Consider the following 142,064-nt stretch of genomic DNA (forward strand, 5'->3'; position numbering starts at 1 on the left):
CCCTGCCTGTCTCCCTCCATCCGTCCTCTCTGAGACCCCAGCACTCCCCTGAAACTGCTCTAGCCAGGTGACTGCCCAGCAGCCAAACCCAAAGGCAGTTTCATCAATTTTTATTCTTCCAGATCCTTCAGGAACATTAGGTAAAACTAAGCATTCTCATTCCTTTTTCATGAAGAAAGAATTAATAGCCCCATGAAAGAAAATACAGAAAAGTAGAAAGGGAAAAAAATCACCCACAGTCCCACAACCAAAATATAATTATTATGAACATTCCAGTACATTTCCTTCTATAAGTAAGTTTTAAACAACAGTTGCAATCACACTTATTTTTTAAATTTACCTTTGTTTGATTTCAGAATAACTGTGTCCTCTGGGGGTCAAATTCTCATCCTGATGATTTTACCCACTCTCAGTGATGAGCACATGGATACATATTTTTGACTCCTTGATAGGTATCTCCATTTTAAATATCTCAGTGGTACCTCCAACTGACCACATTCAGACACTTGCTCCCTTATCTTTCTCCAAAAGCCTGCTCCTCTTCCTTCTGGGTTCCCCCTTAACAAGGACAGTACCCCCATGCACCCACCAAATCAACCCAGAAATTGGAACCCTCTCCCCCATCCAGGCCATTACCTTTTTTTAAAAATTATTTTTATTTTATATATTTGGCTGCATTAGATCTTAGTTGCGGTGTGTAGGCTTTAAAGCTCGAGGGCTTAGTTGCCCGACTAGGGTGGATCCTTAATCACTGGAGCACCAGAGAATTCCCAGCCCTTAACTTTCTATGTCTCTAATTCCTCTGTTCCTTCATCTTCATTCCTACTCTTATCATCACAAACTGAGCCCTAAGATGTTCACGATCTGAGCCCTTCACCCTGATACCCAACCCTGAGCATAGGTTGAGTCCCTCAACTGGCTGTAGATTGAGCCCCTTGCCCTTGCCATTAACAAATTTTCCCACTGGTTTCAGAATGAGCCTAACTAACCCTGGCCACAGCTTAACCCGTAACTGTAACCAGTTAAAACTGCCTGCCCTTGGTTGAGTGAAGGTGGTACAGAGCTAACCCATTTCTACCAATCAAGACCCCACTAATGAGTGAGATTGGACCCAGAGCAATGCCATGCCCTACAAAAGACAGCCCCTGAGGGATCCAAGAGTTAGGAATTGCAAGAAGGGCCAGATTCTGGTACGGAGGGCTTCCTGGGAGAGGCGGGTGGGCCTTGAACCGAATCACTGTCTTCTCTGTAGCTAGAAGATCCCTCCGTGTTTCCAGCTGTGATTGTGGAGCAAGTGCCCTACCCCGAATTACTGCATCTGTACTCAGGCCTGGAGCTGGATGACGTTCACAATGGCATCATAACAGATGGGACATTGTGCATGACACAGGATCAGATCTTGGAGGGCAGTTTTTTACTGGCAGGTCTGTTTCCTTCCTGGGCAGGGAAGGTGTGGAGGAGGGAGGGGTTCTGTCTTCAGGCAACAGTAGCCCACAGAGGCTTCTAGTGACCCCATGCAGCCAGGAGCAAGGCCCCCAATAGTTGGAAATTAGATGGGGTAACTAGAATAAGCAGAAGGTAGTACCACTGTAGAGAGGAGAAAGCTACCTAAATGGACCCATGATCTCCTGAAATGCAGTGGAACAGTGAGGGGAGACCAGCTCTGCTGGGATGGGTGTAAAGTAAGGTGGAGAATCAGGGTGGGAGGCACGCTGCTACCTTCCCGGCTGCCCCTGGGCTCCTTAGCCTCATTCTGGCTGCACCCACTGCCCTATGTCCTAAGGGAACTTTTCTTCTCTCCCAACCATGGAACCTGGCACCAGATGACAATGAAACCACCTCCCAAACCGTGTCAACCACTGAAGTCTTGCTCAACGTCGAGTCTCCCAACGACATCCTGGATGACAAGCAGATCTGTGAGTTTGAACTGTGGCGCCTCAACTCATGGCAACACAAAATTCCATTTTAAAATATCACATCTGTGTATTGGATTCTCAGGGACTTGTGTGTGCGGACTAATGTACCCACACCACCCCTATACTTGTTAACATGCTCTTGAGCTGTGAATGGAGTGGGATGGGGCAGGATGGCCCCTGCAGATGAGGAGGAAGATGGAGTGACTTTTTATAGCTGTTTATAAAAATAACCAGATTGACTGGTTGTTTTTTTCCAATTTTTAAATTACAGTAAAATACACATAGGGCTTCCCTGGTGGCTTGGTGGTAAAGAATCTGCCTCCCAATGCAGGATACATAGGTTTTGATCCCTGGGTCAGGAAGATCCCTTGGAGGAGGAAATGGCAACCCACTCCAGTATTCTTGCCTGGAGAATTCCATGGACAGAGGAGCCTGGTGAGCTATAGTCCATGGGGTCACAAAGAGTCAGACATGACTGAGCAACTGAACAACAAACTACACATAACATAAAATTAACCACCTTAACCATCTTTCAGTGTTCGGGTCTGTGGTATTAAGTACATTTGTTATGTTGTGCAGCCACCATCATCCTCTCCAGAACTCTTTGCATTTTACAAAACCTGAAGTATATTCCCATGAAACACTAACTCCTCATTTCCTCCTCCCCTCAGCCCCTGGCCACCACTGTTCTACTTTATGTTTCAATGAATTTGACTCCTCTCAGGACCTCAGATGAGCCGAAGTGTATAGTATTTGTTTTTTGGGGGGACTGGTTTATTTTAATTAACATAATGTCCTCAAGGTCCATCCACGTGTAGCACATGTCAGAACTTCCTTCCTTTTTTAAAGCCGAATGCTATTGGCCAGGGTAACGTCAGGCCGCTCTGCTGTTTCACTGAGCTCCCAGGATGACTGTGCCAGGTGCAGCTTAGAAATGTACCAGGCTGGAGCCTCCTCATCCCTTCCCTGTTCTAGGAGGTTGGCCCCTACCTCTTGCGATGGCCCCTCAGGCAGGCTCCTCCCCCAGCAAATACCCCCATCCAGGCATTTGCCATGACTCTACAGGAAGATTCCTGGCTCCAACTGACCTTCCCAAGGAGGTGCTGGGATACAGGGTGGCAAAAAAGCCATGAAACTGCAGGTTCCAATTCCTCATCCCACCTCTGGCACTAATTTTCATTCAGGATTCAACAGCTTATTTACTGAGTACCCTCATGTATCAGGCATGTGTGACCAAGTTGCTATGTGACCCTGGGCACATGCCCTGCCATCTCTGAGTCTCAATCTCCTCATCAGGGCTAAATGAGGTCTAAAGGCCCTTCTGGTTGTGAAATGAGTAGATGACTAAATGAAGGTGGCCCTTTTCCCTGGGTGTCACCTGGAACTTCCACCACCAGCGGCAGGCTACACATGTGCATGCTGCGGTTGGGGCCAGCTCGTGCCCACAGCTCTGCAGATGCTTCCTCTCCTCATGCTGTGAGACACAGGAGGCATTTTCAGGTGTGTCCTGCATCTGGGGCTGTGGGGACTGACACTTAAAGGCCCCCCACCCCCAGGAACCCACTGTTCTCTTGAGCACGGGGAGACCACACTACTCCCGTGCCCTGGGTCCCCGCCACCTCAGGCCTTTCTTCTTGCAGTCAGCACCTCTGAAATGCTTCCAGAGCCAGACCCTGCTCCAGCCATGACACTGCCCAACTACCTGTTTCCTGTCTCTGAGCCCGACGCCCTGAACAGGGCTGGTGACACTGGTGACCAGGAGGAGAACTGTCTGGAGGAGAAGGTCCCCAGAGAAGACAGCACTAAGAAGACTGGAAAATCGAAGAAGAGAAGTAAGATGGGGGCGGAGAGAGAGTGTGTGTATGTGTGTGTTTCTTCGAGGGGCTGGGCAGTAGGAGAAGGCTCAGGGAGACCACGGCTGGAGGTGAGTGCAATGCTTCCCAGACATGTTCAGAGCATAGCTCTCTGTGGCAGAGACAGATGGAAAGTCCTCCCTCCTGGAAAACCGGGCCTCATCAGGTAGCTTGCCTAAAGCCTGACATTTTCCAGGCCACTCCTGTCTGCCCAGCAGATATGTAAATGCTTATTAGCAAGCCCATGACCTCAGTGGGTTGAATCCTGCACTGAGTGTTCAGACACCAGCCTTGGCCCCCTGGCCAGTTCCTGGCTCTCTGGGGGCCTCTGCCTCACTCTCTGCTCTTAGCTTCCTTCTTGGAGCTTACAGAGCTGAGACCATATATGGTAGAGGACTTTGGGCTTTCCCAAGCCCCGTGTTATTGATTTACTCAGATGATGGCTAGTCGATACTGCCGTGTCAGTGTGGCAACCAAAGCCTGGTGCCACACTTAATCTGCACAACAGTCACGCCTTCAGACTGCCATTTTGTTTCAAAAATTAGGCGGGGCAGATTCTGTGCTTCTAAAGGTGACTCATTGGCAAGCACTCCATGGCCCCACATTGTTTGGGGCCTGAAAATGCAGGTGGGCCCTTGGGTGAGTGGAGCTACCTGAGTGCGATGCGTGTGGAGTGTGACCTCCAGCCCTGGAGGCAGCCTGCCTCTTCCTTGTCACCGGGTGCCCCTCAGTCGGCAAGCGTATGGGCCCTCCATCTTGGGAGCCCAGCCCTGTAGCCTCAGCCCACTCCCACCTTCCCCCCACCCTCAGTCCGGAAGACCAAGGGCAACCGCAGTACCTCACCTGTCACTGACCTCAGCATCCCCATTCGGAAGAAATCGAAGGATGGCAAAGGTACAGCGGGGAGGCGGGTGAGGTGGGAAGGGAGCTGGTGGGGGTGGGTGGGGTCTGGACACCCCATCACCACCCTGCTGCTCTGCAGGCAGCACCATCTACCTGTGGGAATTCCTCCTCGCACTTCTGCAAGACCGGAACACCTGCCCCAAGTACATCAAGTGGACCCAGCGAGAGAAAGGCATCTTCAAGCTGGTGGATTCTAAAGCAGTGTCCAAGCTCTGGGGGAAGCAGAAGAACAAGCCTGACATGAACTATGAGACCATGGGCCGGGCACTCAGGTAGGAGCCCCTGCCCAGGTAGGCTCCCCATGCTTCTCCCTCTGTCCCAGGAGCCCCTCACTAAGGGGCCTCCGACTTTCCCTGAAAAGATCAGACTCTGTTTGGGTGATGAGTAAGTACCTTGCTCCTCGTGCATGGGTCACCTAGACACTCTTCTGAGGAGTGAATTCCTGGGCCCATCCCCACAAGTCTCCTGTGACTCTCCCATTTGCTTGCCCCCCAGCCCGTTTCCCAGGTCCCATCTGGGAGGGACGGTCCCCTTCTTCTTGTGTTTCTGTCCTAGCCTTTTCTCTTTTTAGAGTGGAAAGAGAATTTCAGGGCCTCCCCATCCCCAAGAAGGGCTTCTTTCACATTCTGCAAGCCAGGGACCAAGGAAGATGGATCTGACTTACCCACAGTTGATCTCTCAGGCTGGGGGATGGCTGAACCCCAGTCCTCCACCCCCTCCCATCCTTCACTCACCCCATCCTCTGCCCCAAAGCAGCATGAGGGTCAGCATTGGAAATCCCCTTTCGTGGACCCTTTGAGTCATCAGAGGGAGATTTCAGAAACTTCATAAAAGCCTTCTAAGTCCAAAGTGCCCCTTCCCTTGCCCAGGGCTCCCATCTGCATCCCCCCCACCGACCCTGGAGGGCACTGTGTCCCTGACACTCCCCACTCTCCGCCCAGATATTACTACCAACGAGGCATCCTGGCCAAAGTGGAAGGGCAGAGGCTGGTGTACCAGTTTAAGGAGATGCCCAAGGACCTGGTGGTGATCGAAGATGAGGATGAGAGAAGTGAGGTTACAGCCACATCCCCTCAGGCCTCTGCTCCCTCCACCTCTGGCGGCAGCTCCCGGAGAGCCAGCTCCCGGGTCTCGTCCAGAGCTGCCCCACAGGGCAAGGGTGACACTTCCTGGGAAAAGTCGAAGGTGCAGCACGTTGGTCTCCAGCCATCTGCGAGTCTGGAATTGGGACTGTCTGTAGACGAAGAGATCCCCACTACCTCCGCCATGCTTGTCTCTCCACCAGAAAGCCAGGCCAAAGTCACCAAAGCTGTGAGGTAAGGGCGCCCAGGTCATTCCGAGTCTTCCCCTAAGGATGGGGACATTTTCAGCTTCTTGCAAAGCTCTGCTCTGTCTCTGACTCCCGGGACCCTCACAGCATCCCTGGGAATCCAGTGGGACACTCATGGCTTAAAAGAGGGAAAAGTAACCTGACTGAGGTCACACACCAAAGTAGCAAACGGCCAAGCCAACCATTGACCTGGGGGGTTTTCTGTTGCCAGCTGGGGCTACTCCTATTACCCCAGGGCGCTCCCCAAGAACCTCCATTCCTGAGCCCATCCCGCAAGTCTCCTGTACTCCAAAAAAGAGGCAACAGAGAAGGTGCCATTCTGCCTTCCTCAGGCCCTACCAAGCCCACCAGGAAAGCTCTTGTTACTACTTGTCCACACTCAGGTCCCTCCAATTTTCCCTGAAAAGTTTGGCCTTTGTCTGGGTTATACATGTGTACCTGTTACTATGCTGGTGTGGGCCATGGGGATGCTCTTCTGAAGAGGGATGTCAGTACACTGCAGTGGTGATGAACACAATCTCTGGAGGCAGAAAACCTAGGTGTGTCCCTGTTGCTGGCTCTGTGGTCTAGGGCAAGTTACATAATCTCTCTGTGCCTGTTTCCTCATGCAGGAAAATCAGATTGTTAATCTTATTCAACTCATGGGCTGATCAGAAGGTGGAGTGAAATCCCACATGAGAACCATTCAGAATGATCCCTGACCCAAGCTAAGGGCCCAACAAACAGTAGCTGAAACACCTTCCACTCCATTCCCCCAGTGCCCTCCTTCCATGCCTCCTCCCTGAACCAAATGTGCTTTCTGTTTCTCCTCAGTACTTCTTCGGTGCCCAGCAACATCCACCTAGGAGTGGCCCCTGTCAGGTCGGGCTCGGCCTTGACCCTGCAGACCATCCCGCTGACCACAGTGCTGACCAATGGGCCTCCTGCCAGTACTACTGCTTCAACCCAGCTCGTTCTCCAGAGTGTTCCACCTGCTTCCACCTTCAAGGACACCTTCACTCTGCAGGCCTCCTTCCCCCTGAACACCAGTTTCCAAGAGAACCAGGTGGCAGCACCGGGGGCTCCACTGATCCTCAGTGGCCTCCCCCAGCTTCTGGCTGGGGCCAACCGTCCGACCAATCCGGCAGCACCCTCAGTCATGGGAGCTGGCCCAGCAGGGCCCAGCTCTCAGGCCCCTGGGACTGTCATTGCGGCCTTCATCAGAACTTCCGGTGCCACTGCAGCCCCTGGGGTCAAGGAGGGGCCACTGAGGCCCTCGTCCTATGTGCAGGGCATGATGACTGGGGCCCCCATGGAGGGCCTGCTGGTTCCTGAAGAGACCCTGAGGGAACTCCTGAGGGAGCAGGCTCACCTTCAGCCACTTCCAAGCCAGGTAGTTTCAAGGGCTTCCCACAATCCGAGCCTTCTGGGAAACCAGACTTTCTCTCCTCCCAGCCGCCCCACTGTTGGGCTAACCCCAGTGGCTGAACTTGAGCTCTCCTCGAGCTCAGGGTCCCTGTTTACGGCTGAGCCTAATAATGTAAGCACACCCGGGAGCCTGCTGACTGGATCCCCAACTTCAGCCTCCATCTCCCCATTCAACCCCACTTCCCTCATTAAGATGGAGCCTCATGACATGTAAATGGAGGGGGTCAGGGGGAAACGTGACCGCCAGGCAAAGTTGAGCAGCATTTGTACACGGACTTTCTCTAAGAGAGACTGACTGAAGTAGCACACCAGCCCTTACATTTCAGCAGGGTGTCAATACACCAGACCCCCATGCCCCACCCCTGCCTGTTGTCATCATAGCCAAGGCAGGCCCAGTTGGAGCATCCCTGGTGTCAAACCATGGCTTTCAAGAGTACTAGGGGATATGCTTTTGTCGGAATAATGGGCTGACTTGCTGATGGAGGCAAACCTGAGATGTTTGTAACCAGGGCTGGGTTAGGGGCTTCATGAGAAGAGTCTTTTCACCTGGCTGTATTCCATCGTCTTCGTTCCCTCTGCAGAGTATTTACTATCCCATATGTGAATATCTCTGTATGTATTTGTGTGTACCTGTGCGTCTGTATCTCTGTTTCTTTGGTGAGGACGGGGGTGTAGCTGTGAGGTCTTCAAGGGTGTGTGTCTCTGTGGAGGTCAGCCACGGAGATGGGGAATCTTCTGTTTTGAGGGAAAGCATTCTCTAGTTCGCTTTGTAGAAATTAAGATTTGGTTGTTCTAAAACTATGGGGTACAGGTTGGAACCCCCAAATTTGGAGAGATGTCACAGAGCTGGGACAGGTCTGGGGAGGAGAGCTTTGATGGGCGTGTTTGTTGGGGAAGACGGAGTTGTAGGGGACAAGGAGAAAACCATGTGGGATAAAACCCTGAAGAGAGGGAAGGAATTCAGTCCTCTGGAGCAGCCCCACAGGTTAGACCGAGGTCTTCTTGGGCTCAGCCTCATTGCCCACCAGTCATTTGCCAGCAGGCCAGATCCTTAATCTCCCCAGAGTGCTTTGCACCCCTCCAGGGTCAGACCCAGCCACAAGGTCCTCAGGGGAAGGGGATTAAATTAATTGATGTTTGCGCCCAGGGCTTGGGCTATAATTCCAGACTTCACAGCCACCTGGTCTGCATCCCAAATCCTGGCTTCCCTCTTGACTAATTTCGCCCCTGCCATTTCATTGCTGGCAGGCAGTGCAGGGGACGTCGGGTAACCACATGCTCGGGGTCTGCCTCCGTCCCTGCACGTGCCTCCTTGCTGCTCAGCCTGCTTTCTACTCCCCTCACAGGTCTGCCCACCCACCCATTCCCTCAATGGCTGCAGTAGACTTCCTCCAGTGGGCCGAGGTCCTTGATGGCCAGCCTCCTTACTTCACTCTGACTCCTCCTCCACGAAGATGGAGCCCGAACCTGTGAGCTCCTGTCCTTTATGTCCCTCTGCATGCCTTCCTTCCACCTTTCCTCTTTCTGAGAAGGGGGTAAGCCAGTTATCTCTTAAAGTCCACCCCTCAGCTGGGGGCCTTGATCCCCTCCCCTCTCTGTCCTATGAATTTGCCTTTGTCTCTCCTGCCAGGTTTGGGAGCAAGACTGAGAGCTCTACTATGTCAGCCTCGGAAACAGTGATAGGATCTGGTGAATGTGGTTACTGTGAATTGGTGCCTCAGGACCTTTGCTGTGTCCTTGACACAAAACCAGCCACTTGACCTCACTACCTCCCCTGGTTGCCCCTTCTCTCTCTCTCCCCTTCTGGTCACTGCCAAGCCCATTATCATGCTCTGTCACCTCTTGTTCTCCCCCTTCTCCACCCTGGGAGGGAACCATGTATGGTTGTGCAGGTGTATTTCTTACATGTCTCCAGCACTTGGCATTAATGTCCCTTTTTCTAATAAAATCAGCTTATGATGACAGTTTCCTGGTGGTGGAGAGCAAAACATCTTGAGAAAGGGTCACCTTTGAAAACAACTTTACACAAAGATGCCACGTGGGTTAGGAGTGGCCCTGCCCCCCTCACTGGAACCCCATAGTACTCTTCATCTGAAGTCACTGATACCCTGGAGGTGATGTCAAATTTCTTCTTCATAGTTCTTGGCCCCTTGTGAACCCTCACAGCACATGACACTACTTCCCCTTCCTCCATCACCTTCTCTGTGCTCTTGCTAACTCCACATCTGCATTCACTGTGGGCACCCCCATGAGCCTCAGCCATCCTCCTGGCTCCAGTGAGGCTCTTCAGGTTGGGTATGGAATCTAGAGGCCCAGCCCCTACTCTTCTCAGCTTCTGGCTCACATTTCTGCTGGATAGTTCTACCTAGATGCTTGTTAGGCCCTCAAAGATTGTCCCTCTATCAAAAATGGATTTTGGGAAGTCTTCCAACACACAAAACCATTCCAGACAAAAAGGCCGTCATGACTTGCCTATTTCTGTTATTGTGCTGACCTTCTAAGCTTGACATTTCAGAGCCATCTGCCAGCCGCGTTCACTTGACCCTGCCCCGTCCTCATTGCCTCAAGTCTGGTGTGGTTTGCCACGTCTCTCCAATCCGGCCATTCTTCCACACTTGCAGAGAGCCTCCAGCCTTGTTCAGCCTCCCCCAGAGCATATCCCCTTCCCTGGACATATAAGCAGCCCCCCAGTGTGATCTGAGTCACCCCTTCCAACTTGCCAGGGCACCAGCTCTATTCTTCCTCTGCCAAAAAGTCTCCTGGGGCTCCTCACTGCCTACAAGTGGGGGTGATACTCAAAATCCTTAACCTCCAATCTGTTCTTCGTGGCTGGGCATTAACCCTTTATTGTCTGACTCACAAGGCAGTCCGGGGTCCTGGAGGAGGGATGGGGGAGCACTTGATGGCTCAGGGCAGTTTTTCCAGGAGTATTTTGCACTTCACCATCACGTCCTAGCCTACTTCCCCATTCACCCAGTCAAACGGATGGATTCACTGACCTTTGCACGTGCTTCTGTTGGAGTTGCCTACCTCTGTACTATTCTTGCTTCTGCTCAACCACAATGCTCTTCCCACCCCGCTAGTACTCATCAAATTGTACCCATCCTTCAAGGCTCAGTTCATGGACACTGCCTCCCCAGACCAGCCTACCCTTAAGTGAGTTCATTTGAAATGTGTTGCAAAGTCATTCTTTGGTAATTGTGAGCAGCCTGTGACATCGCCTCTATAATAATCACAAACTGTTACTTAAATCTTCAATGAACTGGACTTATGTAGTCTCCCCAGTTAGTGTGTTACCTTCTAAGGGGAGTGGGGCTGTCACCCATAGCAGGGCACACTACGAAGCATCTAGTGAGCGTCAACGGACGGTTACTGATTGAGCTGGTGAGAGAGGGGGACCAAAGTGAGGTAGGTAACCTCTGACCTCCCCTCTGCACAGACACTCACCCCAGGTGCTCCGCTGCCCAGGGCCAGCCCTCCCTGGCTCAGTGCCCTCATGGTACCCCCACCCCACCCCTGCCCTTAGCACCCAAGAGTTGTTACTACTTTGAACATCCCCTGCCTCTCAAGAAACTTCCCTGTCCAGTTTCTTTCCTACTCAAAGTGTTAAATTAGCTAAGCTGATAAACTAACCTGTGCTGATGTAGTTATGGGAGAGGGCTAGAGGAGAGCCTCAGGAGATAGGTTCATTTCAACCAGGGTCATGTGGCAACAGCATCCCTGCCTTTGTAATAGTTTGATGGAGTCAAGAGACTGGCTCCTCATCCCCAACAACTGATGCATTACTCCCTCCTCTGAGCTCCCACAGCACTTTGTATATACCTCTTATTGTAGCACTTAGCACATGGTAGCGCCTTAGCTATGTGTTTATGTATGTTTCCCCTCCAATAGACTGTGAGCTCCTCAAGGACAGGGACTGTGTGTTAGTCACTGATGTATCCCCAGCGCCTAGCACAGTGCCTGGCACACAGTAGGTGCTCAATAAATGTTTATTAAAAGAATGAGTGAGTCCTGTTTCTAATCATGGAGATTTCAGTGCTATACTAAGGCAGGCCAGAGAGGCGGGGAAGGGACACCCACACTTGGGGCCTCCCACAGCTTTCGACCCCTCATAGAGCATGGCAGGTAGCTGGCTCCCTTGCCCATGTCTGCGGCCACCCCAGGACAACAGGGTCGACGAGGAGCCCAAGGCTGCTTCCAGCAGTGCCTTGCTGTCACTACATGCCCCGGGCGACTCTGAACTCCTGCCCTTCGCTGCTGCCCACTTCCTGGGACAGACTGATCCCTATTTCCTCACACCTGGTGGAAATGTCAGGCCCGGTGGGAGGGACGGAACAAGAAGTGATTCTCATGATCGTCGTTCCTCTGACCCCATCATGTATTTTTAAAGAGGCGGTTGCCTCCAGCTCCAAAGCCGCTGGATCCGAGGTGAGTGAACTCATTCCCCAGCCGTTCCCAGGCCAGGGAGGCCAACGCGGTCGCTCCTTGGAGAGCCTCAGCCTCGGCACGCCAGGCGTGCGTCCGGCGTCCGGCAGGTGGCGCTATGGAGCCGGCGCAGGCGGGCGTGTGGCCCAGCGGAGCCCGGGAAGGGAGAGGCGGTCAGGGCGGGGCCTGCCGCTCCTGGCGGGGGCGGCCGCAGCCGGCATCTTCTGTCCCTCTATCCTGACTCTGCGCCCCAAACTGTCCTTGGGCGGCTCTGGCTCCCAAGCAGGCCTTCCACTGCTCGGAAGCTTGGAACTTTCCCCCCAGCCCCCGCCCCCTCCACTTTCCAGGGGGAATTTAACAGTCGAATGAATACCCTCTCCCCATTGGCCGGTCGCGCCCTGGCCCCGCCCCCGTCGCCCCCACCCCTAGCCTCCGGGACTAGCAGGTGAGCACGCGGCGGGCCTGGCCTCCGTTGCCGGCCTCCACCCTCTCCCAGGCGGAGGGAGTGAGCCAGGGCCGCGGCCGCCAGTCGCAGGGCTCCCGGCCTGGCCCACCTCCCACCGCAGCCTGCCTTTAGCTACAGTTGAAGCTACAGCGCCGCTTTCAACCTTGAAATCGGAGACCAATTGAGGCGCCCGCGACAGCCTTCTGCCCGCGGAGGGCCCCAACCGCTCGCGGCAAGACCCCGAGCTACTAAGGGTCCGGCGCGCGGCCGGGGAGGCATCCGAGCCCGGTTGCCCAACGCTGGGGCTTGCCAGTCCGCCTCGCCGGGGAAACCCGTGGTCTAGGGGAACACGTGGAGCCCGCCCCACCCCGTGGCGGGGTCCAGAAGGCCCAAGCACTTGGCGCCTCCCCCTGGCTGCTAAGCAGACTGCCCCTGGGGCGGACTCCATCCTCCCTGAACACACACATCCCTTGTCTTAGCAGGGATGGGACACAATAAAATGCCCAGCAGTCTTCCCCGTCGTGGATTAAAGTATGCAAGGGGCAGGAGTTTGCCGCCCAATTCACCGCCCTCCCCCAACCCAAATAGGGCTGCAGTGAAAGCGGATCGTCCTTTCTCGGAGTATGGAGACTCCATGAGCCTCCCTCTCAACCCAGCACCTTCAAGAGGAGCGCTCTAGTAAGACCATCAGCTGTAGGCTCGTGAGCTCGGTCTGTCGGAGGAGCTAACTTCAGCTAAACAGTCATGGTTACTCAGTATGTTTCTCTTCCATTGGCGGTAAACTGGGCCCCATTTGGCAGATGGAATAATGAAGGCTCAAAATACTAGCTTCTCTCTCACCCACTATCAGCCTAGGTGGGAACTGGTGGGCTGGCTCTTTCCCTGAGGCCGCACTGAAAAGGATTAGATCGTTTAATAAGAGGTGATCGTCCTCTCCCCACTTCCAACCTGGGAATGCACACTCATCTCTTGCTTTATGGGATTCACAGCCCATTCCTCCATTTTTGGTCTTCCCACTCTAGCAGAAGAGCAGTGAGAGGGCTCCAGGAAAGGTGTGGAGAAGGGAGCCCAAAAGCAGGAAATAAGAAACTGCTGTTTGGTGTGGCTTTCAACCCACTTCCTTTCTCCAGAGAAATAAAGGAGTGTGTGCATGCCCACACACCCAAACGCCCAGGGCTGTCCAGGAGTCGCAAAGGACCATCACCCATTCCTTTGTGATCATTCTGACTTTGCCCACTGCATCTCCATCCTGCCCTAAATGGAAATCCTTATACCCCTAAGGCTCTCCCTTCATCCTTTGTTCTGAATCAGGCAATCCCCTTTTCCCTTCCCTCTGCCTGTCCTACCTCCAACATATTTTACCAATGTATTAAAAGAAAAAGGAAAAACTTATGTCACTACCTGGTTTAGAGTTCCCATGGTTCCCCATCACCTCAGGCAAAAGTCAAAGCCATACTCCTTGGCATGGCTGGCAGGGCTCCTACATTCTCCTTCCCCACCTGTACCTTCCAGCTTCAGTGACACTGAAGTGGGCTGAGGTTTCCTGCACATACTACCCTTCTTTTTTGTCTCCAAGCCTGTGCTCAGATGTCCCCTTAGTTCAAGGATTCCTCCCTGCCACCCCAATTCCCATTTTCCTACTTGCCAACTAGGCTTCACTTCCAACCACCTCCATGCCCTTGCCCATCCGGCTGAACTCCCAAAGCATCCTGGGCTTAGCTGGATCCTCGCATTCATCACATGGCCTCAGGTGTTGTTTGGGAAGCCTTGAGGTCTCAGGATCAGGAGGGGGGGAATGAAAGCTAATGGAGAGGATTAATGCTGCTCCTCCATCTGAGCAACTCAAGGGTCACTCCTGGGGCAGGATGGCTGGATTACTGTTGGCCAGACAGACAGACCCCCTGGCTGGTACGTGACATGGCTCTCCAGACACGGCAGCCACAGTGAGAGATCCTAAGAGCATAGCTTACAAGGGCCTCATCCCAGACCTGCAGACATCCCCTTCCCTTCAAAGAGTAACAGGCTCATTCTCGAGCCAGCAGTCACAAGTCACAATCATACTTTCTCCTGCTGATTTTCAGAAGAAGGGAGAAAAGTTGTGAAGTCTAGGATGGGCATCTTGCCTCCAATGCAGGTGGGTCTTAGGAAAGCAGAACCATGGAAGGTCTGCACTGTGTAGGGGGGCAGAGGGCAAGACAGTGAGGGCAGTGAGTGACAAGACCATGAAGTATGCTGCTCACACAGGTGGCTCAGGGCAGGAAACAGTGCTGGCAGGCAGGTGATTTCCTTGAGTTAAAGAGGATCATCCCTCACAGCCACCTCCAAGAGGCCCCCTCCCTCTGACCATACTCCTCTAGGGAGATCAAGGAATGTGTGCACATGTGCGGGGGCACCCCCACGCAGCCTACCAAACTGATGCAAGTACTCGATTTTTCCCAGGATTTGCCCCGGCCTTTCCTTTTCTTTCCAGATCTTGCCAAGGTGACCCAAATCCTCACTGGTCACTCTACCTGTTTTCTCATTTGCTGTGCCAATAAGGACCCCAAACTGCAAAGTAGGCTGAGGGTTTTCCCCACTGACTTCATAGGGATACCCATCTTTTTTTAACTACAGAAAAGCCAATACAGGGAGCAGAGAAAAGAGACAGGAGACAGAAGCCCTGACACAGGTTTTTCAGTATGCAAGTGTTTTTGACTCCACAGCCAGTTGCTTAAAATGAAACATAAAGGGCAGCCAAAATACACACCCAAATGCAAAAAAGGAAAGGCAAACATAAAATAAACCACACAATACCATGAACCCCAACAAAACCAGAAAATTAAACCCAAAAAAACCCCTCAACTTTATATATATATATATATATATATATATATTTTTTTTTTTTTTTTTTAAAAAGGGAGAACAACTGTTCAAAACCAACTGGGCAGTATGGTGGAGGTGGGTAGCAGTCCTACAGAAGGGGGCCTAGAACTTCCCCCTGGGAACAAAGAACAAACACAATACAAAGAAAATAACCAACAATCCTCCTGCGAGGGTCAGGAGTCTCCAGAGAACAGATTGTCCCATCCTCAAACTGGCTTTTTTTTTTTTTTGCCTTTTTTTGTCTTTTTTTTTTTTCCATTTTCTTCTTTTGTTGTTGTTGTTTTAGCACCTGTACAATAAAACTGTACCATCTCCAACCAGAGCCGGCCGTAGGGAGGCCCTCCTGCTTTTGGATGGTACATACTCTCTACAAGGATTGTTCGGAAAAATAGCGATTGGTAGAAAAATAAGAACAAGAGTGGGAAAGACAATGCCACAGAGGGGGCTGGGACAAGGAAGCAGCCCAAACCCCTCCTTCTCTCTCTCCACCAACAAACCCAGCGCTGAGAGGGAGACCTGGTAGGGCCGGGCCCGCAGCCCCCATCCCCAAGCAGGAGTGGGGCCTGGCGGGAGACCAGTCTCCTGCCCTCACCTAGGAAACAGCTGCGACCTGGGTTCAACATCTGGCAGGAATTCCCAGAGCCCTCTGGAAATTCCAAAGGAGAATGGGGGGGGGGGCGCAGAGGGAGAAGGAACTAAGGACAGAGAGAAGAGAAAGGGAAGCTTCAAAGGCAAGGAGGAAAGATGGGGACAAGGGCAAAAGGGAGCTGAGAGGCTCAGTCTCCAGGGAGGGCAAGGCCCGGGTGGGGTAGGGTGGCCAGGGGTGCAGGGGAAGAAACTGTGGAAACAAACCTATATTGTGCATTCTGAGGGCAGTGAGGACGGTGAGGAGGAGGCAACCTGTTCCTTCAAGACCCATTCTCAACTCTCCATTAGAGTAACTTATTAATAACCCCTTACTCCCACAATCCTCCCCTCCCCAGTAAACAAGCATCTCCAAACAGCAGGGCTGCTGCAAGGGGCAGGGGGGGGGTGAACGGGGGTTGGGGGGGGTGGGATTGGGGGAGGGGTGAGCACCAAAGCCTCAGGATTCACCCCCAACCCCCCAGACCTGGGCCAGCACCAACCACCTTCATTAGTTACAAGTCAATGGCCCCCACCCTTCCCTGCCTCCTCCCCAGTGGTGGAAAAAAACCTGGGAGTAACTTTTTCAGAGGGAGGAAACAGCTTCAGAGCTTGATCAAGAAAGACAAAGAAAGGAGGTGAAGAAAGTCCCTCAATACAACAAGTTGTCTCAAATCGTCACAGTGATACAGACTTATCAGAAACCAATGAAACAATACAAATTAAATACTAATAAAATAAATACTATGGAAGACAAAAGAACACAGGGGAACGGAGGGGGCGCTCAGAGATTTGGGCTTTTCTCATTTCTCTTCCGGACAGGCCGTGGCCACCCAGGGCCCCGGGTTTGGTCTTGGTCACACACAAGGAAGCCAGTCCAAGGGACCCTGGCGCCACCTCCCACCACCCCTGGGACCTCTTGTCCTCAGACGTGGAGTTCAACTTTCCACCCCCATCACCAACCACAACAACAATGACGATGACAGGGAGATGAGAACTAACTGTAACCAAAAAAAAAAAAAAAAAATCCAGTCACTAATGCTGGCATCGATAAGGCGGCTTCTTGTTGGTCCGTATTATTGCCTCTTTCTGCAGTCTGGTGCTCGGTGGGGGAAAAACATGGGAGGTGGGGGAGGGGTGAACTTGGGAGGAGAAAGAAGAAAAGGGAGGGGCTGTTTTCCCGGTCAACTGTTCCAAGGCTGGAACTCTACCTCGGACCCTAGGAGCCGAAGCAGCTCCACCTCGTACCGCACCAGCTCCACAGTCTCAGAGGAGCCCGGGGCAGAGGTGCCATCCATGCCTCCAGGCCTCTCGGCGGGGGTCAGCAGCTGACTGGAGGCCACCTGCCGGTAGAACTCAGCCTTGGGCAAGGTGGCGATTTCAAAGTGCGGGAACCGAGCCTGAAAGATCCTCGAGGAAAGCTTCAGTCTCTTCAGGACGTCGGTAAAGAGAAACCAGTTGCAGGGCCTGGAAAAGGCAAGAACGAAAGTTAGGGAAGGGGCAGAAGGGACAGGGTGGGGTGCGGGCACTGGGCGCTGGCCTGGCTACCCCTCCGCTAAGCCCCTGACCGCTTGGGTGTCGCAGAGGTGACAATTTTCTCCTGTCCCCTATGCTGGCAGGCCCCAGGCTTTCAGCTCAATGGCAAGCACTCAACCTGTGACTGACCCCTTCCAAAAAGTGGGAGTAGGAGGGAAGTGGGCCTTCCAGAACCATGGACTCTGAGCAGGCGTCCCAGCCTTCGCAGCCCAGGTGACCTGGAATTTACCCTCTGTGGGGACCAGTTCTGCCCCCCAGCAAGCCCTGCCAGCCTGTCTGGTTTCCCTTTCCTTGTCTCACCCCTGCTTCCCTTGCCTCCTTCTTCTCCAAGATCTTCCCCAGCAGAGGGGGAGCCGTGGAGAAAGGCCTAAACTGCGGGTAATCCAAAAGGCATTTCTCTTTGGCTCTGGAATGCATTAGACAAGTTTTTTCTCCAGCGGCAGCACCATCGTTTCTGCAGGGCTGCAGCTCACGTTACAGCTACAGCTAGTCTGACTTTGCTGAGCACACCCGACTGGGCCTGGGCGGCAGCCTGGGGACAGCTGGGAGGGGGGCTGCGAGGCCGCCCAGGGCCAGACGCTGGCTTTGACTAAACCGGGAAGAAATGCCGCGTCCCCATGTTAGTGGCCCCTGTTTCCAGGGCTGTCTTTCCTCGCCATCCGCCATTCCACTGTCCCACTTCCAGCCTTTGCCACTTTTAGCCTGGACTGTATTGCATCAGCCTTCTAACTGGTTTCCCTCTGCCAAGAGTCACTCTTCCACACCCCCCACCCACCCTCACTGGATCCTCAGTTACTCTTCGTTTTCTAAAAAGAAAATCAGACCTTTTCACTCGGTCACTAAACCACTTTTAATAGATCCCTAGTATCTCCAGCAAAAAAATCCTTCAAACTCTTTAGCATGATTATTATGCAAGATCTTCCAAACAAACCCCATTCAACCCCTTTGGTCTTATCTCCACCCAATCATGCTCTCACTCACACACAGATGCACACACACAGGCTGTCTACCCCCACTCCACCAAGTACCAGCCATTTAATGCAGGACTAGCCCTGTTTTCTGAACTTGAATGTCTCAGAGCCATACCCTCCATCCTTGTCTCCTCGGCAGCCCAGTGCAGACACCCTGTCACCCGTGAGGCCTTTCTCTGATGTAACCGGTTACTCGTCCCATCTTCCACAGTCTCCTGGCACTTGGCTTATACCCCTATTATAACCTGGTAACAGCCCATTTCGGAAAGAATATAAAAGAAATGCAAACTGTGATTCTCTCTGTGGTCCAGGAAGGGGAACTTGGGGGTGGACTGGAACTTATATTTTTCCCTTGACACCTTTCTGAACTATTGTATTATTTACAAGAATAAATCTGCTTAGGTATGTGGTCTTTTATTAGACTTCATGGTATACTTGTCTGTGCCCTATACCAGACTGGAGAGTCTTTGAAGGCCAGAGCTATATTCCAGCACTCTGGGTTTGACCTGGTGCAACTGCTTAAGACATGATTCTGGAATTGAATGTTCTGTATGCACCTAAAACTTCTCCCCAGACCCACAGTCCTCATCCTAAAAGGCAGCATTTCTTCCGAATGACAGTGATCTCTATCATCTCACACAAGCAGGGAATGGGGTGTTCTGGGTCAAGAGAAAGGGGGTTCAGATGCCAGAGCCTTGGACATCGCTTTCAAAGAATGAAGGAAAACTCCCTCAGAACACTGACAGTGATGATCAGAATTCAGTTTTGCTTTGATGAGTCAACAGGCACTTCTGAAGCCCACAGGGCCTCAGAGTCATCAGGATGTAACACCCTCCCCCCTTTTTAAGGCCATAAATTCTTACATGGTGTTGCATTTGTGTGGAAGGGCAGATTCAGAAGCGGTGCTCGAGAATGTAGCATCAAGAAAACCAGCTCTGCTGGAACCAAGTTCTCAACCAAATACCCACCTGCCACGCAGTTTGCTTTCTGACACTCAGCCCCTGGTTGCCCCTGTTCTCTCTGCACCTAAAGCACACTACCCTGGTCCTTTTACCGCCTGGGGCCCAAGATCCTATTTCAGTGAAGGAGGTGCTGAATATGTTGGAGGAATTAATTAACTGTGCAATACTATATCCCAGAGGCCCAGCCCCGCCCTCAGGGATCAGCTTATGCCCAGAAGAATAAGGACCAAAAGCCCCTGAAACTTGATCCCTACTAGTGTCATCATAGAGGCTATTTTTATTCTTATCAGGCCAGGGGGGAAGGGATGCAAAGAAACTGTGGTCTAGTGGTTAGAGTGGCCAAGTGAGGGGCTCCCTCAAAGGGTTCCTAATCCATTGTCCACTGCCCCCCATTATGTGCACTTCATGTGCTTTTATTTAAAAGAACATAGGGTCTGATATTTCAAAAACAGATATCAAAGAAAAAGTATACTTAAAAGTGTTTGCAAAGGTTTTGAAATATGTGAAGACACCAAGAAGAGGACACTTAATGCTGGAGGCCAAGATCCCCTGGAGGAGGGCATGGACAACCCATTCCAGTATTCTTGCCTGGAGAATCCCATGGACATGGAGCCTGGTGGGTTACAGTCCATAGGGTTGCATGGTCGGACACAACTGAAGCGACTTAGCACTAGCACAAGAACAAAAGGCCAGTGTATTCTGTATCCTCCTAACCAGCTCAGCCATGGCCCTGCAGGTTGCTGAGCTTTCTTCTGAATCATCAAATAAAGGTGACATTGGGTCCACTCTAATGCTAAGTACCACATATATTCTAGTCTCTGAAAATGGGTGATCCTCATTATAATATGTGTGGTAATCTGAGAGGACAGCAGCAATGCCATCACCTCACCAATATTAAGGCAATGAGCAACCAGCCTGTGGATTACTTAAGGACCCCAGTGGCCCCACAGCTATGGCAAACATATGTCCTGGCTTTTCCAAGAATCTCAATTTCAAATGTTCTATCTGGCTGTCCCCAGAAACCACAAAAATGTTTCAGAGAATCTAATAGTTCACCAGCCCAGATATCTCCCAGATCATCTGTTACACCCAGAAACAGCACAAAAATTCTTCAGAGTGAATCTAGATATTGGTTTTGGAAAACACACATAGTTAATGCACCTAGCTAATCTGGGTGCATTATCTAACATCTAACATCTAATTAAATATTAGATATGTTCTAATATCAAACATATCTAATCTGGGCTGGAGAGTCAGGCTGGACTGGTCATATTTTCTCCTTCCTGCACTCTAGCATTTGTTCTCCAGGTCTCAGTTTCCTGCAGGAGAACTCCATCCTTCTCAAGATCCTAGCGCTCGGTCCCCATAGACTACTCAAACACTCACCCGCGGGACACTGACACTTGGAGGTTGTAGCAAGGGAGAAGAGGCTTATCTGAGAGCTCAAACATAAAATTATCCTCTTCCACATCATCTCCTTCTTGATCAGAGCTCCCAGGAGGATTATGGAGGAGGTCACAGGCAAACCCATCTTTTTCCTCTGTAAAGACATCATATAGGGAATTAGTACTTAGCTACACGCATGATACCACAGAAAAGAAATGTTCCAACAAGATACAGATCCCTGGTCAGGGCCAAATGTCTCTGATCCTTGGGAGGGCGTGTGAACGTTCTAGACCCAGGAGGTAGTGCTTAGTGGCCACAGATTCATTATACTCCTCCACCTTTCAACTGGGAAAAAAGCAAGGAAGTATGAAGGATATGGTGCCCAACTGCTAGAGACAGAAGCCTGAATACACCATCAGCAGTCAGAGGCAAAGGAAAATACTTGCCCTTCAAACTACAGCTTTGAAAGTTGCCTGCCTGCCTGCACGGGTCCCCAGAAACCCAGTAGCAGGGACTAGGCCTCTGACCTTTCCTAGTCTCACGTTTGGGTGTGGCCTGTTCTCCTGCTCCAGCTTCCCCCAAACTTAGGAGTGAGCACCTTCCTCAATCTTGGTGAGCGCTGGATGACAGCCACAGAGAAAAGCTCACTACTCTTTTGACAGAGGAAGGCTCAGGCCGGGGCTAAGGACTTGGGAGCTGGCAGCTCTCTCAGAAACTCTATGTGCATTCTGGGGACGGGGTAGGGAGGGATGGTAGCTGCCAGATGGTGGGCTGGGTCCCTTTTGAGTGTGAGCAATACCAGAAGAGGCAACAGTGCACATGGGGGCTTCCAGCAGGGTTAGGACAAAGCCACGGAGGAGAAAGGAAGCTTGGGAGAGAGATAATTTAAAAAATACCCAGGGTGGGGAGTGGTAGAGGGCTAAGGACGGATGGCTTTGTCCAAATCAATGGCATCTGTTGATTCTGGCCACCTAGTTCTGAGTCTGGGAGAAGCATGGGCTGGAGTGGGGGGTGAAAGGGTCTGTAAGCTACTAGCAGATGAAGAAGGGCTACCTCCATTGGGTCACTCCTGTCTTTGAGAAGAATCAGTGATACCCAAAGCAGATCCCATACATCTGAGACATAGACCAGAGTGGGAAATATCCACTTAAAGCTTACCCAACACAGAACTGCTGTAGAAGTCCCAGGAAACGCCAGGATCACCCTCTGCCCGGCCCTGGAGATCTGAGAGGTGATCTGATGAAAGAAGAAAGGGCAGTGAGAATAGGGGGTAGACTAAAAGAGGAATCTAGAAGCAAAGTACATACATTTGGCATTAGGAGAATGGGTGATGGGAAGGAAGGACCACAAGAGGGTCCAGGAGCGACCCCAGAGAGATCCGCTATCCATCAGAGGCTACAAACCAGTGCCCAGAGCCAAATCTAGCCCACTGACCACCTGGGTTTTGGCCCAGTGTTTTAAACCTCCACAATTTAATTAACTTCTAACATTTTAAAGTTGGGAGATTTCACTTAAAAATTCGAATTTCCAAGTTCTCTTGAAAAAAAAAATCAAGAGATCTGGCAAACACTGTATCCACATTCCTGCATGTCATCAGTTGGCTAGAGGGAGAGGCGACATGTGCGTTCTCCAGTTCAGCAGGCCCCACCCAGCCTGCCTGCTCTCTAACATGATCAGTCTGAAGGCATTTAGGCCTGGGACCCCTTCTTCAAATGATGTAGGGCATTGCTCTGCAGGCAGAATCCTAGATCCATCCCAGGATTTCAATCCCCTGCTGGTCACAATGTTCATATATCCAATCGTGATCTTGCCAATCCAAAGGAAGATAAAGGAAGCATAATTCCTTCTGTCTCGTCTTTGAAAACATGGATTGGTGGGAAGGGGGATGGCCAAGTTTATCCTCATGAAAACCTATTGCTTCCACAGCAATACCCAAAAGAATTAAGAACAGGTAATGAAACAAAAACTTGTACATGAATGTTCCAGAGCAGCTCTATTCACAATCTCCAAAAAGTGGAAACAACTCAAATGTCATTCAACTGATGAAGTGAGAAACAAAATGAAGATTAACACAATGGGATAGTAATCAGTCATTAGGAGAAATGAAGTACTGATACACGTTACCTACAACATGGATGAAACTAGGAAACAAGGAGGCTAAGGGGTTAGGACTTAGCGCGTTTTCTTTTTTTGGGTTCATGGCTTACAAGATCTTAGTTCCCCAACCAGGGATTGAACCCGGGTCCTGGCTTAAGTTGGGTTAAGCTCCAAGTCCTAACCACTGGACTGCCGAATTCCCTCTCTCTAAAAAAACCATTTCAAACCACCTTTCGCTTACACAATCTGAGAACTGACATCAGGCCACCTCTTAGCCTCCCTGTTTCCTAACTAAGTATCATCTAGATGAATTGTTTCACTTCTTGGCTCCATGTGGACAAAAAGCAGGATTCCATGACAAATTCAACTGTGTGATCTGTGGGCACATGGCCCAGTGGTTGCCAATGTGCCACGTAGTACAGTTGGCAAGCTGATTTAGCTGTGTATGGTCGCCACCGGCCCTCAAGTGACACCTGGGCAGCAGGACAGGAGAGAGTCCAAAGGGCACAGGTTGGGTGAGGGTGCCCCCTGAAAACCAAATCCCAGGAGGAAGTTGGCAGCTACTCTTAAAGGAGCAGAGCTAAGTTCCCGGATGGAAGGCACCACCACATTCCAGGATACCTTCCCTTTGGGTCACACATTGTATCAGCAAAAGTGCCCATCAGCTGTTGTGAGCTACTGAAAGAAGTTTGTTTTTTGGCAACCCCCTAGGAGATGAGGGGTTTCTTCTGAGAGGAAAAGACAGTCAGAGAGAAGCTTTCAATAATGTCTGAGGAGCCAGAGTGGAAAATCTTTCATCACATATATGAGATCTTTTGAGTATTCCATGAAAAAACTCTTGAGGTCCCAGATGCCAGCTTATCTCCTCTTCTGTACCCTGTGCCATTTGGGAGCTGGAAATAATTTCTTCCAAAGGCATCTGTCAGGTAGGTGACTATAATTCGGTGCCTCGCCCTGCACTAGGTGTCCTGGGAGATAAAGGAATGAGATTGTAAGTTCCCAAAAGTCAGGGACTACATTTGTCCTGTTCATCACTGTCTCCCCAGTTCCAAGGCCCAGGTGCCTGGCACAGTAAGAGCATGATAAACACCATGGGGGATGTAAGAGGGGGGAGAAACTACTATAAGGCGAGACTATAAAGTCAGGGACTTGCTTAGCCTGCGTGCTGACACATAAGCATTCAAGTGACTGCGGTCACCAGAGGACTCCAGCAGAGCAGCCCTCACTCACCATACTCCTGGGTCTCCTCTCTCGGACCTGCCTTCAGAGGTCCCCAGGCACTCATCTAATTCTCCTCACTGACAACAGATCTCTGTCATTTGCAGGTGAATGTGTCTTTTTGAGATAGCCCAAAGTCAATTGGCACAGACAAAGATGCCAAAGTCAGAACTGGCCCACAAGTGGTGCACAAAAGGAACCGTCAAAGTCTGCTTGACAGGGCAGCTTCGAGGCATGTTTCTACACGTGTCTTCATGTTCAGTCAGGATGAAGAGTGACTCCTTTTCCTTGATTTTCCCTTGTCCTCCCTGTAACTTTGAGTTCTTTTCTCTTATCCTTGCCTTCAAAAAGTACCCTCAGCCCAGCAATCCTGCTTCTAGGTATATACCCCAAAGAACTGAAAACTTGTATTCAAATATTTGTTCATGTGTGTTCACAGCAGCACTAGGCACAGTTGCCCAAAGGTGGACACGACCCAAATGTTCCTCAACAGATGAATGGATAAAAGAAAATGTGATCTATCCAGATGAGGGGATAGTATTCACCATTAAAAAGGTGCTACTATGTGGACTGACCTTGAAAATATGATCTACATGGAGGAAGTGAGCCTCAAAAGGCCTCATATTGTATGATTCCCTTTAATACGAAATGTTCAGAATGGGCAAATCCATAGAGACAAAGTAGACAGGTGGTTACCAGGGGCTGGGGTTGGGGGTGGAGAACAACTGCTCAATGGGTATGGGGTCTCATTTTGGAGGGATGAAAATGTTTTGGAGCTAGATAGAGGTGGTAGTTGTCCAACATGGTGAACACACCACCAAATGCCACTGAACTGTTCACTTTTATTTATTTTTTTTTTTTTTTAATTTTTTTATTTTTCAGTGGGTTTTGTTATACATTGATGTGAATCAGCCATAGAGTTACACGAATTCCCCATCCCGGTCTCCCATCCCACCTCCCTCTCCACCCGATTCCTCTGGATCTTCCCAGCCCAACAGGCCCGAGCACTTGATACATGCTGTTCTTTCGAAACTTCCCACCCTCCCCTTCTCCCACAGAGTTCAAAAGTCTGTTCTGTACTTCTGCGTCTCTTCTTCTGCCCTGCATATAGGGCCATTGTTACCATCTTTCTAAATTCCGTATATATGTGTTAGTATACTGTAATGTTCTTTATCTTTCTGGCTCACCTCACTCTGTATAATGGGCTCCAGTTTCATCCATCTCATTAGAACTGATTCAAATGAATTCTTTTTAACGGCTGAGTAATATTCCATGGTGTATATGTACCATAGCTTCCTTATCCATTCATCTGCTGATGGGCATCTAGGTTGCTTCCATGTCCTGGCTATTATAAACAGTGCTGCAATGAACATTGGGGTGCACGTGTCTCTTTCAGATCTAGATTCCTCAGTGTGTATGCCCAGAAGTGGTATTGCTGGGTCATATGGCAGTTCTATTTCCAGTTTTTAAAGAAATCTCCACACTGTTTTCCATAGTGGCTGTACTAGTTTGCATTCCCACCAACAGTGTAAGAGGGTTCCCTTTTCTCCACACCCTCTCCAGCATTTATTGCTTGTAGACTTTTGGATAGCAGCCATCCTGACTGGCGTGTAATGGTACCTCATTGTGGTTTTGATTTGCTGAACTGTTCACTTTTAAACGGTTAATTTTATCTTACATGATTTTTGCCTTGATTAAAAAAAATATTTTTAAGTATTCAATGTGAGTGGTGGCCCTGGCAATAGAAGTTTCTCTATTTCCTAGGGTCCCATTGTACCCCTGCCCATCTCCTACAACCAAGTCACCAGCTGAGGGACATGTAAGGGGAGAAAAACAAAAAACAAACACCCATCGACTGGGGGTCATATGGCCGAGGTCTCTGGCAGGAAAAACAAAAATCTGTGATTCAGTGACCTCAAGTGGTAAACTGCTAACCCTTTCATTGGTGGAAGGAAAAGCAGTCCTGAGAGTTCCTTCAATGCCCCAAGCCAAACTGCAACAACTCCCCACCGGCTCCCACATTCTTTCCGACAGTGGACGTAAAAGCAGTCTGTTTTCCCTTGGCTAGGCTACGTATTATTCTTTTCTTCAAAGGGTCAAAGGGAAATCAGTCACATGCCTGCCTGTAATCTGGCCCAAGAAGGAGCTCTTCCAAAGGCCTCTTGGAAGGTTTGGATGGCTTGGTTCTCCAAGGACAAGGAGGAGAGACAAAGGGTTCACTGTCTGACCTCCAGTACCCAGAACTGTACCTGAAACTTAACAGGTGCTCTATAAACACATGGATGAACACGTGAAGCAGCAGCACTATACCCTCCAGGGTCTCGGGAGACATGGGCCTCATGCTAAGCCAAGGCAATGGAGGAAAATCCACATTTTCAACCCACACGAATCACCAGCATCTTCTGCTTTACAAAAGAATTCACTACAGGATACCACTCCTCTGTGTATTTAAATGAGGATTTGATTCCTTGAGTTTTCCAGGAGAGAAGACTTGCACAAAATGAGGGATGCTCTACGTGAGGCGCAACCCTGATGCTGGCTTACTGTTTCCGTCCTTGACACCCTACAGGGACTCGCCTTCATCTGCTGCCCAGTGGGATCCCCACTAGGGGAGGAAGAAGACAGTGAATCTGTGGGGAATTTGGTCAGGCAAATGCTTGAGGATGAACAGCAAAGAGCTTTTTAACTACCTCAACCAGACAGGCAAGGTAAAAAGAAATCCAGAAGTCTACCCTGATGTACTGAGGTGTAATGGTTAGGGAGGTGGGGCAGAGGAGGAAACCACCTCCCCAATCTTCAACCTCATCGTGCTTCTAGCAGCCACTCTACCCAGTGGTTTCTTGAGATTCGGGGCAGGGGAGAGGTAGGGAACTGATATGAAACAAGAGAAACACTCCATTGGAGGAATCCTAAAAGCTCCTGGTGATGGTTACTCAACATTGTGAATGTATGAAATGCCACTGAATTGTTCACTTCAAAATGGTTCTGTTAGGTGAGTTTTTCCTCAACCTTAAAAACCATAAGTGTTAACCTCTTATCCCCTCACAACAGCCTTTGAGCTCAAGTCCCCCCTCCCGGAACCTACGGAGTGCTGCCAGTGCCTGCTTCCCCAGCTGCCAAGGTCCTAACCAGCTTGAGCACTTTCCCTAATGGCCAGTCAGAGCTCTGCCTTTAATTGGCACTCAGTATTTGCATGGAAAAGAGGTGGCCCAGTTTTAACACTCCTTTCAGCTCCTGGCCCCCATTATGAAGTTATAGCTCTGTGCCCATAAAGGTGAGAAACAATGTCAAGAATTGAATGAAGGTGTTCAGCCTGGAGAGCCTAGGAAGTGCCAGAATTTAAGAAAGTCTTCTCTTGTGTCCACAGCACAGACTAGAACTCGAGTTAGTTTAAGGAGGCATTGAAGGCTTTCCAGTAGTTGGGATTAGGTAACAGACATGAGAAAAGAGAAAACTATGTTTACTTCTCACTTTTTAACTACTTCAAATGGTTTCAACATTCAAACTCCTTGGGGATTTTGGAGAAGGGGTCCGTGAAGAAAAAACTTTGTGACCACAGAGGTTAGAAATAGCTTTATTTGCACCCAGAGGGCCCCAAGCCCTCAGGAGGGTGGTCTCCAGCCCAAAGAGGCCTCTGGATGAGACCTGCTGGTCAGAGGAGTGCTTCATGAGGTGCTTTTATCATGTTGAGATGCTCTGGGTGTTCCTGTGTGCCAGCTTTCCCTGGGAATTGAGTGGAGTGAAGACAACACATGTTCATGTGGAGGAGAGTGCAGGCATTCCGTGGTGTGTGGGAAGAAGCCACAGAAGGTGGCCTGCCCCGAGCCCCATGTAGCCCAGTGATGGTCCAGCTAAACTGAACAAGAGTCCTCACTAGTCCAGAGCAAATGCCTGAAGGAGTGTCCCCATGGGGCTCTGCCCTCACAGACAGGCCTGGGCCCCAGAGCTGGTGGAGGAAAGAGACAGTCCTCCTGTCCCCGCCAGAGAGGCTGGGTCCGGCCGTGGGGTGGAAGCCTGGCTGTGGACTGGATGGGGGCAGCCAGGCAGGGGTCAGGGCCTCCCTCACAGCGTCCCATCACTCCCCCTTCCTTCGTTACCTAGAAGGCCCTTCCCACCTAGTCCTCCTTCCACAGGGACCTTCGGCTCAGGATACTACTTTGTTTCTTCCTCCATCATCAGCTGCCTGGTTAACCTGTATTCCATAAACAAATGAGCTCCTGCTTGGGAGCCTAGGACTTTACATGATGGTGGGGTGGGGGTACTAACTGAGGCCACAGCCTGGGAGAGAGGAAACAGCCTTGGGCAAACCCTTGGCCCTGTCAGCTTCTAGGGTAAGAGGAGCTCTACCATCAGCATCAAAGCCTCCGAAGAGGATCGGTGACACAACCTCCAGCTGCTCCATCCACCCAACTGTGCTTAGGCAGGCTGAAGAAGTCACCGCTAGAGTAAGGGCCAAGCTGTAATATCACACAGGAGGTGGGGTTCCTTTATTCAGAGGTCAAGTCTGAGGAGATTTCCACTGAGCATGCCCAAGCCAGACTTCCTTCCTCCCACTGCCCAACTCCATAGAGCTATCTAACTGCAGAGAAACAGCTGTCATCCACTAATGAGAAAACAAATGCAGGTTGGCTTGTGGTGCTTGCCATGGGCCTTAACACTACTTTTCCAGAGGGGGCAAGTGAGGGAGGAAGAGCAAACAACAGGAGGATGCACAGGGAACATCACAGTTACCACAGGGTGTGAGGAATATAGCATCTGGAGGGGTCCCAAGGGTTGAACTTTGATCACCAACAGAGATAAAGTGCAAGTGCAAAAACAAAAACAAACTGCTAAGTGTCACCTCTTTGCAACTGGCAGACCATTCAAAGCACAAGTCCACACATTTTGCCACAAACTCAAACTACTAGTGGGGCCACTGTCCCAAAGAGAGGCCTGCCTCACACATGGAGTGGGAAAAGGGGTCCCCAAGGACAACCAGGGTCCTGAAGAGGATACATGCAATGAGGATACCCACAGCACAAGGACAAGAAGAAGCTGCCTGCTGACTTTTTAAAGTTCATATAGATTTCTGAGTTGTTAGAAAGAAACACATGAGGAGAGCTGATGCCCCTCATAGGAGCTGCTTGAGGTGAGTGAGATGAAGGGTATCTCAGGAGCTCAGGGTCAGAGCCCCAGTAATGAGGTTTTGAGTCTGGGCCATACTCACCACTGAGAAAGCGCTTCATGGTGTCACTGCTGGCCAGCTTCATGGCTGTCTGTCCTGAGTAGGTGGCCAGTGTGGGGTCAGCCCCATAGGACAGCAAGAGCCAGATGGTCTCCAGGTTGTCGTTGACCACTGCATCATGAACTGGCCTGCAAGGTGACACAGTGTGAGAATAGCAGGACCCAAGTGGGAACCTGGGTGTCTAGGCCTCAGGCCACCTTACCAGGGAAAGCAAAGCGAGAGGAGCCCAGCGTAATATGGGTAAGAGGGCAGGGAGTCACCACTGGCCTGCACTGCCCTCCATATTGCCCCACCTCTTTCTCCTCCCTCCCAGTTCTCTCTCTTATGTTCCCTAATGGTGGTCTGCTGATAGTTCTGGAGCTCAGGGGAGAATGGGCCCCTAACTGAGGATAAACTTAGAGAAGATTCTGGGGGATGTGACTGGAAAACCCAGATGACTGCCCCAGAGCTACTCTGCACACCCAACAGGTGGCCCAGCAGCCCACATCCTCTGACCCAAGCCCCCCCGCCCCCCACTTGGTATGCAGCTCAGGGGTCAGTTTCGCCCAGGGAGCAGGCCCTTGGATATAGCACAGGAGAATGGGTGCAATTTCTTTAAGACACAGCAGGTGTCCCTTTTTTAAGTATATAGAGATCAAATCAAGAATCAAATCTGGGATGTTACCTCAAGATCAGCCTCCCGATTCCTAAAGCCCGAGATTCTGCCTGAAGACAGCTGCTGGGAATGATCCCTAGAGAACCCTGGCCTCCCATCAGTGGGCAATGTGGACTGGCCAGCCAGGGACTCATCCAGCCTGGCCTGAAGTGGGGTAGATTCTCTTGAAGAAGGGGCTGAGCGGGGGAGAGGGGTGGGAGAGACGAGAGGGCAGCCTTCTTGCCTGGTGCCATCCTGCGCGCTACAGTTCACGTTGGCCCCGTGCTCCAGCAGGATGTTCAGGATGTCAGTCCAGCCCCGGGAGCAAGCCTCATGCAGGGCCGTGTAGCCGGCATTGTCACGGTGATTCACATCTTCACTGTCTTTCTGAAGGCAGTAGAGGACAACGTCCTGTGGGAACAGGGAAGGCGCCGTGAGCAAAGAGAGGCTGACTCTTGCAGTCACCTGGGTTAAGTTTGAAGCTCTCCACGTGTCTGAAGAGTCTCAGAACGTGCTCTTTAGTCCAGGGACTGACGGGCAGATCTCAGAATCTACTGTCAACTAAATCAGTCCTGAGGTGCCAGCTTTGGGCAGTGTCCTCAGCAGAGCGGAGACATTTCTAATGACTGACAACACTGATCAGAGTGTGGGCTGTGCGTGTAAGCCCTTCAGAGAGGCTCACCTGCCCACCTGGAGTTCACACCCTCAGGCCTCCATGGTCTGACTGCCTGTTCCCTCATCCAGGGTTTTGTGAGACGGCCCCAGACCAGAGAAATGAGACTTGTGCTGGCAAACACCGCCTCTGGCAGTTATTTGAGAACAAGGAAGAAAGAACTGGTTTAAGGACCATCCCTGGATGTGTATCCCAGGGCAGTCAGTTCCAGCCCTCCCCTCAAATGAAGACTGTTCTGAGTATCATCCAGGGTGATCAGTCAACCATAGTAATGATCAGTGACCCTGGGCTGAGATGACAGGACGATAAGTGGGACTCCAGGCTGAGAAGCAGCCTAGCTAGCTGTGGTGGATAAGCTGAGGCAGAAGGGAGAGGCAGTCCCTCTTCTGAGGGAAAGAGGCTGACAGCAGCTACCAGCGGCCTCTTGTCAGCTCCCCCAGGCCCCAGTGAGATGGGACTCAGCTGTTCTGACTGACAGCTAGCACACCGGCTGGCTGGCTAGAGCCTGTGTGTACCTGCATGGGGGTGCTGCCTTCTGGACACAGAACTGTCACATTGCCTCTACCCAGGGGGTCACGAGGCCCCCACCCTTCCCACCACTGCAGATACCGCCTCTTCTTCCTGGCCTCAGACGCCTCTTCCTTCCCTTCCTCCTGTCACAGGCTGTCCAACCTGCCCTTGCCCTGTCCTGATCGGTTCACCTATGGTCTCCTGCTGCTTGCTTTGGCCCCAGGTAAAAGAAACTCACTTAAAGGGCAAGGGTTGGTCATCATTTTTTCTTTAGATCTCCCTCGGCAGCTATCCAGGCCCCCACACTAGGTGCTCAAGACAGATAGGTGGCTTGCCAGTGAGACAGTGTCAAGGTGGCTCTCTTATGCCAACCTGCCTGGCTGGGAGTGCAGCTGTCTTTAAATGAGTCAGTTATGGGTATTGGAAGCCTTAAAAAAAAAAGAGGACCTACTCTAAGCCCAACATCTCCACACTTCAGAGCAAATCTTGTGGAAATAACTGGTGTGGCCAGCAAAGGCACATGGTCAAGGAGCTCATATCCACAAAAAACACTCATATCAACAAAAATGCCCAACAATGTCATTGAATGAATCTGGCTTCTGCCCCTACCATTTGGGAATCAAAAAGACACTGGTGTGAATTCACACTCACATATACATAGTGCTTGAGTGACTGTGGACACATCACTTGACATGGCTAACCCCTGATTTTCTCACCTATAAGACAGGGTTAATAAAACCTACCTACATAGGCTTACAGTGAAGATGAAAGGATATGAAGTAATGAGAGCTCTTAAAATGACCAAAGAGGTGCTCAACAAACACCAGCTTCCTTTCCAGTCCATAGGGAAGCAGCATAAGGTGGGGGTGAGTGCAACTCTGCCCCTCCAATGTACTCGACCCCTCCACTACTGGAGGCCAAAAGGAGGGGAAGCTGGAGGGAGATATAAACAGTAAGTGATGATCACCCCCATTCCTCTCTGAGTGGGGAGCCATGGCACAGGGAAATTCAAGATGACATAAAACCCCCCAAATCCCATTTCTGGCCTATGAAGGTGCTGGATGATATTGTCTTACCATTTCAATGCTATTCATCCTAAATTGACATCCAATTGGGTTTGCAAGCCTACACAGCACATCAGGATGAGGCAGCTCCATAGGCCATATACACAGTAGGAGGGAGCCATCCTGGACTCAAGCCCCAAACAAAGGCCTGGCCAGGCCACAGAAGAGCCAATGGGGAGAAGGTTATCCACAGATGCTGGGGCAACGATATCCTGTGGATATGAGGGGGTGTTCCTTACCTTATAGCCAAGGCGGGCCGCCCGCTGTAGGAGGGTCTCGCCAGCATTTTTGTTCACTATGAGACGACGAGCCTCTGGGGGGATCTGCCGGGCTGTGGGTGACTCAGAGGCCTCCTCTGGGCCAGCACTTCGGGATTTAGAGGGTGTGCATGGTTCTGTGGGCTTCGCTGGGGTGGGAGATTTGGGAGGGCGTGTCTTCTGCTGGCTCCAACGCCCTTTGCCCTGGAAAGCAGAGACACAGATCACAACTCACCATCGTATTTCCACCCAGTGAACAGATGCAGAATGGCTCAAGTCCTCAACCCCGAAAACCAAGCAATGACGAACGGATTGCATGCAGAGCTCGAGGGGATATGCCAGCTTCTCTCACACACTCTGCATGCCTTCTTTATCTGCCTTGATCCCCATTTGTTGAAGTTTTTAACTAGTCACCTCGATAAATAAGCAGAAGCAAACTCTCAGAGTGAAGAGAGCTGGAGACAGCTTGTTGTGATGAAAAAGGCACAGCTGTGGAAGCCTTCGCTCTGTTGCAAAAACCTTCCCACAACATCCAACCCTCACCAGGCTTTCCCCACCTAGCACACTGTCCCCCTGGATCACACCCGTACCCACCTGGGCTGGTGGAAAGTGCTCAGGCTCTCGAATAGGACAGAATGGCTTTTGAATCCTGCCTCTCCCAGCCACTAGGCTGCAAGACCTGGGGCAAGACCCAACGTCTCAGAGTCTCACTTTCTCCCCCACAGGGTCTTTGAGATAATGAGCTAGAGCAGCAACAGAACAATGCACACAGTGGGTGCTCATGAAACATTACAGTCCTTTCCTCACGAATGACCCTTGCTTGTCTCCTTCCTTCTCTCATTTTGAACTGGAACGTCCAGAACAGGTTCTTGTGACTGGCACACCACAGTGTATTAAGTCCATAGGGGCAGGTTACTTGTCTCTTTCAGATGACAGGAGGGAACTTCAGACAGAGAGGAACTGTGTTTGAGGAGCTGTATTCAAGGAACCAGACCCAAGGTGCTTCATGTTCACCTGGACCTAAGTTTGATGATGAGATTCTAAACTTGCAGTTAATGCCATAAGTGGACAAGACTTTGGGGGAGCCATGGGAGAGGAGGGTATGACTTGCACGTGGAAGGAACATGAATCACTGGGGGGCCAGGGGACAAGAATGTGCCCCCATCAGACTCTAAGATGACTGTGATGACCCCCACCTCCTGATATTCATGCTCTTGTGTAGCCCCTCCTGCACAGGAGAAGGCAGAGATGATGGTGTGGGACCTCCAACGCCACGGCCTAAAAGATAATGTGGCTTCTGCTTTGCTCTCTTTTGAATCGCTCATTCAGGAGGAAGCCAGCTGCCAAGTCATGAGGACAGTCAAGCATCCCTTAAGAGGCCCAAGGGGCAAGCAAAGGAGGTCCCCCACCAACAGCAAGCCTCGACTTGCCACCTATGTGAGGGAGCCACTCAAGAAGCAGATCCTCCAGTCCCAGTCGAGCCTTTGGATGAATGGAGCCCTGGCTGGCACCATGACTGCAACCTCATGCGTGGGAGACCCCAAGTCAGACACAGCAAAGCTGCTCCTGAATTCCTGACCTCAGAAACTATGAAATAATACATGCTTATTGTTGGGTTAAACTGCTAAGTCTTAGGGTAGTTTGTTGTGCAGTACAATAGATAACTAGGAGGGCTTCCCAGGTGGGTCACTGGTAAAGAATCTGCCTGCCAATGCATGAGACCCAAGTTTGATCCCTGGGTTGGGAAGATCCCCTGGAGATCTCCCCTGGCTATCCACTCCAGTATTCTTGCCTGGAAAAATCCCATGAATAGAGGAGCCTGGTGGGTTATACAGTCCATAGGGTGGCAAAGAGTCAGTTGGACACGACTGAGCAACTGAGCACAATAGATAATGAATACATCCTACTTACCCAAATCCCCGAGAGCATCAAGGGCTCCCTTAAATCCTATGTCATCTACAACACTGTAGTCCCCACTGCCCTTTCTCTACACACCCAGAACGCCTAGTCTGAATCACATAATCCAGTGCCTTATGCCTGACTGTCAACTTCCTTCTGTTGTTTCACGGGCAAGTCTGGCCTCCCCTGCTACATTTTAAGCTCCCTAGGGTTAGGGTTCATATTGTCGTCATCTCTTTTGTTCCTTACAGCAATTAACTTGGGGTTGGGCATGTCACTGCAACAAACATTTGTTGACTTGATTCAAGCCAGCTATACATAGAGCCCTAGGCAGCCAAAGAGTTGCCTAGAAAGACACAAAGCCAGGAAAGAAATGGCACCAGGGAAAAGACGTTGACCCAGGGCATTTGTTTCCTCTGGTAAACTGCAAGAAAAGGGCTGCTCTCTGTCCACATCCTGAAAGGGCAGAGAGGTATACCAGCTAGCAGGAAAGGCCCTGGCTATGAGGGTAGAATGCAGCTTTCTTGCCAGGAGGACAGAGGTGTACAATGGCAATACTGGAGGATGTTGGGTAAAATGCCCAGGTTGTTGCTAAGCCAAGTGAGGAGCCAAAGGGTGATTCCCCTTCAAGGGGCCAGAGCTGGCAGAGAAAAGGGAGGCTGCCAGAGAGAGGGAGGAGCAAGACCCCCCCCTGCCCTGCCCCCCTGGCTTGGAGCCCCTGTGGGAAGAAGCCTTTGGCTGATGCACCAGCTTCAGTGTTGCAGGCGCGTCCCCGCCCTCCCCCTGCCTTGCTTCTCACTACAAAGCCCTGTGCCATGGGGGCAACTGGAGCAGGTGGTGGTGACTGGGAAAGAAAGAAAGGCGGGAGGGAGAAAGGGAGGCCCTGGGAAGGCACAAAACCTCTCTGGGAGAACATTTCAGTGGACACACTGCCAGGCAGAATTACCAGACAGAAGCATCAGCATGTGCTGCTGAGTGTCAGGTAGCTCGTCACCTTTGTGTGGGACGGAGTCATGTGAGCGGGAAAGAGCAGGGGATGAGGACGTCCACCTTCCATCAGAGCTGCTCCGGGTGGCAGCCTCTCCCTGCCCAGCCGCGCCCTACCCCAGTGTCACCTGAATGCAGACAGAAGCCACCCATTCACAGGGTGGAGGCATATGGAAAGGATAGGGGGTGGGGGTGCCCCAGGGGCAGCCAGGCCTGCCTCATGCCCCAGGTCTGTCACTCAGACCACTGAGTAACCTCGAGTTAGTCCCTGAACCTCCCCAAACCCTGGTTTCCTTACCATAAAATGAGGACAAGAGGGTCCACCTCTGACAGCTGCTGTGGGAATTCAGTGATCGTGTGAGCAGAGCACCTGGCACAGAGCAGATGCCCCGGTTCCTGCCTTGGCCTCTCCAGAGTCTCCAGGAACCGGCCCTGCTACCTGGACTTCCTGTGTCTCTGTCCCCTCATTTTTGCCTTGGTCTGAAGCTCGTGAGTTTATACCAGCCTCAGAGATAGCACCTGACCATTATCAAAGCCTTTCACATCCATAGCCTCCTTTGTTCCCCTAAGCACCCTTGTGGGACGGAAAGGACTGGAAGTATCATCTCCTTTTTTTAAAGATGAAGAAATATGCTTGAGCACTTTGTTTGCGTTGAAATCAGATTCCAGAACAAGGATGGGGAACTTGAGCACCTGGGTATCCTACCTTTTGCCAGTGCCACTCAGGGACCCTGCTCTGGAGTTGGAAAGAGCCATTAGAGTCACAACTACCTAAACCAGCCCAATACGATCTTTTGATTTTTGGTTGTCAAGACAAACATATATTATAGGCATACATTTGAATCTGAGCCTTGCATCTCTCAAACATCCTTGCACCTCCAGGAAGAGGATTGTGTGATGTTCTTTTTTTCAACTGTACAGTGTGGAACTGAACACCAATGCCATGAACATCAGAACCCAAAGAGACATCAGTTCTGAACAGGGGTTCTAGTGCCCTTGCTTGGCTATGGATCAGTAGGCACTCATGAGAAGCACAGAAACTGAGGAGTGGGGTTGGGAAAGTATAGCTATGACCAGTCCAAGTGGAACTGCTTCAGCCCCACCCTCAGGCAACCTTTGTCTGGACATCAACATCCTTGCTTCTACAAATTGTTTTCTACCTTGATTGACTCAGAAAGCTCTCTGATTGGTTTCCAGTGAGTTGAGCCCAGACAAAAGCTTCTTGATTGGATGTTAACAAGCTATTCAGGCTAACATTCTGCCATATTCTTTAACTCTTCCCTAACTCTAAGGAGATCCAAGGATTGCTGAGGCAAATTCATCCTGGGCCAAACCCTACAGTTTGTAGATGCTTATTATTAGCTCTGATTTCAGTTCCCATTCTTCAAACCCACAGCCCAACCCTTCTAGAATTAGTTTAAAACACTGTAATATATATGAGTTAATTCAATCCCCCCATGCACTCAACTTGGACTTCCCTGGTGGCTCAGACATTAAAGAATCCACCTGCAATGTGGGAGACCTGGGTTCGATCTCTGGGTCGGGAAGATCCCCTGGAGGAGGGCATGGCAACCCACTCCAGTATTCTTGTCTGGAGAATCCCATGGACAGAGGAGCCTGGTGGGCTATAGACCATGGGGTCGCAAAGAGTTGCACATGACTGAGTGACTCACACTTTCACTTTTTCTGTTCATGCACTTACTCACTCACTCAGAAGACTATTCCTCAAGGAGCTTATGGGAAACATGCCACCCTAGCCCAGTCTCTACCCCCAACTTCCCTGGCTGATAACATACCTTTGCATCTTCTGAGACCGTCACCATGTGCTTGGTCTTGCACTTTCGTTTTCCTGATGGCTTTTCTGAATTTTCAAGGCAGGCTGGCTCCTCAAGGTTATTTGGGAGGAAACCATTTGGTGAATCTGAGATCCCCTGGGCTTTGTTGGGCAAGAGGAGGTTCCTGTTCCGGAGGCGGTGCTCTGGGCTCTGGGAGGAAGTCTTCTGCTTACGGGCCTTTAAATCTGCAGGAAAGAATGGATGTCAGGGAAATGGCACACAGAAAAGCAACACCTTCCTCTAAGCTGAATCAGAGGACTTTGGGGATTAGAAGTGTAACTATTCCCTACCAGTATCTGGTGCGGGGCTGCCTATTCCACTAGATGCTTCTCGAACAGACACTGTGCTTCCACATCAAATATCCCTCCCCTCCAAGCAGAAGACAACTCCCAGCCCTGCTAGCAGGGGGCAGCCCATCTGGCTGTCCCAAAGATGAGGGTCAGTTTAAAAGGAAATCAAAACTTTCCCAGCACTTCCCCCGTTTGTCTCTTTCTCCACTCCAATATGAAACAAAGCTAGCAGCTCTGCTGAAGTGAAGCATGTAGTATACTAGGGGCGAGTAAATGGGAGAAGGTGTCCCTCACAGCCTTAGCTCTACCTGCCTGTCTGCCCTGTTGGTCTCTCTCCAGGCACACAAAGATCAAAGTGTCACAGAAACTCCCTGAAACCAGAAGTTGCCATGGGTCAACTTAACTGAGGGGCAGCCACAGAAACCTGCTGCCCTCCGTAGCTGGAAATCAAGTCACTGGGACACACTGAGCAACATCTCTAATTCTAGTCATAGCTCGCTGAACAGAGCACATTCCAATTTCCAAAGGGCCTGCTGGGAACTCCATTACCAAGAGCTTCATCCAGCAGGGTCAATCCTAAGCCCCATGGGGTGGGGCGGGACAGATTGAGTTGATCCTTATCTCTTAACATGACTGTTACATGGCATGGCCACTAGCTGTGTGGTTGCTGAGGGCAGGTCATAATCTCCCGGAGCCTAGTTTCCACGTCTGTAAAATGAGGAGGATAGAATCCACACCACTCTTTTATAAAATGTAAGGCATCATTACTGTGTTATTTAAGTGTAAGCTTTTAGACAGGATCATGCCCATGTAGTCTTTATCTTCCCACCAGGACTGGCCACCATGCCTAGTGAACAGTGAAAGATCAGTATGTCTCTGAAGTAACTGCAGCCTCAGTTTCTCCAAGTTGTGAAATGAGGGGGTTGTGCAAGATCCAAGAGTTCTCAACCCACCTCCCTTGACCTTGGCTTCTCTTACATGTGACATTGCCAAGGGCAGATCTAGATGGAGGAGCCAATGTCACAGCATGAGGAATTCTCCACAGGTTACACACAGCTCTCAAAAGGCCAGTTGTCACAGCCCCCCCATCCTCCCAACTCTCCCTAGTCCACCAGTGGGTCCCCACCTCTGCCTAAGAACTGCTGTGCAGATGTTTACAATAGCCAGGACACGGAAGCAACCTAGATGTCCATTGGCAGATGAATGGATAAGAAAGCTGTGGTACATATACACAATGGAATGTTACTCAGCTATTAAAAAGAATGCATTTGAATCAGTTCTAATGAGGTGGATGAAACTGGAGCCTATTATACAGAGCGAAGTAAGAAAGAAAAACACCAATACAGTATATTAACACATATATACGGAATTTAGAAAGATGGTAATGATGACCCTATATGTGAGACAGCAAAAGAGACACAGATTTAAAGAACAGACTTTTGGACTCTGTGGGAGAAGGCAAGAGTGAGATGATTTGAGAGAATAGCATTGAAACATGTATATTATCATATGTGAAATAGATCGCCAGTCCAGGTTCGATGCATGAGACAGGGTGTTCAGGGCTGGTACACTGGGATGACCCAGAGGGATGGGATGGGGAGGGAGGTGGGAGGGGGGTTCAGGATGGGGAATACATGTACACCTGTGGCAGATTCATGTCAATGTATGGCAAAAACCACCACAATATTGTAAAGTACTTAGCCTCCAATTGAAATAAATTAAAAAAAAAAAAAAGAACTGCTGTGCTGAATGGCTTCTAATAGCATGTCAAGCCAGCACATTATCAACCAGGCCTTTTAATGCAACCAGTTTGGGCTCAGGCAAAAGAGGAAGGAACAGAAGCGAGTCTTGTGAGGACCTCAGGAAACATGGGGAAGCCATATTACAGCATTCAATGCTGCAGGAAAAGCAGCAGCCCCTTCCCCATGTACTCAGGGCAGGGTAGACTCTGGAGTTTATTCGACACTGGTGGAGCACCCTCATGGTAGCACCAAAGGGAACAGGGAGTGAAAGTAGCAGGTATGTGAGTGGCAATGGTTCTTCTTATCCCCTCTGCAAATCAAGGAGAGACCCAAGCCCAGGATGAAAAGAAAGATCATGAGGCTCACATGGGAGTTGTCTGGTCTAGTTTGGTCTCTGCCTGACTCTCTAATGTCAACCTGAAAGAGGGTAGTAATAGGAGGAATTGGAGCTTCTGGAGAAGAGAGATGTTTGCCAGGCAATTCCTTCAAGAAGAGTTAGCATCAGATCTGGAGAAGATCGTAGGCCAAAGCCAATAGACTTAACTCAAAACCCGTAGACACACACACAGAGGGAGAATGATCCAGTGTTTCCAAACACTGGAGGTGACCCCACAACCAGCAGGATGCCTTGCTGAGAGGCGCTCCCGTGCTCCTAGAGGTGGTTATGTTGAAGCTGTCAAGAGTGCTGTGGTGATACAAAAGTGAAGTGAAGTTGCTCAGTCATGTCCAACTCTTTGTGACCCCGTGGATTGTAGCCTACCAGGCTTCTCCGTCCATGGGATTTTTCAGGCAAGACTACTGGAGTAGGTTGCCATTTCCTTCTCCAGGGGATCTTCCCGACTGAGGGATTGAACCTGGGTCTCCCACATTGTAGGCAGATGCTTTTACTGTCTGGGTCCCAGGGAAGTGGTGATACAAAAGCTCCTCTTTATCCTAACACAAGTGGCTAAGGCCAACTGCTTGACAACTCACTCCTGACCAATCCATCATGGCTCTAGCAGAAAAATGGGAAAGTCATCCCCACTCTCATATGGTTGACAAAAACTGACTCAATTACTCTCCTAAGTGTGGGGATAGATATAATATACATCTCTGCTTAAACAGGGCCAGAGATGAGGGTTAGCCTTCCTGGCATTATAGCAAACCCAGAATATACTACCCACTCCAACATGGTTGTTCAGTCTTCGCTAATAACAAGATCGCAGATATTTACTAGCAGTTCAGGACGAATACGTTATAGGAGACAATCAATTGTTGATTCAAGGGCAGAGGTCAGAGAAAGAAAGTGAAAGACAGAAGTGTTTTCACTGAACCCAGGGATGTGCTTTTCACTCATCTAGAAATCCACTACAGGAATGGGCCTGAAGAGCACTTAACAGAACAAACTGATATCGGCCTTGGTGACAGTCTGTGCCTCCGTGATTGCGTATCATAGCATCTGACATGGCCAAAGAGAGCCTGGGGCTCTCCTCGGGCTGCCCACTTTTCCAGCTCAGGTCCAACAAAAATGATGCCACCTCGGGTCATGTCAAAGCTTCACTCTGCCTCAATAACCTTTGTGGCTTTAACCAAGAAAGCCAAGTTGTGCCTGCTTCTACTTGAACTTGTTATGTTGGGTTGAGGAAACCATTGTACTTCTTTTTAACTTTAGGGGCTGGGGGCATCCCAGGAAAGGCAGCCAATGCCCTCTTTCTTTTCGAACCTAGGATTCTAGGAGAGAAAACCCAACCTCTGAGACCCGACTCCCTCAAGCCAAACAGAGAACTGCCTGGTAACCAAGGACATCACTGTGGCTGTGCCCACACGTTCAGATATACACACACACACACACACACACACACACACACACACACACACACACACATAAAACTGGAGGGCTTGGGCATACATGTCCTCAGCTCACCTGAAGGTCAGTGGGAACTCATTCAATCTCAACCCCAAACCAAGACCTTGGGATTGCAGTTGAGTGACCCCCTCTGGCAGCTGGCGCTCATAGCACCAGGTTTCTCTGGGTGCAGAGGCCTTTGGCGGGAGGAGAGGAGGCAGGGGTGGGAGTACCCATGATGCCTGAGGGTCCCCAGAAGCCAGAGTCACTGTGGTTTGGGAACGGGTGACAGCAGCTGCCTGGGGCAGCAGCCCCTGGCCAACCTTACCTGCTCTCCCTTTCCGCCGCTGCTCTTCCTCCTGCTCCGTCAGGTACTCCCCAGTCTGGTATTTTCGGCTCTTCTGCCGTCTCCGTTTCTTCCTCTTCACCAGGCCCTCCTCCTCGTCTTCCTCCTCCTCCTCGTTGGTGTCCCACATTTGCCGGGCAGCTTCTGTTCTCCAGGGCATCTCTCGGGCTCGCCATAGGTGCCTGCGGCCCTGGCTCAGCAGGGTCTTGTCTTGGGCATGGTGGCTGCGATACTGGGTGTCCCGCTGGGTCTTTCTCACCTTTCGACGCTTGGCCGGGGTGGGAGTTACTTCCTCTTCCTCCTCTGTGGGGAAGACTTCCTGGCATCCCATGTCACTGTCTGCCATACCAGCAAAGGAGCTACAGATGCTTCCTGCGGGTGGGATGTACAGAGGATGGTCACGCATCTCTTCAACGGACTAAGAGTATGGTGTCGAAGCAAGTGCCCTGGATTAGGAGCTAGCAGGTCTGGGTTTGAGTTCAGGCTCTGCCAGTTATTGGCTGTATGCTCTGTGAAAGTTCCCTCATTTCTGTCTCCTTATCTATAAATTGAGAATACTGTTCTGAGCCTTACTGACCTCACAGGACTGTTCTGAGGCTCAAATGAGATAATTCACTCCAAAGCACTTTACAGAGTCCAATAATTACACAACTGTCGAGTATCCAAACCACACACCCTTCCTCATCTGTACTGCCCTGCCACTTTCATTCATTCCACAAACTCTTACTTAGTGCTCACGAGGTGCCAAGAGTTGTATGAGGGGCAGGAGAGGGTCACAGGGTTTAGTAGAGGGTAAGGGAGGGCAGACTGACATGGAACCCCACCCCTGCTCACTATGTGACCCCCAAACTTGCTGAAAGATCCACCCTGCGCAAGTTGAGTTGTCTCCGAAGGCTCTCAGGAAAAGTGAAGCAAGGAGCCCCTTTCCTGTGACAGCCTGGCTTAGGCCCGCCCAAATGTTCCTGAGCCAGGCCCTCTTCCCTTACATTGACCCCACCTTCTATTGAGCGGCCACGAGTCCAGGGGTGGAGCTCTCTCCCCAGCTCCACCCCCCACCCCGCTGCAGCTGTGCCTCACCGCTGGGCAGGCACTTCCTCTCCTCTCACCACCACCCCAGGACGATGGGACCTTTCCTGCCCTCTTCTGCCACTGGCCGAGAGGCCATTTTCCTCCCCACTCCTACCCTCAACTCTGCTGACAACAAGCACAGTCCTAAGTTGGCCCGGCTCAGCGCTCTAGGAGATCTGACGTCGTCCTTGGAAGCGGCTCTGAGACACCACCAGTTTTCTCTTAAGACCCGGCTATTAACTCGGCAATCCCCAAACCCGAGTGAGGTCAGCAGAAGAGAAATGGTTCGAGGGAATTCCCAGGTGGTCCAGTGGTTAGGACTCCAAGCTCTCACTGCCGAGGGCCTTGGTTCAACCCCTGGTTGGGGAACCACATGGAGCAGCCAAAAAAAAAGATAAGAGAGAGAAGAAATGGTTCGAGGCAAACAGAGTGGCACTGGACCAAAGCTTCAAGTCCCTCAGTCAGACCACTTAAAGACAGCAAATGTCCAGCAAACTTTCCATTATACAGACCAGGCAGGGAACGCAGTGTTCTAGTTAATCTAATATTCTGGTTAATACGAATCACCATAGAGATCACCCAGGGATCACCAGTTTCTAAAGAACCAAATATACTATGCTGTGTTTAACACTAAAATGGCAATGGCTCTAATGTAATGGCTCTTTGATGACTCAGAGGACACTTCAGGATTTGTCGAGGGCTCCAGGCTGTCATTACGAGCCCCAATTACCACCGTGCTCTCCGTGTGCTGAGGTGCTCATTAATAGAATGTCAGATAACTGAGTTTACACTGTGCCCTGCTTCCCCATTCCATTCACTTTGCCTGGATATCTGGGTGAACCCAGGCAACCATTTCTAGCGCTAAGTACCAACTTGGAGGCTAGCAGACAAGAAGAGCGCCTGGCAAGAACCATCCTTTCTTAGACACTGGAGGTTGACTAGCACAAATTCAGGGGACCAAGTGTGATTCTGCTGGCCCTGAAAACTCAATGACTGTTTCCGATTTTGATGATGCTTGTCACATGGAGCAAGAGGAGAGAGGCCCAAAGATTAAAATGTCTGTGCCGGTAACTGGCCCCAATAATCAAGAGATGCCAAGGCCTGGAGTAGAACCAGTTTTCCTGAGTGGCACAGGCTTTTCCTCTTTCCACCACTGGCTGCCAATAAGAGGTGTCAAATCCCTGTTCTGAAAAGCTAAGCAAATCATCCTAAAATTGTGGGAAACGACCCAGCTCCTACCCTAGGCTCTCTTGTCTCTGCAGGGAGCTGGGCATCTTGGCACAATGAATGAAATTCTCACCTCTCCACTTAGGCCAATGGCAAAATGGCTCCACCAGATTTCTACCTGTCTGCGGAGAAGTAACAAGATGGGCCTCAGCCTCAGACTCACCAGACTGACTGCGTGTCCGGGTGCTGAGGACCACGGGGATGAAGTCACGGAAACTGCTCTTTGCTTTCTTCTCTAAGGAACCTGGAGTGGTGTGCGGTTTCAGGGCAGAAGGCAGAAATATCACGATCAGAGTCTCAGCACAGGAAAGCCCCCCACCCTTGCCCTGAAAGGCTCAGATGGAAAGCTCAAGGGAGGGTTTGTGTTCTGCCTGCATTACATTTATTAGCTCCCCCTATGCCGCTATCAGCGCTTCCCTGGTGGCTCAGTGGTAAAAAATCCATCTGCCAATAGAGGAGATGTGGGTTTGATCCCTGGGTCAGGAAGATCCCCTGGAGAAGGAAATGGCAACCCACTCAGTATTCTTGCCTGAAGAATCCCATGGACAGAGAAGCCTGGTGGGTTATAGTCCATGGGGTTGCAAAGAGTTGGACATGACTGAGCACACATACATGCTGCTACCATTTAAGTATCTCTTTTAGAAAAGGAGCTTTTCCTGGTGCTTTTTGAAAACTGGGAGTTGGGTCATTTTGGCTGACACCAAAAAAAAGCAGTGCATGGCATCAATGGGCTGGCACACCATAGAGTGGAAGGCCTGGCTGCCTGAACGACTGTGAGGCTGCTGCACCACCACAAAATTCCAACTGAGCTGCAGTAGGTCCCAGGAAAGGGATCTTGAGGGACTGAGCAAGGCAGGAAGATGGGAGCAGGACGCGGCGGATGGCAGAAAGCTGCTATTTAAGAAGAGACTAAAACGGGCAGGCCCTCTCAGACAGGAAGGCTGTGAACACAAGCTACTATGGGCCGGAATATGCGGGCTTCTCTCTGCAGAGGGTGCCATGGAACTATCACTGGCGGAGCACGTGGATTACGTACACACCTCCCTGCCCCAAACATCCTGTACGTCCCCAAATAATAAGGGTTTAGGATTTCTCTAGCCATGCTAGCTAGTTAATTTTTTAACCTTTATAACGGGAGTTTCCAGATATACCAAAGGTAGAGAAACAGTGTAAATAATCTCCCTTCGGCCTCAATCCTCATTAAAGCCATTTCTTCTCTTGGCCTAGACCCACCACAGCTAATAGGCTGGCTCCTCTGGGGTCGGACTGACTCTTGTGTGTCTGAAAAGCACCACTTCAGAGAGTGCCTTACTCCAGCAACAGGGTGAGCAGCCCTACTCCTGTCTCTCTTCTCCTTCCACTTTCAGAGGTGTTAATGATCTCTCCCTCCTCTCGTGAGCAAGTCCCACTTTCCTGGTCAGTGTCAGAGGCCCTCCTCCCCGCCCCAACCTGCCATAGGGATGCCCCTGCATCCCAGAGAGAGGGCCAGGACACACGCCGGGCCTACCGTCCTCATGGCCGTCTGCTCGTTTTCCTGGAGACTGGGACTCCGGCTTTGTTGGCTTCCGGTGCTTGTGCTTTACCCTGACTCCATTGTGCTCTTTTCCTGAATCTGAAGCCCCCCTGGGGCTTTTCTTGGTGGGTTCCTGGGCGTCACTAGGTGGCTTCCGGCACTGTGGAGAGGTAGATAGAGTCAGGTCCAAGGTCAGCTTCCCATCTTAAGAATGTTCTCTTAACGTTGAGCCCTGTGCCCTGATTCTGAAACACGGACACAAGCTGCCCAGGCATGGGCTGGGGGAAGGGGCAGCCCGCTGCCTTCCACAGTGGGCTACAGAGGCTTTTTGGACCCAATCCAGTGCCCTAGCTAATCCCCATAGACATCCATATCCCATTATTTTAAACAGGTCCACAGAGTCCGCATTCACAAGCCGAATAAACACCCAAAGTCATTTGAAAAGGTGCAAAGTCAGGCCCCATACTCTATCCGAACAGCAACAGAGAGACCGACAGAAAACAAAAATGCCTCTTCTGCAAGTTGGGTGACTACATTGTTCAAATAACTTCACTGTGAATAGTATCAACACCAACAACTGAAAATAATTCTCGCATGGGCCAATTCAAGAAAAATTATATATTTTCATGTATAAATTACTACTAGAGAAAAGATTCCACTAAGGCAAGAAGAAAAGTCTGCCCCGGGAGCCATTCCAATCTCCCCGTACTTAGGAAAGACACTGAAAAGGCTCAGGCATTTTCAACAATGCCCCCTTACACTTTGTGGCCCTTTCACCTTTTCCAAACACTCTCTCTACCATTCAATCTATTATTCTTAACAACCCTGCGAGGAAAAGCTAATAATCACCCTTGGTGAAGAGACGAGGAAACTGAGCCTCCAGGGTAAGAGTGTACATGATTTGTCCAGGGCAATGCAGCCCAAGGCGTCCACCTGCCTCAGGGGCCACCAGGAACCAGGCCAGCCTGCAAGTTAGCTGGTGTGTGCCTGTGGTGAGTAAATGGTCAAGCTGGGACCAAGACCCAGGGCTCCTAGAACCCAGGGCAGGCCTCACCTCCGTTCTCGCTCCTCTCCTCTTCTTCCTTCTGTCCTTGTGTCTCCACTGACCGTGCTTGGCTCCACTCAGACCTACTGCCTGGCGCCTGGGACAGTCACAATGGTTGTGCTTATGCACTGTCAGGATACTCTGAGCCTAGCAGTCACATATTCTCACAAGCTCTGAGATCTCTCCACGCCATGCAGCAAGAAATATGGCAAGAGAGGGACTTTCAGTATTGTAGTGTCCAGGGAGTGTGGAATAAGCAAACCATTTTAACAATGACACAAGGAAGAAAGGTAGAGTGGTTTTCCCCTTCAGCAGACCTGCACACCACTTTCTAGAAGGTTATCACGGTCCAGCTCCAGCTAAGGGGATAGCAGATATTCTACTAATGGAGCATCTTCCAGCAAAGGTTGGCAGGGGGACACCACAAAGTCACCATTCCCCGTCAAAGTCCAGGGAATCCTGCTATCCCATCAACTCCTCCTGTTTCTTACCCAGTGGAGGGCTGAGCTGGAAATTAGAGTTCAGTTTCTCCCTTCACTTGATGTGAGTTCCTACAAACCAAAGTGTTAGGAGAAAGAAAGACATGGGGAGGAAAGAAAATGGGCACCTGCTGCTTCAAGTGTGCCCTTCAGGTATAGTCAGAAAACAACTCCTTCAGGTCATGGGGAATAAAGTTCAATGCACATCAATTTGAACATGTCCTATTTATTTCTGTATATCATTTTTAGCTGGCTCTTTCAAGTACAGATCATTAACCTTTACTTCCTAAGATAAGACAAAAACAAGTAGAACAGAACATCTAGACGGGATTCCTGTCTGCATGTTCTGCAAGGGCACACTTCAACTTAGGCAAGAAGTTTAGATGGTAGGAGACCATGTACAATGAAAGTTCTAGTCAACAGAGTGTTGAAGGGTTTTCTAAAAAATTTTCCAAATGATGAGGAGACCACCAGCACCAGACTGAAGGAGAACTTTCTTTGCTGATGATTCAGAGGTCCTTCAAGAGTCTCCAGGCCTTGGGGCAGGAGGTGTAGGAGACAGGAGACTGCATTTCTTTTTGAAAAAACTTTTTTATTTCTTTTTTTTTAGGTCACATTGGTTTATAACATTGTATAAGTTTCACACACTTAACATCATATTCCTACTTCTATATACACTCCAGAGACTATTCTGATTCTTGGCCATACCCTGAAAGGGGCTGCTTTGAACTGACTCCTGATTTTAGTTTTGCTAATCAATGGTTTCTTCCTCAGGAAGATGGAACGCAAGAAAAGAAAGAGCCAAGATATTTGCTTTCCAGAAAAATAGACATTTACTAACTCATTACAGGCAGTTGCCAAGGGCTGCTTCAAGGTTCCTGACCCTGTAACTTTATTCCCTGCCCTCTGCATCTGTCAGTGGGCCCCGTGAACTCTTCATCTTATATAGGAAGGGGTGGTGCCTGTCTGCCAGTGAGTCACCTGCGAGACAAAAGTTCCAGGAGGGCGGGGATCACATCTAACCTATTTGTAATACAAACAATATCAATAGCAGCCACCAACACTTTCTGAGCACTTATCTGCCAGGCACTGTTCTAAGCATCAACACATATCACTTCATTTAATAATTTTTTAACAACAGCTTTGTTGACATAATTTATTGAGATATATCATATGCTTGTAATGTTTGCAATTCAACTGTTTTTAGTATAGTCACAAACATGCGTAAGGATCATCACTACCTAGTTCCAAAAGTTCTTTCCTCACCCCAAATGGAAACCCTGGACTCATTAAGCCGTCTCCAGGTCCTCGTTCTCTCCATCCTTAGGCAACCACTCATCTATGTCCTGTCTCTATCAATTTGCCCATTCTGGCCAGTATACATCATCACTGGGTGAGAAAAACCCACCCAACTCTATCCCCAGGGTTCTTAACCTGGAGTCCATGGGTGAGCTTTGGGGCGTGGGTTGGGTCTTTGAGCCCCTTGAAATTATCAGCAACATGAGGTCATGTTTCTGAGGACAGGGTCTGCAGCTCTCATTAGCTTCTCAAAGTGCTCTACGGTCCAACAACAACAACAAAACTAAGAACTTCTGCACAGACAAATTCACGGTGCTCTAGCTAGAAATCTATTCAACATCCAATTTGAAGACTTGTTGACATAACCTCAAATTGCTCCATATCTTTAATAAGCCCTATCCTCAACTGCTTCTAGAATCTCCTTGATAACTAGTGGCCTTCAGATACTTTTTAGAGGAACACTGGATTCAGGTCAAGTCCTCTTAGCCCCGCTGTCTGCCTAGAACCCTGCCATCCTCCTTAGCCTATTAAGAACCCAGATCCAGATGCCTTGGACATCAAATCTCCAAGGGACTGAAACCCAAAGCTGCCACCCCAAGCATTAGGGGGATAGGAAACTGGTGGATGAGCCCAGAAGCTGAATTGGCTCTGGCCCCACAAAACTCCAAGCTAATCCTAAGCAGGTTTACCCAGTGGTGCAGGGAGCAACCCTGTCAAGGGCCCCTTCCCTCCCTGGGTCCCAAATTCTCAAAGCCATTAGTTATCTTGGAAAGGGAAGAATGGCTATGCAGCAAAGGGCCTATTATTAATTTCCCTCCCTGTATCGTATCGTACTCTTCCGCTTTCCATCTTCATCTGGGACAATGGCTTCCTCAGCTACAGGGATCATTTCCCACATCCTACAAAATGCAAACCCCACCCCCACCACACTAAAACATCCTATATGGAGAATGTGCCTTGGTTAAGGGTCATGATTCACTTTGCACAAGCCTTGCAATCACTTTGCTTCACAGACCTACTCAAGAACACTGCATGAGGTTGACATCTGCAGGACAAAGCAGACCACTGGTGTCTTGGCCCTGGCCTCAAACTCAGCCCAGCACTCACCTTGGGTCCATGGGAACTTCGGACCAGGACCTTGGCTTGTGGCTGCTGTCCCTCACCATCCTTTTCTTTGCCACATTTCATTTTCTTGGGCGGCGGCGATTCGGACGCACCATCGCTCACCACAGAGTCTGGCTGCCACTTGTTCTTACAAGCAAAGACACCTACACTCTCCTGTTTCACTCGAGCCTGCCCGGCCTTATTCCGCACTTCCGCTTGGCCCCTCGGGGTAGCTGCTGGGAGGCCATCGGCCCGGAAGCAGGTGGCTAAGTTGAAGACCACATCACCATCCACCTTCTCCATCTTCACCCGGCCCAGGTCCACCTGGCTTCCGAGCTGTGGAAGCTCTGTGCTAGAGGCCCTGGCGCCGCTGGGAACCACGTCCAGGATGAGATCCTTGGGGCGGCTGTCATGAGGTAGCAAAGGCAGCTCGGGCATCTTGTGCAGGTTCTGGGGGGTGGCCAGGACCAGCTCGTGGGACATGTAGGTGGCCAGCACTTGGTTCTTAGGCTTCGTGTCTCCAGCCAGCTTCAGGCCACAAGCCCCCTGGGGGCCTTCCAGCTTAGGAGTGCTGTCGGGGCAGAGGTGGCTCTCCGGTTCCCCAGGCCCCTGAGTCACTCGCAGGTCCCCACTACTAGGCTGCACAGACAGCGCCAGGGTCCCTGTCTGAGGGCTGAGAGTCAGGAGGACAGGGTTCACTTGTTCCTCGTAAGGCTTGGCAGCAATGCGGCAGGTTTTGTTCTTTGCACCCGTGTCCTGCTCGGGAGCAAAGGGGCCCCCAGGCCGTGGCGGCTGCCCCTCAGGAAGCCCATGCATGGCCTCACTGGGGCCGAGGGATGGCACACCAGAAAACTCAGAAACGACGCTGGTGGGCCTGATGGGCACCCCCTGGCTGGGGGTCAGCTGCCCAGCACTGGAGATGCCGATGGAAAGCAGAGACGCCTGGTGGTACGGTGACCAGCCAACAGGTAGGACCTGGGTGCTGGTGGGTTTCCCGTTGACTGAACACCGTGGGTAAATGTTTGCCGGCCCTGTGGGCTTCCAGAGTGAGAGCTCCTTGCTTTGGCACCCTGGCAGCCCAGGGGCGATGCGGGCAGGGGTGTAACGTTTGACTGTGCTTGGCGGTCCCTCAGTCCCAGCCTGGCTGCTCTTCTTGCCACAAGGGGCACCAGTGCTCTTGGGCTCGCCCTGATCGATGATGGAGATGGGTTCCTGCTTGGGGAGATGGCGGGGGTCTCGGGTGAGGCCCAAGTTGGGGTCTTTGTTCAGCAGGAGGGAGGCGGGCACCGGGTTGGCCACGCCCACATAGGTGCCCGGAATGGTGCTAATGAGTGCAGTGGAGTTCTTCACCCAGGTACTCGGGTCCCCGTTCCTCACAATCTCGGGAAAGATAACAAAGGGTGAGGAAGTGGAGCCGAGGCATGAGGTGACACTGCTGCCGGCAGCTTGGGTCGTGCGCTGAGACCTAGACAGGACAGTGGAGAGCAGGGCCTTGCTGCTGGTGTGCACGGGGGTCAACACGGGCATGGGCGGCGTCTTGCGCTGGTTCGGCAATGGGAGCTTCTGTCTGTTGGACTTGGAGGAGAGGTCGAGGGGCATCTCGCTGCACTCAGATGGAGAGGCCATCTCTCGCTCCAGCTGTGGAGGTGACTTGAGGGGAGAGAAGGTGACAGAAGTCCCTTCTGTTTGCTGCTCCACGCTGCCTGGCATCTTGGTGGGATGCGGCGGGGCTGAGCTCCCGCTGGGGGTTGGCAGCAGAGGCTGTGGCGGTGGAAGCACCTTGGCAGGAGCAGTGGACAGGGATGTGTCTGCCAAAGGCCCAGGGACCCCATCAGGCGCAGGCTGGGTGCTGGTGCTGCCCGATGGGGAAGCACACGGGAGCCTGTTCACCTCCAGAGACACCAGCTTGGACTCTGATGTCAGGGGCCGGGCCACAGAGAATGCATACGGGTAAGACCGCAGCTCTGGGGAGGCCAGCACCCCGGGAAGACACCTGTCCTGCAGGTAGGATGGCAGGACGGGGAGCGTAAGCGTGGAGGAGACTCCCAGGGTGGTTGGCAGTGTAGCCACACTGAGTGGCTGCCCACAGCTCGGAGGTGGGATGTATACCAGCGGCTGGCTTGGGGTCAGCACTGTCCCCGGCTGAAAGGACAGGGGGACTTTTTGCATAGCTGGTGCCTGAGCTGCAGGGAAACACACTCGACTCAAACTGAAGGAGGCCGGGATGGGGGCTGAGGTGGGAATGGCAGTAGGTGTGGCAGGCGGCATGGGCGTGGGGGCTGGAGTGAAGATCGGGGCGGGGGTGGGTGCAGGCACTGGCGTGGGAGCAAAGGCAGGGATGAGGGTGGGGGTAGAAGGCGGCCCAGAGGACGGGGTCGGGGTGGGCATCGGCACCGCTGGAGGGGCAGGAGCTGCTGGAGGGGTGGACGCTGGCATGGGGGCCAGAACTGGAGTGGGGACGGGCGCAAGGACCAGGGTCGGAGCCGAAGGGGGCACTGGAGCTTGGATTAGAGCCAAGGGAGGAGCTGAAACTGGGACTGAGAGCGGGGCTGGGGCTGGAGCCGACATGGGGACGGGGCCCGACGGGGGCGCAGAAGCGGGCACCGGCACCAGGACCGAGGCTGAGACTGAAAGGGGGTTCGAGTCAGAAATGAGCGTGGGTACTGAGGGTGGTGCAGGGGCCAGAGCCGGGACTGGCGCCAAGGGAGGGGAAGGAGCCGGGGCGGGAGCGGCAACCTGAACGGGGACGAGCCCAGAGTGGGGGACCGGGGCGGGGACTGACAGGGGCACCTGGAATGGGTCTGGAACAGATGGGGGGACGGAGGCCGAGCTGGGCGCTGGGGGGCAGATGGGGGCTGGCAATGGACTGAAGTTAGTGGTCACCAGAGGCAGGGTGCCCTCCACAGGTACGCCAGTTCCCAGAGTTGCCAGAATGAAAGTATTCTTCTCCCCGACGCCATGCCGCGAGTCCAGAGCCTTGGCCCCAGCTGGCGAGCAGTCCACCTGTTTGCTCATTTGGCTGCTAAGGGGAGTCCAGGAACAGTCAGCAGTGTCGTTGCCAGCCTCGGGGCCGTCAGGAGCAGAAAGCTTGAGCCCGTCTCCTGGGCTGCTCAGGGACACCAAGGGGCCCCCTGCCTCTGCCACACTCCCAGTATAGTCCATCTGGGGCTGGGCGTCATCAGGCCTGTCTTCTGACTTGGGCCCGAGTTTTTCTGTTGCACTGCCATCTGGGTCTGCCCCCCGGGCATTACTGCCACTTCCAACTGTCGTGAGCTCCACCTGCAATGACAAAGTAGAAAGCCTGTCTTAACTAGCTCTCTGTAGGTCGTGCAAGGCTCCTGAGGCCTGGGAGGGGGCAACTGCTGGTCCTCTTTGCAACTTGGCAGAAGCAAAGCACAGCGGGCTGATTTCTGTGTCACATGCAGCAACTCCTGGGAAGCACCCTGGTCCTGCCTGGCCCCGTTCGGGGAGGGCAGGCTGGCCACCATGCCTAGGAGGTTCAGCTCCACCCTTTGGCAGGTGGCATGTGGCTCCGCATGGCCCCTTACCTTGGAAAAACTGCTGACACAAAACTCCTGAGATCCAAAGCGCTGGCAGTCACCTGTCGTGGACTCCTCATCAGAAAGAGGTGCTCTTCTAGCATGGGAGACACAACCAGATAAAGGACATGAGGCCAAGCCTCCAGGCCACCACCACCTGCCCCAGAACACCCCCTTGCCTGCCTGGGTTCACAGAAATCCTTCTGATCTCGCTTCCCTTGTTGGCTTGGGGGAGATCACAATAAACTTGAGGCGGGGTGGGTCCAGGCTGCAAATCAGAGCCTCCATGCTCAACTTTTCAAGTTCCTACAAAGGAAAAGTCCTGATCTGACCAGACTCCCCTCTCTGGGCTGTGTGTCCAGTTTTCTAGGGCTCTCACCAGCGGTGTGGAGGACCCCAGCACCTCTGCCTTGTTCCTAGAGCTTGTCCATCAAGTTGACTGTGCAGAAAGTATTGAGCAGTGCCAAGAGGGGAGAGATGTAACTCACAGAAAATCTCCAAAGGCACGCAAACTGCTTTCCTCACAAACGTGGTCTTATTTTAAGTCTGTAAGGAAAGCTGGCTGCAGGCATCATAAGGGTAACCCTTTCCTGAAACAAAGAACCACCTCCATTGTGGTTCTAAATCCAACTCTCACCTGTCCACCTGACAGACCTGCCTACAGCAGATGCACGTTTATTAGTATACATAATGACACTGATTCGAGGCAGGTCACTGGGTGTTAAGGGGCATTTCAAGGGCATGACTTCTTTCCCTCTAGGATACCGGTGAGCTCAGGCCAGCACCCTCCTTCCTACCTTTCTGCTCTTGCTTGCGTCCCATTCCCCAATAGCTCCCCTCTCTCCCCTTGGCCTCCCAGCATCACTGCATTTTCTCTCAGCCCAAAGGGAAGGACGCCTTCAAGGCCACAGACCCCAAATTCAAGCTGGTATACTGCAGAGGGAAATGCTTAAGGCCAGAGCACTGGTTCCCAAAGGAGGAAAGCTCTACTATACTCCCACCTTCTAAAAAGTCTTCTCTAAAATTTGGGTAAGAATCTTAGAAAATGGGATTTGCTCAGACGTGCCTGACTCTTTGCAACCCCATGGACTGCAGCATGCCAGGCTTCCTTGTCCTTCACCATCTCCCGGAGTTTGCTCAAACTCATGCCCGCTGAGTCAGTGATGCCATCCAACCACTTCATAGAAAATGGTATATCCTGACCCTCTCCCCCGAAAAAAGGTCAGCCTGGGAGGGTGATGTTGGAGAGAGGATAAAGCCCAGGGGAAACTTGGTGTCTGAAGTACAGAATGTGCCTCTGTTGCCCTAAGGAAGACACTGGTGGGGCAGGGGTGGGTGCGAGTGGGTGAGTGGAAGGCTGAGGTGCAACAACAGAGCTCTAGCACAAGCACTACAATACAGCTCCTAGGGTGCAAACACAGGAATGCTCTGTGCACCTCCGGGGAGCTAGACTGCCTTGGGGTTTGCCATCCTCGTATTTCAGAGCCTCTTTCTGAGCTCTGCCACAGCCAGGGAAGAAGCCAGTGCCTGCCTCACCAGCCAGCTTAACCAAAGGGCAGTCAGGGTGTCCCCACCCAAGCCCCACAAGAACTAACTCCTTCCCTTGCACTGGAACAGGGAACCACTGACACACCCCCAAACTGCACCTGGGGCAAGAGGAGCAAAAAAGGCAAGGGGGTCATCACAGGCCTCTCACCATCTTTTCAGGGCTGCAGAAGGGACTAACTGAGGGGAAAGGCTTGTTCCCTTTAAAAGGCAGCTAGGCTGGCAGAAGTGGGAGGGTTTCACTGCTTGCAACGGACTGCTGGTGACAAATAGCAAGGATCAAAAGGAGAAACAGGGCTGGAGACACAGTCGGGGGTCTCAAGGAAGGCGAGGAAGGGGGAGCCTGAGGGAAAGGGAAAACGTGCTTGGACATCAACCCCTGAGAGCCCAGAAAAGCAAGCCCATCCCCCAGCCTTGGCCCAGGGGTGAAGCAGGGTTCCAGGGCTGGTTCTGCGGGGATGATGGTGGTGAGGGAAAAGAAGCGGCAGGGACCCCCCGCTTGGACAACCCCTCATAAGGTATCGCATAGAGGACACACTATTTCCATGTCCCCCCTGCTGATGATACAGAGGGGAGCTAAGCTGCATACTCGGTCCTGCTTGCTCGGCTTTCACCCTATATAAAATCACCCTGAAAGTAGAAACCCTGCCTTCAAAGACAGCCACCAGAGAAGTGCAGAGCCACTGGCCCAGAGATTCTCGAGGTGGCTGCAGAAACAGTGATCCTGGCTACTCCAGCCATACCTACACCTGAGCCAGCCGCCAAGGCTCTGGGAAAATGACCCACGGCCACGTTTCAAGCCTTATGAGGAGAGGAGTGTGTAAAGCCAAGCAAATGTTAAACTGCTCCATTGACAGAGGAATGTGGGACAGGGGAGGGGGTTCAAGGGAAGAGCAGGTCAACAGAGCAAGATTAGGAGGGTGCAGGTGGTAGGGAGAAGAGAACGGAAGTCAAAGCAGGCTTCAATCAGGACTGAAAATTGATCCCACCGTTTCTTCCCAACAAAGATGACCCTAGGCTGTTATGCTCAAGGCTTTGTTGAACTTAAACCAGAACCAGTCATAACCTTTCAGGGCTGTCTGCCTAATTATTAAGGGCTAGCACCAGTGTCAAACCAGACCTTTTTCAGTTCCTGTTGGGCCTTAACTACATGGCACATATCTCGCTCCTTGGATCCCGGCTCCTGCAGACTTTCCCTGCCTCAAATACCATCACACCCCAAGACTGCCTTTATTCCAGCCAAAGTCCCCCCCACACACATGGTGTGACAAACACTAGCCTTCACCTGAAATTCCTACTCATCCCTCAAGCCCTGGCTCAAATGTCACTGCCTCTGGGAAGCCTTCCCTTCTTACCCCAGTAAGTTTTTGATTCTTGCATCTAGACTCCCACTGGACACGCCACTCGACAGCACTTACCACCAATGTCCCATGACAAATGGTTTGCTCTGAATGAGTTTAACAAATGTTTGGTGAATGAAGTCATGAATGGGTATAAGAAAGGAAGCAAGCAAGCAAGTAAACAGAGGGATTTAGCTGGAAGCTGGTCTAGGGTCAGTCACCTGAGGCCAGAAGAAAGCCCCTGTCCCCTGTTTCTATAGTCCCCAACTATATCTGATGGAGCTGGGTGGGCTTCTCAAACCTAACTTTAAGAATTAACCCCCAGATGCAGTTTTACATCCAAATAGCTAAATTCTACAGGTGGTAAAGGGTTGATGAGGAAGATGGGTTTAAATAAGGTGAGATCACCTTTTGGAAATTAGCTGTAGCATGGCCTAGGCTGGAGCAGGAAGGCAACAATAATGGGTAGACGAGGTCAAAAGTGACAACACTTAAAAGGTCATCCTAACCACGTGGCATATTTGGTAACCAAACATCCCAAGAAAGGTCCATAAGAAGTGAAAATCAAGTTTGGTTCCAATTCATGGTCGTTTTTCAGTGGGGATTTAGAATGGACAGTAAACCCAAGTAACTTGTCCATTGATTTTTTGAAGGCTCTAGTCCAGATCTCTACATCAAAGTCTCATCTGCTTATAACTAGTTGTCAATGAATACTCACACAAATCAATACCACCACTCTGCCTTCCTCACATCATCTCTTAGTTATTATCTAAGGACACACCTCATATGCAAAGGAAAATATCTTCTTGCACAGATCCTAGAAGAATTTTGTCTTATTTTCCTTGAACTTGACTTTTATATTCTAAAATTAAATTCCTTTTAAGTCCATCTCTAACTCATTCCTCTGTGTAGAGAGCATTAAACCATCAAACACTAATGGCTTCAAAAAAATAAAAAGGTCTATTCTCCTAACCTGAACCTCAGACAAGTACACACTTCTCCAGTTAAGAGCAGAAGAAGGAAGATAGCCATCCCTTTTCCTTTCAAAATTACCCACACCCCCTCCACGCACACACCCCCATGCACACACCTCCAAGATTTCCCCAAGGAAATGCCAGATCTTGAATCCAATGAAAAGTCATATTGTTCTGTGTTCTAGGTGATTGATTTGACCTATTTGGATTTCAACAATCAATATATTGAAACCAGTTAGCATGGGGGAGCCATACCTTCTCTACAAATGGGAGAGGCATTGCAACCAACACACATGCTCTTTGGCCAAGAGTCAGGAAAAGTCAAATGTAGAATCTGAAGGCCATTTTGAGTGCTCTTCATATGGGGTATGATCAGAAATGGCACAGCTTGGTCAACCCAGTATTTTGGTGAACAGAAAATTGAAAATGCACACAGATCCAGCAGGCATCACCAACTTTCAGTTTCCTAAGAAAACTATGTTAAGCAGTCTGATCGTCCTTTGATACTTTATAAGTATCTCACTGCAAATCATCACTAGCCTCATGAGGCCAGAAAGTGCTGATCGCCAGAATATCCACTAACCATTCCCAGTATAAAGCTGAATGATAAAACCGTCTTTCTTCCAGGCTTAGATCAAGGACCAAAAATATCTTATATGTATCCTTGAGCACAGAACATGGATGCAGCAAATAAAAACTGCAATTGCCTGAGCATCCCTTTATTCCACAATCTGACAGTTCTTAATGAGTAGACAAATACTAGCTGGCAAAAGGTCATCTGTTGGCCTCCTCACTTTCATCTGAACAGGGATAGCACAGCAGAGCAGACCACTCTCACCACCCCAGCCCCAGCCCACCTCAGGAAAATCAGAAATAACTAACAGTCTCCTTCCCAGGGTTCCTCCTCTGGCCCTCTCATAGCTACCCTGCTGGGGAGCAGGGACAGCTCACCGTAAGCCGGCCACAGCCACCTTCCCAGCCTCCTCACCTCTCCTCGTTGATGCCACACATGCGAATCCGCTCAGAACTGGTCCAGTTGTGCACACCGCTGTAGAGCGGTGCTGTAGAGATCATGACAGCCGCTCACCACCAGCTAGGACCTGCTGCGGCCACTCCCCCTGGGGAAAAAGAACCCCCAAAAATCAAAACTTGTAACACAGACGGTGCTTTAACCACCTTTTACGCGAAAACACTGAAACAAATAAAGGTAATTAGAGTGCCAAAACATTAAAGCCATCTCTCTCACAAGCCTGACTGCTGTGGAAAATTAAGGTCCAAATGGGGACGAGGGAGCACCAGCTTTCCAGGAATCCATAGGTTTCAGGATGGAGATGAGGATGTTGTTAATCACCTAGAGTGATTTTTAAATTATCTGAAAGACAGATATGCATGAGTGTTCGAGGAAATTCAATCTATTTCAGACAAGTGAGATGACAGTATATTTTTCTACACACATTTAGCCTAACCAACTACAATTAGAGGGTCATTCCCATATACGAACAGTGCATTGAAAGACTACTGGGGAATCTTTTTCTCGTCAACTCTCTAATCCATGAGTACTGAAGTATTTGAGTGACACTGCCAATTTAAGCTCTCCAGAGGAAGCACATGCTTGCTTTATAAGCCCTTCAAAACTATTCTAATTTCAAGGTAGGAATCATATAGATATAATGCATATACCTAAGCAGGTTTAAAGCACCCTTCAAATCAGATAACATACTCCTTGTGCTCTGACCACAAACAAGCAGATGAAAAACAATGCTCCATTAAGAATTGCATATGTCTGTCCTTGTCTCTCCTATCAGTCTCTCACCCCTATGACCTACCACCCCCTTCACCAGTCAGTGTTGGGCTCTCACTACTGATGACCAGTGCAAAGCCAATTCACCTTCCAGAGAAATCAAGGCATCAAGAGAAAGATGTTTATCCAATGAGCTTGTCTTGAGACCTTCAAATTCGAGTTAACTTATTAGCTAAAAGCCTTATTCATCAAAGCTCTACTGAACAAAACCCTATGGTGATCAGAATTTTATGCTGTTCTCCACTGTACAAAGAAGTAAATCATAGTAAAATACAGCTACCTCGGGGATTTGTTTCATTTATCCTTTATATGGGCTTCCCTAGTGGCTCAAATGGTAAAGAACCTGCCCGCAATGCAAGAGATTCAGCTTTGAACCCTGTGTCAGGAAGACAGCCTGAAGAAAGGAATGGCTACCCACTCCAGTATTCTTGCCTGGAGAATTCCATGGACAGAGGAGCCTGGGTCAGACATGACTGAGCAACTAACACAGAAATAACACATCTTTTATACAACTTTTGGAGATTGTCCATACTCAACATAATATCACTTATTTATTCAAAAAATTTTTTTCAAGCACCTACTATGTGCCGCCACTGTACAAGGTACCAAGGATTCAACAATTAACAAAAAAGACAAGAAATCCCCGTGTTCATGGAGTTTATATTCTAGTGGGATGAAATAGCCAATTAACATGTTAAATGACTATGTTACAGGATGTTAGAAGGTGATATAACACAGGCTAAGGGACAAGGCAATAGTGGGGGGCAAGGAGCAGAATGGGCTACAATTTATAAGTGGGTGATGAGAGTAGGCCTTGCTGAGGAGACATTTAAACATCCTGAAGGAAGCAAAGATGCGAGCCACGTGAACATCTGGGGAAGTGCATTCCACAGAAGGAACCACCTTGCACAGGTCCTTAAGGCAGGAGGTGCCTGCTAAGATCAGAAAAGAGCCCAGAGGCTGCAGGGCTGATGCAGAGGGAGAAGACAAGGGAGAGAGTCAGTGAGAGGAGAGCAGGGCCGCATCCTCTCCTTGCACATCCCCCTCCTCCTGTCCCTGTAACATAGGAGAGCGTAGGACACTGCTGCTTCGCCCCTTCCTTTATACTTGCCCCTCGCCTGGCTTTACAGACCCTGCGCCTGTGGGCTTCTCTCCTGCCACCCCAGAAACCTGGCCCTCATCTTGCTAAGTATCTCCTCACCTCTGCCATGTTCTCCCACCCCTTCCCCTTCCCTCCCTCTCTCTTCCTACCTGCCTCCTCTCTCTCCCTTCCCCCTCCCCTCTCAATCCCACTCTCCCATTTCTCTCTCTTCCTCCTCAACATTCCCCTTCCCCCATTATTCTCTGGGCTGTCTCTCTCTCTCTTCCCCTCACCTCGGCTTCTCTTCTCCTCTCTCCTTCAGCGTTCTCCCCTTCCCCCTTCCCCCGCATCTCCTGCCCCAGTCCTTTCCCTCCTTTATCTCACCTGCCTTATTTCCCCTTTCTCCCTCCCCATTGCCTCTCCTCTCCTCTCCGTCCTCCAGCCTCAGCCTTCAGTCTCCTGCTCTGTCCTCCTGTCTTCCCTGCCTCTCCAGCTCAAGTCTGGCTCTCACTGGCTCTCCCCAACGCCCCCTCGCCCTGCCTCCGTGTGTGTGTGTGTGTGTGTGTGTGTGTGTGTGTACGCGCCCCACCCCTCCTTCTCTCTTAGCTCAAGACCTCCCAGTTTCCACTCACCCCTTGGGCACTGATGATTCCCAAATCTGTATCTCTAGCCCTGACCTCTCTCCTTAGACCCAGACCAGAATTTTCAGCTGCCAGCCACTTGCTGTTAATTAGATGTCCACCAAGCCCCTCAAACTCAATGTGTCTCAAACCGAACTCATTATCTGTTACCAAGAACCTGCTCCCTACCCTCCATTGCCCAGCGTGTTTCCTATCTTAGTTAAGAGCACCACTATCCCCCAGCCTGGAAATTTCAGTGTTCAGCTCCTCTCCCACACTAACCACATCCAATCAGGAGTCAAGCCTTAGTAACACCATCTCTGTCCTCTCCTTCTAGTCCTCTCGCCCCTGCCCCTGATGTGGTCCCTCATCATCCCTCACCCAGAATATTGCAGTAGCCTCTTAACTGGTCTCTCTGTCTCTAATCTCTTGATTCTACAATCAATTCATCTTCTAAAGCACCAGTTCGATCACATTGCCCCCTCCATCTGCCAGAGCTTTCAACAGCTTTCCTCTGTCTTCAGAATCGAGCCCACATTTCTTAGCACAGCCTTCAGGGTCTTCCATGACCTGGCCTTTAGCCTCCTGTCTGGCCACATCCTGCGCCCTCACCACTTGATTCCTGACCCTTCCCTGAACAGACCATCCAGTTCCAGGCTGGTTCCTCACCCTGAAATGGCCTCTCCTGTGTCCCCTCTCCCCCTCTGTCCCCTGTCAAAGCCTAGTTTGAATGTCACCATGTCATCTCTCCACCCCACCCCCACCCCCGCCCCGTCCCTTGGCCAGTTAACTCCTCCCTGTCTGGTCCTTCCTAAATATTTCATTCCCATACCTACCACAGCAAAGATTCTTAGTCCCTCTGCTGTATGATTAACTGGGCATATGGCACAGGTGTCTTTCCCCCATTCCCAATGAGCTACTTAAGTTAAGAAATACCTTCTTTTCTGTCTCTGGTTCTTCTGCAATGTCTTATACATAGTAAGTACTTAGTAAATTCGTGTTATGTGGAAGTGAATCTTGGGTGAGAATTGAGGTGGTGACCCTGAGAAATTATAAAAGGCAAAAGAAGCCCCCCCCAAAAAAAGTACTCACCATGCCTACTATTTCTTAGAAACTGTACTTTAACAAAAAAGCTCTGCCTTATCTACAGCACACCCTTCCAAGCTGCCTGATTCTAGCCCTGTTCATTGTCTCTGAGCTCTTTTGCACCTCTGTAAATTGCAGGTAACTGATGGATATGCAAACTCTGTCTTGTCCCATGCAGTTTGGATTGACTTCCCTCCCCACTGTGGAAAAACCAGTTTTGCCTCCATTTGCAATTCAATTCCTTTACTCCATATAAAATTGTGCTTTTGGGACTTTTTCTTTGAACCGACTATAAACATCTGTCTGGTTCCCTTGTTGATTAATGAGTAAAATAAAATCTTTAACATGTGCTCATTCTTAAATCTGTAACAGACTCATGATTTTACCTTTCCGTGAAAATTATCTTTAACATTTCTAAAACAGTTACATGGATTCACACATAATTTTAGGGAGATTTCAGCAAGGAGTAAGACACCTCAGTTCACTAGGATCCTACTCCCTAAACATCCTGGTTAATCAAGTTTTGACTGTTTCTTAGAGTATCTTGGAATAGCCTACTTTAAGGAATAACAGCTCAGTCTGTTGGCTGAGCATCTTTTTTCATCTTTTTTCTCTGTGAGGCATTAGAAGACTCAGGCAACGGAACGGGCCATTCTTGTCATAGGACAAATTTTTAACACAAATTTTAACGCACGTTTTAGTGGCTACCTGAATTTTGTAGGCAGCGGATATGTAAGTCACCATGGCTTTTTCACCCTTAGGTTAATTTTTCTTCTGTTTAGAGGTGATTAGTAGTTTGTAGGACCTGGGACAGAAATCAGAGGAGAGAATCCTAGCATTTGGAAACAGAACAAAGTATAGAATATCATTACCTAGATAAGGGAGTTTTTAGACGGCCCCAAGACCCCAAATAACAACAAGAAAACCAAGTAAAAACCAAAATAATTAGCATAAAATATATATTTTATGACTACCTAGAGGGCAAACCTGATCCTAGAGACCACCACTTGCGCAAGATCCTGAAGATAGAGCATCAGCTTAAATCTCGGCCTCCCACTCCTCTATTATGACTTTGTCAGAGCAGCGCCCCTGCCTGTGTGCCACTTCCTGTGTGAAGGCCTGTGCTGCTAATTAATAGTAGCCTTTGCAGGGGTGGGGAGGGGAGGGAAAGGGTGGAAAACGCAGTCAAGAGAGCATCAAGCTAAATGGTCTACACAAGAAGGGAAGGGAGTAAGCAAAGGTCACTTCTAAAGAGGTACCGATGGCATCAATGCCCACATGGGACAGGAGGAGTCAGGATGGACCACGCACACCAATATTTTTCAAGGTGCTGGTTCAAAATACAGATTCATAGGTTCCAGCCCTGAAGATTCTGATCCAGGAGGCCGAGGGTTCTGTTCTAAGTCCAATCAAGTTAATAACCACTCAGCGATACACAACTTCTCAGGAGAGGTGACCACAAAGAGAAAATCTTACAGACATGTCACCCTTGGCAGGCTCCACTGGTGTGCACACTTGAGGCCCAGCTTGCTTTCACTCATAGTGCCGGCACTCATGTGTGGTGTACAATTCTCCATCGGTCTCTCACTCCCTCTCTGATGGCAACCATCACATCAAAGGTGAAAAGCGAAGTTCCTGAAGGGAACTTGGGAGAAACCTGGTAATCTCAAGTGACCCAGGAAGCACAGGCACAAGGATACGAAATACCTCAAAGGATTTTCCCAGATGTCACAACCATGTAATTGTTAAGAAATGAACAGCTGCAGGGCTGCAGAATCAAATGCAGCAGGACCACAGCAAGCCGTCCCCACTTTGGGGGGGACTCAAATGGCACATCCAACTTGTGGTGAGAACAAAGAAGAACACATGCTCCACCAACCTGAAGTGCTAAGCGGTGCTGAAAAAATAAAGAAAAAGTCTAGATTTAGCAGGCGCACGTGCACATAAGTAGAAGGCCTGACCAAGATCCAAGGGACTGAATCCAACAAGCAGGCAGCAGAAAGCAGGTAGCCAGTCAGGATCACCACACTATGAAACAGGGGAAATCAAAGAGAAAATGGATAATGGGAGAGCAATGACCTTAACATGGTGAGAATAGCAGCTAAGTTTAGGGCGAGCAGGGAGTAGAAGAAAAACCATAATGAAGTAGAATGCTTTCCCCAAAAAAAATCCAAAAGGAAGAAAGAAAAACAAAATCCTCGAAGACAAGTGAAGGTATAAACGGCATAAAAGAGAAGCCCATAGTAAATAACAACCAAAAAGGAAAAAAATGAAATAGGGGAACCTGAAATATTTCACCATCGTGGGCCAAACTGAAACACTGTGGGGAAGCACTGAAGACAGACATTTTAGAAAAGTTTAGAGAGAATATCTTTTCAAAAGGGGAAGAACATCAAATTGTAGCCCAAGTTAGGGCTGGGAGAGTTGGTAATACAGGACAGTCAGCACTAAAATCTCCAAGATCCTACAGATTGGGTAGAATTTTTTGGTTCGGTTTTGAAAGGAAGATGCCAAAACAAGGAGATTTCACAACAACTACAAGCAAAAGCATGGTCACCCTGCACAGGAGGAAGAGGAGGACATGACAGGAGGTGACAAAGTAGCTATCTGACATTTTTTAAAATGAAAGTAGACATTGTTAAAAACTTTTAGTTTCCACCCTTGAAAATGACCATACAGAGTGTTTGTGAGTCTAGTGGACAAGTTCTCCAGAATCATATGGCTCCTTCTGTGGTTGAAGACCCCTTACATGAAGAACAACTGCTGATGGCAACACATGCGACACAACCAGGGCCCTTACACATAGCACGAAACCTGCCCACTTACTCCTGCTTGGACTCTACCATCAAGACAGTAAATTAGAAACTCAAGATTAAGAAGGCCTCAGTTAAACTAAATCTGGTAGTACTCCCCCAGGACTCTTTTGGTTCACACTGCCTTGTGACCTGGAAGCAATTACAACCTTAAAAAAAAAAAAAGAAAGAGCCGGAAAATATTCATCTTGAAGCCTGGCCCTGAATCTGTCCTCAAGAGGATAGGCGTGGCCAGCAGACAGTTAAAGAAGGAGGGTTGGGTCAGTGATGACTAATAAGTAAAGAAAATCAACTTTGGGACCTACTGCTCCAATAGAAATTCAGAACTCTGGGGAAAGTTCCAGGTATTCACATTCTGATTTCACAGAAGTAAAGGCAAGGCCACCCCACTCCCCACTTTGGGAAAAGCGACATCTAAATACCCGCCCCGCCCCCACAAGGAGACCCAAGAGCTCATTGCCATTGGGATCCCACGGAACATGAAAAGGCCATGACTTCTACCCAGTCACCGGAGTGCCTTTAGAGAGATGTCAAAATGTCTCAAAATCATTGCTTTCAATAGGAAAGTTTACACATACCCAACAAGAATAACTTCACCTGGCTTTAGATATGGAACTCCTACCATGGGTCTTACCCTCCTTGGCCCTCTGCCTTCTTTCATGTGTAGGACTAACATTCCTATTTCCCCCACTTAATATCTGAAACCTCACCCCCAATGAGGAAGTTCTTCCAACTTACATTCTTCTAATTTAATGATTCTCCATATAAGGATATTCTAATATTCTCCTCCAGCTTTTCCCTCAAAATCTATATCCCCTCATCTTTCCCTACCATTAACCAAATACCACTCCTTGAAACACAAGAGTCCCGTAAACATGCCCCAATCACTTTGCTTCCCTTCATGCAAAACAGGTTCCTCTACCACCATATACCACCACACACAAACATACACACAGATGAAATCAACTGAAAATAATCTGCTAGCAAATTGGAATAAGAAAGGGGTCCCATCTTATATTTCTCGCATTTCCTAGCTATCCTGAGGTTTTGTTGTGTTGTTTTTTTCTATCCAAAAAGTTCCACCAGCTCTACTCCAAGGCATCAGTCCTATAAGGGACATGGCATCCTGTTCTCAGATACATTTATTCCTGTGTTTGCCGAGAAAGCTAAGGCATTGCCTGCAGACAGCTCTAGCAGAGACACCTTCATAGACTCCTTAGGTACCTCTATGTTTGAAAACCTCACCTTATAAACATTTATGAGACTTGGATACAAAGGAAGGTTAACTATCTGCTAAATGCATAAGAGCTTACTCACTCAAATGAATGTCATTACTTCCAAAGTAGTCACCTTGGGAGGCTAGACATTGATCTCAAAGGAGTGACCAGGGCTTGAGGTCTTGATCTTGGTCTTCGACATCCGCAGCTGGTTGAATCCAGGGATGCGAAACTCATGTTGCTGTGGAAATTTCTTTCTACTCTGCCATTTTGCATCAGCGACTTGAGAATTGTGGGATCTGATTCCATTTTGACATCTGAGGAGGTTCCTGGAACCACTCACCTGCAGATACCAAGTGACGACTATGATCTACTACCCAAAGTCTCAACTGTGGGGGAACAAACTTGGAGGGCATTTTCAGCCCCTACTTCTCAACCATCTGAGATCTCTTACTCTTGTCCAGTTACTATGTCATCTGCAAAAGTTGAGAATAACACAAAAGCACTTGAATGGACCAAAGGTAATCAATTCCAGCAGTGAAGTAGGCAAAAGTAAAATATTTTAATCTCTCACGTACATTTTCATACCACCAGATCATTTTAGTTTTTCCACCCACTGCCAAGATATTTTTTTCCCTATTATTCAAATAGTACTCACTTTTATTTCCTACTGTAAGGACATTATTTTACTCCATTTAAAGAAAATTTCTCACCTCATCATAGCTTTAAACTGGACCTAGGCTCTAGGAACAAGATTTTGAACAACTTCTAGATGTCACAGATATCCAAAAAACTAAATACCAGGAAATTAATCAATCCTTTTCCAAATGCAAAACCACCTTAAAATGTCACCCTTTGAGCACCTCTCATTTCTACTAGATCAAAAAAAAAAAAAAAATAAGAGCTGGCTTTCCTCAATTTGGTCTTCAGCAGGACCATGTGAATATTGCAGGTGTTTTTCACACTCCAAAGTTGAAGCAATGTAACCTGAGACTTCAATCCCTTTTGTGATGCTTTTGGGTCCTCCCTGCAATAAACTGTGACAGTGGCTCTCACAGGTTCTTCATCTCAGTGTACAGCATTCAAGATATGGAATTTTTCACTTAAAGGATTCCTCCTCACCAAGCTTTGGCCTTTCTTAAAAAAAAGTCTCCTGGACCTCTTACACAAATATTTGGAGAGGCCATGTCAGCCTATTTTTTTCCCTATTCTCTCACCCCAGACTATGGGCTTAACTCATTTTATAGACATTACTCATCCAAAGGTATACACATACATACACACATTTAGCTCACAGAATCTCAAACTCTCAATATTGGCTCAATCTGCTATCCATCTATAGAGCTTCCAAGGCTAGGAAGATTTTCTACCTCTTTTAATAGCTCTTCCCAATAATGCCTAGCAAGATACAAGGCAGGCAATATGTACTTGATAATTAAATACTTGCTAAACTATGGGTAAAAATGGAAATACCCATTACCCACTACCCCATACAGAAATCCCGTGTAAAAAGCATTGGACCTATGAATTTCTTTTACTTCCTGTGCTTCTCTCATAAACTTTCTCTTCTTTCTTCTCCTTACTTCCATGATAAAGAAAGCACAGAAATAAAATAAAATTGGACTGGAGCAAAATAATAAAGTCAACTTCCAATTATCTGAGGGTGGTTTAGCCACAGCTAATTTTTAAACCCAGACGACTTACGGACTGCCTTCTGCCACTTATAGTACACGTGTGCTCAGGGAACAACTCATTTTAATATTTGCCTAAGCAGAATATAAATAGGAAGGTAAATCCGCTGGGGAGGGGGACAGGCAGAGAATAATAATGCATTTCCAAAGTCAAACAGAAATCATTCATTTGTTCACTGATCTACTGTTTCAAATTGGCCTGACATCACACTGTCCCTATATTGGCATAGTTGATTGTTGGCATCAAAGTCCACTTTGGCTGCAGAGAGGGACTATAGTTTACAGCCCATCCTTTTCCCTGCCCAGAACTTTGGTTTGAGGATACCTGAGCTATTTGAGACGCTAATCTCTCCCATTCAATCGCTGATGAACATCCTTGTCATAGAGCCATCCCAGACCCGGGCTCTATCTATCAGCTCTTGTAGAAATTCCAGATGTCAGAGACAGCTGGAAAGCCCAACAAGTCATAATTAAACACAGCAGCCCTTTTCAGAAAGCAATGGATTTTTAAAATGTCACCCTGGTAAACTACATTTGGGTCATTTTTAAACCATGGCCCAAAATGTGCCCTGAAGTTTCGAATGGATGTACACCCTTCAGTTCCTGCCCTGAAACACTGAGAGCCATGTTACAGCACAGCTGGTAAAGAAGCTGCCACTTCCACCTCAAAGGTGGATGCAACAATGCAGTAATGAGCCAAGCTATTTCCTCCTACCACATCGTAAATGCTAAATATGTACTAATACAACAGGAATATGGAGAAAGAGCACAGAGCATCAAGATAAAAGAGGAGCACTCGGGAGCTATTGACAGTTTTCTTTCTGCCACCACATTTACCATAGCATAATAAAAAAAGATAATGTCATAGGACACAATTGAATAAGAAAAACTAGTTACACTATAATAAGAGATTATACTACTAGATTATACTATAATACTAAGTGCCATTATTGGGCACTTGCTATGGACCAGGCACTAGAGACCCATCATCTTGTGTAATCCTCACAGCCCTGTGAGGCTGGGATCATCATCTCCATTTTATAGATGAGAAAACTGAGGCTCGAGAAAGTTCCACACAACTAGGAAAGAGAAGAATGAGGACTCTAACATAAGGCTGTATGTCTCCAAAGGCCTCCAGGTAATTCTGATGAAGACTAACGTCTGAGAACCACTGGACCACACTAACTTGTGTGTCATACGACCAAGTCCTGCTGAGTAAAGCTTCGTCATGGTAAGATACCTAATCACCTCTCAGGTCAGGTATAGGGTGCATCCACTCATGCTGGGTTCAGGATCGCATATAGAACCCTTCTCTAGAGAACTTGGAAAATGAGAACCTGCTTATTCTCCTTGTCTCTGGACACCAGCATTATAACAAAACTTAACTGTACCCTTAAATGGCACTAACACTAAGATTTCTAGGCATACCTTAGCAATGAGGTAACCAAATTTTGTTTCTTAGCAGACAGTCAAAGAAGCCTGAAACACAAATCTTTGCCTGCCCCTCAGTACTCTCCATTCTTCTCGGACACTTAGCCTAAGGTCTTCTTAAAATTCAAATGAAGATGTATCCTGCTATGCACACTCTCACAAATAAGTTGAAAATTACCCTATTTTACAAACAATAAATCGTCTCTCTTCAAATTCATCACAATTCATTGACCAGGGAGAATATGACCTTGACACGCAGCCTGCAGCCACTTTTTAAACAATGATCCACTTTTTAATGTTTTATGGGGAAAGGGTGGCTTCTGCTTTAAAAAAAAAAAAAAAAAAAAAAGAGGGAACCAGAACAGCATATTTGAATTATGGGGATAGAAACAAAGTTAAATTTTACTCTTGACCAGAATTCAACTTCAGTTCACCAAAGAAAGTTTTCATCATAAAAGAGTGCTTTTAAGTTATGAACAGTAGGAAAGCATATGATTTAGAAAGAGAACAGGTTCTACGTTATTTTAAGGATGACCATTCAAAAACTGGCATTAATAAAGCCTAGTTTGTATGTGAGATTACATAAAATACTGTATAGCATCCTACTGGCCGAAAGGTAGATTACTTCTTATTACCTCCCTCTTTGGCCAGTCAGACGCTAAACCTTCTGGCAGAGACTCATATCCAACTGGAACGTCAGCATTAAGAAATTTCCTCTCTGGGACTTCCCTGGTAGTCCAGTGGCTAGGACTCTGCCTTCCCAATGCAGGGGGCCCAGGTTCAATGCCTGGTCAGGTAACTAGATGCTGCAACTAAGAGTTCATATTCTGCAACTAAAAATCCCACATGCCACAGCTAAAACCCCAGCCAAACTCTGGCACAGCCAAATAAACAAATAAATAAACAAATATTTTAAAAAGAAATTTCTTTTCCTTTTGAAAACTCAAAGGTGTAGGGTCTTCTTTCCGCCCTTAATGTAGTCATCAGTGGCTTCTCCCTTTCCCTGTCTATTTTACCCCAACAATTTCCACTTTCCTCAGCACTCTTTCCATTCCACTCTAGTGTTCACTTTCCCACCAAACTCAACCATGAACTTCTCCTCTCTCAATCCTGGAATGCTGGTTGATGCTGGAAAACAGCTCTCTACCGTCTGAGGCCGTTCTGCTGCTAAGTCACTTCAGTCATGTCTGACTCTGTGCGACCCCGTAGACAGCAGCCCACCAGGCTCCCCCGTCCCTGGGATTCTCCAGGCAAGAACACTGGAGTGGGTTGCCATTTCCTCCTCCAATGCTTGAAAGTGAAAAGTGAAAGTGAAGTCGCTCAGTCGTGTCCGACTCTTAGCGACCCCATGGACAGCAGTCCACCAGGCTCCTCCATCCATGGGATTTTCCAGGCAGGAGTTCTGGAGTGGGGTGGAAGCCGTTCTAGCCCATCTCAAACTTAGCTCAGCCTAGAAGCAATGAACCACTCCAGCTGTCCAACCCCAGATTAACACCTCTTCTCCCTGCTCCCACCCCACCCTCCCATTCTGGCCCAAGGCTCTCAGGCCACTGTTCTTTATCCTGTTTCATTCTGGAATTTCCATCATTCACCCTCCCTATATCTAGGATTCCGCCCACTTGCAGACTGGAAAAACTGGTGTATTCCCTCTTTCTCCTTCTTTCAAGGCCATTCTACTAACAATGGTGAATTCCTACTCCCACTCTGTATACTTACCTTAGTTGAGATTTTATAATTAATGCTCAGACTTGTAAGCCCTGGATCCCAGCTAACCTCTGCTTCCTGGGCCCTCCCAGGGCAGCAGCCATCAAAGCAAGTTTTTATGTTCCTCACACCAGCTCCAGATGACACCTTCCTCCTCTGGCTCATTATCCCCCCTCTTTCTCTATTCTGCATTTTTCAGTCTGTATAGTATCTCTAAACTTCCTATTTCCTTATGTGTAAATATATTTCTGTTTCTTCCCATATATCACTTTTTCTCTCTAGCCCTACTTTTACCCAAGATCCTTCTCTCATGGGGTCACAAAGAGTCGGACATGACTTAGCAACTGAATGACAACAATATCCTTCTCTCTTGCCCAAACCTTACTTATTCTAGCATGAAAGTTAAGAGTCTTAAAGGGTCTTCAAACTTTACTTTGGAAACATTATCCTGGAGATTTTAAGGTTCCACTTTTTCCTAGTTGGCCCTAAAATGGGATCAGTGATAGCCACCTTTCTTCCCTCTTCACTGCCTATCCAACCCACTTCTGACTTCTCTTTTTGCCTTCCTTCTTTCTAATATTCAAATCCTTTTCTCCTATAATTCTGTTCCTCTCAAAGAACACACTCTCTAAAACCCTAATCCAGACTCATCATGTTGAGAACCTTCCCCTCACCCCCATGTAGTGAACTATAGCACGAATAAGGCAAAGAGATGTCTGGAGGAACCCCTTTTGCTTCCCAAGAAAGTTTACACTCCTGAGAAAGAAAGGGATCCTCCTTCCCTCCCTATCCTCTCCTGGTAAATCAATACAGCCAGAGCTACAAGTGCCCTTGGTACAGCCACCATTTCTTGGGGAACTGCCTTCCACTCTGACCAATCCAGACTCCAAGTGCGGGGCTTGACAGGGACTCAGCTTTCCTCTGCCCTAGCCCGACAATCTGCAATCTCCTCCTTGTGACCTAAAGAACAAGCCCTCCTTAACCCAGACATCAGAGTCCACCCCACTTCCTCCATCAGCGACTTCTCAGGGCCAGAACATAAAGAAACCTACCTACCTTTGCTGCAAACCTAGCGATAGGGTCAGCTCTCTTATTAATGACGCCAATGTGAGTAAGGCTCTGTGCCCCATGGGCTGTGCCTCCTGTCCCCTACATCCACCCCCAGGGCAGCTGCCTCACTTGCCGTGTCAAAAGATGTCCACACAGCTAGCAATGTCCACACAGCTTAGTCAAGATGGCCATGTCCCTCCTCAACTCCATCAGCCTTCAGATTCTCTTAACTTCCATAACCAAGCCTCCTGCTCCTCCTAGCCCCCCCAGTATTTCCTACTAACTTTGCTGCTCCACCAGTATTTAACAGGTTCCTCACTCTATGTTTTGCTTCTATTTGGAGTCTCTGGATGATTTTTAGGATTAAGTTACCCCCATTTAATCTCCAGTGGAATCCTCCAAATTTCTTTCCTACATAACTGTCCTCTTCAGTACTACATGGACATCACCATCCAATTTAAGTACCCCTAAACTCTGCTCCACTGTGCTGCCTACCGTGTCTCCCAAAATAAAGCTTCCCCTCTCCCAACATTCAAGGACAAGACAGGTAAACAGAAAATTAAGTGGCCTTTAAAGTCCCTTCCAATGCTGTAATTTTATCATCAACCTAATCCACTCCCAACCCCAAACGCATCCTGCATTCATTTCCCCTGAAATACGTTTCAGCGGACTGACTTGGAGAAATAGCCTTCTAAGCTGAAAGACCCACGGGCTAACCAGGGTAGCGCAAACCTACCAATGCACCCGAGAAGTGTCATCAAACATTTTTGCAATCGTACTCCACCTCTGTGCCCAACCGCCTGGAGAGTATTCACTCGGCTGTCACAGAAGTTACCAGGCTCCCTTCCCACGCTAGCATAAAGAGCCCCTAAACTGGGCTAGACTCCTGGGTTAGCCTCGTCCTCACCAAGATACGCTTGTCCTTACTGTCTACTCCAGGAGACACCAAGAATGAGTAAGTATCACCGCATCAACAGCTTCATTCAGACAACGTCTAAAATTTTCAAAACAATAAAACAAAAACAGAGTGCCTCCAACAGCAGGTGGGGTGGGAGGGTGGTACAGAAGCCCCCACCCCCCACACCGGCCTCCGCGGTTTGCAGTCTGCTTGCCTCGCGCCTTCCCCTTGACCACCTCTTTCCCTACAACAATCTCCCCCACCTCCATAACTCGAAATCCCCAGCTGAGGTGCGGCCGGCTCCTCCCAGCCTTGCCCCGGACGTCCCTCTGGCCAAGCCTTCCTCTCGGCGGGACCCCGGAGAGCAGGGCCCCCTCCATCGTTCAGTTCACCTCCCGGTCCCTTCCCGGACCCCTGGGCACCCCCGCAGGGCTCCCGTCCCGAAGCAGAACCTCGACGAGCCAAGCCCACGAGGCCCGTCGCGGGACCCACCCCCCGCTTCCTTCTCCCAGCACCTCGTCCTCCATGCACCCGGCCCCCGGGGCTCTCCGTCGTCTCCGTCCGGGCTCGTACCGCCCCCCGTCGGGGGCTCCACCCCCCGCCTGCCCCCGCCCCCAGTCCGGCCCCCTCCCCACCGCTCGCCGCCGGCGCCCTCTGCTCCGGCACGGGACTCCCTTTGGCCTCCGTTCCCCGCCCAGAAGCGGCGGCGGCGGCGGCAACGGCGGCGGCGGCCCCAGCAGGAGCAGCAGCGGCGGCGGCAGCGGCGGCGGCGGCAGCAGCGCCGCCCCGGCCCCGCCCCGCCGCCCGCCGGAGCCCCACGCCCCGCCCGCCCGCCCCGCCGCGGGACTGCTCCCCCCGAAGCCCACCACTAAGCCCCCCCGCACTCCCCAGCTGCGATCTGTTCGAATCCAGCTCCGCCGGGCCTGCTGTCCGTTCCTCACGCCCCTCAGGACCCGGGGTGGGGGAGCCCTGGGGTTCGTGGCCATCCCTCTCCCTCCTTCCCCAAGGGCTGAGGGATTGCCCCTGATCCCGAAACCCGGCCCCGTAACCGGAGCCTCCCTCCTTGCAGTCCTCGGCTTTGCTCTCAGACCCCTCGCCTTCAGGCCTGGCGCGAAGCGGATGGAGAGCTTGCACGCCGGGATCTCCCCCCTGGCTTGCCAGGGCTAGTATGAATTACCCCCATCTCATCCTCCTTCAATTTAAGCCCCCTCCCCGCCGCGCCCGGCCCGGCGGCCCCCGCCCCTACAGCGAGGGCAGCGGAGCCAGGGCGCTCCGAAGTCATCCCCCGCCTTTTTTCCAGGGACTCGGATAATTGCCCCTGCCCCCATCACAGCACTCCCACTCCCGAACCCAGGCCCCGCCGCCACCTAGGGGTACCCCTTACCCTACGGTTCCTGCACCCCGACACCAGGGAGAAAGCAGCCCTTCAGAGCACCCGTCGCACCTCCCCTCTGAGGTTGGAGGGTATTTTCTCCTGGTCTCTTCAGGACTTCATCACGGACAGCCCCCCCCTCAAAAAAAAAAAAAAAAAAAACAAGCCCTTTCTCGCCCTGCCCTGCTGGCTAGCCTCCCTTCGGATGGTCGGATCCTCGGAGCAGGGGGTTGGGGCCAGGTAGTTAACAAGACCGATGCCTCCACCTCCCTTTCCGAGGAGTGGGGTAATTCCAATGGTTTCCCCCCCAGGATCAACCAGACCCCCGTTTCCATGGAGACCCCCGCCCAGCCGGGAAGAAGACTCTCGGATCGTGGTGAACAAGTCTCACCTGGCTAAGGGGAGAAGGGGTGAGGAGGGGGTAGGGTATGGCACGGATGGGGTACGAAGGTGGGAAGTGGAGGGGAGCTGTCCCAAAGGGAGGGGCGAGGGCAGATTGAGCTCCAGGGAGCGCTACGTCCGGGGACACGAAGAGGACGGCGCCCCCGGGGGACAAGCAGAGCGGCCGCGGGGCGAAGAAGGGACAGGGTTGGGGAAAGGCTTGAGGTAGAAAGGAGCGGGTGGGGGATATGAGAAAGCTGGGGAGTCAAAAGGGGTGGAAGGGTTGGGGGAGAGAAAAAAAAGACGCACCTGTTCCCGACTCGGCTCCGCGGGGAGGCTCAGGCCGCCACCCGGACTCCCTCTAACCCCTTCAGAGCCACCACCCGCCTAATACTGCCCCGATCTGATGCCCCCTCCGCCCCTTATTGCCACCGACCTCCTTCTCCTCTCTCTCGGCGGCGGCGGCGGCGGTCGGACTCTAGGAACTGAGAGGAAGAAGGGAGGGCTCAGCAAAGCGGAGGAGAGACAGAGCCACACACTGGCAGCAGCCGCGGCGAGCGAAAGAGTGAGGGGGAGAGCGGTGTGTGTGTGTGTCTGTGTGTGCGAGCGAAGCCTGGTGGAGTGGGTGCCGGTCGCAGGGCTCGACGGGAAGTGGAGTCCGGTCGGGTTCGCGGGTGGCGCCGGCCCCCGCTCTGCGGGACTACAACTCCCAGAATGCCGCCTGCCCGGGGGGAGGAATAGGGAGGAGGAGGCGAAGGGAGGGAGCAAGCAAGAGAGGGAGGGACGAAAGCAGGGAGCAAGCGGCGGCGAAGGGGGCAGAGCCAAGCAGCCCCGTTGACACTGGGAGGGGAGGGGAGGAGGAGGGGATCGCTGCGAGGACCGAGCAGATTCCGGAGAGGGAGGCAGCGGTGGCTGCAGCAAGCCGGGCAAAAAGCTAGACTCCCAGGAGAGGCGAAGGTGCTCAATTCGAGGGGCTGCAGGAGCCCCACGCCCCCCCCCCACCGTACGCCCCACCAAGGGGGAGGTTGAGGAAGGGAAAAGATCAGTGCACCATGGTCAGGGATTTCTCTCTTTCTTCCAACGCTCTCCACCTTATGCCCCGACCTGACTTTCTCAGGCCACCGGTGCTGGATCCAGTGTGCAAATCCGGAGACCCCCGATCTCCCCTGCCCAGCAGTACAGAGCAGACGCATTCAGTCCCCTTCTCCCAGGGGCCTGAGGGAGGCTCCCCTTGCTGGCAGGGCGTGACTCCCCCCTTCTTCCCGCCCCCCCTCGTCGCCACCCCTCATCTCCCTCCCCGGAACCCCTCCCTTGAAGCCGGGGCTCGCGTCTCCCTCCCCGCCAAGAAAGGGAGTCCCTCGGGGGCGACTACCCAGCCCCCTCCCTTATACTGGGCCCTTACCCACCAGTATCCCCTTCTTTAGCGTTGCCCCCCCTCACCTAAGTAATAGTGGGGGCGACCCGAGTTGGACTGGTGGCTACTTTTCCTCCGAGACCAGCCGTCCTTGGCCACGCCGACCCTGTGTAGAGACAGAGAAACACATTAACACTGCTGTTCCTCCCCTCGAGTTCGGATGCCCGTGGAAATGGCTCACAAGGAAAGAGGGGTTGGTACTGGAAGTGAGCTGGGGGAGAATCCCAATACTCAAACCTCATCCCACGCGTGGAAATCCAGAGATTCGGCCTCTTCCTTAAAAGCCATCAAATCGCTTGGGGAGGGGGGCGTTAGTTGGGGTAAATTATCTAAACCCCAATGTCCATGCGACTCGAAGCGACGCTACATGTAGGAATAAAGATAGGAACCAGGCTGCCGCCGCGAGAGGAAAAGTATACCCACCCCCCGCGGTCGTCCACCCCCAAACACACACCCCTAGGAGAGTCAGATGGCCGAGTAAGGCGGGGGAGGCGGTGGGAGTGCTGGAGAGTGAAAAGGTTGTGGCGGGGAGGGTCCGCGGCCCCCTGAGAGCAGAATCCAGATGCTAAAGAGGTTGCGGGGGGGGGGGGGAGGTGGTGTGCGGCATAATTGCAGACAGTGTCTCTCCGCGCTTTTCCCGGAATCGCCGCCGAACACCGTCTAACACTCGTAGTTGCTTACCAGTCAATCCCCTAGCCCCATTTGTGCGCGTGAGGCGGCCGGAGCCCGGGAAGCCCGGGCACAAACTCCGCGGAAGCTGGCCTTCGCCGCCGCCGCGCTACCACGGGCCTCCCTCCCTTTGCTGGCGGCCCCGCCGATCTACCTTCGCCCCCGGCCGAGGCCAGACCCCGCTCCCAACTCCACGCCCCTACTCCACCCCCAGCCCCCCCTCCCCTCGCCCTCTCCCCGCGAGCCGGGCCCAGCCCCTAGCACCGCCCCGCCCTACCGCTCGGTCCCGAGCCCAGCAAGTGCCCCGAACTCGCCCCCCGCCCCCACGCCCAGGCCAGTCCTGCCGGGCCTGGTTTCCCCCTCCCGCCGCGCCCCGCCCCCGAATCCACGTCCTACTTCGCCACCCAACTCGGCCCGGTCCGGGTTCGGCCCGCGCCCAGGCCACCGGAGTCCCCGGTTCGGTCCGGTGTACGGCCACCCACCCCGCCCTTGCCTGGGTGCCGGCCTGGCCCGCTGCCTGCGCCCGCCGAGCCGACTCGGGCGCGCGGTCCGGGTCCCGGTCCCGGTGCCGGCCTCGGTCCCGGCGGCGTTGCCGCGTCTCGCCACGAGGGCTGGGTCCACGCAAGATCCGAACCCGCGCGGGGTGGGGGCGGCGGAAAGCAAGTTTCTTTATCTCCCCTCCGCCCCCGCCGCAGGGCCGCGCCGTCCCCCGCCTCCCACGGCGCCCCCTTCACCTGGGCAGAGCCCCTCGCCGGCTGTCGCAACTTTGCTCTTCTCCACGCTGCCGGGGAAGCGGGCGAAGCGCGAGGAGGAGGGAGGTGGCGGGGGGTGCTGGGATCAGGCCGCTGGGCTCTGGGAGGACACGTGGGGGAGGAGGGGAAGGAGGAGGAGGAAGGGGGGGCGGGCCTGCAGTTCTCGGGGCTCCCCCTGCCAGCCCCGGGGAAGCCGGAACCTCGCCAGGCAGCCGCAGACCCCGCACTGGCCACGGGGGAAGAACGGAGCCACCTTCCCCGGCCAGCCCTTGGCTCCAGGAAGGAGGGGGGGCGAGCAACGCCGCTCGGGGTCGGAGAGCAAGCGTTTTCGCTCGAGCTTTCTGTGTGACTCTCTCTCTCTCGGTTTAGCCTCTGTGTAAGCGGGTGGTGGTTAGGGTCTTGCGTGCGCGGGGTGGGGGGCGCCCCCGCCGGACGCCCCGCCCCTCCCCCGGCCCCCCACTTCCCTAACCCGGGCGACCTCGGTGCGTGGCTCCGACGCTTGGGCACCGAGGCCGCCCGCGGGTGCAGCCCCAGCCCCGGCGCCGAAGTGGGACAGGTGCTGGGGAAGGGAAAATGCCGGGGCTCGCTGTCTCGCGTCGCGTCTCCGGGGCGTCCCACCCTTCGTGGCAACCGCCCCGGCTGCAAACCTCCCTAGGCAGACCTCAAAGGGCAGCCCCCGGCCTGGGCGTGGAGACATGGGGGTGGGGGGGCGGCGGGAGTGAGAGGCCGGAGGGAGGAAGGAGGAGGGGGCGAAAGGTCTGTAAAGGGGGAAGCCTGCTCGACTCGGGCCGAAAACCTGGCTCGAAGAGGATTCAGCTTCTGCCCGCTTTCTCTGGGCTCCTCAGACACCAAACTGAACCCCTTGACCCTTACCCTTTACCCTAACGACTCCTTTCCTGGCTAAAGGAATAAATCCTCCTACGTGTTTACATCCCAGGCTATCCCCGGGACTGAAGGGCTGAGAAGTCTGCGGTCCACACTGGAACTCTGATGACTTTACATTAACTCAGGAGGAGAGCAGCTTGCGATGGATCTCAAGCTGCCGGCCTTCTTGCTTTCAGTCTTTGGGTGTTTCTTAGCAGCTCCAGCCCTGAGTCCCTGGTGGGGACTTCAAAGGCACGGCCTCAACCTAGAGGGTATTAGGGGAGGTGCCCGGCAGTTCCTGGAGGGTTCAGGGCATTATTGTCAACGGAATGTGAAATGAATAGCAGGAATTTGAAAAAAATCTTTATGTGCAGATATATTGATATTATTTATTATATATTTATCTATACTAAGGAAGCCAGAGGGTCATTTGGACTAAAAGGAAGCCCAGCAGGATTAATGTCTTCCTCCTCCTTCTCCCCGCCCCCCTGCCTTTGTCCTAGGCCCAGAGGTTCCATCCCTAAGCTATGGGGTGTCTTCTCTCCTTTGGAAGGACTTTAGAGATGGCAGTTGAAACTTGCCTGGTATGCCTGCCTCACCTGGTTTGAAGGATGCGCGTGAGTACTGTGGAGGAGGGCAAGCATGAAGGCTGAAGTGGTTTTGCTTTTGAGGCCTGGCGTTCTGCGACCCCTCTTGCTTGTCCTCACCAACCTCAAAATCTATTGCCAGTGGTGAGGACAGACTGCTTGCCATTTTGCTTTGCTTGGGGGAACCTCTTCACTAGCTGTTTTACTTGACCGCTCCCACCCTGCCATGCACCGCACGCACGTACATTAAAAAGTGCTTGGCCTTAGTTGCACCAAGGGAAAGTGAAGATTTGGAAATGATTGTTTAAGCTAATCAATATATGAACTCAGAATGCATTCTTAAAGGGGGGAAATTGCCTCTATCAGGCCTGATAACGCAGACCCCACCAATTCTGCTTTGATTCACATTGGCCGTCTTCAGTGATTTTAATTAACCCGGTAATTACTGCATCTCCACATCTCTTAAGGCCCTTAGGGCCTTAGGGCTACTTTGTTCCTTGGTTTGAGGCTGAGATGGATTTTGGACATCTCCATTCCCTCTCGTTTGTGTCTCACCATTTGGCTGCATCATTTATCTGGTGAAATGAAGGTTGGGGCAAGATGGTTATTTCCTGGCTGAAGCTTTAGCTTTTCTGAGCCCTTTCCTGTTGGGGGCCACACTTCCTGCCCTGCAGGAGATGATGGGAAACCAAGGAGCAGGGTAGGGAGAGTTGTGGGAAACCTTGTAAAGAATGTAGATTTAAATGATTATTTTATTTGAGGCTAGAACCACAATATCATCATCATAATACCTTATCTTTGTACAACATCGGAGTGTTTACAAAGCCCTTTCAGTTGTGTTATTTCATTTGTTTCTCACTGCAGCTCTTGATTTTTTAATTGAGGAAACTGAGGCCAGGAGCGGCTCTGCGCAGCTAGCTGAAGGTCACATGGCTAGTGAATGCCCGAACCAGGATTCAACCTCAGTAGTCCTGTTTCCACATATGGAGCTCCTTTTAATATGGTATGGGGCCTCCATTTCATGTCAAAAATATTCCCTTTCAGGCAGATTTGTTTTTCTAGTTGTTTCTCCCATCAATAACAGCTGGACTCAGAGAGGCAGCTTGTTGTAATGGAAAGAGGATTGTTTGGAGAGTTCTAAGAATCCCATCCCAGTTCTGTCTTGTCGATAGCTAGCAGTGGGACCTCAGGCAAGCCCTAGAATGTAAGCAGTGCAAGCCCTGTGCCAGGTAATGTGTTTTGGGTCTTCCCCATGCTCTAAAATATAGAAATCAATGCACCTGTCATACTTCCCTCACAGGCACACACCTGAGCATCAAATGAAATAATGGATGGGAAATAATTTTGTACACTGTAAACTACTAGGCTCATACAAGAGTTGTTATTATTAGCGTTGGCACCACCAGCCCCCCTAGATGTGGCACGGAGATTTAGGGGTGACACTGGCCTGAGCCCTGTCTTTGTGAGCTGACCAGACAAAACAGGGCATTGAGGGGGGGGGGTGTCCCAGGGTAATTTAGGCCCCAAACCAAACCTCTGGCTAAATTCATAGGATAATTGCTTCAATTCTCTGCTTTGTTCTGCAATCATAGGCCTTGTCTCTCTGGTAAAACAGCCCAGTCCTATGACAACAACAACAATAAAATCCCAGTGGTTTAGATCTTTAGAGTGTCAGAATGAAGCAGATTTGCAGCTTCTGGTCATCCCTTCAGTCCCTGCAGTTGAAGGTGAAGTCAGTTGAAGGTGAAGTCAGGTTTGGAACCTAGGGTCTCAAGCCTGTCAAAGGACTCATGCTAAGTCACCCTACTTGAAAGCAGACCAGAGGAGATCAGGGTTCAGAAAGGGACTTGCAAATCTGGGGAAAGAATGGGGCTGGTACTAGACTGACTGTGAGTTACACACACTATGTGCTTTCCAGTGTTTCACTTATCTTCTGGGTAGGGCCACAGAGAGCAATTCATTGCCGGTATTCGTATAAATTTCAAATGCACCTTATTGCCACAGGTTGCTGCTGGAGATGCATTCCAGCAGCTCACTGCAGCTGAGGAAGGCCTGGTCTCTGCCCTCTCAGAGCCCCGGGTCTAGATGGGGAGACAGTGTGTCTGGTTAAACTTAACTCTGTAAACAACTAACAATCTTTCTGGATTTTATAGCTGCGGGGCGGGGGGCGGGAAATGAGGAAGGGGGCTAAAATCACCCCAGAGCCCTCTCCAGATCAAGCCTCCTCCCTTCCTGAAGACTCCTAGGCACTTAACAAGGTTCTTAATCAAACAGACAGTGTTAGAGGTGGAAGGAACTCTAAGAAATCAACTGCCCTCCTGAAAAACTGGCTGCGACTGCTGGCTGCCAACAAAATCAAGTCCATGAGTCCTCACCTAACTTTCAGGGCCCTCCCTGGTTTGATTCCAGCCTTCTTTCCTTCCATGTCCCTCACAGGGCTTCTGTTCTCACCAAACTGGCCCTCTTGGCATTCCTTGGACAAGACCAGCGCTTCCTTGACTGTTCCCTCAGCTTTGTCTATGCCCTTCTCAGCTTGTTGAAATGGCACTCAACCATGACTCAAGCCTGCTCTTTCCTGCCACCTCTTCTCCCCCACTCCCTGACCCCACAGTTCTGAATTGGTCCCTTTACTTAGCACTTCTATGCTCTGCCTATCTATCTTTCCAACCAGATTTTCCCTTCCTTGGATGAAGGAACCCAGTATTTCTCATCTGTGTATCACAGCCTCTGTCCTCCCTTACCAATGTTGTCCACCCTGGCATGGAGTTGGCCCTCAAGAAGTGTTTGTTAAGTGAATGAATGGATGATCTAATCCAACCTCTTTATTTTGTAGTGGGGAAACTGAGGCCCAGAGTTGGTTTTCCTCCTAGCCAGTTATTAAGGACTCAGTTTTAGCAGAATTCTCCGGTGGTCCACTGGTTAGAGTCACAAGCTTCCACTACAGGGAGCGTGGGTCCGATCCCTGGTCTAGGAACTAAGATCCCGCATGCCACTCAACCAAAAAAAGGGAAAAAAACATTAAACACTCAGGTTTAAATCTTGGTCCTTTTCAGTCTTTCTCTTCCCATTTAGTGGTTTCATACAGTCTCTGAAGTTAGACAGATGTGGTTTGAATCCTGACTCTGCCACTTCCTAGCGATATTACTTTGGACACTCCACTTTTTCTGAGCCTCAGTTTCCTCATGTATAACATGGGACCTAATAAATATCTCCTGAAAATGTTTCAACGGTCAAATGAGTTCTGTATCTTAAGTACTTCATAAAGTGCCTGACCTCCAGTGGACATCCCATAATAGTTTTCTGGTTATTGTGTTTAACGTGAGGAGTTTTTAAAGAGTTCAGAACTTGGGAACACCTGCTGAATTCAAGCCTGGAAATAAAAGTCACAACCTGAACACAGAGAAAAAGAGAGGTGTATTTTTGAAGAGGAGAATGGAATAAAATGTAGTTAGACTTTTCAGTCAGTCAAACTATTACCTCTTCCTCCAAAGAGGCTGAAGAAGCTCAGGAACAGTTCTCAGCCCAGAGGCCCACATTCGGTGGGAACTCCCCAAATTGCAGTTCCTGGAGCGGTGCATTCCTCTGGTTGTAGTGGTGGTTCTGTGTTGGCTTGGGGATGCTGACCCGAGATTGACGTGCCCTGCTGAAGCTACACATGCTATTCTCACCCCTATCTGTGTACCTACAGGACACCGTTCACCTGGCCAAATCCTTCAAGCCCCACTTCCATGAAGCTTTCCCTGAACGCTTTTGCCTCTGAACTCTTGACCCCATAGGTAAGCCCTGCTTAACAGTTAGTTCTTTTCTGTGTTCTGTGCCCTAGTTCTACCTCTCCATCTGAGGGCAGGCACCTTGTCATAGGCATAGAAGGTGCATCCCCCACAATGCCCAGCAGTGTTTGAGGAGGCAGCACTCCAGGAATACTTTGGGATTGTTTGACCGTAGGTGTTCAGTGGGGGCATGGGACCCTTCAAGTCTCACCCACACTCTATCATTTCCCACCCCCCTCAACCTCCCCCCCTGTACACCACACTTCTCAAATCATCCACCCCCAGGATACCCCAACCTTTTCAGTAACCATCTTCTCTCTTAGAATTTGCAAATATCTGGAGGGCAAGGGCCATGTGTTACTATGTCCTCTGCACAGCCCAGCATAGCACTTCCGACATTAGCAAACTAGAGTAAGCACATGGTTTTGTTACTATAGATAACTTGGTAAAGATACCATGCTTATTTCAGGACTGTGTGTTTATATGTATTCTTGTGTGTCTGTTCTTGCTCATTAAACTTCAAGGGGCTCCAGAGGAAGAATTGTCCATTTTGGGAAGGCAGTCACAAGATAAAAAAGACAGGTTGAGACCTGGGATTTAGATTTTTTTTTTTTAAAGCTAGAAAGCCAGTGTTCTCCCTTCAGTACCTACTCAGTTTAAATGCTCATACCAGGACTTCTCCAGTGGTCCTGGTGGTCCAGTGGCTAAGACTCCATGCTCCCAATTCAGGAGGCTCGGGTTCAATCCCTGGTCAGAGAACTAGATCCCACATGCCTCAACTATGAGTTCACATGCTGCATCTAAAAGGCTGACATAAAAAAAAAATAAAAAATAAAAGGCTGACATAAATAGCAGCCGTTTGTACACAAGAGGAGAAGGAGAGGGTGGGATGATTTGAGAGAATAGCATTGAAACATGTACATATTATCATATGTAAAATAAATAGCCAGTGGGAGTTTTCTGAATAACTAGGGGAACCCAAAGCAGGTGCTCCATGACAACCTGGAGTGGGGAGGGAGGTAGGAGGGGTTTCAGGAGGGAGGGGTCACAGGTATGCCTATGGCCCATTCATGTTGATGTTTGGCAGAGGCCATCACAATGTTGTAACTATCCTCCAATTAAATAAAATTCAAAAAATAAATAAATTTTAAAAAGAAATGCCAACTACAGTTCCTAAATTTGTCTCTAAAAAAATAAATAAATAAAAGATCACAGGTGCCACACCTAAAAAAAAAAAATAACCCCGCATGTCACAACTAAGACCCAGTGCCACCAAGTAAATAAATATATATTCTTAAAAATACCAACACCAAAATTTCTCAAATTTAATATACACAAGTCTTGTGGGTGGTGCTGTCAAAATTCAGATTCCAAGGCACCCACCCACCTGGGCTTTAATTGAATAGATCTGAGGTGGACTCTTATACTCTGAATTTCCAATAGTCGCTACCGGGAAGTTGGAACCAGAGGATTCCTAGACGACCCCTTGAAAGACATTGAGCACTCTTTCCATTTTCATTTTCACCCAGGGACCCCCCAAATTTTCACTGCCAAAGGTTTTATGAATTTTCTCTTCACAGGCCCCATTTTAAACACATGTAACTTAGTGTGTGCTGCACACTGTTGCAAGGATTTTACAAATAATAACTCAGTATAACTTCTTAAGGTAAATATCATCATTTTCTCCTTTTACAGATGAAGAAATTGAAGCACATAAAGGTTCAGTGACTTGCTCAAAGTTCAGTTACTTGCTTTCAAAGTAGTAACTTTTTTTTTGACAACCCCCCATGCCATGTGGTATTTTAGTTCCTTGACCAGGGATTGAACCCATGACCTCTGCACTGGAAGGCAGAATCTTAACCACTGGTGAAGTCCTAGTAAGTTTTTTAAATGGAGGTTAAATTTACATAACATAAAGAAACAACTTTGTTTTATTTTACTTTTTGCATGGCATGTGGGATCTTAATTCCCTGACCTGGGATTAAACCCACTCCCTCTGCAGTGGATGCCCAGAGTCTTAACCACTGGACCACCTGGAAAGTCCCTAAATTAACTAATGTGTGCAATGCAGTGTGGAGGGGGGAATAAATTAGTAATTAGGGATTAACATATACACACTACTATATGTAAAATAGGTAAACAGCAAGGACCTACTGTATAGCACAGGAAACTACTTAATATCTTATAAAAATCGACAATGGAAAAGAATCTTTAAAAGAATATATATGTGTGTGTATAACCAATATACTTGGTGTACATTTGAAACTATCAAAATACTGTAAATTACCTATACTTCAGTAAAAAACAAAAAAACAAATGCTCTATAAAAACATTCCATATTAAAAAATTAGAAATATAGAAAATATTAGTCAATGTTGGCATTAACAATAAATTCAACACTGAAAAATAATAAAGTATGCAATTGCCTGGCATTTAGTACATTCACAGTATTGTGCAACAACCTCCTCTGCCTAGTTCCAAAACATTTTCATCACCCCAAAATGAAACTCCATACCTGTTAAAAAATTGCTCCCCTTTTGACCTCCCCCCAGACTCTGGCTACTTCCCATCTGCTTTCTGTTTCTACAGATTTACCTATTCAGAATATTTCATTTAAGTGAAACCATATAATATGTGGCTTTTTGTTTCTATCTTCTTTCATTTCAGTATCATGTTATTGAGGTTCCTCTGCACTGAAGCATGTATCCTCATCCCTTTTTATGACTGAATAATATTCTGTAGAATGAATACACCACAATTTGTTTATCCACTCCCAGCTACTAAGTTTTGAAGTTGGGATCTGAATCCAGGCAGTCTGGTTTCAGAGTCTGTGTTCTTAACCCTCTGTATTCAAAATATTTATCTCCTGGTGGTCCAGTGACTAAGACTGCATGCTCCCAATGCAGGGAGCCTGAGTTTGAGTCCTGGTCAGGGAACTAGATCCTACATGCCACAACTAAGAGTCCTCATGCTGCAACTAAATATCCTGCATACCGCAACTAAGACCCACCCAGCTCAGTCAAATAAATAAACCGAATCAAAAATAAATATTAAAAAATTATCGACTTAAATGGGATATATTTTAAGTAATAATTTTTCATTGAATAATATAGCAGATACATATAAAATTGGGCCAGAACTTCAGATCAGCCCAAGCTAGTCACACCAAAGTCATTTAATTCTGGCCAAAGTCAAAAACACTCTCCTTTGTAGTTAACCTCTGCAACCACCTGCTGGTATGTTTCACTAGACCTTATGAAATACCAGCGTAATTCATTGATTCTCTCTCAGGCTATTAATGGGTTCAGGGACCCCAGTTTGGGATTCACTGATGGCAAATCCCTGCAAGACACCCTGTTGGGTAGATTCTATTGAGTTGCTCATTAAACTCTACTCACAATCTGGGAAGTGGGCTCATACATGTCAGAAAGCTTTTCCACACCAAGAAGCTAAATAAGAAAGGAGTTGAAAATTAACTTTTACTAAATTGGCTAATTCCGGGTTTCCCTAGTGGCTCAGTGGTAAAGAATTCACCTGCCAGTGCCAGAGACACAGGTTCAGTCCTGGTCCGGGAAGATCCCACATGCCATGGAGTAGTTAAGCCCGTGTATCACAGCTACTGAGCCTGTGCTCTAGTGGAGCCTGGGAGCCGCCACTGCTGAGCTCATGTGCTGCAACTGCTGAAGCCCAGAGCCTGTGCTCCACAACAAGAGAAGCCACTGCAACGAGAAGCCCGCACACCACAACTGGAGAGTAACCCCCGCTCGCCACAACTAAAGAAAAGCCCTTGCAGCAATGAAGACCCAGCACAGCCAAAAATAAATAAATAAATAAAATGTTTAAATTGGCAAACTCCAAAATCCAGAAAATCATTCGGCTTCAATGTTCTAGTTAGTTAGCCAACTAGAATTTCCCCACCAAGGGTGCACATGGCTATGTACCGGGGACCAATAAGACAGTCCTTTAACTGCCCCCACCAAATGCAAACTAGGACAGCCACTATAGAGAACAGTGTGGAGATTCCCTAAAAAACTGGAAATAGAACCACCACATGACCCAGCAATCCCACTGCTGGGCATACACACTGAGGAAACCAGAACTGAAAGAGACACGTGCACCCCAATGTTCATTGCAGCACTGTTTACAATAGCCGGGACATGGAAGCGACCTAGATGTCCATCAGCAGATGAATGGATAAGAAAGCAGTGGTACATATACACAATGGAATATTACTCAGCCATTAAAATGAATTCATTTGAATCAGTTCTAATGAGGTGGATGAAACTGGAGCCTATTATACAGAGCGAAGTAAGTCAGAAAGAAAAACACCAATACAGTATATTAATGCATACATATGGAATGTAGAAAGATGGTAACAATGACCCTATATGTGAGACAGCAAAAGAGACACAGATGTAAACAACAGACTTTTGGACTCTCTGGGAGAAGGCGAGGGTGGGTTGATTTGAGAGAATAGCATTGAAACATGTATATTATCATATGTGAAACAAATCGCCAGTCCAGGTTCGGTGCATGAGACAGGGTGCTTGGGGCTGGTGCACTGGGATGACCCTGAGGGATGGGATTGGGAGGGAGGTGGGAGGGGGCTCAGGATGGGGAACACATGTACACCCATGGCTGATTCATGTCAATGTATGGCAAAAACCACTACAATATTGTAAAGTAATTAGCCTCCAATTAAAATTAATTAATTAATTAAAAAAAAACTGCCCCCACCAAAAGGTGACAGCCTAAGCCGGACTGCCCAGAGAGAACTTCCAGACCCAGAGTGTCTGCTCTGACAAAACCTGAGGTGAGAATGCTGTTCCAACACAATGCTAATCGCATGATTTTTCTCCTGACTCTTCAAGGCTGTGGACAAAAAAAAAAAAAAAAGAATCAGGCTTGCTTCTCCTCTGGAGGTTTGTGATACCTGTGCCACGTGTCTGAGAGACCATTTGATGTTCTGAGCACTGCCCTCTCCAGAGGAGCCCCTTGTTGCCCAATCAGAGACCCAACAACCAGGGCTGGATTCAAAGCCATTAGCCCTGGCTTCTCTCCGCCAAATAAAATGAACAGCAAGGAGAGCCTGAAGGGGGAAAGATGCTACAAAACATGTTGCTTGCAAGGCAAGAGGTGAATGGTGAGCAATGAAGGCTTCTTCACTTTTGTTGCCCCAGGGTCTAGCAGAAGGCCTGGCACTGATGGGAAAGCACTCAAAAACTGTTTGTTGATTGAATGACTGACTGAAAGAGAGCCTTCTTCTTGGTCTGGAGGTCGTTATGCAGGCATTGTAGAGCCGCTCTGTGGGGTCAGAGAATGGAGAGAAGTTGGCATGGGTCTCGCGCACCCTGCCAGGACCTACACAGACTATGTTTTTCTCTGCCTGAAAATTTCTCCCAGGCAAAGTTCTCAGAGCCTGCAAGTCTCAAAAGTAGATTCCTTGAAGCTCACTGTGTGCTTTATTCTGCTGAACTCAAGTCGGAGGGACTTAACAGTGCCATAGTGTTGTGCGGAGAATCTGATGAGAGCACCTATATAGAAGTATACTGAAAAAGACAGAAGGCCAGGGAATTCTTGTGAACTTACCAATATGGCTCTACACAGTCTAAATGACTCTTTGTGTTACTTGGCCAAGTAGGTTTCTATCTGTGGGTCTTATCACTGAACATGCACTTGTGCAGACACCCCCCACACACACATATTTCATAATGTGGTAAACTCCTGTTTGCCAAAATCCAAATAACTACAACCCTTGAAGTGTCAGAATGCTCTTTATGAGATGCAATGCAATAATCCCTTACATTTATAGAGGGCTTTGCAGGTCACAAAGTGCTTCCCCATCCATGACCCCATTTTTTTGATTGATGTTCAGAATGGTCCTGACGCTTTGCAAGAGCCTGGGAGAGGGTCTTGTGAAGCATCAAAGAGCAATGACATGTGTAATGCCAGTGGCCTTGGCTGGGTGCAGGACCTCCAAAGACCAAGCCCCTAGTTGAGGCAGAGACATCAGGGGTACAGTGACTGTCACAGACTCGCAGGAACATCGCAGCACTTGGGAGACGGGGCTGGTGGACATGACAGCTAGAGCTGACAGCTGAGACTCTTCTGGCCACAATCAGCACTAGGACACCAGAGGAGGCAGAAGGATGGGTACAACCATCACTCCTTCCTTCCAGCAGCCTTTCTCCATCACTCAGAAGGAGTTTGTTCTGGGTGTTGAGAGTACAGAGACGAACAAGACTTGTCTCCTATGGCACTTCCCCGGCAGTCCAGTGGCTAAGACTCCCCACTCCCATTGCAGGGGACCTGGGTTTGATCCCTGGTCAGGGAACTAGATCCCACATGCTGCTACTAAGAGTTCGCAGGCTGCAACTAAAGATCCCACAAGCCACAACTAAGACCTGCTGCAGCCAAATAAACCAGTAAACAAAATATTGCTTTAAAAAAGTAGGTGCATTCATAACACAAAATAAGACGTGTCTCCTGGTTCTCCCTGGCCATGTGATTTGTGAGGTCTTCTCCCCTTCAAATTGCTCCTTGTTCAGTAGAACCCTAGCTTTCTAAGGGAAAATGTTGAAGGAAGAAGTTCCACCCAATCACTCCCTCCCATTTCCCTCCCTCTCTATCTCTGAATCTCTTTCTCATACACACACACACCTTCACTCAGGGCCACAAAAGCCTCAAGGCTAACCTGGCTATGTCATGCTCCTCTATTAAGGAAAGAGCACTGAATAAATCAGATCCATGGGAGCAAAATGAAAATTCATAATGCATAGTAACAATAATAGTAATCCCTCATATCTATATAGAACTTACTAGTTTACAAAACATCTCCGTCTTTATTCCTTTATTTGATCCTGTGTCCTGTCATCATCTTTCATATTCACCTTCTGATTTTGATCTCCATCTATGAGTGAAGCACGACTAAGGCAGGGTTAAGAGTCCCTCTGCCCCTCACCTCCCCAGGTAATGAACCTGCCCCCTGGTTTGTCTTTTTGCACCTTTTTCATTTGCTCTTCCATCTTTCTCTTGCTGTGTTGTCTGTAGAGCATGAAGTTGCCTATGACTCAGCTTCCCAGTCTCTTGGGAGTCTGAAACCCCATGGGAAAAGGCTGCTGATCAGCAGCCCCTCAAATTGGTCCACAAAGCCTTTGGTTCCTGCCAGGATGGGTGGGATGGGGAGGGGAGACCCTTTTCTTTGGGTAGTTCCCAGATGAGCCCTAAACTACTTCAATGGACTGGGCAGCCTGGCCTGGGAGAGAAGGAGCAGTTTCCATAGAACAAGGAAAGGAGGGTGCTGTGAGGTTTTCAGTAGGATGTAAAGGGAGGCTCTGAAACTGAGAAGGCAACCACTGAGTGCCGACATACAGAAGGAACCTACTTCGTGCAGAAGATGCTAGTGAAGGGGAAAGAGGAGCCCCCATTGCATCCACTGGGTTTTTAGGCCTTTTCTTTTTTAACCCTAACTAGTTCACTCACCCCCGTTCCCTCCCATGCTCCCATATTCCCTTCATTTCTCCAGTCTCTTCACTGACCCGGTTCTCCCTCCATTCTTCTCAGGCAGCCCCAATTCGCTGAGCTAAAAATGCCCTCAGTGAAAGCCCACTCCAGGTTGTTCTGAAGCCGTCCCAGCCACACATTCTCACACTCTCCCATCCCTCTCTCTACGTGGTACTTAGCACATGGTTCTGGCCACACCAGTCACACCCTCCACCTGGCCAAGAGCCAGCCCCCAACGGGAATGCCCGAGAAACTAGGGAGGAATAGGGGGTATAAAGCCACTGTGCTCTGGTGATTTGCAGCAGTGGAGGATCAAAGCCTGTCCTCCCCTGGTAGGAGGGGTCAGGGCCGTCAGTCCTGGCGGTTGCAAGCAGGGGGCCCAAACAGCAGGGGAAAGCTGCTTTTAGCAAGTGGCCAGGTTTAAAAGGGACGATTGTGCCTAGTGGTTGCCATGCTGGGATGGGTACAGAGACCCACGATCGCCTCCCTTCAACCCTGGATGTGACCAGGAGTCAGTTGAGGCTTCCAGTCTTGCCCAGCCTTGGAAACTCCCTTCCTTCAGGAAAGGAGATTCATTCCAGCCCAGGAGCCCCCGGCCGAGCTCTTTTTCAGCTCCTACCCTGACGTTTGGGGCCGGCCGAGTTAGCATTGTCGCTCCGGCAGTGGCAGCCGGTGCGGGGCGGGAGTGTGTAATTGCAACCACTTCCTGCCCCAGCTTGCCCTAGGGCTGGCCCCGCCCCTGAGGACAGTCGGGGCGGGGCCCAGGTACAGTGAAGGAGTCCGATTGGTGGGGGGCGGGGGGGGGCTGCCGAGGGGGGCGGCCCTCAAGGGAAATCAGCTGAGACTCATAAAGGCCGGAGGGGGGTGCGGGGGTGGGGGCCGCCCTCGGTTTGAGCCTGCCGCACGGAAAGGGCTGGGGCCTGGGGCATTCTATTGGCACAATCCGTCCCTGCAGAGAAGGATCCAGACAACAGTCTCTCTTGAACTAGCATACGACTAGTTCCAATATTAGCTTTATTCGTGAGCACTGCTCTCTCGGAGCAAGTTAGGAGTGAGAAGAGGCAAGGGATGGGGGCTGCTGAAAAGACTTGGGTGGTACACAACACCTTGGTCTGCAAGAGCCTCTCCCTTCCTGGAGCTTCCAGGATTCTCTGACTGCTGGCATCATCGGTCTGTCGTCTGCGCAGGCCTCAGAACACCCATTGTGTGCAAAGTCTGTGCTACATCGGGTACCCTGGAGGTCCAAAAGAAGCAGAAAGGCGTCTCTTTCCCCTCAGGGAGCTGGACATTAGGGTGGCAGAGTGGGCAAAACGTGCCTTTGATAGTCAAAGATGTGCCATCCTCATGTATTAGCTATGTGATCTTGGGCAGGTGCTTATCTTCTCTGAGCTTCAGTCTCCTGATGTGTCAGATGAAGCTAGGGGTGGTGGTAAAGGTCAAATAAAACACACTTTGAAAGCTCTAAAGCACCCTACAAATGCAAGGAAGGGATGCTCACGTTAAGTGGGGTGGAGGTGGGAGAGATGACCCTGATGGGGGGAAATGAGTGGGCACCAACGATGAGGGCACAAGCTATCCACCAGAATGTTAAAGGAGCTTGCTGCAAGGGGGCTAGCAGAGGCAGGCGAGGTTTGGGGGTGGGTTAAGTCCGACCAGGCTTCCACTTGGAGGTGGTTCTGAGAGGAAAGCCCCCTAAGAAAAGGTAGGCAGGCCAGGTGGAGAAAAAGCCATAATTTCTCTCCTTTTGAAAAGGGCTTGCAATGGTCCTGGTTGCCTTAATCATGCCCATGTGAAGAGAGGCCAGCAGTGGGTGAGGAGTTTTGTCTGGGGGGAGGGGGTTGCCTGTCAGCCCTCGAAGGCAGCAGCTGGAAGCGCGCCGCTTGCTCGCATACCACGCCTGCAGCGTGCACACGGCTCACTGGAATGAGCCCGGAATGTCTCCTCTCCTCGCCCTCTGCAGACAGAGGGGAGCCGAGGGGAGCCAGGCACGCTAATGGCAGCTGCAGACCTGTAGGCTTCTCGGTCCCCTTGGAACTCTGGCGAGGGCTGCCTAGGCCCAGGTGACCCCTGCCCTGCCTTCCTTGCTCAGCAGCCACTCGGAGGTGGGGTCATCCTCGTTTGCTAGGTGGGTGGTGGGAGGAGGGTGTACCCGGGTGTAGCTAGTGATGGCACGTGTTTCAGGGATGCACCCATGTTGTGCATGTCGTGTCTGCATACAAACATGTGTCAAACATGTGCACGCTCCAAGTGGCATGATTGTGGGATTGCCATTTCTGCTCCTGTCTGACTTTGGACCTCAGCTGTAAAATGAAGAGACTTGTAGCAGAGCCTCTCAGAGGGCCCTTTCAGCTGAAATGTTCACTGTTTCTGCATGTAGGGCTGTGTCTGCTTAAAAAGTCAGGAAGGGCAGTGAAAAAAAAATCAGCCAAACCAGTTGCGATGTTGGTTGCCGACGCTTCAGATGTTTAGGTTTGAAGATTCAACTTTCAAAAGGCCAGTTACTTGGCATCATGTAACGTCTGTTCACTTTCCAAGGAGTGGTCTTACACTGACACCCGGACTGTGGCATGACAGTGTTTGTCGATTTTGTCTGTGTTTACATGTATGTGAGTGTAACTATGGGTGCGGGTTTAAATTGCATCACAGAAGATTCGAGTTTAACAAGATCCTGGAGGTCATCTAGTTGAATCCCTTCCATTTCTGGTTCATTTATTCAACAGCCTTTTTGTGAGCCAGGATCTGTGTGGGGAGCTGCAGAGATAAATAAGACATAGTTTCTGCCCTCCAGGAGCTCACAGTCTAGCAGAGGGGAGAAACATGTAAACAAATAGTTACAATACAATGTGATAATAGAGGTATAAATCCTACTCTATGGGAGCCCAGAGGAAAGACCAATTAATTCTGCCTGGAGGTGTCTGGGGCAGAAACTGCAGTGACAGTCTCACAATCATTCTACATCCAATGAGATTTTACCTTCACTTCCAAAATATTCATCCTTGTTCTCCTAACCAGCCAGCTTTCTTCTCAGGAAATCTAGGAACTCCTAGTGAGCTGGGAGAGAGATGTTCCCGGCTGGGAGCATAAGGCTATGAGAGGAGAAAGAGCACTGCGGGCCACTGGAATGGCCCATCTGCACAACCCGAAAAGGATTGGCCAAGTGGCATGCTACGGTCAGTACCGCCCACTGGGAGCCACCGTGACCCACCCCTCTCAGTTCTAGGCCGGGGAGACGCTCAGGTGGAGATAGCTGAGTAGGGAGATGGGTCAAAGATGGGGACTGAGTGGGAGCCCAAGGGTACTGAGACTCCAGCCTTTCTTGCCTGGCCAAAGCGGTGTGTGGATGAAGAGCGCCTTCAACAGGGCGTGCCCTTCGCCTTTTCTGCCCGAGGAATGGGGCTGCGCTAGGCATCCTTTCTCCCTGGCCCCAGGCGGCCCTGGTGAACAGCAGTGCACGTTGGTGAGATGGTTGCTAAGGATAACGGGGCAGCCTTACTCCGTGCGGAGGGCAGATTAGAGAGAAGCTAACTGGCGGAGGGGAGGGGAAGACTGTAACCCTGGTTTCAACCTCTGCCCTACCTGCCCAAGAGATAGCTGTGGGAGGCTAATCTCCAGCCCTCAACCTCCACCCCACCTAGCGTCCTTCTCCCTCTCCGCGGGCAAAAGACAAACCACCCTCTGGGCCTACCACCACCCACCCACCCGCGGGGCGGGAGCACTCCCTCCCGTTCCCACCCTTGGATCCCTAAAGCCTGGAGATGCTATGGCGAAGGGAACCCTGGGAGTGCGCCTTGAATGACCCCCAAACACATCTGGATGTTTGGAGTTCAGGCCAGCCCCCGAAACGGACCCCAGGGAAGTCGGCCAGCGGGAGGGGGCGGGGGAAGGGAGCGGCAGAGCCAAGCAAAGGGCCCGGCGTTTAGGACTCCCGGCCCCACGACTAGGACCGTCCCAAACTTCCTGTTTCTTCCGGCCGCTCTGACCCCGGGGCTGCAGCTCCGAGATAGCTCGGGGCCTGGAAGTGCATGCTGGGTAAGCGCAGACGGACGGAGTAGGCGAGCTGCTCGCTGTCGCTGTCGCTGTCGCCGCGGCGCAGGGCCGGTGTGGGCGCGCGCTCGCCTGCCTTCCCCGGCGGTCACGCTTTGCATGTGGGCTGGGCAGCGGGCAGGTGGCAGGGAGGCCCCCGCGCCCGGGGCTCTGGGAGGAGCCTGAGCCGGGGCGGGGGCGGAGGGGGAAGGGGAGGAGGCGGCCGGAGGGGCGGGGGTGTGGGCCGGGAGTTTCTGCATTTTAAAGGCAAGCCGAGTCGGCAGCTTCGGAGGCCGAAGTTCCAGCCGACCTCGCCGCGCCGAGTACGCGGAATCCTGGAGGGGCCGCGCAGCCGGCTCTGCCCCAGGCGGGCCCCCGGCTCTCACGCCTCCTGAAGCCCTAGGAGGGGTCGCTTAGGACGAATAAAAGGAAGTCCTTCTCTACTCTGCAAGGAGGAAATTTAACGGAACGGGTGACCCCCCCCCCCCGCCTCCCGCAAGATGAGCCAGATTTATGGGCAAATACCTGACTCCAGAGAGAAACCCAGGCGATCCCAATCGTGGCAGAGTGACGGCAGGAAAAGGCAACATTTTCCTCAGTGCCTGCATCCTCAGGCTAGACGGCATGAAGTGGGGGGGGGGGGGGGGGGGCTGAAACAGACGACTGCTATCCTGAGGCGCCTTCTCCCCAGCAGCCCCACTCTCCTCCCCGATGCTGCTACTTAGCTCCCGCTTCGAGACGCCAGGGCAGAGGAGGCGCCAGGGAAGGATGGTTAACTATGTAAAGATGAGATTAACCCTCCCCCCCCCCCCCGCACCTGCACTATCGTTTGGGGTCAGACCCTCTGGATGCCATCGCATCTACTCCCATCACCTCTCAATAGTCCCCACTCTCCGGCTCCGCCACAGATCTGCGTGGCACGTCGATGAAACGTGTAGTTGTGCTCTCGGTCTGGGGTCGAGGTAGGAGGTAGGACACGCAGGGGCCCACTTCACAGATTATTGCTCCCATTATGAAGATAAAGAAACGGAGGCATCCCAGAGAGCTTAGACCTTTGCTGAGCTCACACAAGGTATTAGTAGTAGAGGTTAAAACACACCTTGGAGATGGGGGGCAGGGGTGATGTTTAAGACTCAGATTAGGCAACCAGTAAGTCTCTCCAGACTCCATGTCTCCCATAGCTGAGTACTGCCTTAGCAATCCTCTCTTATCCTCTCTGTGATGGCACAATGCATTTAGGGTTTTGTTTTTTTTATCACGTTTCTGTCACCCATGCTATGCTGGACTATGAGTGTCTCAGTGACGGGGTCTTGATATGTATTATGTTATATGTTAACTCAGTGCCTAATAAAGTGCCTGGCACGTGGATATCATTCAATAAATGTTACTTTCTTGAACAGTAGAAATCAGGAGTCCAGACTCCCAGCTCTTTTCAAGTCAAAATGCTCTCTTATCTACCCATCTACCTGGCTTAGAAGTACTCCTTAAGGGGTAAGATCTTTCTATTGTCACATACCCCTGATGCTGGAGTCTGCACTTAGAGGGGCTTTCAAAAGTAGACAGAGGGTGAGGGGTCGTCTTGGGCTGGCTGGTTAGTTCACCTCGTCAGGGGCAGGCTCAAGCTGCCCAGCTACAAATCTGTTATGTATGTTCTGTACTCCGGTGCCCTTCTCCCGAACCAAAATATAGCAGGCAGTGCAAACATTTATGCAAATGAGCCAAGAGCCCTGCTGCTTTCAAAAATAAATGATGGAGCCCATATCAGTAGTTGCAGTGTGTCTTGGCAGGGCTCGGAAGGGGCCCTGCCCGCCCCTCACTAGTTCTCTCGGGAAGCCGGCACAGTGAGAAGCAGTGTCCCCTACCCACGTAGTTTCCCCCTGCTTTCCAAAACTACAAACAGCCACAAACCACATGGCCCACAAGCAACAGAGATTTGTGGCCTTTGGAACCTCCCAGGGCAGGGGTCAGTCAGGAGGTCAAAGGGGGTGTAGGCATCACACAGTCCAGAGTCATTACTCTAATGCCCTCTGGGAGAGTTTCAAATCAATGGACCTATTTGTCCTCCCTCCAGGGAGGGCTGGGGGTAGGGCAGTGGGGGTCCATTATCATGCCCACCCCCACCCCCCATAACACTGCCTTCAAGAAGCTCACTCCAGGCCTGGTATCCTGCAAATCTCCCCACTACCAGAAAAAGCAGAAACCGGAAGTGGGACGATTTCTGTGGGGATGGGCTGGCAGGATGCGTTCTTTGGATTCTAGGTTTTAGGAATCTAGGAGTCTGGACTTTTATTTGGGAGTCTGTGGCATTTGAAACGGCAGTGAGGTAACCTATGGGCCACTGTTAACCCGCCACATTTTTGTAGCCAGTCAATTTCCAGCAAGACTGTGCCCTGGCCCATGATTATCCCTGTTCCTTTTGGGAGAGTTTTAGAATCACTCCCTGTGGGAAAGAGGTGAGATAGTACAGTGAATGGATGAGGTCCTGAACTTGGGCGTTGGCCAGACCTGGATTCCAAACCCAGTTCTGCCACTAACCAGCTGTGTGGCCTCTTCAAGTTACCTTCTCTGAGCCACAGTTTCCTTATCTGTTCAAACAGGATAATAATAGTACTTACCATAGGAGACTGTTATTGGGTTAAATATGATGTGTACTGGGCTTCCTCAGAGGGTAAAGAATCCACCTGTAGTGTGGGAGACCTGGGTTCAATCCCTGGGTTGGGAAGATCCCCTGGGGGAGGGCCTGGCAACCCCCCCCCCCCCCCCAGTATTCTTGCTTGGAGAATCCTATGGACAGAGGAGCCTGATGGGCTACAATCCATGGAGCCGAAATGAGTCGGACACGACTGAGCGACTAAACACAGCACAGCACATGATGTGTACTATGCACTTGGCAATTTCTTTTTTTAAACAAAAATTACTTATTTTACTTTTGGCTGTGCTGGGTCTTGGTTGCTGTGCAGGCTTTTCTCTAGTTGCGGCACGTGGGCTCAGTAGTTGTGGCACACAGGCTTAGTTACTATTCGACATGGGATCTTCCTAGACCAGGGGTCGAACCCCTGTACCCTGCACTGGCATGGGGATTCTACCACTGAGTCACCAGGGGAGCCCTTGGCGCTTTCTTAAATGCTCATTAAGTTGTAGCTGTGGTGACCATTCTTACTTAGTGTTGTTGTAAGTAAGTAATGTTCTGCCTGTTAGCTATCAAACCTGGGGCGTTTCTCAAGTCACTCCCTAAGATCCTGGAGAGATGGAATTGCTCCAGGCGCCCCTCCCTTTCCAGCATTTGGGTAATCATTATCAGGATTGACTTGGGAAGTACCTAAGATGCTGCAAGGATGGCGTTGGCCACAGGTAGTATCCTCTGAGGGAATTTAGCTTTGTTGACTAAAATGGTTTTAAGTGGTCAGCTGGGGGCTTAGGGGAACTCTCCCTCCCTGGGCTCTAAAACACAGGCCCGTGATTTTTAGGGCCAGGCTAGTACCGTGGCTCTAGGCACTAGCTAAGTGTGTATTTACAATAAGGCAGCTTTGAAAATGTTTTGCCTGATTTACTTGATAACTTCGATCTTTAAATGGCCTTTGTTTAAAAATTTACCCTGGTGTGGAATGAAAGAGAGAGAGAGAGAGTTCACTTTTAATTTCAAATTTTGGAGGCGGGCACTAGCAGGCCGGGGAGCAGCGGCTCCCTCCGTGCTGGCCAAGATGGGCAGGGACACACAATCTGGTTCTGCCAGAAGTTCACGAATATGTAGCTCCAGCGCTGCTTTTGCAGGGCACTTTCATGACACTTTTGGATTCATCCTTTTTTTTTTTTTTTTTTTTGGTGAGTTTGTACTGCAAAGGGAGGGAGGCTGAGTCCCACCAGCTTCTAGCTTCCTGAGGTTGGAGACCTTGTCATCACCCCCCATAGGACCAGGAGCTTTCCGACGGCGGGGTCCTAGTCTCCCCAGTTAGGCTGGCGGTTCCCCAGAGTGGGAACCGAGAGCGCAGCCTCGGTCCTCGGAGCATCTTCCCCCACCGGCGTCCGGTGCACTCGTTGGTATTCGAGGCGCCCGGAGGCTCAGCACCCGCGGCAGAGCAATTGGCGCGAACGAGGCCCGGAAAGGATGATGCCTCGGGGGCCCTAACTCCCCAGACCTCTGCTGGGGAGGGGAGAGGGGAGCCGCACGCCGCCCGCGGAGGGAGGGGCCACGTGGTGGGGAGCTGCAGAGGGGACGCCCCCGGAGTCCGTCCAAGACCTTTTGTCTGTCCCCCGCGCAGAAGCCCCCTCCCCAAAGAGGGATGGCATCGGGGAAAGAGCGAGGCAAGGCGGTGGCGGGGTGGGGGGAGGCGGGGGCGAGAGGGGAGGGGAGAGGAGCGGGAGGGAGCACCATGGGGGCTGGGAGAGGCTGGAGGGGTGGAGGGCCGGAGGCCGAGCCGAGAGGAGCGGCCGGAGCTGCCCCAGAAGGCGAGGAGGAAAAAGCGGAGGAAGGAAACCCATCCTGCCCCCAACCCCCGAGTGTCTCCTGTTACCAACCGAAAGGTGCTGCCTCAGGAAGAGGTGATCGGAGCCGTTGAGAGCAGTCGGTCACGTGAACCGAGCCGAGAGAGAGCGAGAGGGCTGGAGAGCCAGTGCGAGAGTGAGCCGACAGACAGACCGACCGACAGACAAAGAGCCCGAGAGGGAGGCCGGCGGGGACCGCGAGAGGAGGAGGAGCCGGAGGAAGGGCAGCGCGGCCCCGGGCCTCCCCCTCCCCTTCCCTCTCCCCCTCTGCAGCCTCAACTCTCCGGTCTCCCACTTGGGGAGCCCAGTGATCGAGGGAGGTAGCCCTTTATTCCCCTCACTGTCTCAGTCTGCCCGTGCAGCTGGGCTTAACGCTTCCCGTTCCCGGAGCGACAAAATCAGCTCTAACTGGGCCTGGTAAATACTCCTTTCTAGATTGCAAACAAAATAAGGGCAACTCCCTGTTATCCGCAGGGGGCTTCCCAGGGGATCTGGGAATCCGGACTCTTCTAGACCTCAGAGCTACCCCTGTCTCCCGGAAAGTCCGTTGGGACCCCGCGGGGTAGGCACTGTTGTCCATGGGCAACGAGAAAGGAGGCTTGGTGAGGAATGCACGGGGCCAGGCACTGTGCTGGGTCCGGGGAGCCGCTGAGATGGAGAAGGCTGTGCCTTCCCTTCTGGGAGCCTCCACTCTGGAAGGAGAGGGGCTCACAGTGGGACAGTCAGAGCTGACCCTGAAAGGGGCTCTACCCAGAGCTAGCAAAGAGCTAGAGGGAGTATGGAGGAAGAAGTGACTGAGGAACTGCAAAGCTTCTTGGAGGAAGGATTTGAACATGGCCTTGAAGGCCAAGGAGGGGTTTGGGGGATGTAGGTACAGGTGGAGGGATTATTCTGAGCAGAAGGGCTGGAGCCAGGCTGGGTCCTTCTAGCAGGAACATGCACTGGTTCATAATTATAAAGGTAAATCTGCTGTTTTAAAACAAATTGGATTGTAAACATTGCTATTTTTCTTTATCTAATTGCAGGCCCTACTGCTGGCCCCTTGTTCATGCTGATTACGGGGAATTGGCTATAATTTTACAAAGTGCTACCAGTTCAATGAAAACTTTCCTCAGCCCGCTTTTTCCATCAGGGAAGCACGGCTAGGAGGAAATGAAGTCAGTATCCTGTTCCCTGTCCCCCTTCCCCACAGGGCTCGGAGGTGGCCACCCACTGACAAGTCTGGACCAAGGGCACAGAGAGATCTGCCTTGGCCTGCCCTCCCCTCTCACTGCCCACTGGGCCTCACCACTGGACTCCCTGGGCAGGGATTCCAGGTCCCTCTGAGCAGCTCTGGCATTCCTTGGCTATCCTGGGCCTTTCTTATTGGTATATTAATCATGTAAATTCCTTTATCTTTGTTTTTTAGCTTGCAACATGCAGTCAACTCGCTGTTATTCTCAGGGTCTTCCAGGATGCTCTGAGATTCCAGTATCTCCCTGACCTTAGACCCCCTCCCAGGTCCAGCCCGCTAGGAGCTGGGACCTGAAAAAATACAGGGGTGTTTTAGTGGAAGGAAAGACATGGTAGCTGCAAGCCTTGGGTGGCAGGTCCTGTACATGGAGTTCCCAGGATTAAGTATATGACTTGAGATATGACTGACTGGGTTGCTCAAGGCAAGGGGACCCAAGTCACATAGAAAGGCTATGGTCCTAATGGCACCCTCCTCAACATTCTGGTGAAAAGGCTGTCCCTTCCCCAAGCACTTTGCAGACACAGGGTATTTACATCATCAGCATGATGAACTTTTTCATGACCGTTACTCATCTGTTCCTTCATTCAGTCCTTTATTCCACAAACATCTCTTCAGCTTCTGTGTGCTCCTCTGTGTTCAGGGCTGGGGATCAAGTCCCTCCCCACCAGGAACTTCTGCCCTCCCGACAGAGAGATCACAAATTTGAGAAAAGGAGAGAATGTGTACCTTTGTTCCTGATCCAAGAAGGATAAATTAGTTGAAGAAAAGGACAGTTGGGGAAAGGTAGAAAGCACATTTGGAAAAATTTGTAAAAAATTTGGAAAATAGAGAAAAGAAGAAACATCATTTTTATTTTTTAAATACATTAATTAATTAATTTATTTATTTATTTTTGGCTGTGCTGGGTCTTCCTTGCTACACGGGCTTTTCTCTGATTGCAGCGAACGGGCCTACTCTCTGTGGTGTGAGCCGCTCATCGTGGGGGCTTCTCTTGCCGCAGAACACAGGCTCTAGGGCACGTGGGCTTCAGCAAGCTGCAGCACGTGGGGCCAGCAGTTATGGCTCCTGGGCTCTGGAGTGCAGTAGTTGTGGCGCGCGGACTTAGTTGCTCTGTGGCATGTGGGATCTTCCCAGACCAGGGATCGAACTGGTGTCTCCTGCACTGGCAGGCAGATTCTTTACCACTGAGCCACCAGGGAAGCCCAGAAACATAATTCTTAGCCAATCATTTTGTTATACTACTCCTGAGCTGTATGGCATTGAGTCTCTGGCAGACTAAATTTTCTCACCTGTGAAATAGGAGTAAATGCCTCACAGGGTTGTTGTGTAAAGACATGTGATAATTTATCTAAGTAGAATGCCAAGCCCAGGCCTGATATTTAATAGGTCCTTGATAGTTTGCTTGTACCTAGTATTGTTTTTTAATATTCATTTTTATTTATGTATTTATTTGGCTGTGCTGGGTCTTAGTTGTGGCATGGGGGATCTAGTTTCCTGTGTTTTGTGCTAAGTCGCTTCAGTTGTGTCTAACTCTTTGCACCCCTATGAACTGTAGCCTACCAAGCTCCTCGGTCCATGGGATTCTCCAGGCAAGAGTACTGGAGTGGATTGCATTTCCTTCTCCAGGGGATCTCCTTGACCCAGGGATGGAACCTGGGTCTCCCGCACTGCAAGCAGATTATTTACCACCGAGCCACCAGGGAAGTCCCATTGTTAAATAACTACTATCCGAAGACAGTTAACTGTGGTTAACATTTTGGTGCATTTTCTTCTAGTCTTTTTATTTATTTTTTATTTATTTATTTTTTTAATTTATTTTTTTATTTTTCAGTGGGTTTTGTCATACATTGATATGAATCAGCTAGTCTTTTTAAAAATTCATAGTTTTCCCACACAGTTAGTGTCAACTCAATATACCATTTTATAGCTGGCCTTTTTAAACTTTTACTTAAAATTATAAGAATTTCCTCATGTTATTAAAAAGTCCTTGTAAACATCATTTTAGTGGCCATATAAGAGCCCATTGTGTCATCCTGTTGCTTTTTAAAAGCTACCAGGTTATGTGTCAATTATTTTCAATAAAGCTGGGAAAGAGAAAATAAAGAAAATAAATGAAAGTTCCCAGGTCTACTGTCTCCTTTCTCCTTTACCCATGACTAGCCCAGCAACACTGTGTCTTTGCTGAAGACAATTAGGAACCACCTGTTTCCCACCCCTCACACTCAGATTGTTACTTCCTGTGACAGGTATTGGTCCTTCCACAAGTGTTTATCCTTCCATACACTCATTGGCAACCAGACATTCTCAGGCCTTGTGGTACCATTTTGTCAGTCAACACAGTCTCTACCTCAGACGACCCTATCTTCTTCCCTGTCACCGCCTTTGCCTCCCCACTCACAACTCTTTGGATGTCAATTCTATTTTCACCCTTCCAGCCAAAGATGGCACCTTCACTGCGTTACAACCTCAGTTTCAGGTTGTTTTTTTTTTTTTTTTTTTTTCGCTTTTTTATTTTATTTTATTTATTTTTTGTGGCCACATGTCACAGCTTGCAGGATCTCAGTTTCCTAACCAGGGATTGAAACCCAGCCACAGAAAGCCCAGAATCCTAACCACTGTGATACCAGGAAACTCCTTACAACCTCAGTTTTGATGTCACCAAGAAAGTAGGCCAGGAGGCAAGCACTGTAGCCACTGGTCCCCTTCTCTCCTGGGCTGTGCTGGAAAACAATTATACAGAATAAGGAACCAGTGGTTGGGGGGTGGGTGTGGAATGGGGAGTTGGTGCTTGTTTGGGGCCATTTATTTTTTCATTAGATAAGGTCCTCTAACCCCTCTGAGTTTCTCCAAATTGGGGCTGGAATCATCAAATTGATGGCTTGCTTGTGGGGAGACCTAAAGTCAGCAGATGTGTTTCTTAATGCAGTCCTCCAGCTTAAAAACAGGGACATTCTTAGATATCCAGAGTATTTAGTATAAAGCAGGCAGTATGGGGTTCTAAAACAGGAGACTTCCCTTGGGGAGAAGAGAATGAAAAACTCTGGGGTTCTAGGAGAGACAAGGAGTTGTAGTCAATGAGAGAGTTTCAAGGGCAAAGGCTCACTCAGTGAAACATCTCAGGCATTTCAAATTGGTGGGAAGAGAATGGATTATTTAACAAATGATTTGTGGATATCTGATTGTTTGGGGGGGGGGGGAAGTTAGCACCTCATGCCATCTGCCAATGTAAATTTCATAGTTAAATTGTAGTAGCCTGATGAGTCAGGTTCTTGGTTGCAAACCACAGAATCTGATTCGAACTGGCTGAAGCAGGAAAGGAGTTTGTTGGAAGGCTGTTGGGAATCTCACTGTGACTATGTTAAAGAATTAGCCTCGAACAGCATTGAAACAAACAAGTATACTATCAAGGGCGAAACAGATCACCAGCCCAGGTTGGATGCATGAGACAAGTGCTCAGGGCTGGTGCACTGGGAAGACCCAGAGGGATGGGATGGAGAGGGAGGCGGGAGGGGGGATCGGGATGGGGAACACATGTAAATCCATGGCTGATTCATGCCAATGTATGGCAAAAACCACTACAATATTGTAAAGTAATTAGCCTCCAACTAATAAAAATAAATGCAAAAAAAAATGAAGTAAAAAAAAAAAAAAAAGCCTCAGGAAAAGGGTGGGAAGCAGGTGAGGCAGGCCCGGTCAGGATCATGCCACAGGACAGGCTTGCTCAGGATGCTGTGACCGCATGGTCTCCTCCGAGGCTTGCTGCTCTTATGGATGTCTGGGTGCTGAGACCTCCAGGAATAATTGCTGTTCTCCCCTGCAGTGCTGTATGCTCAAGTTCCAAAGTCCAAAGGGAGAGAAGGCATCTGACTGGCAGATCTTGGGCTGTATCCCTGCTACCTAGCTGCCAGTGGGCAGAGAGATGGAGTATCTCCCTTCATGTGTCTTAGAATTTGCTTCAAACCATTAGTGCTTGTATACTGAGCAGCTCAAAATAAAAAAATGTCCAAATACAGTTGCTGATGTTGCTTGAGCATTGTCAATTTGCTATACATATTCCCCTCACCATCTTTGCCTCTCCCCACTCTCTAACCTTCCCCCTGAGCCTGGGATGGGGGTTCTTTAAGGACTCTGGATGCCAGTCTCATTTCCATTCTTCCAGCCAGAGATGATACTCTCATTGCTCTACAAATTATTTACATATATTATTTCATTTTATCCTGAAAACCACCCTGTAAGTTGGAAACTATTATTATCCTCACTTGATAGTGGAGGAAGCTGAATATGCCCTTGGTTACAGGGCTAGTAAGTTGATTTTGGTTCCAGCTCCATCTGACTCCTGAGTCAATGCTTGTACTACCCACTCTGCTCCAGAGTGGAAAAGAATGGCAAACAATAAGACCATAAGAAACCTAGAAAGAAATAGGGGAATATTCTTCTGGTCTTGAGAATAAGGAAAGTCTTTCTAGGCATAAAGGTAAACGAAGATACAATAAAGGATGTGAAAATATAGATTTTGTTATGTAAAAATATAAAACTTCTGTATTAAAAAACTAATAGCACCACAAGGGCTTCCCTTGTAGCTCAGTCAGTAAAGAATCTGCCTGCAATGCAGGAGACCTGGGTTCGAGTCCTGGGTCAGGAAGATCCTCTGGAGAAGGAAATGGCAACCTACTTCAGTAGTCTTGCCTGGAGAATACCATGGACAGAGGAGCCTGGCAGGCTACAATCCATGGGGGTCACAAGAGTCGGATACGACTTACCAACACCACAAGCGAAATTACAAGGCAAAGAGTATTTACAGTATATGACAAAGTTTAAGAATCTTTGGTGGAGAAGGAAAAAATCCCACTCCAGTGTTCTTGCCTGGGAAATCCCACAGACAGAGGAGCCTGGTAGGCTACAGTCCATGGGGTCATAAAAGTCAGACACGACTGAGCGACTGAGCACAAGAATCTTTGGTGTATAAAGAAGTCTTACAAATCCACATAAAAAACACAAATACCTAATTAGAAAACTAGGCAAAGGACATGAAGTGGCAATTTGCAAGACAAGAAATACTATTGGCCTATAAACTAGGAAAAATATTTAATATTGCTGAAAAATGCAAATTCAAATTCAAATCCTGGTATATCAACATAGAATATTTTACCCATATAAATATTTACATTTTACTTTATTTTAATAATATTTGTTTAATACACTGCTGGTAAGAGTTAAGGGAAGCATGTTTTAAAAATCTGCCTGATTGAAGGATAATTAGCTACAATTATTTTTTTTTAATAATATATATTTTTATTTATTTATTTGAGTGGACCAGGTCTTAGTTGCTGCATGTGGATCTAGTTCCCCAATCAGGGATCGAACCTGGGCTCCCTGCATTGGGAATATGGAGTCTTAGCCACTGGACCATCAGGCTAGCCCCCAATTAGCTACAATTAATGTCCATTTAAATTGTGTAATTTATTGAGTTTCAGTATATATCCTGACCCTAAAGGCGCTCAGTTGTGTCCGACTATTTGCAACCCCATGGACTGTACAGTCTGTGGAATTCTCTAGGCCAGAATCCTGGAGTGGATAGCCTTTCCCTTCTCCAGGGGATCTTTCCAACCCAGGGATCGAATCCAGGTCTCCTGCATTGCAGGTAGGTTCTTTGCCAGCTGAGCCACTAGGGAATCCCAAGAATACTGGAGTGGGTAGCCTATTCCTTCTCCAGAGAATCTTCCTGACCCAGGAATTGAACCGGAGTCTCCTGCATTGCAGGCGTATTCTTTACCAACTGAGCTATCAGGGAAGTCCTATCAGTATATATACCTACCCATAAAACCAGTGCCACAATCAAGATACAAAACATATCCATGGCCCCCCAAATTTTGCTTTTTATAGTCCATCTCTTCCCATACCTCTCTCTCCTGCTTTATGTCACTATAGTTTTGTTTGTATTTTCTGGAATTTCATATAATTACATTATACAGTATATAGTATTTTAGTCTGATTTCTCTCACTCAGAATAAATGTTTTTGAAGTTCATCCACATTGTTACCTGTATTTGGATTTATTCCTTTGCATTGCTGAGTGGTATTCCATTGTAATAAATATACCATTAAAAAATTATTGACCTGGTGATAGTTATTTGGGTTGTTTCCAGTTTGCAGTGACTGTGTTATTATGAATAAAGCTTGTCTGAACATTCTGGTGGGAGCCTAAACTAGTAAAATCTTTTAATAGCTCAATATGGCTCTGTATGTCAAAATATTAAAAATACACCTATCAAAATTACATGATGTACAAGATTTGCTTCTAAATAATTTCCATTGGCAGGAAGAAATAAGAAATAAGTAGGTGAAAAACTATTGGTCATCACTTGATAATTATTGAAAAGAGGAGATGAGTACATGGGGTTTGTTAAACTATTTAACTTTTACACATGTTCCAGTCATAAAATTTTAACATGCATACCTCTTGATCTAGTTTTTTGTAAAGTCACATATGCACAAAGAATGTTCATAAGAGATTATATTTATTTAATAGAAAAAGCTAAACAATCTATACACCTAACAAAAGAGTGGGTAAATAAATTATGGCACACTCACTGAACAGAATACTATGAAGTCTTTAAAAATCATGTTTTCAAAAAATATTTAATGACATTGAAAAATATAATATACATTTTATATGAAAATATAGGTTACAGACCAATTGTATATAGCATGATTCCGTTTTGTTTAAAATAAAATATATTGTAAAATACAAAGACTGAAATGTTAGCAATAGTAGGCTATGTGGTAGGATTATGAATTTTTTTATGATCTTTACAGTTTTCTGTATTTTAAAAATTTCTACAATGAGATGTGATACTTTCATAAAGTTTTTAATGGAAGAAGAATAATATTTCATTTTTCTCTTTTATTTTGCATTCCTTCCAATTCTTTCCCCCTTCATTGTCTTCTTTTTAACTCTACAAGATCAATGGTGGTAGTTTAGTTGCTAAGTTGTGTCTGACTCTTGCGACCCCATATACTATAGCCTGCTGGCTCCTCTGTCCATGGGATTCTCCAGGCAAGAATACTGGAGTGGGTTGCTATTTCCTTCTCCAGGGCATCTTCCCAACACAGGAATCGAACCTGGGTCTCCTGCATTACGGGTGGATTCTTTTTTTTTTTATTTTTTTTATTTTTTTATTTTTTACGGGTGGATTCTTTACCCACTGAGCTATGAGGGAAGCCCAGAAGATTGATAGAACAACTTTTTTTAATACTCCCACAGGCTGGAAGTAGTACATTCTCAGAACTAGGTGGAACCTTAGAGACTAAGACCGATTCCATTTTTTTAGATGAAGAAACTGAAGGTTAAAGAAGGGAAGTGGCTTGTTTAAGGCCAGCCGCACAGAAAGTGGGTATCAGAACCAGGACTAGAAATCAGACCTCCTGAGGCCAACTCTAGGGACTTTTCTTTCACTGCCTCCTCGAGGAAAGGGTCCCAGTTAAACCCAGCTGCTGGCAGAGCAGGACTAGGCATTCTTTAACAGGAGGCTCTAAACAGGAGACACTTGCTCCGATTTCTAATCCTGGCCCTAATGCTGGCCACAGACTGAACCCTCCCCCATTATTCCAGGCCTCAATGGACCTCCCAGCTCCACACACTGACCAATCCCCGCAGCCCTGGCCAGAGGCTAAATTAGGATCTGTGCTGCAGGAGGAGACTTTTGTTCACTCCCACCTCCCAGATCCGTCTGATGGAAAGGCGGACAGGGGCAGAATAGGGGTGAATCCAGAGATCATCCTCCCTTCAAGGGTCAAGGGCAGCACTTTCCACATAGGCAGTCAGGCAGGCACCTTTTCACTAGAAAGACAAGGGCAAGTCTAGGGCTCCAATGGAGGATACTCAGAGCCAGCGTTCTAACCAGGGGCGAGTCTGGCTTCTCTTGAGACATCTCTCCTATCAGCCTGCGTGGTTCTTTGGGGCCCTCAGCCTGCTGGATCAGTTGGGCTAGGCCTGGAGGTCCTCCTGGGGTCCCTGAGTTAGCTTAGGGAAGGGAGTGGCCCAGTGTAGGGTGGTTCTTGAAAGGCCTTTGGGAAACAGGGGCGGGGCGCCGGGCGCGGGGAGTGTTGAGAGCTGCTGGAGGAGAGCCAGAAAAGATCGAGATGCCACCCGTGACCCCCGGCTAAAAGAATTGGAGTGACAGGAAGGAATGGACCATCCTCTCTTCACCCTCATTCCTGGAAGCTCTGTCAGAACTCCTCCGTGCTGGGAACCCCAGCGGAGAGGACGGGGACTCCCTCAGGATTAAGGGGGAGTCCCCAAAGCTGAAATGGAATTTCTCTTCCTGTGAGATAATTGGACTTGTCCTGTCTCCCTCGGCGCCTCAGTTCCCCCTTTCTGTAAGATGGAGCAGCAATAGCCTTCCTGGCCGCACCTCCTTGGGGAGAGAAGTGAGAATGCATGAGAATCAGGTACAGCATTGTTGAAGCATCTCTGGTTTCAGGCTCAGCACGGAGGGAGGGAGGCGTCACACTAAGAGAGTTACAGCCCATTTTGGTACTTTTATTGACAGGTACTGCAGGGCTGGGCATTTAGTTCTGGCCTTTTTCAAGACTAGGACATTCCTCAACACCTTCACTCTTAAATTTCCAGGGTTGTTTTGGGAGAAAGGGAGGGGGCTCAAAACTTGCCTCTCCACCCTCCCTGGCCCAGTAGGGGGAACTTGCTCAAAGATGAAAGTGATCCCTCAGTGCTCAGCATCTTTCCAAGTGGAAAGAATTCCTTTGGTGGCATGAGGTGACCCTGTCTCTAAGTCTGTGGAACATTGTCCCAACCTTCCTTGCTTGGAGTTCCTGAGATCTGGAAAATGAGCTGTCTCTTTCTAGCTGTAATACTGTGTGTGTGTTGGGACAGTTTGTGGGGAGAAGGAGGGGGAGAGGGGCAGGCCAAGTAGGTAAAGGGGAGGGAAATGGGAAGTGATGTTGCAGGTATTAACCTGCCCAGTAGATTTTGTTTCCCCTCCCATGAATGCTTAGGGAAAAAAAGACCCTCAAAGCCAGAGAGTAGCTTCAGGGTGAATTTTCTGGGTTTAAGGCTTTTCAGACCCAGGTAGCCCTCTGCCCACCTAAGCAAATGAAAGATAAGAGTGAAAAAATAAAAAGAAGAGGTCAAGGTAAACATTTGACTCTCCTTTTTACCTCATGATCTTTGTAGAAAAGATGCCAGTGGCAGCAAAACTAGAAGCCTAAATGACAACGTAGAGGAAGCAAGGACCAAGGGAAGAAAAAGGAAGCTGACCACGTGTCTTTCTTGAAAGACTTTCCTTTATTTCTCTGTAGCCAAAACTGTGAGCTCAAGGGACTTACAGTGTGGGCAAGGAAACAAATGATAAGAAACAGCTAGAGAACTAGGCATGAGAGCAGAGCATCAAGATTTAGCAAAAAACATAAACAAGAAAACCCCAGAATCAGACTGGATGAAAAAGCTGAGAGGTGGTCGGAATCAGGGGAGACTTCTCAGAGGAAGCGAGTCTTGAACCTTGACTTGGAGAACTGAGGTATGGAAAGAGGTGGGGAGGGTATCTCTGACTCCAGGAACAGGAGGAATCTGAATCCTTATGTAGTAGGAGGGTGCTGCAAAAGGACAAAGGCTGCAAAGAGCAAGATTTGTTGAGGGAGGAAGATATGGCTGAAGAGGAAGGTGCAGGTTTCAAGGTCATTGTGGAGATCTGAAGAGAATGTACTGTATTGGTGGGATGGAGGAAAGAAACTATTTCCCTTTTGAGAACACGGAAGCTCCAGGATATGGTGGGGGAGGCTCTCCCAATTTCCTCAACACTTGGAACAGAAGCACTGCTCAGGCCTCTGCCCCCTGGTGCCTCCTCTTCCCTCCATGCTTGCAGGGCTAAGGGGTAATTTATAAGGTAAGAATATTGATCCCACAGACGAAAAATCAGTGCAATTATTTTACAATCCTACTGTGAATGTGCAGGTCGCTGCATGGGTGTGTATGCTTGTGTGCATGCACACATGTGTGTGCTACTCTACAAGGACACACACAAAGCATGTCTTGTATTCTGTAAAGCTGAAGCAGAGCAGGTGGCAGTCTGTCTGGCACTCTGAGGCAGACTGCATGGCATAGCGAGCAGGGCACAGGACTTGGATTAGAATCTCGGCTCTGCCACTGTCCATCTGGGGGAGCTGGTTAAGTCTCATCATCTCTCTGAGTCTCATGGCCTCACCTGTAAAATTAAGATAACAGTACCTGCCCCATGAGAGGAGGGTGAAATGAGATCAACCATAAAGCACATGGCTCATGTGAAAGTCACTCGGTCGTGTCCGACTCTTTGCCACCCCATAGACTATACAATCTATGGAATTCTCCAGGCCAGAATACTGGAGTGGGTAGCCTTTCCCTTCTCCAGGGGATCTTCCCAACCCAGGGATCAAACCCAGGTCTCCCTCATTGCTGGCGGATTCTTTACCAGCTGAGCCACAAGGGAAGCCCAATTCATAACCTGGCTCATAACAGGTGCCCAAGCATGGACAACTTTCTGTATTAGTTACCCACTCCCCCAGCCTGCATCACCCCCGGGGAACTTGCTCTGCAAGCCTAAATGCCCACCGCTTCCCACCCACCAAGCCCCAGCTCCTTTGTTGAAAGAGCTGTTCAAGGCAGTGCGAGGCACTGTTTGAGTGGGATGGGGGATACAAACATGAAGCAGGCAACATCTTGATAGCTGTGGAAACTAGGTGATGGGGTTCACTGTACAATCCAGTCCTTTCTAGGGGATTGAAAAGTTTGAACCCCAAAGTATAAAATGAAGCAGAAGCAGTCCTTGTCTACAAGAAGGTTACATCCATCCCATAGTTACAGCAAGCCAGCAACTCACTTGTATGCCTGCCTGGCAGAATGTGCAAGAGGCCCTCGAAGAGAGACTACTGAGGCTTCACCTGAGACACCTTTCAGAGGTGAGCAGCTTTCCGGAGCTGGGGTGGGGGGGGTGGGGGTTGGAGGGACAGTTGGGCTCATCCTTGGAACAAGAAAATTTGATTTGCAGAGAACAGGGCGGGAGGGAGGCAGTGGTTACAGGGGTCCAGAGTCAGAGAACAGTTGCCAACAGCATGGACTCTGGCACAGATCTGACTGGTGTGTTGGGAGAACTGCAGTCCGGTTGGGTGTGGCTAGAGGGACAACACATTAACCCCTTAGCATTCAATAAACAGTTGTGGAGAAGGCTTAATTGATCAGGTTAATCTGCTTTTGGTTAGTGAATTGCCCAACCTGGAGGGGGCCTATTTCAGGGCTCTGGCTGGGAGGTGTGGATGAAGGAGCATGGAGCTTGAGGAATAACGTGGTTGCTTGGGTGTGGGAGGTACTCCAGGTGTAGAACTGGAGAGGATAGGGCCTGGTGGAGTTGGGTGGGTCTGCTTGGGGCCCAGAGTTCAAGGCAGAATTTACAAGAAGGCTAAACAGAGCATCACGGACAATGAAGGGTAAAAGATGTCTCCTGCCCAGGCCACCTCAGCCTGTTGCAGGCCCAGAAATCCCCTGCCATCTGTCTGCATTCTTTTCTAGGCACCTTGAAGCTTTGTTTTCCAAATTAAAGAGGTTCCTACAGAAACTCCAAGACCTGGGGAGGGAGTGGAATGTTAAGCCACTAGTAGCTTAACTCCTTACCTGTGCAGAGAGAGAGCATGTTCTAAAGTGGTGCTTGGTACTTCCCAACCTTTCAAATTGAGAGTAAGACTCTCCTGGAACAGGAAGGGACAAGGGGAGATGGGATATCAGTGGAGCAGGCAGGTGAAGAGGGAGACTATTTGGCTGAGGACAGACTTCCTTGGCAGGTGACAGGGAAGACAGCAGGCTTCAAAAGGAGAGGCTGGGGCAAGAAGCAAAGGCCACCAACTTTGACTGGGTCACAGTTATTTCTCCTGAGGATCCTGTGGCCCCCCACCCCCACCCCCTTCCTCCTCACCCTGGCCCCTGTCAGTACTGTGGTCCCCACCTGTCTTGACACACAACAGGAAGAAGGCAACCGAGAACAGCCTAGAATACTCTCTACGGGATGGGTCTGGTTGGCTGGGGAAGGATGCCCAGGACACTACCAGGCTGGTCTCCACCCGGAAAGGCCAGCATAACTCGTCTCTTATCAGGTGCCAGGACAGAAGGCCCTAGAATCCAGCAACTATGGAACAGGGCAGTGATCGTTAAGGACTGACGCTAATCCCAAGTTAAAGAGACATCCTTAAGAGGTTACAATTAATTAGCCAACAGCATGCCTTTGCCAGCTGTATCTGGTAGGTTCTGGGGACACCAAGGGTCCAAGCTCACCTTTCATGGCTATTATCAAGCAACCTTAAGTCATTTCTTTTTCATCTTCACTGCTACCACTTTTGGAGTGTATACCATGTGCTAGGTACTTTATTGTTAACGATAATAGCTAACAGGCATTGAGCACTTAATGGTGTGGCAGGCTCAGAACTTGACTCGTATTATCTCAGTTCATCCCCACAACAGTCCTGTGATACAGATACTGTACTGGTCCCCATTTTACAGAATGGAACACAGAAGTTCAGAGAGGTTTGGCAACTTGACTCATTGAAGGTCACACGGTTAACAACTGGGAGAGGCAGGATTCAAACTCAGGTCTCACGGGCTCCAAAACCACCTACTGTGTGCTTTAGCAGCCTGCTCCACAGTCCCCAGCATGCTTTGCTTCTGACTGGTGATGCCTTCTCCCAATTAGTAGATTAGTCATGTGTTGACACTTGTAGTCTCGGTCTAATGGCTTGTTTATTTAACTGATGGATGCTGCTCCCCATTTGAGGCCATTAGCATTTAAACAAAACAAAACTCTTGAGCCTGGCAAAGTGACACTGTGTTTACTGTTTTTCTCCCAGTGTTAATTGTGGGTATTTTCCAAATATGTATTTTGGTGTGCTAACGGTCCCTAAAGAGAACTTTGGAACAGTGTAGTAATCTCCTCATGTATAGCTCCAGCCCCACTTTCCTTCATCTCCTTGGTGAGGGGGACAAATGGTCCAGGGGGCCAGTCTTGACTAGGATGGGGAAGAGAGATGGTGACTGTTCCATTATCAAGAATTAGGGGGCAGAGAGACTGGGCTGGGCTAGAAACTCTGTCCTTGGGGGCTAAGCCCTGGAGCAGCCCCCCTCCACAGCTGGGGAGGGAATTTCGTATTTCTTTCCAGGACAATAAGAGCATTTGTGCCAAGGCAGAGGAGGAGGCCGGGCGCTCCGAGGCATCTCTGTCTGACTCTCTTGACACTGTCCAATTGTTACTGTTTGAGTTTCTGCTCGGATCACTGACCGTGTCCATTTAGAGCAAGCTGGCTTGGGTAAAGACAGTGTGGGGCTGAGGAAGGACAGAGAGGACCTGTCGGACTGTGGGCCGGGGTGTGAGGTGGGCAGGGAACTGGACTAACTCTAAAGTGACCACATTACAAATAAGCCGCTGCCAAGTACAGGGTGAATCTTGCATCCCTAAATGAGAGGAAGGAGTGCTTCCACTGTCCCTCCTCCCCTGGGGTTGACTGCTGTTGATTGGGTCCAGTTTGTAGCTTCCTTCCTCTGACACAGTGGGGTTCTGTTTGACCATGGGGTAAATGGATGAAGAGCTATAGGTTTGATCCTTATATGGGACAGTTAGCTTCACACTGAGAAAAAAAACTGGCTACCTCCCTCCTCCCAGCTCCATCTGCAAACGGACGGGAGTTAAACTGGGAATTTTATGGTTCTCTGCAAACCCACTCTCAGTCTTGGAAAGGCACATCATCCAGTGTGTTCTGATAACAAGTGTAGAGGTGTCTGGTCCTAGGAAGTCAGCCTGGACTGGGAATGAACTAAGGCCGCTCCTTATTTTCTTCCTTACTCAGGCCATCCAGCTCTGGACCTGGGAGTTCTCAGGACCAGGAGGAGGTAGGCATCTGCCTCCTGCATAATTAACTACACCAGTCTCAAAAAACGTTGATGGCCCATCTCTCTGGGCATCATGCTGTACCTGGCACGAGCTAGTAATCCGGACCCGGTCCTGTCCCTCCCGAGTTTACAACCTTAAGTCACACGATAATGACAGATCCCAAATGCGGGCAGTTAAATACATCCACTTGTCCACCGATCACAAGGGATCCATTGAGGGAGCCACAGAGATAAACACGGCCCCCTTCAAAGAGCTTCCAGTCTGGTGGGTAAATAGGTAAGACAGAGTGGGGAGTGGGGTGGGGGGAGAGGTTCAGGCGAGGAAACGCCTTCAACGTGGGCATCGCAGGATAGAATTTTTTTTAAGTGCCCATTGGCCTGTGTTCTCTTGAGCCGCATCTCCCGTCCCGACTGAGGTTTAATTCCAGTGCTCCACGCGAGTGGGGGGGATACAAAAAGCTAGAGGCAACATCGCTCGCCTTTTCTCCTCGGGTGGCCGGGGCGTGTCACTGGCTCTAGCCTCTCTGAGCCTCACGGTCCCCTGCTAAGGTCCCTTAGAGTATTTTCGGGACAGTCCCCCTCCCACTTCATCCCGCTCGCTGCCGAGTCCCCGTTGTGCGCGTTGAAAGCACACAGGTTTGGGGCGGGAGCAGGGAGGAAGCTCCGAGTAAAGTCATCCCGGGCGGTCAGGTCGCAGCGTGTCCCTGCGGCGCACTGGCCAGGCCCCGGTTGCGGGAGACACCGCGGCCCACCGGGTCCCTCAAACACTTCCGACGGGCGCCTGCGTCCCGGGCGGCCGCCGGGGGCGGGCTGGGTGGGTGAGGGAGCGACCTGGCCTGGGTTCGCGCTCCCGAGCGGTGCGCCCGCCGGCGAGGTGCCCGTGGCCGCGGGACGCCGAGGCTCCCCCGAGGGCAGCCTGCGCGCCTCTCGGGGCCGGGCCACCGCAGGGCCGCCCGGGCGAGGTGGGGCGGAGGGAGTGCGTGTGTGTGCGGGGGCGAACTGCGCTGGAGCGCGAGCCGCCGGCCTGGGAAGGGTGGGTCGGGGAGCCGCGGCGGCCGTGGCGGTGGCGGCGGCGGCGGCGGCGGCGGGAGGAGCGAGCCGGGAACCCGGGAGGTCGGCCGGGCTGGCGGGCCCGGAGCCGCGGGGGGGGAGGGCGGAGCGCCGAGGGCGGAGATGGGGCAGCGGGAGGGAGGGGGCCGGCGGGGCGCGGCCAGGGGGCGGGACGCCGGGACCCGGGGAAGATAAGAGCGTGCTCGCGGGGAGCGAGGGCGGGAGTGAGGGAGGGGCGGGGGACTTAGAGACCAAAGAGGAGACAAAAGGACGGGGTGGGTGGGAGGGGCGTAGACAAGCGGGGGTAGGGGAGGGGCGCCGGGGGACGCCTCGGAGGGAGGGGTACGTGTGTACGGGTGGTGGGGGGGGCTGGGCTGGGAGGGACTTAGCGAGGGACGTGAAGGGACAACATAAGAAGGGAGCGCGGGGTACGGAGGAAGGGGGGGGGTGGGCCGGGAGTGCTCCACCACGCTGGCCACGAAGGGGAGGGGAAGCCGCGAAGGGGAGGCCGCTGGGAGGAAGGGCCACACACAGGGAGGGGGATCCTGGGGATGGACAGTCTGCGAGGAAGGCGGGCCGGGGCTTCGGCGGGCTTGGGAGGGGAAGGGTGAGCAGACGCGGGGACAGAGTGCTGCAAGAGCCCGAGGGTGGAGGCGGATGGGCGTGTGTGGAGCGCTGAGGGCAGCGATTTAACGCTGCCGATCGGGATGACCTAAAGACCACGGAGGGGGCCGCACAGACGGGACGGGACTACCGAGGCTGGACGAAAACTGCCCAGGGGAAAGTGGGACCTACGAGGGCTGCAGAAGGGTGGCGGGGGCGGTCTCGGGCTCGGCAGGAAGGCGCCACCACCGCCCTCTGCCCGTCCCCAGCGTGCCCCGCCCCGTCCGGGGGCCCTAAGGGCAGGGGCCTGGGCCGTGGGGGAGCCGAGCCAGGGCGGTACCATTCGGAACAGAGAGGGGGGCTGGGAGGGAAGGGAGGAGCCAGGGGTCAGAACCCTGTTGGGGGCGGGGGGGCCACACCCTGGGAAAAAGGCTTGGGCACATCCAGAATGGACCAATCAGCGAGCAAGGCCAGGGTGGCGTCAAGGGGCAGCTCTGGCCAATGGGAAGGGAGAACACTTCGGAGGTTCGGAGGAAGAAAAGAAAAAAAAAAAAAAAGCCCCACGAAACAACAATCGAATCCGTTTGGGGGCTTGGAAGGCAGGGAGTGGGCGTCGTTTATAGCATGTTCCAGCGCCTGCCCTCCCCTTGGAAGGATAGGGTCGTTTGCATCACTCGTGGGCCGCGGGGAGCACACGGCGCTGAGGAGGGTCCCGAGAAAGTAGAAAGGGATTGGCCGTTTACTGGGGGCACTTGATTGGGTGCTTCGATTTTGGGGGATGGGGTGGGACAGAAGTGGCAGCTTTGTGCTCAAAAGAGTGCAAGAGAAGGTTAAGGTCTCTTAAAGAGAGGCAGGAATTGGCAGGGGTCCCCCATTCCTCCTCACGGGCAGTGTCAGCCAGCAAGTGGATCGCAGATAATTTCAAACCAGTGGATAATTTTAAAATACCCCTTGAGCTCTGAACACGATCAACATACTCAGTTCCCTTCCTAGCACCGGGCAGGTTCTTGAGAGGATGAGCAGTGTTAGCCGGGGTCCACAGCTGCCACTGGGAATTTGAGACATGTGTGGCGTGACTTTTGGCTTCAGAGTTAAGTCTAGGGTCCCAGTGCTTACTCGGTCACTAACTGAAATCTTAAACCTATAAAATAAAGGCTTTGTGACTAGTTACCATTGAGGTGGAAACTGACTTGGGGAGTGATGGGCTCAGAAAAAAAGAGCCATGCTGGTGGGAATTGCAAAAGAAAATTCGTGGAGGAGCAGAACTTTTAACCCAGGATTTCAAATGTCTGCAAAGTTCCTGAAGCTGTATATAAAATGGTGTGTTTGTGTTTTTCTGGTGAGGGTTCATAATTTAGAATTCTCATAAGGTTGTGACATAAAAATTGAAAAGGTCTAAAAAGGCTGTGGGGACCTATCTCCAAGACAGGAGGTGAAGTGCGCTAGTGGCTATGTCCTTTCTGTATCAGAGGGGGTTTCTCCAATTTCTTGTTAGGAATCTCTGGCTGCAGGGGCCCTTTTGATACATATTTTCATCCAAAGAAAGGCAGGTTCCTCAGAGCCGAGAAGCTGACCATGAACTGCTATATAGCAAGTAACGCCTGAATAAATCATAAACAATGGTGAGGAGTTGGCCCTTCATTAGGAAGTAAAGGGAATAGAGCTTTATTTCTGAAAGCTCATTTACCTCATCTGTCAAGTAAGACTAAAAGTGCTAACTACTCTAGACTGCAACCTGTGAGCTGGGAAGCTCAAACATAAATTCTCCATACTGGAGTGGTTGCGATGCCTTCCTCCAGGGAATCTTCCTGACCCAGGGATCGAACCTGTGTCTCTTGTGTCTCTCACATCTCTTGCATTGGCAGGTGGGTTCTTTACCACTAGCGCCACCTGGGAAGCTCCGGACTAGCCCAGAGCAGAATCCAATTGCCTGATTTGTGATACTGCTGCTAGGTTCAGAGGTTGAGAATATACAATATTTAGTTACTATCTCTTACTCTTTAAACTGATTATTTACAGTTATATCTGTAAATAAGGTCACAGGCTAGGGTAACTTCCCTCCAGTCCCATTTAGGACAATTTAGTCCTTGGTAAGAAAATAACAACATAGTAAACATTCCAGTTAAATAGATAAAAATGCCTTTATTTCTAAAACATGGTTTAACTACACCCACGGTGTGCTAAGCTTGTTTTGGAATCATCTTGCAGCTCCAAGTAAAACCAGGCCAGTGGAGGAACAGTAGGGGCTATTGGTTCCCGGCACCAAGGTGTCACTACTTCAGCAATTCAATCCACACAGTTATTCTCCAGATGTTTTTTGTGACGTATGGAGAGTCGTTTTGGATTCCTCTGTACGACAGAGAGGTCCGACCTTGAGGAAGATCGGTAGCCCACATCCTCTGCTTTGATAGGCTTAATGATATGGCCTGGTTTGGTGACAACCTTGGGCATGGTCAGCTTTTGGAAGGCCCTCTGGGTGTTCCATGTAGATCCTATGGGGGTCTGGATGGTCCTTTCAAATTGTTGATGGTGTGTGAATGGATGTGGAAGCACCTGCACCTGGAAAGGAAGGCAGAGTGACTTGGCCTGAGCCAAGGCTGTAAACTCTAATGGCACCTGGCCAGGTAGTTTTAGCACATAAACCTCAGTCCTACATGATGGCTGTAGTGAGTGAAGCTAGGTATGCCCTTGCACCCATCCAACTTTAGGAGTGCCAAGCTGCTTGATGACATTTGGGAGGGGCCCAAGTGGGATCAGAAACTCCCTTCCCCCAGGCTTGCCCAACAATGGAGGGATGAAAAACCATCCGACAAGGTCCCTGTGGCAAGAGGAACACTAATTAGCTGCAGGGTTGCTGGCCCCCAGCGGGTCTTCCTATATAGCACTGTGACCACCAGACATCTAAGTACTGGTGTATCTGTGCCTCTCCTGCCTCTTCATCCCCCTCCTTTTCCTCCCCTTGATTCATAGCATTGATGTTTTAAGGAACCCAAAGATTTACTCCCAAATCCTGAACTCTACCAGGCTACTACACTCAGCTTCATGCTCTTCCCAAGTCTCATTTCTTTGCCCAGGACTCTTTTGCACTCCACCAAAGTGCTGGTTTCAGACTTAAATAATCTTTAAATGCTTCCCCAAAGGCCAAAGAGGAGGAAAAAGACATAAGCAGAAAAACGGGGAAGTTACAATCAATAGTCTCTGGAGATACTCAATGGAACACTCAAAGAGAAGCTTGAGTACTGCTAGGCGGTCCTGGTGGTAGTGAAGGACACAGATTCTTTAGGTTAAGGGAGGGTCTTAGTGGGGTTGACAGAGTATTATTGAAATCATATTTTTCTCCTCTCTTCTGTACCTATTAAATAGCTCCCCCCTCTTTAGAATGAAAAATACAACTTATTTCAATATTAAACTGACTAGGGTAGATGGTCATAGATTATCACGGGGTCACAGATTTTCAGAACTGAAGGGAACATAAAGGTCACTGAGTCCCATCTCATTCCCAAGTTCCCCCTATGTATGCTCACACCCCCAGAGCAACCCTTTCTCTCTTTGGACCAGCAGAAAGTTTTTCCTTGAATGGGAATCTTACTTTTCCTCTAACTTCTATGTTATGTGGCTGCACTCCACACGAAAACCTTCAATAGAGTTGAAGGCCATGATTGTGCTCGTTTGCTCTTCTCTTGGGTAAACATCCCTAGCTCATTATCATATGATACAGTTTTACATCCTTTCACTGTCCTGAACAAGTTGGTCTTCATTTTTCTTAGGATGTAGGTTAAACCTATAGCCTCCAAACATTACCTGGATTATAAGCACAAGCCTGAAGAATGGCAACTGTTAGTTTTGTGAGACCCATTTGCATCAGCATTTCTGGGGTACTGGCTGAAAATGCAAATTTGGGGGCCTCACCAATGCTGCAAAGATTCAATTTTAACCCACCCACCCAGTAATTAAAACAGCAGAGTCAATCTGGGGAATTATTCATCTCCAAGTCAGTGAAAACAAGAATAGATCTGATCTGTGGTCAAGATCACACACCCCTCTTGACCACAGAGCAGTACGACACTCCTCCCAAGGAGCAGAGCCAGGCAGCGGAAGAGGAGGCTGCTAAATTGCTCTCTATCCCTCACCTGATGAGCTGCTGCATGGATGTTCCGCTTCTCATTGATAATCACATTTGGCAAATTCTTGTCTTTCCTTGGAGGACCCTCAGGGGCTTTAATGAGAAACCTGGAAAGCGGAACAGCAGGGTGTCTGACTAAGAGCATTAAGGATTTAGTCAAAAGGGCAGAGAGGACACGTGAGGGTGAAGTGGGAGAACCTGGTGCCCTTCTGATGGGCTTTCTTTCCTGTTCTTACCGGCGTCTCTTCTTGGCACTGGGCTTCAGGCCCATACCACCCCACTCGCCCCAGCCAGGCAGAGTCAGGTCCAGGTCCTTTGGCTTACTCGCCTCCACAGCTTCCCTCTTCTCTTTCAAGAAGTCTCTGATGACATCATCCCCAGCAAAAGCTTCCTTTATCATCTGCCTTTGATCTCTCTCTCCTTCATCTTCCTGGGAAGAAACAACAGTTAGGTCTTGCCTCCTGAGCCGAGGTTTGTGGCAAGATGGTTGGGTTGTGACATTTTAGCGCCCTCTAGGGGGAAGTGCGGAACAACGATGGTCTTGCACTACAAACACATCGGCAGCCAACCAAGCTCTGATCTTCTCTCTAGGGTAAATATCCCTAGCTCGTTATCATAGGACACAATTTAAAACTTTCAAGAAGGAAGCTGTAGGGTAGAGGAAGGAACCAGTCAGCATCAGGAGGGGGAGCTCCAAGTGGGCCTGGCCAGAATGTGGGAGTCCTTCAGTTTATATCCCTGAAAAGACCGGGGCTCCTCACTTGAGCAGTTTCAATGACTTAATCAGGGAACCCCAGACCATTTGAGATCCCATTGAGTAGAGCAAAACACCGTCAACAGCTCACTGACTCACTCACCTTTGAGTTGTCCTGCTTGGCATCTGGCCAGAGCTTTGAGTGAGTCCCTCTGTCCTCTGAGGGCTTTAGAGTCACCCCAGGGAGGATGTGGTGGCTCAGAATTTAAGATGAGGGAGTCTCAGCGGCACTCACATATTTGCATCTATTAAGCTGTCGCTGGGACCAGCCTGGGCAGTACTATTCCAGACCTCTCAACTACCGCCATGTGCCCTCAGCACAAAACTTCTGATTCTATTGCTCGCGCAGGAAGGACACCTTCCACGCCAGCTCTGATTCCCGCCCCCCACGACCCTGGCTCTGCTCACCAACTCCTGTACAGTCGTAGGAACTGCCAAGGACTTCACGGAAGGCGATTTTGTGGTTAGGAGGTTCTGGAGATCAATCATTTGTTCCTTCCTTTTCTTCTCCTTGGGGGCGCCAATATGATTACTTAGATTCTTCTCCAACTGCAGCCCTTCCACTGCAGTTCTGGGAAGCTCCTTGTTTTCCACACACCCTTCTCTGCCCAGCTCCTCCAGCTCGTCCAGAGTCTGAGCTCTCTCTGGCCTCTGCAGCAACATGGGCTCCTCTTCCTCCCTGGCAGGTTCCTCTCTCTGAGCTGTCCTCACTGAACTCAGTTCTTGCTTCCCTGACTGATGGTTCTCCGTGATGAGCTTCTGAGACAGTGCCCTCAATTCGGACAGCACCTCCTGGCTGCTAGGATCTGGGGGAAGCAATGAAAGGTGTCAGAAAAGTAGGGTGGGTGGTGTCTCACCAGCATTTATTGACCTTTTGCTGAGCATGGCGCACCAGGGGAGACAGGCTAATGACGACAAATGGGCAAGAGAAGATGCCATTCATTGGATCTCCTGGTGATTTCACTACCTGTCAAGTCACAGGCAATGGAGTTAAAAGCAGCACTCTAGGAAGCAGGTGTTCTGGGTCCTGTTCCCAGCTTTGCCAGTGACTCTGTATAAGTGGAGCCATGGCTTAATTTGCCCAGAAAGCAGGCTCTATCTACTTGGGAGGATCACTCCAAATTCCACATTTTTATTAAAAAAGCTGTTTTAGCAACGCTTCTAAAAGCAACTTCGTTGTCATTTATTGAGTTGGCCAAAATGCTCAGATTTTTCTGTTGCAGCTTACGGGAAAAACCCAAAGGAAGTATTTGGCCAACACAATATTATTTGTCATTTCTCTTTTTTAATTTCTAAAAACTGTGACGTCCTATTTGTAATTTACACTGTAATCTTCTACTTGTAAAAACTGAATCCAGCATTGTTTTACCTTAAAGCAGCATCTCACAATCTGCTGTGGCAGTCAAGTAGCTTGCACTTTCCAGCCACCAGGGCCATCTGAGCAGAGCAAACACCACTAGTCTGAGAGCCCCGAGGGAGACATGGCCGTGACATGCTTCTAGACTGTACCCTGCGTTGACTCAAGTCGCTCCTATTCCCAAGTTCATCCTTCTCCTTGCTCTGGCTTGAAGTCAATGGCACAAGCTACTTAAGATCTGGCCTGAGGATATGTGTGTTTACTGTCAAGGATCAACTTTCCTTGCTCATTTTGTTTGGGGTCCATGCCTTCCCACTATTTTAGGATACTATTTCCCCAAAGGTTTGAGATCTTTCATATTTATCATCTGTATGTGCTCAGTTGCTTCAGTCATATCAGACTCTTTGCAACCCCATGGCCTGGAGCCTGCCAGGCTCCTCTGTCTGTGGGATTCTCTAGGCAAGAATACTGGAGCGGGTTGCCACGTCCTCCAGATCTCCCTGACCCAAGGATCGAACCCATGTCTCTTATCTACCTTTCATTCCACAACCAACTGTTTGATATATTTCACTAGACAGGCAGTTTTTGAGGGGTCTGGGAGGAACCATCCTGGCCTGTGGGTAGTGCTTTCTACAATCCTCTTGGAAGTGACTGCTTATAAATACTAACCCTGGAACTCTTTAGCTGAAAACCTCAAGTAAAGGTCCCCTAATACATTCTAAACAACAGCTTAAAAATTTTTTTTTTAAGCCATGGAAAAACAGAATCTTGTTGTCATGTAAATGCATTCATTATTCTTACAGGAAATATAATTGGACCAGAGAATCTGACCAGACCAGGTGATTACTGAGTGCAGTTAGTTTCCTGAGCAGGCTTTATAATGCCCTGCTTTGTCCCCAGAATGGGAACTCCAACCTGCCTCAAGGGTGCCAAGGTTGCTAATATATATAATATGCAAATTGAGTCTGAGCATGGGGTAACAATTCTAATTTACCCTGTACCTTGTAGTCAGTCAGTCATTCCTATCAAGAAAGTCGCACCCCACATCAACTATCAACCAGCATTAACAGAGTGCTAAAAATGCCACTCCTCCTCCCCAAAGCAGACAACTGCAGTGATGATCTGAAGACATTTCATAATATCTCAAAATACACCTTTGCGTCTGTGGGTGTGAACGATTTTCAGATTTGCCAGCCCACCACATGCACCGCTCTCTGGCTTGCGGGTCCCAGTGATGTTAACTCCCGCCCCTCCTTCAAGGATGGGGTATTCTGTCTTTCTGAAGACTGAACACACACTCTAGAGCCATGCGGATGCCCGCTTATGAAATGCCTTTGAAGAAAAACGGTCATAACGAATGTGTTTTCTCTTCAGGGACCCATGGCACTCTCTTGAAAGGCCCTAGAGCCTAATCTCTGCAGCGGGTGGGCGGGCACAGTTTTCCTCTTTGGCCAAGAGCACCAGCATCAGGCAGCCCCCCTGTGGTGTACCACTGCTCACCCTTTCTTACAGGCCTGTGCACTGGCTCCGCCACGTGGTTGAGCTCAGACTTCTGTCTAAGTGATCGCCGTTCCTCAAATTCTTTCAAGAGAGTTTCTTCTTCCACCACTGCTCTTTCTTCCTCACTTTCAGAAGTCTCCTGGGCTTCAGGCTCAGCAGGATCTTCCAGGTCTTTCTGGACCTCAGCCTCTTTGGCATCACTGAAGTGATTCCGCAACATCCAGGGGTTCAGTCCATTTGCCTTTATCTGCACCCCATTCACCATGTCAGGGACAAGAGGTTCTTCCTCTTCCTCCTGGCCTTCCTCCTCTTCCTCACTCTCAGAGGCCGCCCGGACCTTCTGCGTCAGCTCTTTGTTCCTGGCCAGCTGTTCCTGCATGGCCTGGCGAGCCTGGGGGAAAGGCATAGCACGAACGCCTGTCATTAGTGACCACAGTCACACCTCTCCCAGTCCACTCCTCAGAGCTGCCTCCTCTCAATCTTCCTGGTACCTACCATTTAAACTGCTTATACACCATTGTGTTAACAGGTATGGAACAAAATGGAAGACAAACTCTTTGTTCTCAAGTAATCGACATGTGAAACAAGTGTTTATTTATTTATTTTAAACACACAACTCCTCTCTTCTTTAACTGGACTTGCCTTTGGTGCTGTTTCCCTTTCATCTCTCCTTTTCCACCTTGTTTCTGGTCATTTTCCTCTCTGCCTTAGAAATTTTCTGATGCCTTTTTAGATTCCTGGTTTTCCATTCATCCACATGGTTTTTTTCCCAACTCTGCTTCTGCTAGCATCCTTATGGACTGCTTTGCCTTTCTTCCCTCCAATTCCATATCTTTCACCCTGATGGTGTCTTACCTCCAGGTCATATTTGGCCATAATTGCCTTTGATTTTGCCCATTTCCCACTGTTCTGGTGCTTAAGGCTCATTCGCTCCTGGAAAGAAAGGGCACAGTGAGCTCTTTATTGCTTTCTAGGGAAAGCAGGTTCAAGGTTTGGGGGCCAGAGGCAGCCTCACCATCATTCTGGCTTTGTCAAGTTTTTTCAGTTCTTCCAGTGCCGCAGCAGGATTGACCTTCTGCAGCTTCTCAAAATCTTTTAAGGCTTGCTTGGCCTTTCCTTTCTTCAGAATTCTGTGATACCTATAGGGTGAGAGAGGCATGAAGGAAGAGATAGAGCTGAACCACTGGTGCCACACATGTAAGTGCCTCCACCACACGAGGGGTCTTCTAGTGCCAGGGATGGACTGGACGTCACAGAGCTAGCTGACTTCAGGGAGCCGGCTGGAGACCTGCGAGGCTTGGTGGGACCCTCAGTCCCTGCAGCCCCCAGGGGCAGACCTCCACAAATGAGTCCCCTCCTCTTCTAGAGCACAAACACAAGGGAAGAGCAGAACATGATCCCAAAAGGCAAAAAAAGCAGGAAGGAAGCCCTATTGGCTTCACAGCTGTTGAAGTCACAGCTCATTCAGCAGAACCACTCCATGATGCCCTGGAAAGCAGTGAAAGTAACTGAACAGTCCTGTTTATTTGTTTATTTATTTATATATTTAACAGTCCTGTTTTTAGCAAATCCAAGATGGGAAGCCAAAGCCAGAGGAGCAGGCACCGCTGAAGTGAGCAAAACTCTCTGAGGTTGGTTTGAGGGAAAAAGAGGCCAGTCACCCCTCTTTGGGACTTTTCCTATAGGATCCCACAGCTGCCATGGGAAAGGTTCTTTCCTAAGGACTTGTGGTTAGCCATGCCACTTTCCCATGGAACCCAAGGCTGGTTCACAGGGGCTTCCTTACTTTTTGCTTTTGATTCTCTTCTCTCTTCGAGCCCTGGCCTCATAGTAGGACTGCAGGGCCCGGGCCCTTTGAAGCTCTGCTCGGCGCATCTTTACCTACAACGAATGACATTTACAGTGACCCCTAGGATTGATGGCAAATGCCGGGAGAAACAGAGCATGCCTGGGTGGATCGAAGGGCTCAGCACACTTACCTCTTCCAGGCTCATAGCTTTGAGAGAGGCCTTTTCCACGGGAGTCAGTAAAGGGTCTGTCACGGGCTGCTTGTTCTTATGGAGAAGGTTAAAAATCTCCTGCTCCAGGGGAGTTCCTGCCTTAAGGAGGTAATAGAACACTCTTAAGTCTGAAGTCATGCTCCTAGAGTCTCCCTCTTTACAATCCTTTGGCCATCTACTCTGACACAGTGATTGGAATCACAAACTGGACAGGATGGGCTGTTACAGAAAAAGAAGGGGGTTCTAGGCTTGCTGTTCAAGGGTGCAGATAAAGCCTTACATTTTATTCTGATTTAAGGTAACTTCAGCAAGGGGCCTCTGAGGTTACTCTCTGATATTACTGAGGGAATCACTCTGTGTTCAGATGAACAATGTATATAAAACAATACCATTCTCTTAAGAATCAAAGCAGGATGCTGTTAAGGTAAATGCCTGCAGGACAGAGGAACAGCAGTACCAAATTGTCAGTCTAGAGAGTTGCAAAACAAAATGGTCCCTGAATTCTTATGTATATTTGAAGCAGATTACTCTTAACACAAAGTTAGGGACCTCAGATCTGTATCAGTCTCCCTTTAAGAATATTTCTAGAGGAAAGGGGAGGTTAGGTCTTAAGATGAGCACAAAAAGACACCGCCTTTAACAAAATGACCTCCAGGTAATTAGCCTGCTTCCTGACAGTTCAAATTTAACTCTAGTCAATTTTTAACTTGGCTCTGATGCCTAACTTCCCAAATAACTTTGCATGCTAGGTGGTGTCTACGCTAATGAAACAAAATGGACTGTGAACCAGTGACTTCACATGTCAACAAAAGACCCCATTTGCTGCTTGACTGATATTGTAAGGATGGCTAAAATAATCAAGCTGATCATGTCATGGTCCACTTTGGCAAGGCATAAAGATAGCCCTGGGCAAGAGCCAGTTTCAAACCTCATGCACATGTTTTATGTGGTTTTCTTGAAAAGCCATATATATCACAGTCAGTGTTAAACTTACAAATATCTGAACAAATGCATAAACACACATCATCCCATGTTACACTACCCTACTGATCGAACCATAAACCTATTCTACTGAATAGTAAAGGTGCATGTTCTTCCATTTTTAGTATTTGCAGTAGTGATCAATCACAGGCTACAAAGTGATTTATATTACAATGTTGTAATCTCCCTCTGATTCAATTCAATTTACAAACACTTATTGATTGTAGCTACATTCCAGGCACTTGTGTGGGGTGCTAGGAATACACAATTAATTAAGATAGTTCCTGTCCTCATAGAGCTCATAGCCTTTCAGAGGAAAGAGCCACTGCACCACCACCAACATGATGGGTTAAAAGTTCATAGGAGTAATCACAGAGGAAGGAACAATTCTGATTAGGAGATGGGGTAGGCTTGGAGAATGAAGAGACTTTCTGAATTAGGCTTTGAGGCATCAGCACAGTTCTACAAGGAGGGGAAAAAAAACTAAAGGGAGAGATGTGTATAAGCAAAACACAGATCTAGGGAAGGGAAAGATATGTTAGGGAATAATGCATTGCCTAGTGTAGCTAAAATGCGAGGTACTTCTGTCTTATTCTGTAAGTGGAGAGCCTTTTGAAGGATTTTAAGCAGAAAAGTGACAACTGGTGCTGTGTTTTGGAGAGAAAAGCCTGGTGACTGTGTAAGGGGTTCTATGGAAAGTGTCAAATGAAAATGAGACAAGGAACCAGGGCTGTGAGACAGAATTACAGGACTCACCCCCTGCGTGGGCTGGCAGTTGAGGGGAGGAGTTATGTCGCTGACTGAGGGACAGCATGAAGGTCATAGTACAGCTTAGGTATCTGGGGAAGGAAAATACTAGGCGTACTTTGTCGTGTGTCAACTTTAGGTGCACAGGGGAGACCCAGGTGAGGCCTGTGAGTCACGTGGAACACGGGTCCAGAAATCAGGAGTTGCCAGTGATCTGTACCATATTTACAGCCCAAGAATAAAAAAGGACTAAGAAAGTCAGATAAAAACCAAAACAGACACAAAAACAAAGCCTAAGTTCCAAGGCAGCAGTTTTAATCACGATATGTTAATGGTGTCAAATAGGCTGAAGACGCAGAGGACCTGGGATGTGGCCATTGGGAGGTCCCTCACTAATGCATTTGGAAAGAAGTTTCAGGAAGGTAGTAGGGAAGAGGGAGACAGAACAGGGACCAGCGCTTTCCAAAGCATGTTCCTCATCAGCTGACAAGGTTTACTTCATTTTTGTAAAGTTTAAATTCAGTGGATTTGATTTTTAATAAAATCAGTTTGTCCTGTAAGTCAAAGGGGTTTCTTTACCATCTTTTCATAGCATTTAAAAGGCTGTCTGGCATACACTGTGGTCTGCCCACCTCTCAGAGGGGCATGTGCTATTTTCTAGCAACCAGACCCTGCCAACACCCCCAGCCCCACCCCCAGGCACGCTGAGAAAGGAAGGTTTTGAGGAGACACTTCTGGAAATGGTGATGCCAGCTGCTAGGGGAGGGAAGGAGGGAGAGGGTGGTAAGTTACCTTACCTCGTTTCTAGCACTTTGCCGTTTACAAATGCTTTCTCACACATTATCCCCTTTAACGCTTCTCAGCTAGAGTCAAATGAAATTTTAGGTAGCTGAACCAAAACTGTAAGTGCTGACTTTAGATTCTTTATTTCCAGGAACACTAGTATACTGCTAGCCCCTGGGCTCTGGCCTCTAAGGTGCTACTAGCCACCAAGGACCCCCTGACTTCTCTGTGCCATGTTGGTATAATTTCTCAAAAATGAACTTCAGACTGGCCGCACCATTCTCAGTGCAACCCCTCCCCCACCATCTCATCTTTAATGACCAATTTGGCATTTGCCTGTCACCTCCAAAATCACACCAGCATTTGGAAAAAGCAAGGTGCAGAACAGTGTGGAGTAGATTACTACTACATTTTTTATTTTAAAAAATGAGATAAACATAAATATATCCATAAAACTTTTAATTTAATAAGAACAAATAACTTGTAGGAGTGGTGACCTCTGGGTGGGAGTATGGGGGTAAAAATGAGCAGATGGGGGACAGGGGTGGGGTCAAACACTACATTTCTTCTATACTTATTTTCAAATCCTGCAAATTGTATTACCTCTTAAAATTTTTTTCCTAAAGTCTCCCTTCCATCCTGCAGCCACACTTTAAACCTGATCTCATTTTCATGTGGAAAAGGAAGCATCCTAGAAAGAGAATGGTGGTGACTTTCAATAACAACATCAGAAACAGAGTTTATCCCCATAATAAGCAACACCTTGCTCAATGTCTAGCTATGGCAGCAAGCCATGTTTACTTTGATGAGCTTTAATTATCTCAACTTCCTGACACAGACTACACCATTTGGGGATTTACAGAAAGCAGAGAAACCATCTATCCGGGGCTTAGGTGCTGCTGTTTTGGACTGTCTTTCTGCTGAAAACAGAACACCCCTTTATAGACTCCATAACCAATGGTGTATTGGAAAAGAAAGGCTATCTGTTCTGAAGTTGTTCAGACTAAACACTGACACTTCACGGACAACATAGGATTACTAACTTTAATTTTGCCATTGGCATAACTACTGTTCCACCTCTGGACCCATCATTTACCACCACCACCATTTCATAACAGATAAGCTATTTCAACACCATTAAAGTGGAAAGAATAACTTCATAATAAAAAATAGCTGACAACCCCACACCACCACATTCACAATTATCCTTACAGTTCAGATGATTGAAAAATTTGACTGATATCAGTGCTTGGGAAACCCAGCTCTAAAATATAATTTTTATTTTCTGCAGCTCAGTCATAATGAGTTACTTGCTAAGATTCTAGTCATTATCACCAATCTGCTATATTTTAATGTGGTGTTCCTTTTCAAGTAAACTTCGGTTCTGCTGCTCATATATCCCGCCTAAGGCATCATTAATGCTGCCAGGTTCCTGGTTCCTGACTCTCCCCAGGTCAGAATGCTGGCTGTAAAAGCTTTTAAAAAACCAGCGTGTGAATAAGAAAACATCATGATGTTCCTTCTCTATTGGCAACTCAGACATCATCACACAAAAACATGGAGATAATCATGTGTATGTTGCGGGGGTGGGGGGGGGCTCCCTGGTGGCTCAGACTACCTCTCTGGTGGTAAAGAATCTGCCTGCTACTGCAGCAGACGTGGGTTCGATCCCTGGGTGGGGGAGATCCCCTGGAGAAGGAAATGGCAACCTGCTCCAGTATTGTTGCTTGGGAAACCCCATGGACAGAGGAGCCTGGCGGGCTACAGTCCATGGGGCAGCAGAGTCAGACACAACTCAGGGACTAAACAACAACCATGCAGGGGGCACGCCAAGCTGAGGAAGGGTGAGCTACTGCCTATGAATCTTGCTCTCCCACCTCTTCCCTTTCTAATCACTCAACCAAAATGACGACAGCTGACCATTCCTGCTTAACATGTCTAACAAGACCAACTGCAGGCTCTGCAATGTCCATGCTGTGTGACCTCACCTTTCAAGGGGCACTAACCTTCCAGCCACTGACCACATGTTCGATGGGAGCAAAGGCTGACTGGGGCTTGCTCAGGGGAAAAACCAGCTGCTCTGCTTGCCGGTTCTTCAGAACGACAGGATCCCATTTGGAGAGGATTTGGGAGCTTTTATTGAATGCCACTTCTCTGTGGATCTGAAACAGGCAAAAGCACGCAGAAAGAAAGAGCCACGAAATGAATCATTAAACTCAAAAGAACCAGCAGGAAATTAGGAGGCCATGTTACTCAGTCCAAGAAAGAATCAGGATGCTAGAGATTAGCTCTTACTTACTTCTCAGGACTGCACTTGCCCTGAGATTAGTTTTAATCTTTTCCAAGGTGAGGCAACCACAACTTGCCCCCCTCCCACTTCTCAGGCCTTCTCCGCTTCTCATCTTGCCCTTTTTTTCTTGGTCAGGTTCTTCCCCTTGGTGGACCACATTTTCTTTGACTTACCCGCTCAATCTCTTCTCTGTGAAGTGGTAACTCCACAGTCTTCTTCGATTTCACTCGATTCAACTGCTTTTTCACAGCAGCCAATGAAGATGAAGTTTTAACAGGCTCAAGCAGATCTGAAACGACCAGCTTTTCTCCTGATCCTGTAGAAAGGCCAAACTTTCTAGTCAGACTGAGAAGTGAGGCAAAACCTCAGCACCACCTTAGGAAAGTGCTGGGAGTCAGGCAAGTGTGCAGGGAAGCAGGACTAACCCTTTTACTTCTATCACTAGCCAGAGTGATGGCACTGCTTTCCTACATCCCCAAACGTGTTTAAGTGTAGAAGAAAGAAAACTATTTAAAACAGTCATTTGATTTTCTCCTGGTCTTTCTGGTTCCACGATTGCCCACTGCAATTCATTCTTCACACAGCAGCCAGTGTTTTGAAACTGTAAATCACAGGATGTCATGATACTGCAGAAAGTCCTCCAGTGGCTCCCCATTATTCTCATGGCTCAGTGGGTAAAGAATCTGCCTGCAATGCAGGGGACCCAGGTTTGATTCCTGGGTCGGGAAGATCCCCTGGAGAAGGAAATGGCAAACTACTCCAGTATTCTTGCCTGGAGAATCCCACGGACAGAGAAGCCTGGCAGGCTACAATCCATGGGATCACAGGAGTCGGACACAACTCTTAGTGACTAAACCACCACCCTGTCTGCCTCTCCAACCTCAAGTTACCCGCAAGTGGAGGATGGTCCAGCCACACTGACCTGGCCCTTCTTCTTCAAACATGCCGACCATGTTATCTTCCTCAGCGCCTTTGTACCAGCTGCCCCCTCGCCTGGAACACTACTCCCTCTCTCTGCATACTTGACTTTTCTTGTTATTCAGATCTTGGTTTAAGATTTGCCTCTTCAGAGGCATTTCATTCATGACTAGCCAAAGAAAAGTAGCCACTTTGCCACGCGACTGTATCATTTTGTTACTGTTTCACTGCCTTAGAATGTAAGCCCCAGGAAGTCACTTATTCTTTACTCTGTAGCTAAATCCATCCTGAAACTTATACACAGTAGAAGTACAGTATTTGCGGAATGGGTAAGCTTGGGAGAATACATTGTTACCAGTGCTGAAAGGTTACAGTAATGATTACTGGAAGTGCCTAACTCATTCACCTTGCCTAAGTTGTGAATACAGTAGGAAAGATTTGGCACCTAGACTCAGTATCAAGTGAAAATCTCAACTCTGCTATTTACTAGATCATATATTCTCAATTGGGGTGATATCATTTCCCCACCCAGGGGTAAAAATTGGTTCTTAGGTGAGTGGGCATAAGGAAAAAAAAACACCTTAGATACAGTTAGCTCATCAAGCTCTATGGCAGATCTTGACTGTGGCCTTTTCATTTTCTTTTAGAAATGGAAGAAATTCAAGAGCATCTGATTACCCTTCTTAATCTACTCATGGGTTAAGTGTGTATGGTATGATTCACTAACCACATCAAAAATAGCTGGAAAGAGGGCACCAAGGGGAAGTAGACCATTATGCTTTTGGAATTCCACAAGGTGCATGCAGACAGTTTCCTTTGTTAACTTACCTTCAGAACTTACACTGAACTCCGACACCTTCAGACTAGCCTCAGACCTCTCAGCCAATTTCTGCCTGAAATTAAGCAAAACAGAATACATAGAGAATGGATACATTCTGCTGGGGAACAAACACCTCTCTTCAAACAATGCTTTGGTTTCATGTTTATTCTAGAGTTAGATTTTGTCACAAAATAACCAGGAAATCTTTTCCTAAGCTGGACACAGTAGTTTAACCATCTCTTAATGAAAACAGCCTCTCAAAAACACAAGGCAATGCAAGGTAGGCATGGTGAAAAAGGTATAGGGCTTGGATTCAAACATGTCTGGATCTGAATACCTGATCTGCCACTTATTCTAGTGACTTTGGGACATGTGACTCTTATTTTCTATTTGAAGAAGCTGAAGTGCAGAGGATTTGCCTACAGTCTCCAAAGTACATGCTCTTAACAATGATGCTGAAAAATGTTGTCTTCGGCACTGAGTAAATGTTAGCTGCAGATAAGTCCCATGGAATCAGCTAGTTAGAAATGTCGATATTGAAGGGAATGCTACCTATCCTTTCCATTAAGTGAACTGATTGATTCCAGAAGCTTCTGATGCTTTCTTTCTCCATCATTGTCCCCCTGGAAACAGAAAAAGGAAGAACCATCAGAATGATGAGGGGAGGGAAAAGACAGTATGAAAATTGAGGCCCATGTAAAATCTCCCATTCTTTTGGTCAGTGGAGAACTGGGAAATCAGATGAGGTCTGGCATGCAAGCATTCCAGCTCAAACAGGAAGAACTGCTTCAAAAAGCCAGATTTCCCCACTGTAAGGAATATAGAGCCTTAGTAATCAGGAGCTAATGCCATGCTTCTGTCTTAACTGGTTTTAAGAAAAGTGCCATGAGAATAATATTTCTGTATAGAATATATAGTGTGATCTGACATGGGAATCTTGACATAAAAAAAGCCAATCTAAGTAGTTTTCTCAAGAGAATAAAGAGCTGGAATTCCTATAGCAGCTGCCCGACTTAATTATGCATGTGTATATTTCAGTCAGAAAATCAAGTAACTCTATCGAAATCCAAACTTGGAAATAGGGAAATCATATGGCACACACACTCCAAGTGGCACCACTGAGCCCCCTCCCCAGAAACTACACTTAGCATCTCAGCATCAAGCTGCCATAGCTTTAACTGTGTCTGTGAGCATCTAAACTTTATCTTCATTTATTTTGTGTTTCCATTAGCAAGGTATGTCCTAAGGTAATCACTTCTTTGTTTTATGCCATTTTGGCTTAGGTTTCGTAGGAATGCTCTAATTTGGAAACCCGTAACTGTAATTTATTTGTGAGACCTGAACAAGTACAAACAGTGTTGCCCCCCCTTTTCCTTCCATGAAGTGTGCCCTCTACCCTAATTTTGAAACAGAAGGGAAACTGGAGAAGGCAGTTTAGCAGGTGTCACTCACTTCATCTTCACTGGTGCTCAAGGGGTAGTCTCTTGGCAAATCCTCTAGTTCTTTCTGTTGGTTCAAAGCCAGAAGGTTGCTAAAGGAGATAAAAAGAGATACTATCACTTGAAGCAATTTTTCTTATATTCAAATGATCTCAAAAACATAACTTCAGTTCTCAGTACAGAACAGTCTTATCCCCTGGAAGAGGTGCAAACCAAGTAGTATTGAGCATCTTTGGAAATTTTCCAAGACACAAAATCTGGATTGCAGAAGGCAGGCATCACCTGTTAAAAGGTGAGCAGTGTTAGTAATACCCATACAGAACTGCATGAAAATGGAAAGATCTAATACTCTTCAGTGATTGATTTGCACTGCATTTCCCACAGACCTCTGAGAGGCTATAAAAATGTCAGACCCTAGGTAAGGTGGCAGAAGATGCTGTTGATGGCCCTTGAGGCAAGGCAATTTCACTATTAATATTTCTAAGCATTCGCCACATGGAAGACACCTGTATAGGTGCTGCTTACTCAAAAGTGACATCTTGATCACCTGTTCTCAGAAATCGAAAAACAGGGGATTGGAAGAAAGCAGCTGGAGCTTGCTCAGCAAAGTAGGTACTTTATTAAAATGTCGTGGATGACTCCAATTAACAAAGGTTTCCAAGATAAGGCGAGTTTATAACGAAGTTACTGCCTGCGCAGCAGGCGGAAACGCTCCGCACCGGCGGCATCAAAAGAAGTCACGTGATGAGGAAAGCGCTACATATTAACTTAGCTGGAGAGGGAGAAACCGCAACAGGACCAACAGGGATGAGACTAAGAAGATGGAGAGAGGAGGGGGCGAATTAAATTAACAGGGCTTTAAAGGATGGATCATGGAAATAGTAACGAATGGTGAGATCCTGGGAGGGGAACAACTGTCGCCAGCTAATAGATGGCCTCTGTTTCTCAAAAGCCGGGAAAACCGACCCCCAGCGAGGCTCAGACCCCCTCCCCGATCGCTACCCCTCACCTCTCCGCAGCCTGGTTCGCGCTCATCTCAGCAGCCTGTCTCTCACATGGACCAGGAGCGGAAGTCGAAAAGAAAGCGATTTCCGTACCGGCCGCAAAGCAATTTTGGCTTCCGCCAATCACGCGCGACTAGCGGCGTCACTTCCGGCCCGCCCCGAGGTGTGCAAGGAACTAAGCAGTTCGGGAGGCGCCCGCGGGGAATCGGGAGTCTGGAGGAAAAAGCATGTCAGCGGGTGGAGCTCTGCTCTCCCCACCCACCTCTCAGCTCTTCAGCGCGTCAGCGTCAGTCTTCCCGGCCCCGGGTTTCCAGGCGGCCCGGGCGGGTGAGGTTAGCACGAGGGTGCCGCGCTGTCGGGGACCGGGCTGAGCCTTCGTGGCCCTGCCTGATCCAAAAGGAAAGGCTCCAGCGTCTGTCGGTGATTGACAGCGTCCTGCGAGCCTGCTGCCAGCCAGCTCGAGGCGTTATTGACCGCCGGGGAAATGACCAGCATTGTGCTAAGGCCCTGGCGATCCGCCGGTGGACAACAAAGCAAGTTTCCTGCCCTCTTAAGGAAAAAATCCTTTGTCACCCCGCTTCCCCTTGTAATTGCAGCTCTGGGTTCCTACTTCCTACATAACAAAGTTTCATTCAAGAATGGGCTGTGTCTGTGGCTGCAACTTCCTCCTCTCCCATCAACCTTTAAGAATTTTTCCTTAATTAAAAGTAGAAAAGTAATACACGGAAAAATACACTCTTTTTTCGAAGCCTCTCCCATTTTGTTTTCACCCCACCGTTCCGCTGAACCTACTCTGGACAAGATCGTCTTGTTACTAAATGAAAGGGACACTTCTCCGTCTTTGTCTTCCCAGAAGTCTGTGGTATTAGATACTGTTGGTTTGTGTTCTTAGTGATATTCAGGGAATGTTTTGGAGCAACTACTGTATGCTAGGCCCCTTGGCACTGGCGATACACTGGTGAATAAAACAGACATGTTCCATGGCCTTATACAACCTACTTTCTACTGGGGTTAAAGACAATTTTGTCATGGTTGCAACTCCATCCTGGGCTCCCATGACTCCACTCTCCTGGTATCTTAGCTTTATGACCATTTCCCAACGTCTTCTCTGCTGGATATCTCTTATGTACGAACTCCCTAAATGATGATGTTCCTTAGGTTCTGTACTCAGTGCTCTTTGTTTAAACCATGTGGTCTTCTTAAGCCTTTAACACTTGTATCAGTTCAGTCCCTCTGTCATATCTGACTCTTCGTGACCCCATGGACTGCAGCAGGACAGGCTTCCCTGTCCACCAACTCCCAGAGCTTGCTCAGACTCATGTCTATCAGGTTGGTGATGCCATCCAACCATCTCATCCTCTGTTGTCCCGTTCTCTTCCTGCCTTCAATCTTTCCCAGCATCAGGGTCTTTTCCAGTGGTCAAAGTATTGGAGTTTCAACTTCGGCATCAGTGCTTCAGTGAATGTTCAGGACTGATTTCCTTTAGGATTGACTGGTTTGATCTCCTTGCTGTCCATGGGACTTTCAAGAGTCTTCTCCAACACCACAGTTCAAAAGCATCAATTCTTTGGCACTCAGCTTTCTTTATGGTTCAACTCTCACATGCATACATGACTACTGGGAAAAACAATAGCTTTGACTAGACGGACCTTTGTCAGTAATGTTTCTGCTTTTTAATATGCTGTCTAGGTTTGTCATAGCATTTCTTCCATGGACCTGGAAAAGGGAAAGACTACCCATTCCAGTATTCTGGCCTGGAGAATTCCATGGACTACAGTCCATGGGGTCGCAAAGTCGGACATGACTGATTGACTTTCACTTCTTCCAAGGAGCAAGCATCTTTTAATTTTATGGCTATAGTCACCATCTGCAGTGATTTTGGAGCCCAAGAAAATAAAGTCTGTCACTGTTTCCTTTGTTTCCCATCTATTTGCCATGAATTGATGGGACCGGATGCCATAATCTTAATTTTTTGAATGTTGAGTTTTATTTTTTATTTTTCTTTTTTTTTCTTTATTTTTTATTTTTCAGTGGGTTTTGTCATACATTGATATGAATCAGCCATAGAGTTACACGTATTCCCCATCCCGGTCAGACCACCAGCCCAGATGGGATGCATGAGTCAAGTGCTCGGGCCTGGTGGGCTGGGAAGACCCAGAGGAATTGGGTGGAGAGGGAGGTGGGATGGGGGACGGGAATGTTGAGTTTTAAATTGGCTTTTTCACTCTCTTTTACTTTTATCAAGAGGCTCTTTAGCTACTCTTTGTTTTCTGCCATAATGGTGGTATCATTTGCATGTCTGAGATTATTGATATTTCTCCCTGCAATCTTGATTCCAGCTTGTGCTTCATCCAGTCTGGCATTTCACATGATGTGCTCTGCATTTAGGTTAAATAAGCAAGATGACAATATACCGCCTTGACGTACTCCTTTCCCAATTTGGAACTAGTCTATTGTTCCATGTCCACTTCTAACTGTTGCTTCTTGATCTCCTGCATCTGAGGAGGCAAGTAAGGTGGTCTGGTATTCCCATCTCTTTAAGTATTTTCCACAGTTTGTTGTGATCCACACAGTCAAAGGCTTTAGTGTAGTCAATGAAGCAGAAGAAGATGTTTTTCTGGAATTCTCTTGCTTTTTCTATGATCCAGCAGATGTTGGCAATTTAATTTCTGATTCCTCTGCCTTTTCTAAATCCAGCTTGAACATCTGTAAGTTCTCAGTTCACATGCTGTTGAAGTCTAGCTTGGAGAATTTTGAGCATTACTTTGCTAGTGTGTGAGATGAGTGCAATTGTGTGGTAGTTTGAACTTTCTTTAGCATTGCTTTTCTTTGGGATTGGAGTGAAAACTGACCTTTTCCAGTCCTGTGGCCACTGCTGAGTTTTCCAAATTTGCTGGCATATTGAGTATAGCACTTTAACAACATCATCTTTTAGGATTTGAAATAGCTCAAGTGGAATTCCATCACCTCCACTAGCTTTGTTCGTAGTGATGCTTCATATCAGGACTTGTATCAGCACTTGTATCAGGACTCCAAAAATCTACATTTCTAGCCCAGATCTCTTTCTTGAACTCCAGACTAGTTTCTTAGATTGCAATCTGGCAATTATTTTTGTTCCTCAGGCACATCAACTGTGAAGTATTTGGTGATTTCTCTCTTTTCTATCAGAATTTTGTATTTCCCATCTCTATGACTGGCACCATCAACTATCCAGTTAGGCAAGTCTGAAATCTGAGTCACCTTAGATTCCTCTCTCCCTGATGATTTACAGTGATTCCCTTGCATTGCCAGTTCTACTTCCTAAATCTCTCTCATGCAGCTTACCACCTTTCTACCATTGGAAATCTAGACATTGCCATTGTGTCAGACCCTTGCAATTTCAAGCCTGTGGTATTTCTGTAATCTGTTGTAGAAAAGGAGAGCTTAAATCACACTGATGAAGAGCATGGGTTTTGAACTAGACTCTGTGTTTGGATTTTATCTCTGCCGCTTGCTAGTTTTGTAATTCTTGAGTAAGTCATCTCTCTAAGCCTTTGTTTCCTCATCTTTAAAGTGAGAATTCTAATAATACATTTGATAGTTGTGAGGACTAAGTGAATTAGTATACATAAAGCACTGGAATAAATGGCACGCCCTTAGAATAGTACCTGTCACATTAAAATGCTTGATAAATATTAACTCTAATAATTAATTTTTTGGTGGCTCAGATGGTAATGAAACTTCCTGAAATGCCAGAGACCTCAGTTCAATCCCTGGGTTGAGAAAATACCCTGGAGGAGGGCATGGCAACCCACTCCAGTATTCTTGCCTGGAGAATCTCCATGGACAGAGGAGCCTGGCAGGCTACAGTCCATAGGGTCACAAAGAGCTGGACATGACTGAGCGACTAAGCACAGTACAGGACAATTATGTTTTACTGGCTTTTCAGTCATTAGTCTCTCCTCATCTAGTCACATAAGTTGGACCATGTCATGCCCCTACTTAAACAATACAAATAGACCCTCATCCCTTTCAAGATAAAATGAAAAAACTCTTTAGTCCTGTCTACTTCTTCAACTATTTGGAACTGCTTGCTCCTTCCCCCAAGCCAATTCAAATTATATTTTTATGGACAGATGATGCTCTCTTAATCTTACATAAAGTATGAATAAAAGCATTTTAAGAAAACATTGACATTTTTTATTGATTTATACTTAATCTAAGTAAAGACAGTGTGTTTGCTATGCAAATGCAGCTTTGAGACAAGTCCCTTAGGTACTCCTCTTTCACAACTCTAACCAGATTGCTGCCCCATTTCCCTCTTATGTGAAATTATGGCACAGCTGAGACCTAAAGGAGGAGAGGGGGCCAGCCCTGCGGGAACCTAATGATGAGTGTTTGGGCAAAGGAAACAGTGTATACCCAGGACTTCTGGATTGGGAAGAGCTTGTTATATATTCTAGCAACTGAAAGGCCAGTGTGCGACTGAATGGTGGTGAAAAAAAAAAAGGTAAATATAGCAGCAGATGGAGAAGTAGTCAGGGTCCAGGTCTTGTAGGTTATGGGACAATTTGGATGTTACTCTACATAAAATGGGTCACAAATAAAGGGGTTATGTAGGAGAGTGACATAATCTAAATTTTGATAACATCACTTTAGCTGGGGTGTGAATGGATGAGTTGGGCACCAGTAGAAACAGAGAGACCTGTCAGGAAGCTATGGTGTAGTATAGGGAGAGAGGATGATGGTTTGGAATATCGTGGTAACTGTGGAGATGGAGTCATTGGTGGGCTCACCAGAGACATGTGGGAGGTGAAGGAAAAAGGAAGATTATGCCTACATTACTGGATTGAACAAGCCCAGTAGATTATTAAGATGGGGAAGACTAGTGATGGAGAGACAGATTTGGCGAGTGAGACCAAAAGTTCAGTTTAGTACTTTGGAGGTTTGAGAGCAAGATATCTAAGTGGAGAAATCAAGTGTGTCGTTAGGTAGAAAAGTGAAAGATAATTAGTCAAGAACTCTTGATCTTTTTTGGGGGGTGGTGGGCTGTACCACACAGCTTAGAGGATAGGATCTCAGTTCCCTGACCAGAGATTGAATCCAGGCCACAGTAGTGAAAGTGCCGAATTCCAACCTCTAGACCACCAGAGAACTCTCATAAGAACACTTGATCTTGATTAGAGCTATTAGTGATTATCAGTAAAATAAAAGTATACCACCCCCACGCACAAGTATGTTTGTATTTCAACTGGTTGACATTTCATAAAAAAAGACCCAGGCTCACTCAAAACTTGCAACATGGCCAACAGTTTTGATTTTACCATAAATTCATGATGTTGAATATATTCCTTGAATATAGTAGAGGCTCAATAAGTGTTTTTGAATTAGTGAATGAAAAAATTCATGCTAGTCCATGTTATTCATTCTTGTAAAAGATGTATGATAATAATAATATTTTAACTTTAGAATTTACAGAGTGCTTGCTATGGTCTGAATGCTTGTGTCCCCTCAAATTCATATGTTGAAATCCTAATCCCCAATATGATGGTATTTGGAGGTGGGGCCTTTGGAAAGTGAATAGGTCATGAGGGTGAAGCCCTTGTAAATGGGTTTAGTACCCTTATATAACACCCCAGGGAGCTCCCTTGCCCTACTCCACAATGTGAGGACATAGTGATAAGGTGCTGGCCCTGAATCAGGAAGAGGGCTCTCACATAACCATGATGGCACCTTGATCTTGGACTACCAGCTTCCAGAATAGCCAGAAATAAGTTTCAGTTCTTAATAAGCCACCTTGTCTGTGATCTTTTGTTTTGCAGCCTGAATGAACTAAGACAGTGCTTTTATATCCCTTGTGCCATTTTATATTTTTTGTATTAAACTTTGAATTTTAAGATAACTATAGATTCACATACAGTTGCAAGAAGTAATACAAAGATTCAGTGTATCCTTTACCCAGTTTACCCTAATGGTTATATCTTGCAAAACTCTAATACAATCTACAACCAGGATAATGATATTGATATAGCCAAGGTACTGAAAGCTTCCATCACCACAATTATCAGTTATGTTGATTTTTTACAGTATACCAGCTTTCCTCCCACCCCTGACTCCTCCTTAACTCCTATCAATCACTAGTCTGCTCCCCATTGCTATAATTTTGTCATTTCAAGGATGTTCAGTTAAGTTCAGTTCAGTCACTCAGTCGTGTCTGACTCTTTGCAACCCCATGTTATATAAATAGAATTATATAGGATGCAACTTCTTGGGTTTATATTCTTTCACTGGAGATTTATTCAGATTATTCTGTATATCAGTAATTCATTTCTTTTTGTTTTTTAAATGTGTAATTCAATGGTTTTAGTAAAATTACACAGTTGTGCAGTCACCATCGCAATACATTTTAGAACATTTTCATCACCTCCCAAAACAGACCTTGTACCCTTTAGCTATCATCCCCTTGTATAATCAGAGATGTATTTGATCTTTGTCCCTGGATCCTGGCACAAAGCTCCCAACCTCCTTGGAATTTTCTGTGCCATAGGAATGCCTTTTGCCATTCATAAGGAGACCCTTTCAACCATACCTGAGTTTATGTTAGTGAGGTGACTTTTGGAAGTGTGTTAGTTGCTTAATCGTGTCCAACACTTTTGCAACCCCTTGGACTGTAGCCTGCCAGGCTCCTCTGTCCATGGAATTCTCCAGAGAAGAATACTGGAGTGGGTAGCAATTCCCTTCTCCAGGTGATTGTCCTGACCCAGGAATCAAACCCAGGTCTCTTGTGTTGCAGGCAGATTCTTTACCATCTGAGCCACCACTTTTGGAAAGCCCCTAAGTAACCTAAAGGTGGGGGCTGGGTGCCAAGAAACCAACCATGGTTAAGGAGCTGGAACTTTCAGCCCCACTCCCTGACCTCTGGGGAAGGGACGGGGGCTGGTATATGGCGTTCAGTCTCCAAGAGTCAATGATTTAGTCAGTTATACCTGTGTAATGAAGTCTCCATAAAACCCTGAAAGGTCAGGTTTTAGAGAACTTCTGGGTTGATGTGGGGAGATGAGTGTGTCTGAGAGCATGGAAGCTCCATGCATCTTTCCACATACCTGGCACATAGCATCTCTTCCAATCTGCCCATTCCAGAGTTACATCCTTTTTACAATAAACCAGTAATCTAGTAAGTAAACTGATTTTCTTAGTTCTGTGAGTCCCTCAAGCAAATGAGTTGAACCTGAGGAGGGGGTTGGAACCTTCAACTTATAGTCAGTGGTCAGAAGCACAAGTAACAATCTGGGTTTGTGATGGGTAGCTAAAGTGGGGTGGGAATAGTCTTGTGGGACTGAGCCCTTAACATGTGGGATCTGACACTCTCTCAAGGTAGATAGTGTCAGAACTGAGTTAAATTTGTAGGACACCCTTTCAGTATCCAGGTCTTCCCTGTAGCTCAAATGGTAAAGAATCTGCTTGCAACGCAGAAGACCTGGGTTCCATCGCAGGGTCAGGAAGATCCTCTGGAGAAGGGAATGGCAATCCACTCCAGTATTCTTGCCTGGAGGATCTCATGGACAGAGGAGCCTGGCGGGCTACAGTTCATGGGGTCACAAAGGGTTGGACACAACTGAGCTACTAACACTACTATTAATGTCAGTATCTACTGATAATTGGAAAATTGCTTGATGGTGTGGGAAAAAACACCTGGACTCCTGGCCCAGACCCTTCCAGCTGTAGGCATTCACTTAACCTATTTTTTGTCTCTATAGATTTCTCTATTTGACATTTCATATGAATGGAGCCATACAATATGTGGTATTTTTGTGACTGGGTTCTTTCACTTAGAATAATTTTCAGGGCTCATCCATGTTACAGCATGTCTCAGTACCTCATTCCTTTTTACTTTCAGAATAATGTTCCATTGTATAGATGTACCTACCCTATTTTACTTATATAGTATTCATCAGTTGATGGATACTTGGATTACTTCCATTTTTTACTATTATGATGTATCATGATGGTATTATTTTTTTTACATTATATACATGATGAACATTTGTGTACAGGTTTTTGTGTGGACTTCTATTTTCACTTCTGTTGGGTATATACCTAGGAATAAGATTCCTAGCTCATACAGTAATGAACTGCCAACCAGTTTTACAATGTGACTGCACAATTCTACAATGTATGAGGTTTCCAGATTTCCCACAACCTTGTCAAAACTTTCTTGTTTGTTTTTGATTATAGTTGTTCTGGCGAGTATGAAGTAGCAGTAGCAGTATCTCAATGCAGTTTTGATTTGCATTTCCCTAATGACTAATGATGGCCATCCCTGTGGCTCAGTTGGTAAAGAATCCGCTTGGCCCCAAATATGGTGTATATTGGTGAATGTTTAATGTGCATTAGAAATATATACGTATTCTGCTATGTTGGTTGGAGTGATAGACATCAGTTTGGTTAAGTTGGTCAATAGGTCAAATTGATATGACCCTCAGTCATACAATCACAGGAAATAAATCCCAAGGTCACAAAGAATTTTTCCTATGTTTATTTCTAAAAGTTTTATAGTTTTACAACTCATACAACTCAACAGCAAAAACCCAGAAATCAAGAAAGAAAAAAAAATATGCATAGAAATTAATGAAAATGAAAACACAACAACCCCAAGCCTATTGGACACTGTAAAAGCAGTGCTAAGGGGAAGGTTCATAACAATATAGGCTTACCTCAAGAAACAAGAAAAAAGTCAAATAAGTAACCTAACTCTACACCTAAAGCAACTAGAAAAGGAAGAAATGAAGAACCCCAGGGCTAGTAGAAGGAAAGAAATCTTTAAAATTAGGGCAGAAATAAATGCAAAAGAAACAAAAGAGACCATAGCAAAACTCAACAAAGCTAAAAGCTGGTTCTTTGAGAAGATAAATAAAATCCAAACAGAATCCAAACAGAATCCAACAACATATTAAAAGGATCATACATCATGACCAAGTGGGCTTTATCCCAGGGATGCAAGG

General features: G+C 49.0%; 3 protein-coding genes and 1 long non-coding RNA gene across 10 annotated transcripts in view; 2 read left to right on the top strand and 2 right to left on the bottom strand.

Annotated features, from left to right (window-relative positions):
• ELF4 (E74 like ETS transcription factor 4) overlaps positions 1-9,369 on the top strand; it is a 35,937-nt gene extending 26,568 nt beyond the window's left edge. For all 3 annotated transcript variants that reach the window (XM_065915441.1, XM_065915439.1, XM_065915440.1), the window contains exons 3-9: positions 1,253-1,424; positions 1,824-1,916; positions 3,557-3,748; positions 4,580-4,663; positions 4,752-4,944; positions 5,614-5,988; positions 6,816-9,369. In XM_065915441.1, the coding sequence (XP_065771513.1) occupies positions 1,253-1,424; positions 1,824-1,916; positions 3,557-3,748; positions 4,580-4,663; positions 4,752-4,944; positions 5,614-5,988; positions 6,816-7,623 (1,917 nt within the window). In that variant the 3' untranslated portion in view covers positions 7,624-9,369. The remainder of the gene's footprint in view (positions 1-1,252; positions 1,425-1,823; positions 1,917-3,556; positions 3,749-4,579; positions 4,664-4,751; positions 4,945-5,613; positions 5,989-6,815) is intronic.
• Positions 9,370-14,914: 5,545 nt separating this feature from the next.
• On the bottom strand, positions 14,915-76,499 carry BCORL1 (BCL6 corepressor like 1). 4 transcript variants are annotated; one of them, XM_065916084.1, is made up of 15 exons: positions 76,317-76,497; positions 74,940-75,019; positions 57,343-57,472; positions 52,505-52,592; positions 48,960-52,235; positions 45,024-45,189; positions 43,680-43,760; positions 41,204-41,593; positions 36,980-37,203; positions 32,280-32,501; positions 30,038-30,204; positions 29,142-29,287; positions 21,779-21,856; positions 20,621-20,774; positions 14,915-17,232 (listed from the first exon to the last, which is right to left on the bottom strand). In XM_065916084.1, the coding sequence occupies exons 3-15, from the start codon at positions 57,426-57,428 to the stop codon at positions 16,950-16,952; spliced, it is 5,361 nt and encodes a 1,786-aa protein (XP_065772156.1). In that variant the 5' UTR covers positions 57,429-57,472; positions 74,940-75,019; positions 76,317-76,497; the 3' UTR covers positions 14,915-16,949. The 4 variants fall into 4 exon arrangements, with proteins under 4 accessions (XP_065772156.1, XP_065772157.1, XP_065772160.1 ...); XM_065916085.1 differs by lacking the exon at positions 76,317-76,497 and adding an exon at positions 75,595-75,710; XM_065916088.1 differs by lacking the exon at positions 43,680-43,760 and having other exon boundaries at positions 76,317-76,499.
• A 1,135-nt stretch (positions 76,500-77,634) lies between these two features.
• On the top strand, positions 77,635-85,347 carry LOC136154810 (uncharacterized). 2 transcript variants are annotated; one of them, XR_010660522.1, is made up of 4 exons: positions 77,635-77,815; positions 78,650-78,788; positions 81,474-81,561; positions 85,067-85,347. It is a non-coding gene; the product is annotated as an uncharacterized lncRNA (long non-coding RNA). The 2 variants fall into 2 exon arrangements; XR_010660523.1 differs by lacking the exon at positions 85,067-85,347 and adding an exon at positions 83,251-83,342.
• Positions 85,348-116,489: 31,142 nt separating this feature from the next.
• Positions 116,490-133,182, bottom strand: UTP14A (UTP14A small subunit processome component). Its single transcript, XM_065915894.1, has 15 exons — positions 133,089-133,182; positions 132,093-132,171; positions 131,193-131,263; positions 130,649-130,713; positions 129,076-129,218; positions 128,619-128,774; positions 124,081-124,200; positions 123,888-123,982; positions 123,117-123,240; positions 122,957-123,034; positions 122,102-122,492; positions 119,653-120,050; positions 118,727-118,920; positions 118,498-118,597; positions 116,490-116,926 (listed from the first exon to the last, which is right to left on the bottom strand). The coding sequence occupies exons 1-15, from the start codon at positions 133,112-133,114 to the stop codon at positions 116,654-116,656; spliced, it is 2,313 nt and encodes a 770-aa protein (XP_065771966.1). The 5' UTR covers positions 133,115-133,182; the 3' UTR covers positions 116,490-116,653.
• Between the last annotated feature and the right edge of the window lie 8,882 nt (positions 133,183-142,064).

Source organism: Muntiacus reevesi, chromosome X, assembly GCF_963930625.1.
Source record: "Muntiacus reevesi chromosome X, mMunRee1.1, whole genome shotgun sequence".
NCBI classification, from domain to species: domain Eukaryota; kingdom Metazoa; phylum Chordata; class Mammalia; order Artiodactyla; family Cervidae; genus Muntiacus; species Muntiacus reevesi.

What these genes read in the sequence shown, in the direction of transcription:
- UTP14A (XM_065915894.1), bottom strand. Translation starts at nt 133,114, where the DNA reads ATGAGCGCGAACCAGGCTGCGGAGAG. An exon ending in GCACAGGCCTGTAAGAAAGG is followed by an intron (nt 120,051 to 122,101) that starts GTGAGCAGTGGT and finishes TGCTTCCCCCAG; the next exon opens with ATCCTAGCAGCCAGGAGGTG. An exon ending in CTACGACTGTACAGGAGTTG is followed by an intron (nt 118,921 to 119,652) that starts GTGAGCAGAGCC and finishes GTTTCTTCCCAG; the next exon opens with GAAGATGAAGGAGAGAGAGA.
- BCORL1 (XM_065916084.1), bottom strand. Translation starts at nt 57,428, where the DNA reads ATGATCTCTACAGCACCGCTCTACAGCGGTGTGCACAACTGGACCAGT. An exon ending in GAAGTTCCCATGGACCCAAG is followed by an intron (nt 45,190 to 48,959) that starts GTGAGTGCTGGG and finishes ACCTCTCCACAG; the next exon opens with TGCCGGAAGCCACCTAGTGA. An exon ending in AGCGCGCAGGATGGCACCAG is followed by an intron (nt 29,288 to 30,037) that starts GCAAGAAGGCTG and finishes GTCACCTTGCAG; the next exon opens with GCCAGTTCATGATGCAGTGG.